General features: G+C 40.7%; 2 protein-coding genes across 8 annotated transcripts; one reads left to right on the forward strand and one right to left on the reverse strand.

Annotated features, from left to right (window-relative positions):
- Positions 1-7,921: 7,921 nt before the first annotated feature.
- Snx10 (sorting nexin 10) lies at positions 7,922-75,762 on the forward strand. 4 transcript variants are annotated; one of them, XM_077796761.1, is made up of 8 exons: positions 7,922-8,195; positions 41,635-41,830; positions 50,625-50,668; positions 63,341-63,427; positions 66,706-66,806; positions 67,165-67,263; positions 74,701-74,913; positions 75,369-75,762. In XM_077796761.1, exons 3-8 carry the CDS (start codon positions 50,645-50,647, stop codon positions 75,448-75,450), a joined length of 606 nt encoding a protein of 201 aa, XP_077652887.1. In that variant the 5' UTR covers positions 7,922-8,195; positions 41,635-41,830; positions 50,625-50,644; the 3' UTR covers positions 75,451-75,762. The 4 variants fall into 4 exon arrangements, with proteins under 4 accessions (XP_077652887.1, XP_077652888.1, XP_026256004.1 ...); XM_077796762.1 differs by having other exon boundaries at positions 7,922-8,070; XM_026400219.2 differs by lacking the exon at positions 41,635-41,830.
- LOC113190712 (uncharacterized) lies at positions 42,902-44,957 on the reverse strand. 4 transcript variants are annotated; one of them, XM_077796758.1, is made up of 3 exons: positions 44,597-44,957; positions 43,190-44,410; positions 42,902-43,054 (listed from the first exon to the last, which is right to left on the reverse strand). In XM_077796758.1, exons 1-3 carry the CDS (start codon positions 44,776-44,778, stop codon positions 42,982-42,984), a joined length of 1,476 nt encoding a protein of 491 aa, XP_077652884.1. In that variant the 5' UTR covers positions 44,779-44,957; the 3' UTR covers positions 42,902-42,981. The 4 variants fall into 4 exon arrangements, with proteins under 4 accessions (XP_077652884.1, XP_077652883.1, XP_077652886.1 ...); XM_077796757.1 differs by having other exon boundaries at positions 43,190-44,491; XM_077796760.1 differs by having other exon boundaries at positions 43,190-44,957.
- Positions 75,763-144,179: the final 68,417 nt, after the last annotated feature.

Below are 144,179 nucleotides of genomic sequence, written 5' to 3' on the forward strand. Positions count from 1 at the left end.
GACCATAATTGCTTTGGGTCCTCATTTCCTTATGGGGACTCCTATGTCATGTAAAACTTGTATTAAATAAATTTGTATGCCTTTTTCCTGTTAATAAGTTTTTCCACCCTTGCAGCATCTTTGGTACTTGTCTCTCTGTTTATCTATTATCAATTGCACTTTATAACATCTGCATAGTTCAAAAGGACATAAAAGTTATCTTCCTCCCACTCTTGCCTCCATCTACTTCTCATCAAAGTTCATCCTTTCAGAGACATTTCAGACATAAACAGGGGCGAGTTATTTTTTAAAGAAGGCCTGTGTGGGCTGGGGCTCTAACTCAATTGGTAGAGTGGTTGCCTTGCACAAGGCCCTGGGTTCAATTCCGAGCACCAAACAACGAAGCCTGTGTGTCTCCGTTAGGATAAAATCGTTTAAATGCATATAAGTATATCCTCTTCTGCACAAATTTCTATGATATGAACTTTGGATATTATGTAACCATTTATTCAGAAAAGATGTGCATTAAAAATTATAACATCTAGGTAATATTTATTAAGCCCTTTCTTACTCTGGACCAGTACTGGGCTAAACATTTGTATACATTATTCACTAATAGCAATCAATTGGGTATGTACTATTTCACAGTTAAGAAAACTTAGGCTGGACAGGTAAAATGACTTGTCCAAGGTTATCTGGCTGTACCCACGTTTAGCATCCTCAGATTCAATCAAGAATTGGAACATTTTGAAAAAAAATGAATTTTACTGAACACCTACAGACTTTTTAAAAGTTATTATTCTCAAAACAATGAAATGTAACAATTATTTACACAGTATTTATATTTTATTAAGTATTGTAGACAATCTAGAGATTATTGAAAGTATATGGGAGGAGGTGTATAGATTATATGTAAATACTACACCGTTTTATATAAGGGACCTGAGCGTTCTTGAATTGAGCATCCTCCACAAGGGTCCTGGAATGAATCCTCATAGATTTGGAAGGAAGGACTATAGAAGCTTTGGGATTGTAGAAGGAAGTTTTTAGGTGCTGGAGTCTGAGCCTTCACCACTGCACTCTACTGCCTCCAAATGGTCATTGACTGTAATGCACCCATGATGCAGAACTAGTACTACCTTTGTCTATCTGCTCTGTCCTGGGGTTGGCTTCTTCACTGGTCTCTTGTTGGTTGACTGTTAGTGCTAGTTATCCTACACTGCAATTTACATCAAAGACCTAGAAATCAGATGACTTGGGACTGAATTTATGTTCAAGATATGCTCAGTAATACCAAACTTTGTTTTTTGTCAGTTTTAACTAACCAGTTTGTTCTTTTGGGTTCATAATAATAACATAAAGTTCATCATTTAAACCAATGTTTTTAAAAATGCAGTTTTTGATAATGCAAAGCTTTTTTGTTCCCCTCCTCCTTCTCTTCTTTGTCTCCCTTTTCCTTATTAAGGCTTTAAAAAATTTATTTATTTATTTTTAAGGCTTTTTTGATAGACCAGAATGGACAGGACATCACTCTAGTATCATGACATGGTGCATCCTGTGGGATTCTAGGCAAGGTACCCACCTCTTTCTTTGGATGTGTGCTCTTATTGTCTATTCAAAGACAAGTGAACATATAACATCCTGAATGATGATAATTCCCATTATAGGCATGATGGCACTTATTGTAAGGATTGGTCTTTTTACCTGAATTTTCTACTTGTAATAGGGATGAGGTGTGGTGGTGTACACCTGTAACCCCAGTGACTTAGGATGCTGAGGCAGGAGAATTGTAAGTTTCAGAACAGCCTCAGCAACTTAGCAAGACTATCTTAAAATTAAAAAAATTAAAAGGATTGGTGATGTAATTCAGTGGTAAAGTGCCTCTGGGTTCAATCTCCAGTGCAATAAATAAATAAACACAAGTAAATAAAAAGAAAGAACATTAGGATGTATTATATATTTTCAGTGCTTCATCTTTAAAACACAAATTTCAATATTTTCTGAATACAGTCATCCCTTCATATCCACAGTTTCCACATCTGTGAGTTCAACCAATCATAAATCAAAACTATTTAAGAAAATTGCTTCTGTATGGAACATGTACAGACTTTCCCCCCTTGCCATTATTCCCTAAATGATACAGTATGACAACTATTTATATAGAATTCACATTGTATTTGATATTATAATAATCTAGAGATGATATAGTGTTTATGGGAAGATATATGAAGGCTATATGCAAATACTACGCCATTTTATATAAGGTGCTTAAGTATTGCAGAATTTTGGTATTCTTGGAGGTCCTGGGTACAATTGCTAACAGAGACTGAGGGAGGATTATTGTTTGGATTGGAGGACATCTTAAACTGTTTACAAACTGCTATCTTTTGCAAGTACTTCTCTGAATAGATAAGCATGTTCTCAATAGTGAATGAAGAGAAAAACAAAAAACAAAAAACATTGCTGGGGATGTGGCTCAAGTGGTAGCGCACTGTCCTGGCATGCATGCCGCCCAGGTTCGATCCTCAGCACCACATACAAACAAAGATGTTGTGTCCACCGAAAATTAAAAAATAAATATTAAAAAAAAACATTGCATGTTGACACTGATAGAAGTTTGAAATCAAACCCTTGATTCAAATGTTGGTGTTTCATAAGATACCTTCTCATGTCTTTTGATGTCTTTATATGAGCAAATGTTACAAAATTGAATTCATCAAACACATGTATAATAATGAAATACAGTCTTTCCTGTTTTATAAGTAGGACTCTTTTGAAGAAAGGTTTTGTTGCTAATGGTGTTTAAAAATGGCTAACTTTGGTCACTATGGAGAAGTTATGGTAGGATTCTGGGAGTGTGGAACATGTTGGGAGGAGAATAGAAAGCAAAGGGTGAGACTCATCATAATCCAGCCAAGATCAAGGTATGGATCTTGGAGCTTGGAGTTTTGTGCATAGAAAATATTATTTTGTTGCTATTTTTACAATATTAGATTTTTTGAGGTTATAAGTTTAATAGCATCAGGTTCATCTTCATCCTTATTTAATGTTAGTTTGTCATTGCTGTGACCAAAATACTTGACAAGGATAACTTAGAGGAGGAAAGGTTTATTTTGTGTTCAGGGTTCCAGAGGTTTAGTCTTTGTTCAGCTGACTCCATTGATGTGAGACTGAGGTAAGGGGATGCATCATGGCTGGGAAGTAGAGAGGGGAATAACAGAGAAGGGGGTGGGGGAAGGGAAGGGATCCCAGGGCAGATGCACCCTTTTGGGGAAAGACTCAGTGACCCACCTTCTCCAGCCACACCCCACCTGCCTACAGTTATCACTCCTCAGTCCATTCAAACAAAGATGACCTAATTAGGTTACAGCTCTCATAATCCAGTCATTTCACCTCTGAACATTTCTGCATTAATACAGGAGCTTTTTGGGAACACCTCATGTCCAAACCATAACAGAGTGCCAGGGTAAGAGAGTAATGCAAAGCCAGTGCCAATTTTTTAGCAGATTTTGGATGTTAACTAGGAGAATAGTAGCCCACTAACAAACATAAGGAAGAGGAGAACTGGGCAGATGGATGGGCAGTCTAGGCCCCTTTATCTTACAAATAGGTAAGCTGTCTCAAAAATTTTTTTCTAGTCTTATTTTTTGGGGAAGAATACACAGAAGAAATGTTTTGAAAAAAACATTAATGTCCAACAGTGGCTATTTTTATTTACATTAATCTGGAATGTCTTTATGTTTTTGAAAACAGATGAATCTGTTGCAAGATCAGAAATCAAAATCCAAATTGTCATTTGTTTACATTTTCCTTCACATTCCTTTATTAGTTGTTTGATGAATAATAAAAATCATCTTTTGTACATTATAAATAACTCCAATGACAGTATTTTTTTTAAGAAGGCAAGACCATTCATTATGCACATTAAAAGCTCCAGTGTTTTTAAAAGCTGGGTGTGGTGGCACATGCCTATGATCCCAGATGCTTGGTGGCTGGGACAGAATGATCATAAGTTTGAGACCACCCTGGGTAACATAGCAAGACCCTGTCTCCAAAACAAACAAATAGCACGGTTTTTAATATGTCTTAATATTTGTGTAGTATCAGCTAATTGTAATTTCTGAATACTGAGTCCAGGCAAATTCCATTTTTTCTGCCTTGTGGATTTTGCAATTTTTTCAAGAGATGGAAGAAGGATCCGGTGAGAGGTGGGAGTGAAGACAGCTTTTTTTCATGTGTCTCAATGCACTTAGGTCAGAGACAGGAGAGATTGGATCAAGTTATGATAACAGCTAAAATTTACAGAGTGCTTACTTTGGGCCCAGCACAGTTCTAAGAGCATTTCCTGTGGTGTTTCATTTAACCTTCACAAGCACAATATGAAGCCGGTGCTGGTGTTATCATCCCGCCTTTTTCAGAAAGGAAATGAGGCCCAGAAAGTTTAAGTAATTTTTCCATGATCCCCAAGCAGGCAGTAGTAAAGCCATTATTTGAATCCAGATATCCTAACACTAGAAGTCACTCAAGGCAGGATTTAGGTGGGAACAGAGCTTCATGAAAGCTTATCAGTGTTGTAGCCACCACAAATACAACAGGGAAGTGAGGGCTTTCTCTAGAGCTCCCACTACAGTCAGTCCTAGGTACAAAGATACTACCTTTCCCCCAGTATAAGCCACTCACATCGAAAAAGACAGAAATGGTAGCAATTGTTAATGTAAAAACTTTTTGGTGCATCCAAAAATAGTTTTTGTGGACAGAAAATATTATATGATTCTATTTTTACAATGTTATATTTATTGAAATTGCAAGTTTCATAGCATAATTCCTCCTTAGGTTTTTTTTTTATTTTTTAATTTTTTTTTTTTAGTTGTAGGTGGACACAATATTTATTTATTTATTTATTTTTATATGGTGCTGTGGATCAAACCCAGTGCCTCACACTTTCTAGGGAAGTGCTCTAACACTGAGCCACAACTCAGCCCCTCTTCCTTAGTTTTCTAAGGCTGGATAATTAATCTTATTCTACTTAGAACTCCAACAAAATTTTTTTTTGGGGGTGTACCAGGAATTGAACTCAGAGGCACTCGACCACTGAGCCACATCCCCTTTTATTTATTTATATCTAAATAAAACACATACCCTATTTTGTGTTTTATTTAGAGACAGGGTTTCATTGAATTGCTTAGAGCCTCGATTTTGCTGAGGCTGGCTTTGAACCCATGATCCTCCTGCCTCAGCTCCCACGCCACTGGGATTACAGGCATTTGCCACTGCACCAGGCAATTCCACCAAATTTTAACAACTTATGTTAGTCAGCTTTTCATTGCTGTGACCAAAATGCCTGCTAAGGACAACTTAGGGGAGGAAAAGTTTATTTTGGCTCAGGTTCAGTCCATGGTTTAGTTCATTGATCTAGGTTCAAGATGAGACAGAACTTCATGGCAGAAGGGGCACAATCTGGTTCGGGAATTGCTCCTTCATGACAAACAGGAAAGACAGAGAAAGGAGAAGGGGCTGTAGAGAAAATGAACCCCTTCAGGGCACAATTCTAGTGACCCACCTTCTCAGCCAGGCCACACCTGCTTACAGTTATTACCCAGTCAGTCCTTTCAAACAAGAATGGATTGATTCGATTGCAGTTCTCATAATCTAATTGTTTAACCACTGAACATTCCTGCATTAACATAGGAGCTTTGCAGGGACATCTCACGTCCAAACCAAAACACAAGTTAAGAAGGGGTTTGATTCCATTAACAAACTTAATCACCTCTAAACATTTTTACCTTCATTTAAAAACTTTCATTTATGAATTGAATGTATTGGTTTTCCTTGTTGGGCTCTTTAGTTGACTTATAAGTAACTCAATTGATAAATTACATTTATAAATGTTGCAAATTTTAATTTATGTTGAGTGCTTTCATACTGTTTGCTAATAGTAATATTTTACCTTAGAATCAAGTTACACATCTTAAACTACAAGACAAATGGTTATTCCAATAGGGTAAATTCTCTTAAACATTACATGTACATAGAATTTAAATGTGCCTAGATTTCTTAGAAGAAAATATTAATATCATAGACTTGAATCTCATAAATATTATATACTCAATTCTTTTCAGGGTTAAAATGTTCACATGGTAAGAATTTTGATATTTTTTCTTAAAAGCAATTTTCTCCCAGTGCTAGAGATCAAACCCCAGATCTCACGCATGGTAGGCAAATACTTTACCACTGAACCACATTCATCCCCAGACCTTAAAAGGAATTTTATGGTGATCTTATCAACAGGCAGGGTTTCTTAACTAAAGCAGAGTCCAGATTTACCCAATCCCACTGATGGTATCACAAAAATTTTACAACCTAAAAAAGGTGGCTGTCACTTACATCAGACCCCTGGATTCTGGTTGTAAATGACAATTTTTAAAGCAGATTGGCTAGAAAAATCTGTAGCTTCTTTCTTTTCTTTCTTTTTTTTTTTTTTTTTGACCCTGAGCCATATCTCCAGATTTATTATTATTATTATTATTAATTTTTATTTTTTATTTTTTACTTAGAGACAGGGTCTCACTAGGCTGCTTACAGCCTTGTGAAGTTGCTGAGGCTGGCTTTGTACTTGAGATCCTCCTGCCTCAGCTTCCTGAGCCTTAAGGATTACAAGATCAGGCCAGCCACTATAGCTTCTTTCTATTCTGAATTCTTTTCATAACTTCCTTTCTGTTAGGGTCATAATTATAAGAGATATTTAAATGGCCTCCTGTAGACTCTCCAACGGTGGTGGTTTGTTCACAGTTGTAAAGTCATGTTCTTGACAATAAGTTAGAAAATAAGATCTTGGAATCTTTTAGAATCTTACAAGCATGCTGCATTTTGTTCCCCCAGTTAATACTTTTCTTTATGGAGAAAGATACAAGAATTTGAAAAACACACTTTAATTTGGTCTTCAAAAGTGATGATGGTTACATTCATTACATGCACACATTATGACTCAAGTGCAATTTTATGAAATTATATACTAGTGATTTAGAATTCAGAGATACAAATTCAGGATCTAAGATAAAACTTATTTTTAGAAGTTGTGCTATGAAACAACATAGGAGGTGTAGTTGTGGAATACAGACATGTACATTTTTCAGGTAGACCTCGAATGGCCCTCGATGTTAATCAGCAGCAAGTACAGAATGATAATCTGCAGCTGTGTTTAATGGTAAAATTCAAGCTTGAAAATGAAATATTAGGCTACCTTTATTGTTCTGTGTCGTTTAGTCACCCCTTAACAGTTTAAGTGATTATTGTGATTTTCCATGCAAACAGGTGACAGCCCAAGGTGCCATTTGGGAAATGCCTTAACGATTCAGATCCTTTAGTGGATCTCATAGTTTTATCCCCAAACGTTTTATTATGAAAATGAAGAGAAGTTGAAAAAAAGAGGAAAACCCATACACCCGATCTATTAACATCCTGCTATTCTTGTTTATCACATTATGTATCCAGTCCCCTCCCCACTCATCAGTTCTCCCTGCACCCAGGGAGCTGTACAGGGTTAGCTAGCCCGAGGTGATTTCAAAAGTGCCGATAGCACATTTTCAGCTTAAGCTTCCGAAAAATATATGGGGGTATTTCTTTCTTTCCCCGATTTCTAGGATAGGGGAGGGGGGCTCCCGGAGCAAGTACCGAATGATAATCTGCTGCTGTGTCTAAGAATTCAAGCTTGAAAATGAAATATTAGGCCACCTTTAGTCATTCAGTCACTTAAACTGCTAAGGGGTGACTAAATGACACAGAACTCTAGGCGCCGAAGCACCCTGCGCGCCAGCCGCGCGAGCAGTCAGCTCTAGTGTCCACCAGGCCGGAGGGCGGGGCACCAAGGGCGGCACCTGGGCTGGCGGCGCCTGGCGGCGGAAGCCCGAGGCCCTGCGGCCACACGCGGGCGACAGGCGCTGAGCGCGGGAGCGGGGCCGCTACGTGCGCGGGGAGCGCGGGGCTGCGCTCGTGTGCGCTCGCCGCCGCCGCCGCGCGCCTTTGAGTCAGCAAACTCCGCCGCTGGCCCGCCGGCTGGTGCGATCTGCCCAGCCCTGCCGGGAGGAGCCGCCCGTAAGTGACAAGAGACCTGCCGAGGAGGCCTCCCCAGCTCCGGGAGTGGGCACCTCGGCCGGGGGACTAGCCGACCGCCCCTTCTTTCCCACAGGAAGACGTGGGGCCCTTCCAGCTGCGCGCAGGTGCCGACTCCTCGCGGGCTGGGAGGAGGTTTGAGTCCCCTGGGGTTGGAGCCCGGGAGCTGCCTCCTTTCCATGTGAGATGTGCTGGGGTGGAAGAAATGGTTGACTTGTAACTAGGGGAGGTAGATGGGATGAGTTGATCTAAAGATTGGTGCCCAAAAAGAACCCCGGGGAGAGGGCGGGGCAGAGGTGGAATCTCCGATTCCAGATTAGTGCTGTGGCACTAATCTGGCCGGGTTTGGGTTGGTATTTTTGTTTTCTTTTTTTAATGCAGGAAAAGATAGCGTTGAGTTTAGAAATCCGGAGGGGTAGGCAAGATTTTTTTTTTTTCCTTGGGATTGTGGGATTGATGGAAAAGGCCGGAGAGAAAATCCACATTGTCAGATTTGGAGACACAGGAAAGCAACAGCCTGTTTTTCAGTTCTGGATGCTTCATACTTTTAAAAATTACACGGATTATTGAGGGGGATGGTCGCAGAATGTAGAGCAACATGTCCTGTTTGGAAGGAAGGGCTTTTATTTCTGCAAAGCACATTTATATGTAAGAATAATGGAATCAGAAATTGAGAGCAGGAGGGAGGTTTCACGTGATCTCCATCAAACCTATCATTGTACTGAAGGAGAAACTAAGGTCTGGGAGGAAAGTGCAGGGTCAGCCAAGTGGGAGCAGAAGGAGGCCCAGAACCTGGTGGGCTTCCGACTTCCACTCCAGAGTTCTGCCTGCCCCACCCTGTTTTGGGAGCAGTGGGCCCAGGGTTTGGAATGCAGACACTCTGTGCTTTTTTTCCTGGGATGTGGCTAGTTCCTGTGGGATGTGGGGTCCCAGTGACATGGGACTCTTTCAACCATTGGTCCACCTCTGATAGGGCTTCTGAATGGGAGAATGGAGGTGAGATTGAGGTGTCTGCCATCACTTCCAGTGACGCTTATTCCTAAGGCAGGTGTATAGCTGGACCTTGATTGATTGTGGTGCTGGGGATGGATCCTAGGCCTTTGAGCATGCTAAGCAAGTGCTCTGTTGCTCCACCCTCCAGACCCCCTTTATTTAAAGGACGGGTTGACTTGAGATTGACTGATAGGGCAGCCTTGAATAAAGATTGAAAAGTAAAATATACTTAGAAATATATAAATATATGGAAATGTGAAATTATGATTAGCAACGACTTCAGTTTAACTGATCATCTTGTTTTTTCTGCCAGTCCATTTTGTTTTCACTTTGCAGTTAAAGAAATCCGATTAGCTCAGGTTGACCCTGCATTTCAAGGAGGTGGCTCTTGGTGGTGGTGATGAGTCTCTTGCCTGTGACATGTTGCTTCTCTCACCACTGCTTTGGGTTGTGCTGCCCACTTCCTCTTATTTTACTATTGAGGAGTCCTTCTGAGTTTGGCATCCAAAAAATAGAGATAAACAACTTCATTGTTTGCCAAATGAAAGTGTTAATTCAAGAGAAACATTTGTGTTCTACTACAAAAACTTCCACTTGATTTTAGAGCACTCTTGATCTTTCCACAGACCCAGCATTACATTACTTTCATTTTAAGGATTTATTTTGCTAGTTAAGTCATGGTTTCTTTTTTCTTTTCTTTTCTTTTTTTTTTTTTTTTTGGTGTCGGGCTGTGGTTTAACAGCTACTTGTGAAAGCAAAGAACTGGTTGAGATCAGGGTTCAGCCTACGAGGTCTTTCATGTTTAAGAGTGGCAAAGAGGGGGCTTTGACTCCATGGGAAATTCTTCAAATTTTGGACTGCTTTTGCCAAATGTCTTTCTTATCTTCTAGAGTTCTAGTAGGTATGAATGAACACATATGTTCTCCAAATCCTCTTCCAACACCTGGTTGTATAGGGTAGTGGTTATAACTTCTGGTTTCAGACTCAGCTGAGTTGAAATCTTGGTACAATTGCTTGCTAGCTGAGGTGTTATTAGTTCTGCAGAGGAGATGCTCTTAGTTCTATAGATGATTCCGTTCTAAATGGCCATAACATTTTTCTTCTGAAATGAACAAACAAACAAAAGGTAATGATAATCCTTCCCCCTTCCAGAGTTAATGACAATACCTGCTATTTATTGAGTAATTATTACAAGCCAGGCATTGCAAGAAGAGTTTTTATGGGCCAGGAACGTAGCTCAGTCAGTGGTAGAGCACTTGCTTACCATGTCCCATTCTTAGTACCCCTCCCAAAGAGTTTTTATAGGCAGTTTAATTAAGCCTCACAAAAAACTTACGAGGCAGATTCTGTTATTGCCTTTGGTTTACATCTGAGGAAGCTAACGAATCAAGGTATTTATGACTCCCCAAACTCCTAGCTTACAATTTTAACCCCACCCAGCCAATATGCCCCAGATTTAATAAAACATAATAATTATTTAGGGATCAGTGTGTTCCAGGCTCTGTATCAAGTGGTCTTGAGATAGGTATTAGTTTTATCCTTCCCCTCTTTATTTTTACAGTTGAAGAAACTGAGGCACAAAGCCCCAGATCAAAAAACTAGTAGATCCTCCTTTTGAACTAGACAGTCCCTCACTGGAGTTGGTATTCTTAGCCACTCCCCTGTGAATGACTGTAAAGGGCTTCCCAAGGCAAGGGCAACTCTTATTGGTACTTCCATTTATTTTCCCTAAGTAACCACTCCCCACTCCCAGTTTCTGCAGAGGAGATGCTCTTAGTTCTGTAGATGATTCCGTTCTAATTAAGACTTTGTGATTACATACTTTTTTGTTGCTGTTGTATTTTGTTTTTAAAAGCCAATGGTAGGCCTTGGGTATCTTGACTCTGGGGATACAGAGATAGGTTTTATGGAGTCTGTGACCACCACCCTGCAAATGTGTGATTCCTTTTAAAAATTTTTTATATGGCCAGGTGTGTTGGCGAATGCCTGTAATCCCAGCAGCTGGGGAGGTTGAGACAGCAGGATTTCGAGTTCAAAGTCAGTCTCAGCAAAGATGAGGCAGCTAAGCAACTCAGTGAGACCCGGTCTCTAAATAAAATACAAAATAGGGCTGGGGATGTGGCTCAGTGGTCAAGTGCCCTGAGTTCAATCCCTGGTACAAAAAAAAAAAAAATTTTTTTTATATGATCTGATGTTTACATACAAAAGTGTATTATTCTAGGGGAGAGGATCCATAACTTCAGATCCTAAAAGGGTAACTTGTTATGGAAAGACAGGTTAGTAATGACTTGTGTTCCACTTATCTCAGTTTATAAGTGAGGCAACTGAGGTCTAGTGGATCGACACAATAACTTAATCTGAATTATGCAGCTAATTAGAGGTGGACATGGGACTCACACTCAGTTCTCCTGGCTTCTAATCTCATATTCTCCCTATAGCACCCCTATCAAGGTGAGGGATGGTCTCTACTTGAATGAGGGACCCGTCCTCAGAATTTCTAGGTGAATATTCATTCCCAGCTATCTTTTCTACTAATTTCAAAGATTTGTTCCAGCCCCCACTCCTGAAGGCAGGAATTGTATGTGTTAAGAAAATTGCTTAAGGGCTGGTGATGTGGCTCAAGTGGTAGCATGCTCGCCTGGCATGCGTGCGGCCCGGGTTCGATCCTCAGCACCACATACAAACTAAAAAATAAATATTAAAAAAAAATTCTCTCTCTCTCTCTGTCTCTCTCTTAAAAAAAAAAAAAAAGAAAAAAGAAAATTACTTAAAGCAGAAGGTCATTTACCCTAGATTATGTGGCCTTCAAGCACTTAAAAACAATTAGCATTTGTTACTCAGTTAAATTTTATTTCCTAGGTATAAGGCAAAACTAATTTTGCCCCCTCCATGAATGTCTAGCACTAACAGTCCATGTCTCCTGCTCTTGTATAGCTTAGAGATGTCTATATTCTCTTGCATTCTTGAAATCTGGCAGGTTAACAGTGGAATTTATATTGAACTACATATGTAGATGGTCTTGATTCTTTTTTTTTTTTTTTTTAAGAGAGAGTGAGAGAAGAGAGAGAGAGAGAGAGAGAGAATTTTTTAATATTTATTTTTTAGTTCTTGGCGGACACAACATCTTTGTTGGTATGTGGTGCTGAGGATCGAACCCGGGCCGCACGCATGCCAGGCGAGCACACTACCGCTTGAGCCACATCCCCAGCCCGATCTTGATTCTTTATCCCCCTCCTCCTCCCCAGGGAGTCTGGATCTTAGGAAAATAAGAAGAGAGCCAGATACAGTGGGCACATGCCTGTAATCTTACCGATTTGGGAAGCTGAGGCCAGAGGATTGCAAGTTTGAGGCCAGTCTGGGCAACTGAGTGAAAACCTGTCTCAAAACAAGCAAACATAAAAAGGTCTGGGGATATAATTCAGTGGTAGAGTGCTCCTGGGTAAATCCCCAGTACTGGGGGGAAAAATAAGAAAGGAAAGTCTTGAGCACTTTTCTGATTCAGGCTGGAAATTTCCTACTATATCCCTAATGGCTACCTCTATTAGGAAGCTCTGGTTTTCTGGGGATGGAAGAACAGAAAAGGGGGTGAGGGAAATAAAAGAGGGCACCAAAGGCCAGAGACAAGGAGCAGCATAGAGCTTTCTGACTTGCTTCCAGGAACATTTTGTTTGTTTGTCATGATGCCATGTTTTAGGAAAGAGATGGGGACACCTATTCAGTACTCACCATGTACCACACACTGCCCTGGGCATTGATTTATATTATCTCATTTAGTCCTGTGAAATAGGAATTGTAGTCATTTTCTATGGTTCAGAGAGATTTTATAACTTGAACAGGTAGAGGAGATAGAAATTGAACCCATAGTTATTTACATACCCATTTTTTTTCCAGCCCTCAATTTTAAAATTTCCACCATTGTGTTTGCTTTTGGAGCCAAGATGGCTCTCTCTTTGATATCATTATTAAGGGGATTTTTTTTTTGGTACTGGGGATTGTACCCAGGGGTACTCTACCACTGAGCTAAATTCCCAGCTCTTTATATATTTTATTTTGAGACAGGGTCTTAATATGTTGCTCTCAAATTTGGGATTCTCCTGCTTCAGCCTCCTGTCACTAGAATTACAGGTGTGTACCACTGTATCCACCTTAGGGGATTTTTTTTTTTTTGTACTAGGAATTGAACATAGGGGTACTTTATTGCTGAGCTACATCCCCAGCCCTTTTGATTTTTGAAACAGGGTCCTGTTAAGTTGCTTAGGGCTTTGCTAAATTGCTGAGGCTGACCTCAAACTTGTGATCTTCCTTCCTCAGACTTCCAAGTTGCTGGGATTACAGGTGTGTGTCACCATATCCAATTTAAGGGAAAAATTTAAAAGCCATACTGGGTACATTATTCAGTCCGGGAACTCAAATTCCATGGAGGTCTTCAAAGGCTGTAATTTGGGGGCTGGGTTTTAATTTTTTCACTGACATTGTGGGCAAGCAGACCTTTGTCTTGGTTTATTTACAAAAACCATGAGGTAAATGTAAAACTTCAGAGCATTTTAACTTTGAGATCACTGGTGCCAGGTTATTTCCATCCCTCTTTTTCTAACCTCCTTTCCCATTTTTTTTTTTTTCCATCTCAAATGTGCCTTTTCCTTTTTTGTGCCTCTTTGTGCCTGATTTTGCTCAGAACTCTATGGCATTTGGCCGGATTCCCTGAGTATCAGAAAATGTGGACAGTCACAACTCAAGCCTCAGGTGTCCAGACCCTTAGACAGCGGTCATTAGACAGTGATTATCCGTATGGGGTGCTTGCCCTGACATGGCCTTGAGAGCCCCTCCTTTACACTCAGGAGACAGACTCCACCCAGCCTGACCCCAGCAGGGACAGTAGGAGCCCCTGTACAGCCCTAAGAGGAACTGTGCCTTAGTACGGTGTTTTCCAAGTGGCTTACCTGTGGCTGGCCTCCTCTTTCACATCCTTGCACTTGGTCTCAAGCATCATACAATCCAGCCTGACCCAGCCATGCTAAGTACAGCCCTAGACCTTTGTGTGGTCTTACTGACCTTGATGTTGGTTACCCTTAGCCTTTATTTTTTTCACCAGCACCGCTTCATTCCCAGGGTGCACCATGATTTCTGCCCCTCCCTGCTTCTAGTTCCTGTGACCCTTTTTTGCTGCACATATAGAAAGGCTGTGCTTAGTCCCCTGAGCCCAATTTTGACATCTCTAGGACGAAGTTATTTCTGATGATCTTGGAAACAAGAGAGAAGGAGTTGGTAGTGGCGTGGGGGTGAGTGAGAGAGGGAAGAGAGGTGAAGATAACACTGATTTGGATTCTCAGCTAAGATCCACTGCTGCAAGTGAAACGCATTGGCTCTTGTGGTGGCAGATCCTATAAGAATTTGCAGTAATAATAAGATTTACGGTACTTGTCAATTTCATCCCTTTGTGCTGTAGCTATTGCTGCTTATATGGTTATGAGGAAGAGGGACCCCCTAAAGGTAGTGCCAGCAAGTTGGTGGCTTGTTATAAGGCCACCGCAGGTAGCTCAAAGGCAACTGTTTGGACCTGAAAAGTCAGACACTGCAGTTACCTTTAATCACGCTTCCCAAGGGCTGCAGGGCCCTTAACTGCCGCTCCCTGTGCCTGTCCCTGGGATTTCTCTACTTGTAAGTGCCTCGGTGTGGCCAACCTGGGATTTTCCACTCAAGTGCTTGCCTTCCTCTCATGCGCTCTTTTTTTGGTAATATTTCAATTGTAGATGAACGCAATGCATTTTATTTATTTAAAATAGTTTTTAGTCGTCAATGGATCTTTATTTTATTTATTTATACGTGGTACTGAGGATTGAACCCAGTGCCTCACACATGCTAGGTAAGTGCTCCACCGCTGAGCCACAACCCCAGCCCTTCTTTCTTTCTTTCTTTCTTTCTTTCTTTCTTTCTTTCTTTCTTTCTTTCTTTCTTTCTTTCTTTTTTAAAGTGTTTGCCTACGTGACTCTGAGCTCCTTCCTCAGCTCTCTTCTATTTCTCTGTTCATTTCTGCTCCATTTCCTCACCTGTTCTTCTGCTTGCTCCAGATCCCTCCAGTTGGCAGCTCCTTAAGGCCCCTTTTGGGTTCTCTTCCTTTTCTTTACTTTCTTTGTGGTCTTCTTTCTTCCTTTTCTTGGCACTTGGGGTCAAACCCAGGAGCATTCTACCTCTGAGGTATCCCCAGTCCTTACTTTATTTTGAGACAGGGTCTCACTGAGTTGCTGAGGCTGGCCTCAAACTTGGAATCCCCCTGCCTCAGCCTTCCAAGTTACTGGGATTATAGTCCTGTGCCACCATGCCCAGCATATCTGTGTTTTTTGAATATAAGAATGATCTGAGACACTTGTTAAAGCCAGTTTCTGGGACTCTAATCCAGTAGGTCCAGGATGAGACCTGGAATCTTTATCTCATTCTGGGTGATCTAAGGGTGTGACAAATACTGGATAAACTGGTTTTATTCATTTCCATGACTTTAAATCATTGATAGATCATCAACTCTCTAAAGAGCAGATGTCTGGCTTTCACTTGAGACCTCCATGTTTAGACATTTAACAATGAATTTGACTGTGGCTCTCAGAATATATCTCAAGTCATCTCAGATGAACTTGCCCAACATGGTGATCTTCCCCTCTTCAGTTTTGTGAAGCCTAAAACTTGACAGCTTGGAGTCCTCTGTAAGAAAAAGAACACAGAGAGAAGAATATAAAATGAGCTGTGTGAACATGGAGGGGGATGGTGCAGATGTGGGCTCATGACTTTGAGCTCCTTCAGCATCTTGGTCATCTTGACTCTGTTCCTACTCGCCCCCAGCAGTCTTCTGTGCCATCCCCGTCTGAACAATCCCTGTGCCATCCACTACCTCTCATCTTGTCCCCACACCTGAGCCTTCTCAGGGTCTTGATTACTCTCTCTGATCCTATTTCTGCTTTCTTCCCCTTTGTCTCAGGTAGTAGCCCTCATGTACATTGACATCAACTTCTGGTAAATCTCGTTTCCTTCTAATCCAAAAACAGCCGAGTAATCTTTTTTTTTTTTTTTTGTACCGGAGATAGAACCCAGGGGCACTTAACCACTGAACCACATCCAAGCTCTTTTTTGTATTTTATTTAGAGCCAGAGTCTCAGTAAGCTGCTTAGGGCCTTGCTAAGTTGCTGAGGCTGGCTTTGAACTCACCATCCTCTTGTCTCAGCCTCCAGAGCCGCTGGGATTACAGGCATGTTGCCACCGCACCTGGCCCTGAATAATCTTTTTTTTTTTTTTTTAATATTTTTTTAGTTATACATGGGCACAGTATCTTTACTTTGTTTATTTATTTTTATGAGTGCTGAGGATTGAACCCAGTGCCTCACATGTTCGAGGAAAGCACTCTGCCACTGAGCCACATCCCCAGCCCTGGAGTAATCTTTTGAAGAACATAAATTGGAATAAGTTGCTCCCCCTAGTTGCTCCCAGCTCTGTAGCCTGGTGGCAGGGCCAGGAGTGTGTGAGCAAATGGGGGTGTGTTGGGATGGGATCATACTGCACAAACTCCACAATCTGGGGACTGATCTCAAAAGAAGTGGAGGTGTGTCAAGGGAGACATACCAGAATGATCACTATGCCAGTTTCAATCCCAGTTTATCACCTCTTCCTGGAAGAATTTAGATATTTTGTAAGAGGTCTGAGATGAACCCAAAGGAGGGTGGCTACACCTTATCTCTTTGCTTTTCAATGCATTCCTGTGGTGTTTGGATGTTAAATAGTAAAAGCAGATTGTTTAATTGCTTTAGAAAAAGAAAGACCCAATTAGCTGGACTCCTGTTCTTTAGAGAGTTAGGCCCCACACTCAGGAAAATCCAAGGCTTTGTTCAGGTGTTCTTCGAATTCCCTGGAATGTGGGTGGGGAGGGCTCCTGGGCTTTTTCTCTTTTACCTATCTATGCACAAACAGCCCCTTCCCTCATGGATGGAGAAATCCACTCTCATTGTGGGTTTTGTTAGATCAGTAGACTTCACTGGTTCATGGAGAAACTGCTATGTCTCCCTCTCTCCTGAGCTCTAGGGTCGTTTCCTCTAAAACTATAAATACTGCCCAGTTCCTCTTATGAATGGAAATCCAGTGGGTCAAAGTACAGGACAGAACAGAGGGCTTTGTATGTAGGGAACCAATACTCCTTGAAGTTACAAACAGGACACACTCAAAAGAGTTTTCTGTTGCATTATAATGATCTTCTGATTTCTTCTTGAATGAGCAGCTCTTAGGCAGAAGATTTGGAAGAGGTTGGCGGGAGTGGACAGGCTGTACCTGCTATAACTGAAGGTGAGAGGTCACTGTCTGGATTGGGGGCTTTGTCACCATAGCTCTTGGGTCTCAGCAAACCACTTGGAGTCTTTTCATCTGCTTGCCTCCTGGTAATCAGACCCAGAGAAACTGAGGTCATTGTGTCCAAACACACAAAGTCCCTGTGTTGGGAATTCAGGGTCATGATTTCCAGTGAGGTGCCTACCAGATGCTGACTTTCTAGTCAGCCTATTTCCCTGTTTGAGAAACCTTGCAAAACTGTGACCTCTGTTTTGAGAACTTGGCTAGGCTGTCTAGACACATGTCAAGTGCCCTTGGATTAGAGTACCTATGGCAAATAGAGCTAATAATAACGTTGGCATTTCACCCTCTTTTAGAAGGACTTACTTCTCTGTGTCTTAGGCTTCTTCAACTTGGCTAGATGTTGAATGTTCTTGAGTAAATGATTTGACTTGCAGGGAATGGCCACGGTGTGTGGTTCACATGTGTGATCGTGTTTCAAAGCAAGTAGATTTAAAACATTCTGCACCCTGAGTATTAGATTCCCATCTGACAAAGAAGATAGTTGAATAGAATTGTTGTTTCTAAGGAAGAAATATTCTGTGGTGAAGAGGAAGGCACCTCAGCAGTTTTTCACCTCAGGGGGGCTTGGAAAAATCGAAGATAAAAAATGAACCCTGATAGTAGCAAGCCTAAGATAGAAAATGTGGCTTAGGAGGCTGAGGCAGGAGGGTCTATCTCAAGGTCAAAACCAGCCTCAGTAAAAGCGAGGTGCTAAGCAACCTGTCTCTAAATAAAATACAAAATAGGGCTGGGGATGTGGCTCAGTGGTCAAGTGCTCCTGAGTTTAATCCCCAGTACCCCTCAAAATGAAAATGAACCCTGATGGTAGCTGGCATGGTGAGTGTCAGGCACATGCCTCCATGTTGGCTCATTTGGTCTTCACAGCAGATCTACAAAGTTGGCGGTCATCTTCTTTTTGTAGATGAGGAAACTGAAACACAGATGGAAGTTTCCCTTGGCAGAGGGCAGGATGTGAATGCACAGCCAGGAGGTTTGGTATTGAGGAATATATATATGCCTCCCATCATATCCCCCTGCTTAATTTGGGGGCACACTCCTTGTTCCCAAGTGAAATCTTCTTGCTTGCCTCTCAAATTACTTGCCAGTTCTCCTGATTTGGATTGTGATCCTTTAGGTAGATTCAGACTTGCCGGGTAGATCACACATGGTTGTTCCCATTTGTACAAGTAACTGAAACCCCTCTCTAGCAGCAGGGCTTCACCACAGAGGGGACATATTGGGTAAAGATGGTGATTTCCTGGATGTTGTTAAGTTTCTTTTCTTTCTTTTTTTTTTTTTTAAGACTTTTCTCAGTTTAAAAGCAGAACATTTGGGCTGGGGTTGTGGCTCAGTGGTTGTGTTCTTGCCTTGCATGTGTGAGGCACTGGGTTCAATCCTCAGCACCACATAAAAATAAATAAATAAAAAAAGTATTGTGTCCATGTATAGCTAAAAAAAAAAAAATAGTAGAACGTTGAATGTTGAATTTACCCCTAATCTCTGTACCTTATACCCTTTTCTTGTTTTTGCCCCAAACAGGACTGCACGAATGTCCTATATTCATCTACCATGTTCCCAGTCAGATTGATGATCTTTCTTACTTCTGAAAACAGGACTCCTTTCCAACTTCCTCATCCTCCTGGTGACTCCATCTTCTTCCAATCACCTGGTCTCTGAGTCACCCCTGACTCTTTTTTCTCTATCATACCCTTTGTCCAAGCTTTTCTCGTCATCCGTTTATCTTAATTGTTTTTTTTTTTTTTCTAGAGCAGTTTTAGGTTCATGGCAAAATTGAGCAGAAAGTACAGAGACTGGTACACCTCGTGTCCTCCTATTATGTGTAGCCTCCCCACAAAGAGGTGCATTTGTTATGATCAGTGAACCTACATTAACCTGTCCTTATCACCCACAGATCAGAGTTTATGGTTGGGTTCATTCTTGGTATGATGTTCTGTGGATTTTGACAAACGTATAAAATGTGTCATTGCAGACACGTAGCCACCAGAATAGGATCATGCAAAGTAGTTTCGCTGTCCTGCAAAAATCCCCTGTGCTTTGCTTCCTTGTTGTTTTCAGGTACTTCTCCGTGGCTCTTCCCCTGGCTGGTGTGTTCCAGCAGCCCCCGGTTGAAGCACGTGGCCTGTAATTTCTTTCCTTATCAATTCTTCCTCCACCTGTCCCCAGATGAATCACTGCCATTGTGTCGGGCTTTCCTTGGTAGTTGGCCCTCCCTATCTGACGTTCCACATCCATGTATTCAACTAATCATGACTGGGAAAAAAATAATTCCAGAAAATTCCAAGAAGGAAAAACTTGAATTTGCCATGCACTGAATACTACACTGAATCCATGTGAATGAATTGATGTGTAAACATTGTTTTAGGTAATTATAAGTGATCTAGAGATGATTTAAAGTATATGGGGTGTGTGTGCATGGGTTACATGCAAATACTATGCCTTTTATGTCGGGGACTTGAATATCCTTGGATTTGGCATCCTTGAGGGACAGTCATGGAACCAAGGTTATAAGAGGCATGAGTGTACTCTGTCCCTGCCTTCTAACAGGATAGAAGTCCATATTCCCCTCTCCTCGTGCCAAAATGCCCACTATAGCCCTTCTACACCTATATTGCAATATCCTGCTGATACAGGCCCTCTACTCCTGGGGGCTGAGCTCCTATTTTTTCCACAAAGCATTAGTGTTTCTTTTTTGGGGAGGGGCACTGGAGATTGAATTTAGGGTCACTCAACCACTGAGCCACATCCCCAGCCCTATTTTGTATTTTATTTAGAGACAGGGTCTCACTGAGTTTCTTAGCACCTCGCTTTTGCTGAGGCTGGCTTTGAACTCCCAATTCTCCTCCCTCAGCCTCCCAAGCCACTGGGATTACAGGTGTGCACCACCATGCCCAGCCCCATTAGTACTGCTTCTTCTTCTTCTTCTTTTTTTTTAAAAATTTTATTCTCTTTTAGATATACATAACAGTAGAGTCTATTTTGATATAGAAATTAGTACACAAGGTCATTAGTGCTTCCTAACCACCTCACACTGGTCCTATTTTCTGTGCTTGTCCTAATGTCAGTAGCGAAGTCGAGTCCTGCTTCTCCTCTATTCTCCAGCATTCTGGAGCCCAGTCAGCAGTGATGTTTCTTTCAGCACATACAGTGAGCTTTGCAATACAAGTGACCTGATTCATATCTGTGTCTTGGCATCTTTATGTCTTAGAAATTCAGGGAGGGTTATTTAGTCATTTTTAAAAAAAATCCCTCACTAGAACCAATCCTAGAATTATCACATAATAGACTCACTCTTAGCATATTGGATTGAGTTATCATTGTCTTTGGTTATCTTTAGGGGGCCCTGTATAGCTAATGACCCTAAACAGGTCTGTCTTGTGTTACCTCCTTTCCAAAGAAGAGAATGTCATTTTCAGATGTCTGGCTGTTAGCTTCTCCCAGAACTCTGGTCCTGCCCCCACATCCCTAAAACATTTGAGCCTTTAATAACTTAGTTTTTAAAGTTGATATTCTCTACTCATGGCTATCTTTTGAGTATTTATTACTAAGGAGGAAGTGGGTGCCCTGTTAGTTGTGGGGGTTCCCATGCAGTGGGAGTGAGGGATCTTCTGAGTCCATCCACTGGGGCTTGAATCCTGGCTTCTTCACTTAGAGCTGCAGGACTGGTTACCATTTTCTTGGTTATAAATTGGGGTAATTATGATACCTGGTTCATGGGACTGTCACGATAGAAAGGATAATTCATGTCACAGATTTCATACAGTGGAACATAGTAAATAACCAGTTATTTTTTGTTTAATTACTATATTTATTGTATTATTAGTTATTTCTGTTGCTGGGGATGGAACCCAGAGTCTTATGCATGCTTAGCGGGCGCTCCACTGCTGAGCTACACCCCCAGCCCTTTTCATTTTGAGACAAGGCCTTGCTAAGTTGCCAAGGCTGATCTTGAACTTGGAATCTTCTTGCTGCAGCCAGAGTTGCTGTGCCAGGCTAGTTTTGATTTTTTAAAACTTTGTTCTTTTTACATATACATGACAGAGTATATTTTGAGATATCATACATACATGAAGTATAACTTCCCATTCTTGTGGATGTACATGCTGTGGAGTTACACTGGTCATGAATTCATGTATGAACATAGGAAAGTTATGTCTGATTCATTCTGTCTTTCCTATTTCTTGGTTTTGATTTCTAATAGCAAAATTTTAACATTATTCCCCAACTCATCCTCCACAGTTCAGTGGAGTGAGGTCAAGAGAAAAGATACAGGAAATAGCTGAGGAAAATGTGTTTTTTTTTTTCGGCATTCCACTCTGGGCTGTTGCTAAGCACTTTCTTTTCTCCTAAGAGGAAGGCTTAATCATGAGTGAGGGGAGGTGGGCGAGGAGGAGAGGCCAGGTGAGTGATCCTCATATCCACCTGCCCATCCCAGGCTGCTGGGCTGCTCAGAACCTTGATGGTGATGCTGAGATGGGGAAAGAGCTGGAACTCATTCAATCCAATTTAATTTATTCAATACCTATTGAACACTGACTGTATGCCAGGCACTATGCTAAGTGCTAGGGTTATACCATGAGTGATTTGGACAAGGTCCCTGCCCTCAGGGGACTTTTTAAAGATGACAGATAATAAAGAAGAAAACAGATTAGTAGATAAAATAATACCAACTGTGATGAAATCAAAGGTAAAAATAAGAGGCCAGAGCATTACTGGGAGAGTCTACTTTAATGAGTGGTCAGGGACGTCCTGAATGAGGAGGTGTGGATGCGGAGCCTGCAGATGGGAAAGGGCCACCATGGTGGATTGGGTGGAGGGACAAAGGGCCGGAGGCAAGGAAACCCGGACCGATCTGGTTGTGAATGGATGCCACCAGGGAGTACAGAAGAGTTAAGGGGTTGGTTGGAGGAGGGAAGGGGTGTGGCATCAGGGGTTGCTCAGATGCAGACCTGTGCTCTGGAATGGTGGTTTTCAAATGTCTCGTTTACACACTGGAGGGGTCTGTGGTGCACTTCTGGTTGGGACTGTGAGGAGGGGGTGTTGGGGTCCACTCGATCTGAAAAGAGCCTCCTGTGATTCGGATGTCCCTCGCCTCCTTTCCTCACCACACTGAGAAGCTCTGCTCCTAACTGTCCACTCTTGAGTCCTTGGGGATCCGGGAACATTTAAATTCCTTACTTGGCAGAGTGATATAGGCACATGGACTTCTGTCCATTGATGGGGACATTGGCTCAGACGTTTGAGGATGAGTCACTTTATTTGGATCACCGTGTGGCCCACTTAAATAAATGCTGGTTTTGATTAGAAAAGTTATGATTCACCTTCTTTTGAAATTATTTGGAAAGGGCTTCAGAGATGACCTCAAGGTTTGAATGCATATGGATGTTTTTGTTGAGAGAGGCCGAGTGTGTTGTGGGGGGGGGGAGGTAGAGAGAACAGCTTCTGACATTCACAAGTCCTGAGTTTGAGTATTTATGACACTGTGTGGCTTTGGGCAGGACTTTAACCTCTCTGGTAAAACAGGACAAATAAGTCTTTGCTGCCCTGTCTCACCAGCTGTCATGAGATGATGATTTATAACTGCAGAGTTTCACAAAATAAAAGCTACTAAGAAAATTAAATTTAGTTTCCATATATTATGGCCAATAGCACATTATGGCCAGAGCATAATTCATGACCATAGAACAGAACTTTTCACTGTATATGGATGAGTAGTCTCTCTAGAAGAGTCAAAGGAGAATAATTTTCATAATTTCGGAGTAGGAGTGATGTTTCTACATATGGTGCAAAACCTAGATGCCGGGCTGGGGATGTGGCTCAAGCGGTAGCGCGCTTGCCTGGCATGCGTGCGTCCCGGGTTCGATCCTCAGCACCACATACCAACAAAGATGTTGTGTCCGCCGAGAACTAAAAAATAAATAATAAAAATTCTCTCTCTCTCTCTCTCTCTCTCTCTCCTCTCTCACTCTCTCTTTAAAAAAAAAAAAAAAAAAAAAAAAAAAAAAAAAAAACCTAGATGCCATAAGGACAAGAAGGATAAAATTCATTACCTAAAACAAACCAGAAAAATATATTTGCAACTGTTTTATGGACTCAGTATTAATCTCCCTAGCACAAAAGAACTCCTACAAATCAAATAAAAACTATAAGAAAATGGTCAAGGATATGAACAAATAATTCATATAAAATAAATCAGTGGCTCCCTTAACATATGAAAAGTGCTTGATCTCATGCATAATTGAAAAAAAAATACCAGTTAAATTTCACTCGACCATATTTCATCTGTCTGGGATGGGCAAGGGTAAAAAAATTTTTTTTTTCTTTTCTTTTTGTAATTGTAGATGGACAGCATGCCTTTTTTAAAAAAATTTATTTTTGTATGTGGTGCTAAGGATCAAAGCCAATGCCTCACACATGCTAGGCAAGTACTCTGCCACTGAGCCCCAGCCCCAGCCCCTAAAAAAAGTTTTTGAAAACTGATCATGTTAGGGAAGATATGGGAAAACAATTAATTCAACTATTTTCTGCAGGGGGTACCTTGCCAATTTCTGTCATAGTTAATAATTCACATGATCTTACTGAACCCAGAAATTCCACTTACTGAAAAAAATATCCCTCAGATGTACTCACAAGTATTCATGGAGCACAGTCGATTTAGCATAAGAGTGATGGGTGGGGGCTGGTGAAATCAGTTATGGTACATCTGCACAGTGGAATAGTATGCAGGTGCAAAAAATAAGATGTAGAGCAGTCTACATTGTTAAGTAAAAAGAGAGGGGAACAGGAAGGGATGTATGTAGTGCTACCATTTACTTGCAGATGCATAAAATACCTCTAGAAGGATACAAAAATGCTTAAGAGGCAAGGAGAGAGGGAGAATTTTTATTTAATATTGTGATATTTTTTATATTTTGAAACAAGTTGTTATGTTTTAAAAAGCAAAAAGGAAAACAGTTTTTGAAGTGGGATCAAACCCCTGATTTGTTAGCATTATGTTCTATCCCCAGACTGTCAAAAATCTGTGTGTCCATCATGTGCTCTCATTATTGGGGGGTGTTAAAAGGGGTGTTTAAAGAGCTCTTTGTCATTTGGGGGCCACAAGTCTAATGCTCAGCACATAAAGGGGTCATGAAAGGACCATGACTCCGGTATCCAGGAGCTTCAGCTGGAGTGTGACGGAGATCAATCCCGTATTTGTCAGGGGGAGGCTCCATTGGTTTATATGCAAAGTTGGTGGTGGTAGAATAATGGCTCCAAGATGTCCACATTTTAGTACCTCGAACCTGTGAATAGATTTCATTACATGGCAAAAGGGACTTTGCAAGGAGTGACCATGTTAAGGACCTTGAGATGGGGTGATTATCCTGGGTTATCCAGGTGAGTCCAATCTAATCCCATGAGTCCTTAAAAGAGAACCTTCCTGGTTGTGGTCAGATGGAGACATGGAAGGGTCACAGAGATGATCAGTTGCTGGCTTTGAAGATGGAGGAAGGGGCCATGAGTCAAGGAAAGTGAGCACCCCTAGAGGCAGGGAAACAGATTGTCGCCAGAAGGAAAACACCCTTGCCGATGCCTTGGTTGTAGCCTGCAGAGACCCATGTTGAACTTCTGACCTTAAGAAATGCATGTTGTAGCCACGTAGGGTGGTGCATGCCTGTAATCCCAGCAGCTTGGGAGGCTGAGGCAGGAGGATCATGAGTTCAAAGTCAGCCTCACCAAAAATGAGGAGCTAAGAAACTCAGTGAGACCCTGTCTCTAAATAAAATACAAAATAGGGCTGGGGATGTGGCTCAGTGGTTGAGTGTCCCTGAGTTCAATCCCTGGCACCCCCTCAACCACCACCAAAAAAAGAAAAATGCATGTTGTAAACTGGGCACAGTGGTGCATGCCTGTAATCCCAGCAACTCAGAAGGCTGAGGCAGGAAGATTTTGAGTTCAAAGCCAGCCTCAGTAACTTACTGAGACCCTGTCTCAAAACATAAAAATGCCTGCGATGTGGCTCAATGGTTAAAGTGCCTTGGGTTCAATCCCTGGTACCCGCCCCCGCCTTCCCCCATGTCTGTTTTTACAAGTCATCAAATTAGTGGCAATTTATCACAGCGGAAATAGAAAACGAATACAGATGACATGGAAATGAAGCCTTGCTCTTATGGGCCTTCTAATCTAGGTGGGGAGAGAAGCTGAGGATTGTCCTCATGTGAGGTGAATGTGGAGTATGGCCTAGAGACTTGCAAGAGACTGGCCTCAAGGGGCTCAGGATGGCCAAGGGGATGAGGTGGTCTGAACTGTGCTGTGAGGGGCAGTGCAGCCTGTGGGTGGGGAGCAGAGACTCTGTTGCTGACAATGGATTTAAACCTTGGATTTACCTCGTATTAGCAGTGGGACCTTGAGAAAGTCACATCGTCTCTCTGTGCCTCATTGTTCAGGTGGGGACACTGACAGTGTCCCTTCGAAGGTGGTCGGGTGGAGTAAATGAGTTCACATGAGAAGTGTTTGCAGGGGTCCTGGCCATCCCAAGGGCTCTGTTTGCTGTTGATATTTTGCCTCAGCCACAGGAGGCAGGGGTTGCCAACGAGAGAGAGTGAAGTGTCCACTGACCAGGAGAGGAAGAGGGGTCTCACTGGTGTGGTTGGAGCCCAGAGCCCTCAGGAGAAAAGCAGAAAGTAAGCCCGTCGAGGAGCATGCAGAAGATGATGGTGGCCTTGGGAGGTGGCCTTGGAGTGTCCACTCAGTGCCCTAGGAGACTGAGCAGGAGGCTGGTACAGTAGGGAGGTGCTCAGCTTTCCAGAAGAGGGGAGGAGGGTTGAACTTCTGAACTGTGATTCTCGCATCTTCTTTCCACTCCCCTTATGTTTGCCCGCCACCCTGAGCAGCCAACCTTAACCAAGAGCAGCAGTCACTCCCTTTCCCTGTCTCTGGGCTCCCTGACCCACGCCCCAGGTGTGCATGGATTCAGAGGCTGCCGTCTGGTGCATTATGAGTGCCAGACCCCCACAATGCATTGTGGGTGCTCCCCACCCACAGGCTGCACTGCCCCCCCCCAGCATAGTTAGACCACCTCACCCCCTTGGCCATCCTTGAGCCCCTTGAGGCCAGCCTCTTGCAAGTCCCTAGGCCACACTCCACAGTTTTCCTAGAGGGAGAACACCCAGTGGGGCTCTTGAGTTGGTCACTCTTTGTTACTTGTCCCTGCAGGGAGAGGAGCAGAAACCTCAGCCTGTGCTGTTGGCAGGTCCCTGGTGGCTGGGCGCCCCCTGGGGTGAGCCTGGGTCTGTGTGGTGGCCATTTGGGGTCTCTGGCCTCTTGCTTGGCTTGTAGAGCTGGTTTGGGGCATATGCGTTGCTGGGGGGTGACGAATAACTTGTGTGCGTTGATACAGCAGGAGTAGGAGCCGTTTATTGTAGGACAACAGAGATATTTATACATTTTGCACAGCTTATCTTAATTAGCATAAACTAGATTCATCAGTCAACCAATAAGGAATCTCCACACTTAATGGCTCACTTTTGTTACTTCTCAAACCACTCCCTCTGGCATTTTGCCAGGCACCATCCAGACTTGTTTACGAACTCTAACATTTCTCTGGCAAAATACCAGGTGTTATTTTGACTTGTTTACAGACTCTAACAATGCGTTACTAGGATTTTCAGGTTCTTGGAGAGCATGATCTTGAGGATTTTGCCCATGATTGTATACCATGCTGTGTCTCCTAGGCAAGGGCAGAGTGGGATGTTAAAAAACAAACCAAAAACCACATGAATCACACAGAGGAATTAGGATGTAGAAGTTAGCTGGCAAAGGAGGAAGCAGCTGTGTGTGTGTATGTGTGTGTGTGTGTGTGTGTGTGTGTGTGTATGTGTGTGTGTGTGTAGGGGGGGCATGGGTGGTGTCTGTGTTGCTGCATTTTAGGGGTACTGGCATTTCTCACTCCCAGCTGTCCCTGAGGGCACACTAGAAAACCACTCAGCAGATAACTAATCCTTTCTTTCTTTTTTTTTTTTTTATTTTATTGTAGTGAGAACATGAGATCTACCCTCTTAACAGACTATTCAGTGTCTTAAACTATTCAGTGTATAACACCGGTTGTTAGCTACAGATATAACATTTACTTGATCTTGTTAGAACCAGTAAACTGGTCTTTTGTCCCCAAGGCTGTCATCTCACTTTGCCTGAAACACCTTTTTTTGGCAGAGTATTTTCTTACCTGGGCTTTTTATGTTTGTTTTGCCCTCACAGGAGAACCTACAATATCTGGAGTGCTCTCGATATAAAAGAATAGTCAGAGACATTCTGTGCCTATAAAGACTGTAAAGGGGTAGATCATTTAGGAATTACATAAATTTGAAACCAGTGTGGCTATTTGCCTAAACATTCATATAACAAAACCCTGCCTCCTGCTTGTCTTCTCCTTCCCCTTCCTCTTAAGGCTCACTGTTCCTATGTGGCATAAAAAATAAAAAAATAAAAATTATGAAACCAAGCCTGGTCATTGGACTGATAAGCAGATCCTGAGCCCTCAAGAACTTGAAGGGCAGGTAGTAAATATCATTTTCTTTTTAAAAAAATCATTTCTTTTTTGTTGTGCTAGACTGCAACATCTTGTTTATGGGGCTGTGTTTTCAGAGGCTAGTCCATTCTTAGAAAGGACTTAGTGCTTCTACTGGGTCGATATTTTATATTATGATACTATGTGATGGTTCTGTATGACTTGCTTAAAACATATTGCTTACAGGTGGCACATGCCTGTAATCCCAGCGGCTCAGGAGGCTGAGACAGGAGGATCATAAATTCAAAGCCAGCTTCAGCAACTCAGTGAGACCCTGTCTCTAAATAAAATGCAAGGCAAGAATGTACCAAGGGATGTGGCTTAGTGGTTGAGTGCTCCTGAGTTTAATCCCTGGTGTCCCTCCCCATCAAAAACCCCATATTGCTATAAAACCCTGGGGTTTTCCCTGTGATGCAGACTTGTTGTGAAATGCTGAGATTTAACAACTATTTTTGTTTCCTTTATTTCCAGTTGCTTTCACTTTCAGAGTTGAGTATAAACAACATAGCCTGTGAACTGCCTGTGATTTTGCCTCAAGTATTTTAAGAAAAAAAGATATGAAAGGAACAGAATTATAGATTTAAAGAGCAGGAAGAACAAAACAGAAAGAAGTAAGCAGAATGGATTAGAAAAGCAAACAAAATTGTACCAACTGGGTTGATGAACAGTAAGTAATTTGTACGTTTCAGTGCACAGAAGGACCTGTAGATACGATCACGAGAACATTTATAAGGAGGAGTCAAATCTTGAAACAAAAGCAGTCTTATAGATAATCTTAGTGCCATTTTATCATAGCCAGGAAATTCATCTTCATACTTTTCCAGGTTCATATTAAAATGTTGTTACATTGAGTCAACAATGTCTTTGTAACTTTTTTTTAATCACAAAATATTTGATAGTATTTTTAGTTGCAAGATAGCTAATAAAATACCAGATCAAAGGAGTTTATTTTTCTATTAGGAAAGCAATCGTAAAAAGAGATGCTTCCTTTTTTACAGATAGAGTTGAAGCTGTCAAATTTGAGATTTTGATGTTTGTATCAAATTATATTTAGACTGTGTCTTTTTACTTGTGTAATATTTTACTTGGAGTAAAAAGATGAAATTTCGTTCCTTCACAGCAGATTTTTGGGTTCTTGGTCTAGCTTAAGAAGTAAATTGACATAGAATCACATGATTTCAAACCTGAAAGTTACCCGAGATTGTCGAGAAACCCAGGGCCATTGCTGGGAATGATGAATCATTGGTGTAATTACATTATCCTTTAACTATAATGGTTTGCTTTGTATTAAGTGACCAAAGGGAAAGAAAGCCCTCCTCCTTATTTCTTACAGCCTTTTGGTCCAGTGGGGAAAACAAATGACAAACAGGAATTCTTTTTTTTTTTTTAACATAGTAATAATCATTAGCAATGGTAATTATTATGTGCTTATTAAGAGCAAGCCTTTTGGGCTGGGGCTGTAGTTCAGTGGCAGAGCACTTGCCTAGCATGTGTGATGCACTGGGTTCGATGCTCAGCACCATGTAAAAATAAACAAATAAAATAAAGGCATGCTTTCCTTTTATAACTACCAAAAATTAGGAAAAAAAATAAAGAGCAAGCTTTTAGTCTAAGGTATTTTTTTATTTATTTGTTCCTTAGTAATTACATAGCGGTAGGTTCTGTTGTTAATCAGATTTATAGATGAAGATATTACGTATGTGGAGGTTAAGCAGGTGGCCTTGGGCATTTGGTAGGATTTGGCTCAGGTGGCATGACCCCAGAGACCATCCCTCACACTGCTCTCCTTCAAATGTGAATGTGCTGCCCTGTGTCACCACTGTGAGTTTTGTACTTCGAGATCCCCTGGGCATTCTCTTGCCCCTCTGCTCAGCTGGCATTGTGCCTACACATGGGTGGACCCTGGGGGCTGTGCTTCTTTAGTGTAGTGCCCTAAGCTGCCGGTGATTTCTGAGCATACATTAAACCAGTGAACAGGGCACCTATTATGTACCAGGTACTATTACAGAGGCCAGAGATCTAAATAAATAAGGGTAATGAGGAGAAGTTGTACATTTTGGAGATTGCAGTTTTGTGGAGAGGTAGACCCAATATTCAATATTTACTAGAATGGGGGTAAAAATAGCACTGTGCTCAGAGCTACAGAGGAAGGTGGTGCAGGGGAAGTGCACCTCAGGATTTGTCCTCCTTGGAGGGAATTAGGGCAGTCTCTTCTGTGATAGTGAGCTTATAACTGAGTCTGTCTGGCAGGTGACTAAAGGTAACTAATGACAAATGGGTTTGAATTCCACCATTGCCCTTGAACAAATTGGTGACCTTGTGGAGGTGACCTTGAGCAAGTTACTCCACTTTTCCAAGTCTTAATGTCCTTTTCTGTAAATAGGGAAGTTGTTAAAGGAGGCACATACTCAGCATGGGGCTGACCAGTAAGTGGCAGATGCTTTTATTACTGTTTGTGTTTTCCATTCATGTTACTTGAAAATTCACAAAGACACTTACTTATATCTTCTCTTGTTCTGTAGCTAAAGCTATTAAATAGCTGGGAATAATTAACTTGAGAAATGGAAGCCAGGTGCTTGAAGCCAGGTGCGGTGGTGGCACATGCCTGTAGTCCTAGCAACTCTGGAGGCTGAAGCAGGAGGATCACAAATTACAGCCTCAGCAATTTAGCAAGGCCCTAAGCAACTTAGTAGACATGGTCTCAAAATAAAAAATAAAAGCTGGGCATGGCTTTTTTTTTTTTTGGAACTGGGGGTTGAACCAGGGTCCAGAGGCTGTCAGGAGATTGTAAGTTCAAAGCCAGCAAGGCCCTAAGCAACTTAGAGAGACCCTGTCTCAAAAAATAAAAAAATAAAAAGGGTTGGGGATGTGGCTCAGTGTTAGAGTGTCCCTGGGTTCAATCCCCAGTACCATTAAAAAAAAAAAAAAAAAGAAAAAGAAAAAAAGAAAGGAGAAAAGGAGGCTTGAAGGGAGATTTCATGATGGTCTTCAAACAGGCCAAGTGTCCTTAGCATCTTATACATGAGAAAGGTTCTTATTTTTTTAAATTTTTTTTTTGTAGTTGTAGATGGACAGAATGCCTTTATTTTATTTGTTTATTTTTATGTAGTACTGAGGAACGAACCTAGTGCTTCACGCATGCCGGCAAGCGCTCTGCCACTGAGCTACATGTAGCCCCAGCCCTGAGAAAGGTTCTTGTGGAGTCATTGCTGTGAGGTCACATTCAGAGTAGGGCTATCTTGGAAGCAGTTGTAATACATCTGGAATATACTAGAATTTTAAGACATGGTGGAATTACATCATATTTCCTACATTCTCCATGGCAGTGCATCATGAATAGTAGGCTAATGCATACTTTCTGTACCAGTACTGTGCGCTTTTTGCCAAGTGATTTTTTTCCCCCACATAATTTGCAGTTCTATGTTTTTTTCTTATGGCTAAATGTACAGAGATCCCTGTGCATCTGTTAAAAAAGACACTTCTTACTTTTTTTGTTTTGTTTTTATTTTTGTTTTTGGTACCTGGGATTGGACCCAGGGGCCTTACTCACGGAGCCACGTCCCCAACCCTTTTTTATTTTTTATTTTGAGACACGGCCTGGCTAAGTTGCTTAGGGCCTTGCTAAGTTACTGAGGCTGACTTCAAACCTGAAGTCCTCCTGCCTCAGCCTCCTGAGCCACTGGGATTACAGGAGTTGCATTACCACCCCTGGTTTATTTCTTTTTGATGTGGAATAAAACAACAACATAGAATTAGCCAGCTGGACTATTTAGATGAGCAAAATATTGTTGGCAGTGTCCAAAGCATCACAATCAGCAGCCAATCCTACATAAGCCTTTTCTCTCCGTCAGGTCTATGGGGTGTTGACCTTGGCCACATCAATTCACAGGGCTTCTTCACAGCCTGTTTAATCTGGTGCCTGTGGCCTCCACATCCTCAGTGAACAGAAGTGTGTTGTCCTTTTCCTTCCTGGGGAGCTTGTCCATGGCATCCTAGGCAAGCCTATTTCTCCTGTGGACTCCTCTGTGGGCATCTGGACTGCCTGTGAAGCCACAGTGTCTTGGGCCCCCGAAAGGAGGGTGACATGAGGATCTTTTTGCAGCTATGGATGCCTTTCAACACTGCCTTCCTGCCCTTCAAAGCATTGCTTTGGCTTGGGCATTGGCAGGGACAGGAGCTTCCGTTGTTGCTTTCAGTTCCATCTCGGTGGAAAAAAAAAAAAGAATTCTTCTTGCCATTTCTGCACCTTGCTTCCTGTGTTAGTAATTTAAGTTTTTCAGGTCAACTATTATTCATTGCCCTAAACCCATTTGGGAACTGCTTTAAGCCCATCTGGAAGCAAGGAGAAGATAAATGATAAGTAAATAATAGACCTAAAGAGGGTGAAGGCAAGACGGGTGGAGTTGGAAGCTGTGGCTGTTGGTATCTGGTATCACCAGACTTCCATTGGGCTGGGCTTCTCTCACTTCTGCTCCATCTGGGTTTGCTCTACAGATTTTCGAATGCCAGTCCTGCTTCAAAAATTAAGTGTTGCTTTTGATCCGAACTGAGGGGGAAAATACAACCTGATGTGCCAGCGAAGGCGGGGAAAAATGTCAAAAGCTGCTAGAGGGAGGCAGGCAGGGTTCACTTCCCCAGCCTGTTGCCTTTTCTAGTAAATGGTTTTTCCTGATTCAGCAAAAGAGGAGTAAAGATGACTCTGTATCTTTTTATGTATGTAGATGTTATTTGTATTTTTTAATTTATATTTTAAATAAAAAAGTAATATATATTTTAAAAAAGCTCTTAACCATCCAGGGATTCATAAAGTAGCAACAATGAAAGTCCCTCTCTCTCTGTTGGCTTTGTCATGTATCCTCCTGGGATCTTTTTCTATGCATATGTGGGCAGGTAAGTGGGTCACGTGTCACGTGTATGTACAGACTTTCTCAGTGGAATGGCCCTACCTGTTGTTCAGCAGTTACTGTTTCTACTCTATGCATGTGGCCCCCTTCCCATCTCAGCTCTAAGATTTACCCCTATCTTGTGAACTACAGGGTGTTCCATGCCTGGGTCCTACTTGATTTAATCATTTCTTTATAATAGGCACTTGGTTTGCCTAAAAGTTGTGTAAAGCCTTACACACAGGTGACTTTGCTCCCAGGGCAAAGACTATGCAAGCTCTAGACTCTGGGGTCAGTTACCCTGTGTCCAGATGTGGTGGCCTGTTTCAGATGGGGTCTTCAGTGCCCATTTCCTGTTCTGGGAGGCAGGTGGAACAGCATGTAGCTCAGAGCCCTAAGCCTCAGCAGAGCTATCCATGGGGATGATGATTCTCAAAAGATTTCATCGTTTCCAAACTCATGAAGATAGCAGCTTGCTAACCTTGAATTTGCTTCAGTCCAGATGTGTTTCACGGAGATCTCTTCTTTGCCAACTCTGCTCCTAGAATGAAGCCAGTCTTGGTTTTTATTCCTACTCTTCAGTGCCTTTGTTTTCCTGCAGTATTTTCTTAATCTTTGGACTTTGCACTGCTGATGAGATCACAAGATTAGCTTTTTTTGAAAAAGACTGCCTTTGGCTGTGTTTCCTTTAGTCAGCTGTGTGGCTACTTCCTGCTGAGCCCTTTCCTGGTCAGCCTGACTGGGCTGAGCATTCTTTCCAGGTGTCAGGCAGACCCTGGAAAGAACAGTTTCAGCATGGACAGAATGCCTGGGGTTTCCTTGAAGCATGAAATGAATCACAGACCAGGAGGTAGTGAGTGAGCCCTGCTGACCACTCGGTACCCTTGTGACCTTGTAGTACTTTCCTTTCTGTGTTTCGTGATGACTTATTATTTAAGGGGCTGAGCAAGTCATTAAGTTTTTTTTCAGTTATATTTTACCAAGTGGTTTTAATATTGGGCTCTGGCATGTCTTAAGCCAGGCTGCCCTTTGTCAGATGCGTTGCCCATGGCACTCTTCCTCTGTTCCATCTCCCATGTCCTTCCCACCCTCCTCAATGCCACGTCAGACATGGATAATTGGCTGAGCATGCCCTGCCTCAATGAGCAGGCACGTGCTCGGGATCTTCCTAACACTCCAGACAGCCAATACTACCAGACTGTAGTTGGTACAACGAAGGACCCAGGAAAACCCTGTCAGAATCCACATTCTGGGAGAGGATTCAGGGAGTATGGAGATGAGGGGCACTCAGATTTGTGGGCTTTTTGAATTGCTACTATTTAAAAAAGAAGATTGGGGGTCTTGTACAAGATAGCTAATTTTTTGATTTTTACATAAATGATAAAACACCTGCCTATCTTTATCAGATATGTGCCCTGTTATTTTATAAAATAATATTTTAGTACCCCTCCCCAACAGGAAAAATATAATCTCAGAATAAAGTTGAGTCCTTTAAATTGAGAGATTTAAGCTTTATGAGAAGTTTACCACATTGTTTTTCTTTTCCCCATTTGGCTGTGGGCCCTTAAAGTCTTGGTCATGGGTCTAGGAACACTTGTGGTAAGATTCAGATTGCTGGAGGTTTTTCCTTTATATTATGGGGTCCTACAAGGCATGGGAGAATGTGGCCTTGGAGAATGGCTATAATCAAGCAGGGAACCCTGGAAACTGTGACCATTTTTCTCCTTAGATTTTCATGAATAAAGAAATTAGGAAAGCACTCCCAGGCCCATGGTGACCATCTCCTGTGACTGTTAAGATTAGGATCCTTCAGGTTCTACATGACCCAAGGCCTTGTTTAGCTGGCTCTGCAAGCTTGTTCTGTTTTGTCTTTTCCCAAAGTAATATGAACTGTTAAAGCTTTGTTTTCAGGATCTGTTTTTTACTATGAAACAAAATTAGAGAAATTTTTGAAAAATGCTGTAAGTAGTTTTTTTTTTTTTAAACTGAAATTGTATTATTAAAAATAAATGCCAAGCGGTCAGGGTGCAGATATTTATCTCCAAGGCCTGTGGGAGAGGTTGTACCATTTAGTTAATGAAACAAATCAGAGTCCAGAAGAGCAATGTATAGTGTTTGAATAGCCAGCAGCATAGGAGGCTCAGAGAAGGGAACAGAGTTAGGTGGCATTAGGAGAGAGGATGGTCAGATGTTGGTGACCAATCAGATTTGGAAAGGATGGAAAAGAAAAGAGTTGATGACAGCTTTCAGGATTCTTTCTTGAGTCACTGTGTAAACCATTTAAAAACCGTGATTTTTAGGGCCAGGTGTGGTAGCACATGCCTGTAGTCCCAGTGGCTTGGGAGACTGATGCTAAGAGCCACAGCCGAGTCGGAATGGCCCCTGGCATTTTGCCAATAGTATTGGTTGAGAGGCAAGCCATTAAGATGATGCTGGATTGATTCGGTTGTATATTAGACCTTTACTGTCCACCTCGGCCTGCTACTTTGGAGTTCTCATGGGGATTCCCGGAGAGTTCCCATTGGTTGGGGAAGTGCGGGAGGAGGGATTTCCGGAAGAGGGATTTCTGGAAAAGGAATTTCCGGTTGTTGGTTCCTGGAGGAGCCGAATGGCGTTTGGGAGAGTTGCCGGGGAGCGTGTGTGGAGTGTGCTGGTGGAGTTCAGAAATAAAGTTTGTTCCTGCTTCAGTGGCTTGTGATTTGTGCCCAGCCAGACTGCGGCAGACTGAGGCAGGAGGATTGTGCGTTCAAAGCTAGCCTCAGCTATTTAGTGAGACCCTAAGCAACTCAGTGAGACCCTGTCTCTAAATGAAATATAAAAAAGGGCTGGGGATATAGCTCAGTGGTTAAGACCCTTGGCTTGAATCCCTGGTATCAAAAAGAAAAAAAAAAGTGATTTTAGGTTGTGGTAACATGCATCTGTATTTCCTTTTGGTGTGGGTTCTGTTTACAGTGTTTCATATAATTAGAAAAAAGGTCTTTATGTGCCATTCCACTCTTTCCTACAGCTCAGGGACATTCCAGGAGAGGTGGGCACGTGAGACTATAAGAGCCATCCGGGTGTAAATTGTGGGGTCCCTTGGTTCCCCTATCTTTCTGTGTCCTGACTGAAAACCACAATGCCTTGAACTGCTGTGTGACCTGGCCAGCTTCAGGTGTCTGGAGCCCAGGATCTCGCACTGATAAAGAAATTGAGGTTGTTACCCAAGGCACTAAAACTGGCTCTGGGCTAAATTCCTTACATCCTCCTATAAACTCTACACCCTGACTCTGTTGCTGAGGACATCTTCTCTCACTGTAGAACAGCCCTCTGACCATTGCAGTGACACTTCAGCCTTTCTGTAAGTAACTTCACCTAAAAAATGCTTTACCCTGATTACTTTGGCGAGAGGCACTGCTCTCTGTAATCCCATCAGACCTTATCTCAGGGGGGTTTGGGCGCTCCCTTGAGGGAACTCCCCTGTAGCCACTTTTGGGGCCACTTTTGCTAGCTATGGGTTTGTCAGGACAAAACACAGGCACAAGAGAAGGAAAGGGTGGAGAAGACAGGGCCCAGCCGAGACAAAGCTGCCGAGAGGCGAGTGAATGTGGGCACTTGCCAGCCCCCGGCTCTCAGATGAGAATTCCCCAGGCACAGCAGAGGGAAGGGTTGGAAGAAGAAGGATTCAGGTGGTGATGGGAGAACCCGAGGGTTGGGTCATCTCTGGAGAAACTTCAGCTTGGCCAGACACTGTGACTCCAAGGAAGGGGATGTTCTGTACACTAGGCCCAGACATAAAAGGGACAGGCTCAGGGTTTCAGGTAGCACTTTTTGAAAAAACAGCTTAATTGAGCTGTCATCCACATACCAATACAATCCACTCAGTCATTCAGGGTACAGTTCCGTGGTTTTGGGTATATTCAGAGATATGTGCAACTATCACCAGTCCATTTTAGAATATTTTCAGTATCTCAAAAAGAAACAACTCTGTACTTCTTAGGTATCACTTCCCTGTCCCCCTAGGTTCCTGTCTCCTCCCCAGCCCTAGGTAACCTGTGTTCCACATTCTTTTTCTATATACCTCTATTCTGGACTTCATGTGAATGGAGACTGACATATGGATTTCTGAGACTGGCTTCTGTCACTTAGTGTAATGTTTTCAAGATCCATCCAAGTGGTAGCATGTATCAGAATGACATTCTTTTTATTACTCAGTAATCCATTGTATGCATAGACTGCATTTTGTTTATTTGTCAGTTGATGTAGTTTGGGTTGTTCCTACTTTTTGACTGTAATGAATTATGCTGGCATGAACATTCACAAAAATAAGTTTTTTTTTTTTTTTTTTTTGTGGGAGCTTGTTTTTATTTCTCTTGGATATATACCTATGTGTAGAATCACTGAAGTCAAGTGGTAACCCTGGGTGTACCAGGGTTGAGAAATGGCCGGACTCATTTCCAAAGAGGCTATACCATTTTTTATTTCCACTGAGGGTTTCAATTTCTCTATGTCCTTGCTAAAATTTGTTATTAGCTGACTTTTTTTTTTTTAAGAGAGAGAGAGAGAGAGGAAGAATTTTTAAAAATATTTATTTATTTATCTTTTTAGTTTTCGGCGGACACAACATCTTTGTTTGTATGTGGTGCTGAGGATTGAACCCGGGCCACACGCATGCCAGGCGAGCACGCTACCGCTTGAGCCACATCCCCAGCATAATTAGGTGACTTTTTGCTTCTAACTAGCCTAGTGGGAATGAAGTGGCATCTTATTGGGTTTTTATTTGCATATCTCTTATGATTAATAGGGTCAAGCACTTTTTTTGTGTGTGTAAGTAAGTTCGCCTAAAGTAAGTAAGTAAGCCCCCTGGGGATTGAACCCAGGGGGCACCACTGAACCACATCCTCAGCCCTTTTTGTATTTTATTTAGAGACAGAGTCTCACTGAGTTGCTTAGGGCCTCACTAAGTTGCTAAGGCTGGCTTTGAACTCATGATCCTCCTGCCTCAGCCTCCCGAGGCGCTGAGATTACAGGTGTGCACCACCATGCCTGGCCAATCATTTTTATTATTTTTTTTTATTTTGAGACAGGGGTGCAAAACCTCAAAAGCTCATCTGTGGACTGGCTTCCCTGGAGTCCAGCACTCACTCACCCTTGATGCCATCATCAGTGTCTAGGGAGGGTCACACAAGGAGGGCTCCTGTATAGCTGTGCCTGGAACTGGATCCTGGCCTTGGAGCTTCCCCAGAGGAGATCTGGGAGGACCCAACCTTATTGCAGACCTGCACAATGCAGTGCAAAGGGCATAGGTGGTGTCCAGAGCTGAGATGAGAAAAACTGGCCTGAAATGAACTTTGAATTTAAAGTAACCTCACCCATGGAAAATCCTTATGACACAAATGTGGGAAATCTGTGAATTTTCGAAATTTAAATAGAAAAATAGCTGAACATTGTAGTAGGAGGTGAAGTACAGAAAGAATGAAATTAACCAAGCTACTCTTCTTTTCTTTTGGGGGCTGTGGGGTGAGGGGTGCCTGGAGGTTATAAAAGTAATCGAGCACAGTAGGTTTCACTTTCTTTTTAAAAATGTTTTCCTGACTTTAGAAGTAACAAATTCATTATCTTTTGAAAAATGTAGAAAATAAAAAAAGTCTTAATTCCACCATTCAGAAATGATCACTATTAACTTTGTCATGTATAAGCTCCCATTCTTAAATAAGTAAATAAATGAATACAGATTTGAAAAAGTCACTTAATAATACTCTTGAATTATATTAATAATTTACTATTCTTCTATAACATAACTTACAATAGCTATAAGGTAGTCTGTTATATAGCTGTACCATAATTCATTTTTTAAAATTTATTTATGGACATTTTCATTTCCATTTACTTTCTTTATTTTTTTAATTAATTAATTTTTTTTTTTTTAGTTGTAGGTGGACACAGTATCTTTATTTGTTTATTTTTATGTGGTGTTGAGGATCAAACCCAGTGCCTCACACATTCGAGGCTGGCGCTCTACCACTGAGCTTCAGCCCCAGCCCTCCATTTGCTTTCATTTAAAAAAATACACTACATTGTGTAGCTGGGCATGATGGGGCACACTTGTAATCTCATTGGCTCAGGAGGTGATCATGAGTTCAAAGTCAGCCTTAGCAACTTAGCAAGGCTCTGAGCAACTCAGCGAGACCCTTTCTCAAAATAAAATATAAAAAAAGGGTTGGTGATGTGGCTCAGTGGTTAAGCACCCCTGGGTTCAATCTCCAGTATAAACAAAACAAAATAAAACCACATTTTGAACATTCTTTTATGTATTTTGTACATGTTGCCCTGATTTCTTTTTTTTTTTTTAGTTCTCAGAGGTCAAAATATTGAGTTAAAGAATAAAAATAATTTTGAAATGCTTTTGAAATATATGGCTGAATTATCTTTCAGAAGTGTTGAAACAGCTCACATTCCTATCAAGAGCATTTAGTTCCCATTTCTCACAGTCCTTGCCAACAGTGGATATTATGATTAAAGAAATCTCTAATTTTAAAGACAAAATTATGGTATCTTGTGTTTATCTGAACTTCTATTAATAGGAAGGTCAAATGTTTAAACAGATTATTAACCCTTTTGTCAAAAACTTTAATTTTTTAAAAATTTACCATTTTACATATTTTTTAAAATTAAAAAATTTTTTAAAATTTTTATTAAAATTTTTTTTTATTATTTGCTCAAAACATTACAATGATCTTGACATATCATACATTTGATTCAAATGGGGTATGAATTTTTATTTTTCCATGTGTACAGATTGCAGTATCACATTGATTTTACAGCTACGTTTATACATACTGCCATACTAGTGTCTATTTTATTCTGCTACCCTTCCTATCATTTTACACGTTTTTAAGTATAGGGTTCAGCAGTGTCAAGCATTCACATTGCTGTGCAGCAGATCTCTAGATCTTTCTCTGGATAAAATAAAACTGAGCCAGTAAACAGGAATTTCCATTTCTCCCTCATCTCCAATCCCTATTTGCTCTCTGTTTATATGAATTTGACTATGCTAAAATCCTCCTAAGTGGAATCATAAAGGATAAGTCTTTTGGTGATTGGATTCTTTCATGTAGCATAATATCTGTAAGGTATATCTGTGTCATAGCACATGTCAGAATTTCTTTTTAGGGCTGAATTTTCCATTGTGTGTAAATGCCACATGGACGCTTGGGTTACTTCCACCTTTTGGCCATTATTCTGCTATAAACATGAGTGTACACATCTCTTTGAGATCTTGCTTTCAGTTTTGTTAGGTATGGATTTAGGAGTGGGATAGCCAGAATGTGTTGTAATTCTACTTTCAATATTTTTAGTAACTGCAGTACTATTTTCCACAGTAGCTGTACCATTTCACATTCCTACCAGCACAGGGGTTCTGATATCTCCATATCCTCATCAACACTCATTAATTTCTTTCTTTCTCTCTTTTTAAAAATAGTAGCTATCCTAATGGATGTGAGGTGAACTTTCATTTAGTCTTTTTTTTTTTTAAATTTTAAAAATTTATTTAACAATTAGAATGAAAACCACCTCCAGCAATTTCCTCATAAGCACTAACTAGGGTCCCAGATGGAAGGTCTAATCCCTCCAAGGTCTTAAAATAATCAGAAAACTGTATTGAAGGGTACTTGTCAGTCATTTATTTCCATTAATCCAACTGCATATCTTCAGAGAAAAATCAAAATAGTCATTGTTTATTGATAGATAACAGTGACTTAGAAAATAAATGGTTAAAATCATATGAAATTTTACTAATTGAAAAATTCAGTTATTTCAGATAGGAATTTAAGATGACCCAAGTCGTGATCGACGGCATCATATCAGGACAGCTATAAATTCCATTTACTCTCTTAACATAATCACATTGACATTCATACCAATATAACTTTGAAAGAATTTAGAATTACTGTGTCATTTGACAATGTTGCCATACATTGCAACTTAGCAAATTAGCCTGAGGAGCTTAATATCTCCTTTTTGTAATATAAACATCTGAAAAGTTCTGGGGTTCTTTGAAATGTCCAAAATTTACCTTCAGTTTGAAGAAATTTAATTTAAAACTTTGATCCTGGGGAAGCCGGCCAAAGATGTTGAAACAGGTTTAAAACATCTGATTAAAACAGAATCAGAAGCCAGGTGTGGTGGCACACACCTGTAATTCCAGCACCTTGGGAGGCTAAGGCCTGAGAATCACAGGTTGAAAGCCAGCCTTAGACACTTAGCAATATGCTAATGCAACTGGGAAACTTAGCCACACCCTATCTCAAAAAACGCAAACACACACCAGAATGGACAGATAACTGTGAAATATTCAATTGAAGACAGTAACAACTGAAAACAAAAACAACAAAAAACCCCTGAGCTTTACTTTTAGAAAATTTCAGTACACAATAAACATTTTAATATACAGAAATTGGAGCATAGAATGAAGGGATAGGATCAAACTGACAGCAAAATCCAGCTGGGCAAACAGGTCCTGTAGCTCCACATCTGGCATTTGAGGCACAAGGCATTGTGATGTTCTCTTCAAAAGCTTGTGTAGCTCTAGCCCTATGGCCTTGGTGAATGCAGCCCAAGTGGACTTTGTGTTGGCTTGTCTCTGCTCAATGCCTGCTGCTTTCCTATGACTATGTCCCATGTTACTGGCATTTTTTAATCTCTGGGTTCTTCACTTCACCTTCAGCTTCCTCCTCACATCTCCACATTTTGAATTCTCAGGGGAGGCCCACAGGGACTCTGACCCTGATGCACTTTGCCTGGCCTACCAGATATTTGAAATCTTCATGAAGCCTCCTTGAATCCCTAACTGAAGCATCCTGCATTCGTGCCAAGAGAGCACTACATGGTTGATGCCAAAGTCTGTTACCATCTTGAGCAGTAGCCAAACCTCCAGAGACCCTGGATGCAGCAGCCTGTGAGTGTCTGGGTGGCTGAGCATGGGGAAGAAACTTCCTATGGTCCTTTGTGCAAGAAGGGTGCCCAAAATTCTCAAGAGAATTTTCACTATTATTCCCTAGAGCTTCATGAGAAGGGTGTGGTCTTGCCAGCTCCTGAGACGCCCTCAGGCCATCTTTCTTGTTGTCTATGGGCACTCTTTAGCATTTCTTTCGTGGCAGTAATGTCTTTAACAACTGCAACTTTCTTAGTCCCTGTTTTGTTCAAGTCCACATTTTCCAAATCTTTCTGTTCTGCTTTCTGCTCCTTACTACAATAAATTTGGCTAAAAGCTGCCAGCAATATCCATGCCACAACCAGAAAGCTATGCTACATAGAAATTTCTTCTGCCAGATTAAGAAGTCCATCACTTTTAAAACGAGCCTCACAGAAAGACTCATGACAAGGGTAAAATGCAGACAACTTCTTAGCCAGAGCATAACAGGAATGACCTCTAGTCCAATCACCAGTAGTGTCATCCTTTTCCTCTAAACACACTTGAGCCCTATCTTCACTGTCCACAGTCTTATTGAGCTCCCACCATTACCGGCCATTAAGCTCCCCTTACAACAACCTATACAATTTCCAGCTTGAAATGCTAAAGATCTCAAAATTCCTCCATCCTATTCCAAAATGCTACAAATGCTTATGAAATATATCATCAGGTTACTAACAACAACGACCTCACTCTTGGTACAAATTTGTTTTAGTCATCTTTTTCACTCTATGATTAAAAGAATCAACCAGTACAATAGTAGGGCAGGAAAAGTTTATTTAAGGGGTCAATTCAGACAGCAGTCTCCATTCCTCAAAGGCTTGAGGTAAGGCAGAAGAACATCATGATGGAAGAGTGTGACAAAGGAAAGCAGCTCACATGATGATCAGGAGGCAGACTGAGAAGTCTTCACTGGCCAGATACAAATATATACTCCAAAGCCTTGCCAATTCCCACCTCCTCCAGCCACTCCCTACCACTCAGTGAATCCCTGTCAGGGGATTAATGGACTGTTTGGTTTAAGATTCTCATGAGAAAATCATTTCTCCTCTGAAACTTCTTGCACTGTTTCACATTTAACCTTTTAGTGAAAACCTTAAATCCAAAGCACAACAAAACTTATGTCCATTAAGAGTTCAATCATGTACTTGAAGGCTAGATGAATTAGCAAAGGCTTTCCCACACGACTTACAATCATAGGGCTTGTCTCTAGTATAAGTTCATTTATGTTTTTGAAAGTAAGATGAAGTAGTAAAAGGGCTTATTCCCAGTATGAGTTTATTCATGTAAGTAAAGGAGACTGGACTAAGTGAAGGTCAACCACATTGCTTATGTTCATTGGGCTTCTCTCTAGCATGAGTTCGTTTATGTGTTTGAAGGGAAGAGGACCTAGTGAAGGCTTTCCCACACTGCTTACATTCATAGGGCTTCTCTCCAGTATGAATTCGTTTATGTCTATTAAGGTAAGAGGAACTACAAAAGGCTTTTCCACATTGTTTACATTTATAAGGCTTCTTTCCAGTATGAGTATGTTCATGTATGTGAAGTTGAATGGACTGAGTGAAGGCTTTGCCACACTGCTTACATTCATAGGGCTTCTCTCCAGTGTGAATTCGATTATGCATTTGAAGGTTAGATGTTGTAGTAAAGGCTTTTCCACATTGTTTACATTCATAAGGCTTCTCTCCAGTATGAGTTCGTTTATGTATTTGAAGGTAAGAGGACCTAGTGAAGGCTTTCCCACATTGTTTACACTCATAGGGTTTTTTTCCTGTATGAGTTCGTTCATGTGAGTGAAGGTCACTGGAGGAAGCAAAGGCTTTTCCACATTGTTCACACTCATAGGGCTTCTCTCCAGTATGAGTTCGTTCATGTACCTGAAGGTAAAGGGAAGCAATGAAGGCTTTTCCACACTGCTTACATTTATAGGGCTTCTCTCCAGTATGAGTTCGTTTATGTATTTGAAGGTAAGAGGAACTAAAAAAGGCTTTTCCACATTGTTTACACTCATAGGGCTTCTTTCCAGTATGAGTATGTTTATGTGAGTGAAGTTGAATGGACTGAGCGAATGCTTTGCCACACTGCTTACATTCATAGGGCTTCTCTCCAGTGTGAATTCGATTATGTATTTGAAGGTTAGACCACGTAGTGAAGGCTTTTCCACATTGTTTACATGCATAGGGCTTCTCTCCAGTATGAATTCGTTCATGTATATGAAGGTAAGAGGACCTAGAGTAGGCATTCCCACATTGTTTACACTCATAGGGCTTCTTTCCTGTATGACTTCGTTCATGTGAGTGAAGGTGACTGGATGAAGCAAAGGCTTTTCCGCATATTTTACATTCATAGGGCCTCTCTCCAGTATGAGTTCGTTTATGTATTTGAAGGTAAGAGGAACTACAAAAGGCTTTCCCACATTGTTTACATTCATAGGGCTTCTTTCCAGTATGAGTTCGTTCATGTATATGAAGGCAAGAGTAAGTAGTAAACGTTTTTCCACATTGTTTACATTGATAGGGCTTCTTTCCTGTATGAGTTTGTTTGTGTACTTTAAGGTTAATGAAGGTTTTACTACATCGTTTCCATGTATGAGCCATCTCTCCAGTATGTCTTTGAGCTTTTGTGAGAGAAATGAAAGATTTTCTGATCCATTTACGTTCATGCAGCTTCCCTCCATACTCTTCATTCTCATATGGTTTGTTTGCAGAGTGAGATATGATGGGCCTTAGATTTATCCCAGGATATGTGTTCTGATCTTCAACATTGTGGTCCTCCCATTTGTCTCCTATAGAAGCCAGGTTTCTAAGAACTTCCTGCATCACATCTCTGTAGAGATTCTTCTGGGAAGGATCCAGCAAAGCCCACTCCTCCTGGGTGAAGTTCACAGCCACATCCTCAAAGATCACTGAATTCCGCACGCCAGGTCCCGCCATTCCTGTGCCCCTGGCGATCCCTGGCCGCACACTCTCCGTTTGGGCTCCGGGGTCACCTGCCGTCCTCACGAAGGAACTTCGGCCACCCGATCTCGTGGGGGTCTCTGGCTGCGACGGGAATCCGTACCCAAGACACGCGACCTGAGGAGGAAGGAGCTGAGCCGCGCGGTCTAGCGAGGAAAGCGCGAGACTGCGGAAGCCTCATTTAGTCTTCTCTCTCTCTCTCTTTTTTTTTTTGGTACCCGAGATTGAACTCAAGGGTTCTTAACCACTGAGCTACATCACTAGCCCTCTTAATATTTTATTTTGAGAGAGGGTCTTGCAAAGTTGCTTAGGGCCTCGCTAAATTGCTGAGGCTGACCTCCATGTTCCTCCTGCCTCAGCCTCCCCAGTCAAAGGGATTACAGGTGTGCACCACTATGCCCAGCTCATTTAGTTCTGATTTACATTCCCCTCATGTCTGGTGATATTAAGTATATTGGCATATGCTTATTGGCCATTTGTGTATCATCTTTGTAGAAATGGCTATTCCTTAAGTGAGTTTTTGTGCTTTCTTTTTGAGTTTCACCTTGTTAAAAGACAAAATTATAACAGATTTAGTTTAACAATCATGAATGGGGAGCATCTCATGTAAAGATTTAGATAAAGCCCTCTGATGAGCCGTGTAGAGGAGGCTGGCTTTACAAGCAGCAGAGAGCTGAAGGAAACAGAAAACAAGGAACAAAGTGGATTGATTGTTTCAAAGTTACTTTCCCAATAGGGTTAAAACTGAGTGGACTGCTGCATCCTGCTGGCTCAGGTAGACAGCCCCTTCTGATTGATGGCTGTGCATCTCCTGTTTTTGAACACTATCCTTTTTCAGAGTTCATTTGGACCCTGTGGCACTTAGCAGGAGTGACTCAATTCTGGTTTGATTGGTTTGTTGGGCTCAGTGCAGGAGCTCAGTCCAAATCAACGGCCTCCTATAACTTGTATTTAGCCATCTTTTGTTGTTTCTTCTTTTTTGTGGGTTGATAACCTTTGCTCACTTCTTTTTTTTGTGGGGGTGGAGAGGGTACTAGGGATTGAACTCAGGGGCACTCAACCAGTGAGCCATATCCCAGCCCTATTTTGTATTTTATTTAGAGATAGGGTTTCACTGAGTTGCTTAGCACCTCACTGTTGCTGAGGCTGGCTTTGAACTCACAATCCTTTTGCCTCATCCTTCCAAACTGCTGGGATTACAGGCATGTGCCACTCACTGCACCTGGCCTTTACCTACTTTTTACAAAAATATTTAGGTATGGATTTGTATCTGACAAAGATTAATAATTAAAAAAATATTAATCTTTGTCATATACTACATGATTATTTGTTTCTGTTTTGAAACATGCACCGATTTAAATTTTTATGTGCTTATATCTTTCACTATTTCCTCAAAAATTTTCATATTGATTTTCTGTTTATGTCAGGGTGGGGAGTTGTTTACTAAACATAGTACTAGGACCTGATTCCTCTGTGTGTCCCAGGGGCCTCTGTGGGGCCCTTAGTGCCTTGGGCCATCTCCCAACGGAGGAAGATAGGCATGATACCAACTTCCCAGCATGGCCAGACTTTCCCCTGCTGGGCAGTGAACTAGCAAGGCCCAGGTATGGACAGAGCACATACCAACGTACTCTGGAGGAACCTCTGAACAGGAACTGGGGACAGGGGTGAAGAGGTTTTCTTTTTGAAGGGCAGGTGATAAGCTTCTGAGGACTCCAGATTAACACAGCTTTTGGAAGCCCCTGGAAGTAGCCACCTTTCTCACCCCATTTTCTTAGGTCCTTCTGAAAGTGGACCATACTGTTCAGCCAATTCCTCACTCAGGTCCTCTCCCCAGTGCTCCCTGAGGTTCCTGTCTCACCCCATCTCTCTCCTGAATACCACGACTCCATCTGTAATTTTCTTGTAAAATAGCTGTTAGTCAGCTGTCATTGTGACAAAATACCTGAGATAGATAAGTAACATGAAAGAAAGGTTTTTTTTTTTTTTTTTTTTTTTTTGTTGTTTTGCTCACTTTCCCAGAGGTTTTAGTAATGGTCAGTTTGTAATATGGCTTTTGGGCCTGTGGTAAGGAGCACATCGTGGGGGAAATGTGTCAGAGAGGAAAACACTCATTTTATGGTGGCTAGGAAGGGAAAGAAAAAGAGGAGGGGCCGTGATCCCCGTATCCCCTCCAAGGGCATCTTCCCAGCGACCCAACTTCCTTGCATTAGGCCTCACCTTCTATAGGGTCCACCATCTCCTGATTCCACCACAGGCTGGAGACCAAACCTTCAACACGTGGATCTTTGGGGGACATTTACGATCCAAACTATAGTAATAGCTTTCTGTGGAGGCAGAATTGTCATGGGAAAGGAACAGGGTAGGTGACTGATGCTTTTCCTTGGGCAGAGTTGTCCCATGGTGGAGTCTCTTCAACATTAAAAAGGTAACGTGCTGTCACAATGGCTATAAGACCAGTGTGAAAGTGCACTGGAGGAGGCAATGTCAAAGCAAGATGGTGAGACATGGAGAGAAAGACAAGAAAGATGCACACGTTTGTTCTCTCTCTGTTCTGAGGCTCGGGCCCCAGCTCTTGGAACCAGAAGGTATACAGGGTCAAGGGCTTTGTTGAAGGATTGACTATTCCTAACCGCAAAGAAAAGAAAGACACAAAGATTGTTTCCTTAATAAATATACTTGTCTTCCCTATCTTACAAAGGCCCTCTCCACCATGAGGCAGGGTATGGATCCACCTCTACCTTCTGTGTTGGGTGAGGAAAGCTGATGCCCTATGGGGAGAATGAAGTTCCTAACTCTGAACCATTTGTTCATATCACACCTTCACAAGGGCAGCCTCAGGCACTGGAGGGACCAGAGTTGGGATGCAGATGGGCTTAAGTAGAAACTAGACTTGAACTCGCTCACTCACTTGGAGACCTTAGGCAGCTGAATCTCTCTGACCTTCCATTTTCTTATCTGTGGAGTGAGGATACTCACCCTCACCCCCTAACAGGATGGTGGTGAAGTTCAGTTACATAAAAAGCAGAGAACTGTTGGGGAAATTCAGTCAAATGGGGAAACAGAATATACAGATCTCATGATGCCACCAAGGTCAATGTAAGCGGGGAACTGCACAACGTGGTTGTGTAATGGGGGCAGAGAGCTGGGGCAGGAGAGGGGAAGTGGTTTTTTGCAGAATCATGGAAGAGTGGAGTTAGTGGAGTGACTGGAGGGTGGAGGTCTGTGGGCAGAGGATCCACCTGGGCAGACAGATGTCTGTGTGCAGCATGGTGCTTTATAGGAGCACAGATCCTGAGAATATGGGAAGTCCAGCTTCCCTCTCACACTGGACTCCATGGGTAGCCCGAATGCCTGACGTGCTCTTCTTTCTTACCCTCTGCCCCTTTGCTCTGGCCAGTCCCTCAGCCTAGAACAACTTTCTTCTTTTGTTTCCTTGGCTAAATCACACTGTCTGCTAGGTCTTGAATTAAGTGTTGCTTTCCTCAGTAAAGCCTCTTTCTCCTGAGTCCTTCCAGTCTTTAAAAGTTTGCTTTAATTGTGGTAAAATACATACCTATAATATATACCATCACAACCATTTGGGAGTGTACAGTGTTGTGCACCCAATCTCCAGAACGCTTCATCTTGTGAAACAAGCTCTGTACCACTGAACAGCTTCCTGTTCTCCCTCTCCCGGCCCTTGGCAACCACCACTTTACTTCCGTCTCTGACTACTCTGGGGGCTTCGTCAGTGTTCGTCTTTTTGTGACTGTCTTGTTTCACTTGGCCTAATGGCCTCTGGATTCATCCATGTTGTATATTCTTCTGTTCTTGTTACAGGGTGCTCTGACCAGTCCTTTCACATCCTTCCTACCTTACAGTTGTGTAGATATTGAACCTCTGGGTCTGCTCTGCTCTCCACTGAACCTCCCACCTCTAGTTCAGCATGGCTAGACTTTCCCCTCCTGGGCAGTGAACTAGTAAGGCCCAGGTACGGACAGAGCACATACCAATGTACTCTGGAGGAACCTCTGAACAGGAACTGGGGACAGGGGTGAAGAGGTTTGCTTTTTGAAGGGTAGGTGATAAGCTTCTGAGGACTCCAAATTAATACAGCTTTTGGAAGCCCCGCCTGGTATCAGCTCCATCGTACTTCCTCATGAACCCATGCATGAGTTCCCCGCCCTGGTGACAGCCCCAGCTGGTCTTTTCCAGTCTACTCCCCAAAAGTCTCCTCTATAATACTTTCCCATATTACTACAAACGTGGTACTTAAAACTAGAAATTTATTTTGTCATAATCATGGAATCCAGAGGTCCAAAATCAGTGTGTCAGTAGGACCATGCTCCCTCTGGAGGTGATGGGGGCAGATCCTTCCATGCCTCTTCCAGCTTCCGGTGGCTTCCAGTGGTCCTTGGCTCATGTCTCTGTCACTCCTCCTCCTTTGCCTCCTTCTTCACATGGCCACCTCCTCTGTGGGAGTGTCTTCCCCTCTTCTTTCTCTCAGAAGGTCACTCATCATTGGATATAAGGTCTACTTCAGTCATCTCAGATGATCTCACCTGGAAATGCTTAACCTCATATTTCCAAAGACCTTCTTGCCAAATAAGATCACATTCACAGGTCGCAGGAATGGGACTTGGACATATCTTTGTGGCAGCCACAATTCAACTCTACCCTCCCAGAACCCTGTCTCTCGGCTGATCTGGCTCGGTCACCATCTCTTTGACCAAACATCATGCTTTTTGTCATCATCTATGTGAGTCATTGTCACACTTCTGTCTCCCTGGCAGCCACCCCCCCCTTTTTTCTTTGAACATTGAGATTCCACAGGTGCCCCCTGCCTTTTCTCTAGATTCTACTGACTTCTCTAGGAGAGAGGAACTTCCTTTTTCCTGGAAACCTACCTGCCTGCCTGCAGCTCACGGAGTGGTACACTGTTCCTCTGTGGCAGACACCTTTCCACGCAGGTTGGGTTATCTTGTCAGTGACTCCATGTGGAGGCTGGAGTCTGGAGCTTATGTTCTGCCTCTTCCCTACTCACAGTACCAAGACGTTAGTAGAAACTCTGGAAAGATTTGTAAATGACAATACTTAGAAAATGGGTTTAGTCTTATCAACATAAGGAAATAGCAATCCTGCAGTCGTAGCTCTATTGTAAGAACAAGTACATATGTGTGGATAGAGGGAGGGAATTAAATTTTTTAAATCAGGGATTGATTAGGGGTTAACTCCAATGAGCTTATGTAACAAACAGGGTTTAAATATCAATAGAACAATCCCAGGGACATACGGGGTCCAGAATCAAATTACAGGCTGGCTGTGTTGACTGGCAGGTCCTAGTCAAGGTCCTCTCACCCCTCTTTGAGCCCCACCACATCTCATCTGACATTTGGGGTAGTTTAAGTGTCACAAAAATGACCTGGTCTTTGATGGTTTGAGTTTCCAATAAAAATACTGGGGCTTTTCCACAGGGTGGATCTCTCTGGGTATCATTTCCTATTCCTTCCTGTCTGTCTCATTGCTGCCTACTGGCACCCCTTCCCCAAATCTCATGACCCCCCACTCTCCAATATCTCTAGCCTCCCTCAGTTCTCTAAGGCTCTGACTCCAGCCTGACTGGCCTTGCAGTTTGAGGATCTGTCATTATCTGACTGCCTTGGTCTGGCCACGGTCCACACTCCCATGCCCAGTGTGGACTGACGTTCATCAGATCAGCAGCAGGTGAGAGCGAGGGAGGAGCAGAGATTCCCCTGTGAGGGTCCGAGGGAGGCCACAAGAGGCATGTCTACTCCTGTGTGGAGGTTCTGTATCACTAGTGTTGACATTTTATTTTTCAGATTGATCGTGTCCTGTGAAGATGTTTCCAGAACAACAGAAAGAGGTATGTTATCATAAATCTGAATATAAATCACCTGTGTGATTTGACGCACTGTAGGTTAGTGCTTCATTCATTAACAATAAACCTGTGGCTTCTCAGAAGAGGGCCGATGGAAGAATTGATGACCCACCCTCCTGTACGCTCCCCACTCCCCACCATAGGAGCATCTGTGACCTTCATATTTTGATTCCAGTGACAAAGCTGCAGAGGATTTCTGCTGCCCACTGCTTGTCTTGTGACTCAGAACTGTCTCCCTCTGGTCTGCCTTCTTGGTTTTCTACTCTGTTGACTCATCCCTGAATGGCGCCCACCTTTGGGAAACAACTGGGGGACTCTGCCATTAGTTTCAGTTTTGCTCTGCCTGTTACCTCTTGGACCTTGGTCCTCCCCCTTCCCCCCCAGAGCTCAGGCAAGGCTGTCCTTTCCAGAATGTAACTCCTGAGCTTTCATCTAGGTGTCAAGCTAGCACTTGACCTCTTGGTATCTATAGGAAATTGGCTCTAGGACCCATCATGAATATCAACAACTGAGGATTCTCAGGTCCCTTGTATAAAATGGCATTGTTATAGTTAAAGCTTTGTCCTGGGGTTTCATAAACCACTCACATATAATCGAATCAAGCCTTTATTGAAGCACACTAGTGGTGACTGACTAGAACATAAAGCTGTTTCCCTGATCAGCCCTGAACAATTGCGAGGGGGCTCCTTATAAGCCTGAAAACCGCAAAAGGGATATTCGGGGGTCCAGCCAATGCAAGCAGGCCAGGTTACAGAAGCGGGAGAGTGCAGTCAAGCGGCGGGAAGCCTAACCAATCACAGTTAGCCCAGTCACCCCAGTTACCCTAGTTACAGAAACAATGCCCCATTAGGTAGTTCTGTGTTCTTAAAGGTTTCTATAGCAAAAGGAAAAGAACTTCTTGCCCCAGTCAAGACCCTTCTCCTTGGCATAGTTGTTTTACAGAATGGAGTCACAAAACAAAATGGAGTCACATTTGCTTTTACTGTCACAGCTTAGTATTTGCACATAACCCATATACATCCTCCCATGTTTTAATCATCTCTACTTATAATGCCAAATGCAATGTAAGTGCTATGTAAGTAATTGTTACACTGTATGGTTTAGAGACAGATGATCAGAGAAAAAAGTCTGGACGTGTTTAATAGAGATGTGGAATTTTCTTATTCCAATATTTCTGATCCATACTTGATCCCACAGATATGGAGAGTGACTGAGTCCCATTGAGAGCCAACTGTACCTTTAATCGCCATTTCTTTTGGAGGTCAGAACAGATATAGCATGGCCCAAAGTACGTGTGGTAATCATGTTGTTAGACTGTCCAGTGGCCAAATCCTGAGGCAACAAAGTCACTTGGGCAGGACTCCCCAGGTCTAGAGACTACTGTTACCAGTTGCCAGGGAGTCCAGACCTCCTTGGATAGGGTGAGTTCTTTGTAACACATCTGCACAGGCCTCCCAATACCAGGCTGGCTGTCCAGAGGAGTGGGCTTGGGGCTGGGGATATAGCTCAGTTGGTAGAGTACCTACCTTGCATGCACATGGCCCTGGATTCAATACCCAGGACTGCAAAGAAAAAAAGAAGAAAGAACCAGGGGAGTGGGCTCTTGCCCACCACCAGCCCTGTTCCAAAGGCACATTTAAAAGTTTTCTTCCTGGGAGGTGGGGTGAGGATGGCTACCCTTGAAAGCAGCAAAGCGTTTTTTTTTTTTTTGTTTTTTTTTTTTTTCTGATTATAAGCAACTTTGGTGGGATGGGAGAGGGCTTGGTTTAATCACTTGATTTCTATTATTGAGTCACTCAGTGAGCTGGGCATGGTGATCCATGCCTAGAATCCAAGCAGTTTGGGAGGCTGAGGCAAGAGGATTGCAAATTTGAGGCTAGCCTCAGCAACTTATTGAGGTCCTAAGCAACTTAGTGAGACCCTGTCTCAAAAGTAAATATAAAAAGTGCTGGGGATATAGCTCAGTGGTAAAGTACTCCTGGGTTCAATCCCCAGTACAAAAAAAAACAAAAACAAAAACAAAAACAAAAACAAAAACAAAAAACCCCAAATCACTCAATGACTAAATACCAGACATCAGTTTTAGTCGCCTACATAAAGAAAGTATGTTTTTTCCCTTGAAAATGCCCATTCTTATAAATATACATTAATATTATCCCACATATTAATATTACAGCATAAAGGAATTTTAAGATGGAAAGTTTTTTTTAAAGTTATAGAGGGACATATAGTACCTTTATTTTGTTTATTTATTTTTTTATGTGGTGCTGAGGGTCGAACCCAGTGCCTCACATGTGGCAAGGTAAGCACTTTGCCACCAAGCCACAACCCCAGCCCCAAGATGGAAAGTTTTTAAATGGAAAAGGAAAAAAATACTGCAAGCAGAAAGAGGTATAATGTTCAAAAATTTACTTTAGCTTCTCAGCAAGAAATGAATGCACCAAGGCTAGATCCTGGATGTACTACAATTCACCACCCATCCTTCCATTTCTACATATAGCTGGAATTATCTGACCTCTAATCCATGTTCTTAGAGCAGAGCCAGAACTTGGACACGTGGCTTATAAGCCCTGCAGGGCTCAAGTCAGATTCTTTCTCCAGACTTACCTCCTCCTGCTCCCTATTCCACACCAGGGCCCTTCTTACTCCTTATTTTAGAGTTTATTTTGGAGCCTGAATGCTCTATGCACTCTTGTTGCCGGGATTTTCTCAGATGTTTTCCCCACTCCTGGAACTATCTTTTCCTTCAGTTTCTATAATGTGGTGACCTGTGAACGCCTCCTTCTCCTTCAGGCCTCAGCTTAGAATCAAGGAAAGGCTTTCTATGGTCTCCCTTACCTCCCTGCCTACCCTAACAGCATCCGGTAATCAATGCCTGTTAGACTAGGGGAGGTTTTGGTTGAGCCTTTCAGTATCCTAGTGGCTGATTGTTGTTTAGTGGAAAGTAAGTCAGGTTCCGCCTTATCACCCATGTAAGGATCAAATGCAATATTACTGATTGTTGTAGAATCTATCCCAAGGATACAGTATTTGCATAGTTACTCTCCACTTAATACCCATGACAGATGTTACTTATGAATCATGAGGTTGGCCTGTGAATTAAGACCTATTTGCCATCATTGTTCAAGATTCAGATAGTCTGACATTCAGATGGTTCTACATAACTGGTAGTGCCAACCTAGAAGTTTGGTGTTTTTTTTTTTTTTTTAAGATTTGGGAAATGCAATCTTTCTTGTTAGAACAGCTTTATTACTGTAATAAATCTAGGGAGAAGAGAAAAGGGAGTGAGAGTCTCCCTTGTTAGTTAAACACGTTCCATTTGCACATTGGTTTGAATTCCCAGGAGAGCAGTATCTGAGCTGATGGATCTTCCCCATAATAAGGCCTTGGCATTGGGCCATTGTAAAATTAAAATGAATTCAGATTCATTCATGCATGCAACTTTAATTTACAATTAAAATATTATGGTTACATATTTTAATAAGAATAATTAGACGGACTCAACTGAATCAACTCTTGTGTTTAATGAGACAGAACCCAGAATCCAAATGGAAAGGCAGGTGGCTGTGACAGGAAATGCGTTTCAGACAGCATCTTTTGTGGAGTCAGGCATTTTTGCTCTTTTTATTTTTTAATGTCCAGAATGAGCAGTTTGATTTCTTTGCACTCCTAAGGGCCCTGGTCCCCGGCCTGGTGGAAGCTCGTCTTCTGCAATGTGTGAATGAACAGCTTCCTCCCGCAGGTCACGGTCTGTTTCATGAAGACCAACATTCTGGCCTTGAACCTGGTAGGCCTCCTTCACGAAGGAGCTAGGCTTGCTCCTCTCTGTGGGCTGAGACCTGAAGGGTGGCTGAAACCCCATCCTCTGTGTCTTGAGTTCATGGCAGGGGGCAGATCATCTTTGTTCTTCTAGATCATGATGGCTGCATTCTCCTTTAGTTTTTGCTTTTTTTTTAATTGGTTGTTCAAAACATTACAAAGCTCATGATATATCATCTTTCATACATTTGACACAATTGGGTCATGAACTCCCATTTTTACCCCAAATACAAATTGCAGTATCACATCGGTTACACACTCACGTTTTTACATAATGGCATATTAGTGACTGTTGTATTCTGCTACCTTTCCTATCTAGTTTTTGCTTTGATCTTTTTTTTTTTTTCCTCTCCTTTTAGGATAAGGATTTTTTTCCTCCTTCAAAATGCACAGAGTCCATACTGGGAATAACAGCAGTTACTAGTTATTGGCACCAACAGTTCCTTGGCAGGAAATACCTTGAGTAGAGCAGGCCTGAATGGGCCTAGGGGGAAGTTCCATGCACCGCTGACCCCACCACTGAGGCAGGAGATAGGGTGCTATGAGGGAGACAGGAGAGATGTGTTGCCATCTCATTTTGGAGGAATGACCTCTAGGGATAATGTTAATGTATTTAAGATATGCTTATGTTGACCTACTGTGACAATTTGGACTTGCTGTAAGAAAGCTGTCTTCACCCTCTACCTGGTGCTGTAGACTTAATCCAGGGCCTCAGACATGCTAGGTGGATGCTCCATCACTGAGCTACAGCCTCAGCCTCAAAGCATGGTTTTGATATTGGGATACTAATTGTAAACAGACTGGGCTAAAACCAATGAATATCATTAAAGAATAAAAATTATCTCCTCGTGTCTTGTGATACTGAGGATTTTGAAGGGACTCAGCAACAACAACAAAAAAGACAAACATCCTTTCAGAGGGCTGGGAGTGTAGCTCAGTGGTAGAGCCCATCCTAGCATGCACGAGGCCCTGGGTTCAATCCTCAGTGTTAAAAACAAAACCAACCAAACAAAAAGCCAGTCTCTCACTCCCTCAAACCTAAATTTGTTCTTTCCTTCCCATATCTTTTCTTCTCTGCCCCTCCCTCCCCCTTTCTTCCTCTATCTGTTTCTTCTGGTTCTCAGTCCTGCTGTTATACCCAGTTATTAAGTTTTCCCATTAAAAAAAAAAAAAGTATGGTTTCCATAGCAGGAAATTTTCTGTAAGAAAAGAAAAGCAGCTAGACATATTATTCCTTCTGCGTACACAGCAGGTTTCAGAGAACACTGCAGACATTCTGAGCATGAGGTTTGTTAGAGTCACTCAAGGGCTCCGCTGCTTTCTGAGCCAGTCCCAAAGAAAGATCTTTCTTTCTTTCTTTTTTTTTTTTTTTGTTTTTCCTTCCAAATTTTTAAAAGACTTGATCACTACAGAACATTTTTGGAACAGTATTAAGGAAAAAACAGAAGTTTGGGTTATTTCTCTCTACTCTTTTGATAATATGTATATGTCATTTTTAGAAAACTGCGAGCATAGAGAATTTATAGTTTAATACCTCACCCTTCCAGCTGAGCATTCACAAAGATTTCAAGGAATACTTGGCCAGTGATGATTAAATTAGAAGTATCTTTAAAAAAAAAAAAGAAAAATTAGGGCTGGGATTGTGGCTCAGTGGTAGAGTGCTTGCCCAGTCTGCATGAGGCACTGGCTTTGACCTCCTCAGCATCATATAAAAAAACTAAATAAACAACAACAACAAAAAGGTATTATGTCCATCTGCAACTAAAAATATTTAAAAAGAGAAAAAATAGTGAATATAAATTCATCTTCACATTTGTTAAACTATGAAAAAAAGAAACTTTATATTAGAGAAATCGGATAAACACTGCCTTAGCCAGGTGATCCAGGTCCACATCAGCCGTGGAGTCATGGTGACGACGGCATGCCCCCTCCGTACGACCTGATGAAAACAGTACTTTTACTCTGTAGTCTTTCAGACATGCAGAACCCCCCAGTTCAATCCTCAGACAAATGCCAAACAAATCCTAATTCAGGAACAATCTTCTAAACATCCTGGCCAGCTCTCCTCTTAATTGTCAAGGTCGTCAAACACAAGGAAAATCTGAAAAAGTGTCGCAGCCAAGAGGAACCTGGGCAAACATGATGACTAAGTGTACTGAGGTCTCCTGGGTGGGAGGGGTGGAGTTTCAAAAAGCATTTTGCTTAAACTGGTATTTTATCTAATAGCACAGTAGATAATCCTTCCCCCCCCCAAACAATGCAATTATAGTGAAGTTGGACATTGCCTCGTATTTTCTTTTACTTAAAGAACCACTTAACTAGATCTGTTTGTGCGTGCGGGCTTTGAACAAGGCACACTTGTGTTCGACACCTAACTCAGCCTTAATTGGTCATTTGACTTTGGGCCAGTGCTTGAGCTTTAGAAGCCTCCTTTTTTTTTTTAATCTATGAAATTAGGACGATAATATTGCTGAGCATTTAGGATTATTGTAAAGATTAAAGGAAAATGGTTAAGCAGAGTGCCTGGTGCATGTCAGTACCCTGTACAACACAGCTTTTCTTTATTATTAGTTTCATCTCACATCAGGGCTATGAGAAAAGGCAAATGAGAAATAAAGGTTGAACCTGGGTTGGGGCCACCAACACAGAGTGGTTACTGCCAAAGGACACAGGAATGAGGTTTTCGAAGGGCCTACTTTCTTCAGAAGCCTGTTTTCACAGGGGGAACAGGAAGGATCAGTTAGTTTAAATTTTTAATTCTACTCTTCCTGGCATTTTCTTTCATACCCAATATAGTCATTAGGCCCAAGAAGTCATTAAAGTGTTTAATAAGGTTATTAAATTGACTAACTGCTGCTGCAGAAGCCATTTCCATAGGAAATCCATATGATGGTAGGTATGGAACTCTGGGGCTGTCCTCTGTGGCTGACAGGCTGTCAACATTCCCTTGAAGGATGGTGGGCAGGTCGTGAGGGATGCGTCTAATTAAGAGATTATAGGTGAACCCTGGCTGCCTGGCTGGGCTGTTCTTAGCTGGAAGTGTAGTGAAACTTCACTAATTCCTACTAATTGCAGAGTTGGGGAGGAGAGGCCCATCTGAATTATAGAATATTTTAAAATAAATGTACTTTTATTACATTCAAAGTACATATTTTAACTCCAACTAGGCTAATGAATTGTTGCCTGGTACACGTCTTAGGGGACCAAGTTATTGAAGATATCAGAATGATTTTCGATTATTTCTATGTAAATAGGCATTTCTAGAGTTCTTTAGGGTGTTCGAAACCAGTTTATTCTCATAGATCTTAAGCATTGCTCTGGTAGCCTTCTGCTGTTAATTGGCACACTCTTAGAGGAAGAGGTTTGTTAAATTAAGATAAACTTTAAACCAGCTGTGAAATAACTTATCATTAATACATGGAGTCCAAGAACCCATGTGGGTGAGGTTTTTATTTCAGCAGAAGTTTAATTTCTTTTTTTCCCCCTTGAAGGCGATTTATTTGTTCCTGCAGGTTTTCATTTATTAACTGAAATGAATGGAGGACACTGGATACATTAGATACTCAAGTTTCACAAGACAGCATGAGCTGCTCTGTAGGAACATAGCTTCTGATAGAGGAGACCTACAGGTGATCAGAGTACAGGACAGCAAGGTGTGGTGAGTAGGAACTGAGCCCAAGATAGGACGTTAGGGGCTCAGAGGAGAATCAATGAATTAGACCAGGACAGTCTGACAAGGGTTTCCAGGAGTGGTGACTGAGTTGCATTGGAAAATGAATTGGAGTTAGCCAAAAATAGTAGAAGAGAAGGTTAAAAAAAAGGGGGTGATGGTGGGGAAGCAGAGAGCAATCCAGAGAGAACGGCTTGTTCAGAGGCATGGAGGTGTGAAGTGGCATGTTATGTGTGATGTCGAAAGCTTAGCCCTTGGGGCTGGGGTTGTGGCTCAGTGGCAGAGCACTTGCCTAGCATGTTTGAGGCACTAGGTTTGATCCTCAGCACCACATATACATAAATAAAAAATAAAGGTACATAACAACAAAAAAATATTTGGAAAAAAAAAAGGAGAGAAAGCTTAGCCTTTGAGATAAGTAGTGGGGAAGTCCTGGAAGGTGGTGTTTGTCTAGCTAAGGTGTTTGAACTAGACCTTGAAGATTATGGGAGAGTCTTTGGTGGATTTTACACAGGGAAATGACATCATCAGATGTGTTTTGGAGGGTACATAGGATATGGGTCCAGAGATCAATTAATGTTGGGCAAGAGGTCCTTGAACAAAGGCAGAGGTAGAGGAAATGGAATTGTGGGTAGTTCCATGGAGGGGAATCTTAAGGACTTGGTCTGTGTGGATTTGAGGGGGTGAGTCAAAGAGAGAAGTCTGACTGGGATTGTTGAGGATGTTCTTCGATGAGGTGAGGAACAGAATGATGTTTATGGTGTTTATGACACTGAGTGTTTATGGGACAGACGGGTGGTGCTATGAGAGCTACAAGCTCATGCAGGGTGGTTGAATGTGTTTGGATGAAGTCACTCTAAAATTGCAACAGGTATAAAGAATAGCAGGCTGGGACGGTGCATCGGGTATAGTAATGTTTCAGGGAATAGAAAGGGAAGAAAAGTCCACCATCCACAAAAGAATAGTGATATTTAGCATTCAAACCAAGTTAAAAAACTTTCTGGGGCCTGGGGATGTGGCTCAAGTGGTAGCGCGCTCGCCTGGCATGCGCGGGGCGTTGGGTTCAATCCTCAGCACCACATAAAAATAAAATAAAGATGTTGTGTCCACCAAAAACTGAAAAATAAATATTAAAAAATTCTCTCTCCCTCTCTTTTCTCTCTCTCTCTTAAAAAAACAAAAAACAAAAAAACAACAAAAAAAACCTTTCAGGACTGAAAAAAACCATTGGAATCCTAGTGTCACCATGAATTCTGAGTGTACATTTAAAATGCATAACTGTGTTCTTAGAAGACCTTTTCCCCCTGTATGGATTTAAAATATTCATTCAATGTACATTTCCTTATATAAAGATTAAAGTGATAATAAGGGTCTGAGAACACACTGAGAAGAGGAAGAAATTCTTTACTGTAATTTGTTACTGTGTTGTCCATTCCTCTTTCAAATATTATGAAGTGTCTGGGTGGAATAAGTACTGTGAAATCTTTAGTTAACTCTTAGATATAACTGTCTTTTTTTCTGAAAAATCATGCTGCTAGAGTATTTGCTATTGGGTTTCATTGCTTGGTTTTTGGTGTTGAAGATTGAACCCAAGGGCGCTTAACCACTGAGCCACATTCCCCAGCCCCTTTTTATTTTTTTGAGACATGGTCTCTCTGAGTTGCTTAGAGCCTCGCTAAATACTGAGGCAGGCTTTGAACTTATGATCCTCCTGCCTCAGCCTCCTGGGCCACTGGGATTACCCTCGTCTGACAATGGGTTCTTAAATTAGTAATTTTTACTTCAAAAAAAGATGCAATTGATTTCTTAATTTCTTAATTCTAATGTCTATAGGAAAGACCTCAATGCTAGTAGCCTTTTCCTCTCTATGTAATTACACTTTACATTCCTGTAGTACTTAAAGAAAAATATCCTTCACTAATATTTTACAATTCGATCCACCTCATAAACAGGGTTGGACAGACATTTATTCCCATTTTTCCAGATGTAGAAACAGAAGCTCAGTGAATAACTTTTATAATTTAAAAAGTGGGGGCTCATGACAAGAAATTCAGTACTGTTTCCATTAAAAGAGACAAGCTGTTCAAAGTTTATATGTTGACATTGGGGTGAGAGTGAATAAAAAGTAGGGGGCAGCCCTTACTTTTCAGAGAACTGTTTGCCATTGCTACCAATTAATTATGTCAGGTAGCCAGGGGTATGTGGCATTGCAGTAACTGGATTTTATTGGTTTTAGTTTGAAACTTTTTAAAAAAATATATATATATTTTTAGTTGTAGATGGACACAATATCTTTATTTATTTATTTTTATGTGGTGCTGAGGATTGAACCCAGTGCCTCACGTGTGTAAGGCAAGTGCTCTACCACTGAGCTACAAGTCCAGCCCCTATTCTTTTTTTTTTAAATACAGATTTGTGGCAAATTGACAAATATGTTTCTGTCTTTTTGTTCAATCTGGACGAAGACCCACTATTTCAGTAACAGATGCCTGTCTTCCTTCTACTGAGGGGAGCACTGAGCTGTTGGAAATATTTAATTTCCCTTTCTGTCTTATCTAAGAATGTCTTCCTCTTCAAGGGAAAAATGACCCTGCCAACATCCTCCAAGGGAGCGTGGCTTCCATGTGACCTGTGACTGGGATCCATCCCTCAGTTCTGCATCAGGCACGGTGCCAGGGCCCACACACTATTTTTAGAGAACATGAAAATTCCTTTTAAAATCGGAAGAATGAACCTTTAGATCAAAAAGGCTATAGTATGTAATGCTAATGTAAAGTGTGTGTGTTTTATTTTTAATTTTGTGTCTGTGTGGAGGAAAGGGTCTGTGAAGGCAAAAGTGCCCAAGATCTGTGAAAGCCAGAATTCAGCGCTGAGTATGTGCAGGGTGGGGAGGCAGCAGGGGGGATGTGGACTTATGGTCTTCTCCTTTTCCTAACCTATTGATCTTTCTGTTCATTGATTCATTGATTCCTTCTAAGAACTATGTATATGTGAAAAGGACTGCAAGAAAATGAGTTTAAAACACACACACACACACACACACACATGCACACACATATGCTCGCACTCAGGACTAAGGTTAAAAGCAAAGAAGCAGAGTTCCTAGATTTTCCTTCTGTTAAATTTTTGGGCAGGATCTATCTTTCCTTGACTCAATCACAATAAATTTAATTAGGGGACATTACAGATACTTTGCTTAAAATTATTTTTATAGTTTCTCTTATAATTTGGAATATGCTTTTAAGAAATTATGGCCAGGCTGGGGATGTGGCTCAAGGGGTAACGCGCTTTCCTGGCATGCACGGGGCGCTGGGTTCGATCCTCAGCACCACATAAAAATAAAATAAAGATGTTATGGGGCTGGGGATGTGGCTCAAGCGGTAGCGCTCGCCTGGCATGCGTGCCGCCCGGGTTCGATCCTCAGCACCACATACAAACAAAGATGTTGTATCCGCCGAGAACTAAAAAAATAAATATTAAAAATTCTCTCTCTCTCTCTCTCTCTCCACCTCTCTCACTCTCTCTTTAAAAAAAAAAAAGATGTTGTGTCCACCGAAAACTGAAAAATGAATATTAAAAAATTCTCTCTCTCTCTCTCTCTCTCTCAAAAAAAAAAAGAAATTATGGCCAAAATGTTTAAAGTATTAATCTACTATTACCTTATTTTTTTCCCCTCTGCTTCCAAATTGATTTTAAAAATACACAGTGAAGAGATTTTAAGATATACCTTTTTGGCGCATACCTGTAATCCCAGTAGCTTGGGAGGCTGAAACAGGAGCTGAGCAACTCAGCTAGACTCTGTCTCTAAATAAAATACAAAATAGGGCTAGGGATGTGGCTCAGTGGTTGATGCCCGTGAGTTCAATCCCTGGTACCAAACCAAACCAAACAAAAACAAAAACAAAATCCCCCCCAAAACAAACAAATAAATATATACCTTTTTGGGACATTATCTCATAATATCTATATACTGAGGGCAAACAGTAGGACACAAGTCTCAAATATAAGAATCAAGTATATAATGCCTTAGAAGGTGATACTTGATAGATGGCAGAAGGTATTTTCAGGGAATATGGACTACTTTGCTGCTTTTAAAATATACTCTGGACTGAAAGCTCCCATTTTATTATCTGCATAAAAAAGTACTACAGGAAAATCAGTTTAAATACACACCCACAGCGACAGGTGACTGGTGCAAAGTGTACACTAAGAGGAAAGAACCTGGGCTCAGACTCTCAGTCTGTGTCTTGGACGTGCTAAAACCAGACAGAGAGGCCTGTGGGTCAGCTGACAGACCCAATCTTAACAAAAAGTTAAAATATTTAAAATTCAATTAGCAAATTCATGATTGCTGAGTGAATGAGTTATATATGAACATTTATGATGCCAAACAATACTCTTTTGCTGCACATGTTTTCATATTTTAAACTTTAAGTAAAGAGCACTTTTAAAAAAGTATTGGTTTCAATGCCATCTCCTATTGCCTGTTCTTATCTTTAAAAACGGGCACAAAAATTAACCATAGTGATGCTTTTGTTTTTTAAATTTTTAAACATCTCTTTTACTTTGAACACAAATATATGAGAATGAATTGCTTTAATATGTTGGAAATATTTTAAAAATAGGAAAGTCTTGAGTAAGAGAGGGTGTTCATCTTTCCAGTAAGTCACCACTGCAGATTCTCGAGGCTGGGCTACTCACACATAGTCAGTTTCAACTCATTGCTTACTTTGCACCTGACCTTGGCTGCCTTTCCTTATTTGTGTTCCAGAAAGAAATCTGCCAGACATGGCCTGTAGTTTTAATTTAGAGATAATGAAAGTAAGAAATGAACTATGAACTTTTTTTTTTTTTTTTAATGATTACAAGTTAAAAATAAGTTTTAGAGCATATCTTTCTGTTTGTTTTCAGTTACCTATAACATTATCTGTAAGCAGGTCCGGTCAGTTTTGCATTGTTTTAAAAATTCCACTTGTGGCTAAGTGTTTTCTGAACTTGCTTGTGGTGCCTGATTCATGAACTTTACTTCTTCTTTTTTTTTTTTTTTTTTTTTTTTTTAAGTATGACACGTACGTTGGCTAATGTTGTTCTCATACAGTCATTTCTCTCAGATCTTTCCAGTCTTTACTTGCCATTCGGAAACACATTTCTTTGCGATGCCCTTACAGGAATTTGTCAGCGTCTGGGTCCGAGATCCTAGGATTCAGAAGGAGGACTTTTGGCATTCATATATTGACTATGAGATATGTATCCATGTAAGTATGCAATCTGTGGTCAATGGAAATCAGAAATTTTAAGGCAGCATCTGTTTTATGGGTTGCTCTGAGATAATTAAAATTAAAATTTATAAAAGCTTTCCTAATTCAAAGAGCTAAATTTGAATGGTTACAACTAATGCTTACGTCTTAAATGAAGTAATAAGATGATTTCTACAGCTGAAAAATTCTTAGTTACATCCTTTTTGTACCTTTTAAAAATATTAATATTTTAGTGTTTATTGCCTTCATTTATAAAGATGTGAATACATCTAAAATTCATGGCTTAAGAGTATTTATACCTCATTAATGATATTTCTTTATGATCTGTTATAATGTGTTTCTGGAGAATATATTGGATGATAAACCTGAAGTTTTGAGAGGATACAGAGTTCCTGGGAAAAGGAAGGGTAATATTTTATACACAGAATCAGAAAGCAGGAAATGAATATATGCAATTATTTTGCCTTAATCTAGACTCTGAGTAATTAGCATCAGGAGTGGGCAATTAGAAATGATATACCTTATCTGGAAATAACCGTGTATCGTAATCTCTTGAATGGTTTTTGTGGTGTGTGGCCTTCTGTGATCATCTTGAACAAAGCTCAGCAAAGTTTTCCTGTGGAGGGCCAGGCACTGAATACCTTTGCCTCTGTTCTGTTCAGCCACCGTTTCTGCTGTTGGAGGTTAGAAGCAGCCTTAGACCATACATGAGTGAACCAATCAATTGTGTTTTGTAAAACTATTTGCAAAGACAGTGGCAGGCCAGACTGGGTCCATGGACTGTGGTTTATTGGCCCTGGATCTTGAAGATAGTCTCTTTTCCCAATTTATGTAGTCCAGACTTCTCTTAGGAGTATAGGAACTGGCTCAGAATTTATCTGTGACAACGAAACACAAGTGAAATAAAATTTAGCCATCATTTAATCTTATCATTGTGAACAGCTAAGTTGGTATATTAGACACCTCAACACCAGCCATAAAATTATCTTTTTTCTTTTCAAAATTCTCCAACTTAGGAAATAAACCAAATTAAAACTCAGAACTGCCTGTAGTTAGTGGTTGCATTGCAGACGTTTGTGAGGGTATGCTATATATTTTTATTTTCTTTTGGTTTTATTCATAAGCTCACACCAGAAGTATGTTCTGTGTGGAAAATTATGAGCATATAAGAATAAGCATTTGAAATGCAATGATATTCTTTAGTTGCCCTTAACTGCCTCTGAAAAATTGTGAGTCCTTATCACCCACCTTATGGGAGGCATGAAATTTAATTATTCTCCGAAGATAGTGAAAAGCTAGTGAATACCATGCCTCGAATTCAGAAACCTGTATCTGGAGCCCCAAATTATGGGGCTCCACAAATTATTTGGTGGTATTCTGGCACTTCTCTGAAATGCGAATAAATTGACAATGAACAAATCTTAGCCAACAGATTCCAAGGAACTTCATCAGTTAGTGATCTCAGTATGGTCTGATGCTGAAGAGGCGCCTGCCCACTGTACAATTCAAAGTGGATGATGGGGCTGGAGAGTTCTAGATGGCTTTGGTTAGATGCTGTACTGATGGAGCTTTGCTTAGAGAAGTTGGTGATTAACTTGCTTAAATTAACCTCAAGGGAAGTAATATCAGGAGACTCTGAAATTTTGACATTTATTTGGAATTTTAAAGTAGTAGGTGATAGAGCTGGGTGATATATATATATATATATATATATTTTTTTTTTTTTTTTTTTTTTTTTTCATATTCTAGTGAACCTGTCCTGTGAATGAAGGGGCTCATAGATAGACCTTATTCTGGTATAGGTATGAGGTGGATCTTTGTTTACTAACATCCAGTGACTGTGAGGCGGGAAATTAAAGGGAATTTTAAGTTGACCCAGCCTGTGCTGGGGATGTCAGGAGGCACGGCAGTGGCCTGGTATTCTCTGGGGGGAAGATACTGGGAGGGGATCTGCCCAAACCTCATTAGGACTCTAATTCTGGTGTAACACAGCCTGCTTGCTTAGTCCCTGAGGAGCACCTCAAAGTGAGACCTTTGTGTGCTAGGAAATCCATCCACAGAACATTATTGTGCCCTGGACTCCTTCTAGCACATTTGCTGCCATGTCAGCAAAGATGGTATTTAGACCAGTGGCTCCTGTGAAGGTGAATCTCTTAACTTCTCTGCGACCTGAGGTTTTCTGAACTTTATAAAGTTCACACATATCAGGTACTATGTCAGACATTTCATGGGAACAGTTGCCCTTCATCACTTAGATCTCCCAAGGAAAACAGCTGCTGATCTTATTAATTGGCAGAGTAATAATTTTTGAAATAATACAAATCTTACTGGAAAAATAAGTTTCTCATTTGGAATTGTAAAGATTATGAAATAGAGTTTCATACAAATATAAATAGAGAGTAAATAGAGAATAGGAGTATTATTATTATTTTTTGAAACCAGTAGACACAAATATTTGTCAGTTTCTTGTTTTTCCCAAAGAATAGTATTTACCCATCTTGTGTTTACCCTAAGGAGAAGCATTAGTTAGGGCTTAGCTTAGATTGGGTGGCTTTTTCCAAGTCTGTCTCAGGATAGCTTCAAGGAAACCAACTGTTAATAACTAATAATAACATTGGTAGATAACATTTGTCAAGTGCTTCTTGTCAATCCTTACAACCACCCTGTGAAATAAGTATGTACTAGTCCATCCCTGTTTCATCACTCAAGAAACTGAAGTTCAAGTGACTTGCCCTTTAGCAGAACCAAGCCTGGAATTTGGATCTGCCTATTCTGCCTGTATGCTCATGCCCATCCCTACGCACCCTGCACCTCCCTCTTGACTTGGGTTGCATTCCCCCTCGTGTCCAGTAGAGAAGAGAAATGCTGTTCTCCAGTGGAGCAGTGATTTCAGGATACCTGGTGACTTGTGTGATCCCTAGGAACAGTTCTTAATGGTGATTGGCATTTTAGAATTTGTTTATTTTTTATTTTTTTGTAATTCATCCTTGATGGCAATGCTCATAGTTAGGTGAGCAGGAGACTCCTTCAGGGCTCAGGGTGTGGTTGGGCCATGCACAGTCTGGGACCACATTTCTCATGAATGCCATCTTGGTTGACCTCAGGGCTGAGATTTTGGTGAGTTACATGCAAGATTGCAGAGTATTGGCATAAATGTAAATATGTTTTTGGTGGTTTACATCCTATCTAGCATGAATATTTGGAACTTATTATGAGTTATAAGGAAAGCATTTTTTCCTCAGGTGAAGATCCTATTTTTCTATTTTTTTACACAGACTAATAGCATGTGTTTTACAATGAAGACATCCTGTGTACGAAGAAGATATAGAGAATTCGTGTGGCTGAGGCAGAGACTCCAAAATAATGCATTGCTGGTGTAAGTGATTTAAAGAACATATTGAGGAGAATTTATTATTATGACAGACATTGTTAGATTGATATGCATTAAGTATATAAAATACAAATGATTTATTGGCTTCTTGATTGCCTATATGACTTAGTGAGTTTTGAGGCTACTGCATCTGAATTTGAAATTTACCACGTTTTCACAAATATTGACCATGAAAGACCCAGAAAATATTCAAAGATTTTTAAAAAAAGTTAATTGATTTCTGCATATATAATAGGTGTGTGCTAATTATTATCATGCATAATTTCCCTTCACTTTAAGGGATTTCTGTAACTAAGTCACCTTGATTTGGTCATTAAGAATTTTTTTTTTTCTTTCTCATAAGACAACTGCCAGAACTTCCATCTAAAAACCTGTTTTTCAACATGAACAATCGCCAACACGTTGATCAGCGTCGCCAGGGTCTGGAAGATTTCCTCAGAAAGTAAGTCTATCGAAATTCTGTAGTCAGACAGCAAATTGCTCAGTAGGGGTCCGTTGGTCCTGTCTGGGAGGACGTTACTGTCTCTGAAATGCCCTCTCTGCTCTCCAGCCAGGCGCACACGTTCATTGCCTGTATTAGAGCGCCATCTTGTGGCTCACATCACATGGTACACATTTGGGACTGAGTCTTGTAAAAAGGAACAATGAATAATTGAATCAGAGGATAAATATTTGGGCGCTTGAGATGTAAAGCAAATACCAATTACTTGGGAGTTTAGCCGACCGAAGTAAAATTTGCCAAGAAACAAATGTGCCTTAAAAAGGCACTTTTTCAAAACTGTCTTCCTTACAGCATTTAAGATTGGCAGGCCAAAATCATTTTTACAATGGTCTGCTCACACCTTTCAGGGCTCTTCTAAGGGAGTGGCTTGATTTTTTTCCTTTAGAGGGAATGTTTGTAAAGGAGTATTGGTGGTGTTTGAATAATCCCAGTGGGTTAACTCTATAGAGTTCTCTGTGAGAGCCGTACTTCCATAGAGCCACTTGAATTCACACTACTAGGATTTCCATTGTCTCGCTCATTGAAATGACAGAATGGCCGTCCAACAGGAGGCTTGTGCCACTCTGGTTTGTAAACTGGCCAGGCTGCCTGTGTTCAAATCCTGGTTCTGCAATTGTGTTTTCCCATCTGTAAAATGGGGTAACCTACCCTTCAGGTCATTGAGGGGATTGGTTGGGTTAATGCACGTCAAGCACCCACAGTAGTATCCGGTATACGATGTGTCTGGCATATAATGTCTAAGTATTGATAATTATTGTTTTAATGCATTTAGACATGAAGTAGCATTGAGCTTATTTTCTAAGTCCCTTTTTTATAGATAAGGAAATGGGGTAGACCATGTGACTACTAGTTAGTGGCAGGTTTGGTCTCCTGAACACTCATGCTTTTTTTTTTTTTTTTTTTTTTTAGTGGCTTCAGGATCTGAAATCATCTCCTTTTGAGTTCACTAAATAGGTCCCTAGAGCTAGCCTGAAATAATATACTGCCTTCTCCCCATATGGCTCACTCATAAAGGCTCTGGGTATTAAGTGTGCACATGAATATTAATATTTATTTCTATTAGATTGACATAGTGCCTTTCCTCTGAAGGGGTCATAGAGACATGCAGAGAGATTCAAGCTTATAAATTGAAGGAGGGCAGGGAAAGGAAGAGAAGTCAGAGGAATAAATATGAAGAGAAGAGACCAGGAGAACGGTTCATTGGAGCCGAGGCCTTTGAAAACATGACTGTGGTATTCTTTTGGGTGTTACAAGCATGACAGAACAAAGAGCTGGTCAAGTTTTTTCTGCCTTTTCCCTTTGGGGACAGCTCTGATTTTAATTGTTTCCATGGGGCCCAGGTGGCTGATGGCCTTAAGATAAGGTCCCTACAGCCCAAGTTTTCAGAGTAGCCTTCACTCCAGATGCTGCCCCTGGGAAGCTGCGGCCTGGCCACCACCAGGGAGAATTGGGAGGGGGTGTCTGAATCCCCAAATCCTGGCCAGCACTGAGGAGTGGCTTATCTTCTGTAGTATAGTCTTATTTGAGATTAAAGGACAGCACCTGTCCCTGTATTTGTCATTAGTTAAGCATAGGGCTTGTGTTTTTGACTAGAAGTCATTTAATTGTTTTGAATACAACCTTTTCATCTACCATTGCTTTACTCGAACTAACGACCCCAGTGAGTATCCTTTGGTCACCATGGAATTGTGCTTGTGCAGGGCATTTTGGTGCACAGTATTGTTTGGCTATTTGCAGATGTCATATGGAAAGTATATTGGTTTAGGAGCTCGAGGACCTGGGTTCTAGGTCTCTCATAAATCTTGGCTCTTGATTTTTTTCCTTAGTTACAGAATTTTGAAAGTCATTTAGTTCTTTTTTTTAATATATTTTTTTTTAGTTGTTGATTCACCTTTTTTTTTTTTATTTGTTTGTTTATACGTGGTGCTGGGAATCGAACACAGTGCCTCACATGTATGAGGCGAGCGCTCTACCGCTGAGCTACAGCTCCAGCCCTTAATTCCTTAATTCCTTCGGTTTTCTGTGGACCAGGGTAATACATTCTATGCATTGCCAACCTCACGGTGGTTGTCTGTTCAGATGATGGCTCAGAAAGGACTCTGGAAACCCTATGGTGATCTTTCATTCAACAGATATTTGTTAAAGAACTGCGTTGGGCCAGGCTGTGTGCCAGGGATAGAGACCTGCACAGAATGGACCCAAATTCTTCTGTCCTCGAAGCTTCCATTCTAATGGGGAAGCGCTATGGACATATCAGGGCTGTGGCTTAATTCATTAATATTGGATCTGGATCATCTAGAAGTGAAATCATGCAACAGACATGCAGCTCACTTGTATGTTATTTTTTTAAAAAATTTTTTAAAAAATTATTTTTATTAGTTATAGGTGGACACAATGCCTTTTATTTATTTTTTATGTGGTGTTGAGAATTGAACCCAGTGCCTCTTCACTTGTATGTTATTTGTTTTGCAACGGTAGGTGAATATTTGTTTCATATTAGAAAGCTGTTGCTTCTCTGTGCTGTGAACTTGCAGGAGGCAAGGAGTCAGATACCACTCAGTTAACCGAAACTGTGGCCTCTCCTTTCTGTGACCCCCAGATTTCCATGCACAACTCTCCTGTTCTTTGGTTTGTGCACAAATAGCCGTCTTCTGTGTCTTTGTCCCCAGAGCTCCTTCTCTTCATCTACCCAAGCCCATGTAGGGAAACTGCATGTGCTGTGTAATTCAGGACCGTGCCTGACCCAGCCAGGCATCCTTTAAGGTGTTGTTGTTTACCCATTAAGTAAGTTTATCCATAAATACCTCCTATCTTATTTGTAGAGGACCTTTGGGAATCACAACATTAAAATGTGACATAAGCTTGTGTTGTAGACTTTTAGCACATATTTTTATTTTTAAAATGTATTTATTTATTTTACAGTAGAATGCATTTTGACATATAGTATGCAAATGGAGCACAACTTTTCATTCCTCTGGCTGTACATGGTTCAGAGTTACTCTAGTGGTGTAATCACTCAGGTATAAAGGATATATAATAATGTCTGGATTAGCATGTATTTTAAAAATGAGGTTTTATGTAAGTTTTGAAGTTGTGAACCAGAAGCACTATATGTGTTCAATCTCAGTGAAACCAAAATGTCTCTTTGTGTGTGTGTGTGTGTGTGTGTGTGTGTAATATAAAATGTACTTTTTTCATGTCATGGTCATTTGTGAAATGATGCATATTTAACAGCAAAGTACAAATTCAGGCTGTCTTCATAGAGGAATTAGAAAACTGTTGCTTTGATTAGGTGCCAAATAAGAATATATCATTTATTGAACACTTGCTATGTGTTGGCATTTTACGTGTTTTATCTCAGTACTCACAACAGACTTAGGAATTGGGTTTTATCTCAGTTTTTCAGATAAGGAAATTGTAGGAAAAGTGGAGGTACTTTATTAATTCTAGGAACTGGCGAGTTTATAATTAGCAGAACTCTCAACTGTTAGCTAAAATTGGCCAGTATGATTGTGGAATTTTTCAACTCTATTTGTTTTTCCTCAATCTTGGACTATAATCTTCCTTTTATATTCTTTCCCCTAATTATAAATTGAAAGTCACTTGTGATAGTTTCAGGAAAAAGAAAGTTATGTACTAAAATTATTATACTCTGTTGGTAAGTCTCCAACTATGAACAGTGGAATTCAGACTATTTTTTTTAAGAGAGAGAGAGAGAGAGAGAGAGAGAGAGAGAGAGAGAGAGAGAGAATTTTTTAATATTTATTTTTCAGTTTTCAGTGGATACAACATCTTTATTTTATTTTTATGTGGTGCTGAGGATCAAACCCAGCGCCCGGTGCATGCCAGGCGAGTGCGTTCCGCTTAAGCCACATCCCCAGCCCCAGACTAATGTTTTATATTTATTGGATATCATGGGTGGGAGCTGGCTTTCCCTTTTTACTGAATGCTCCTATTAATATAATATAACTACATTCACCCTACGATTATTGTGGTTTGGTATTTCTTAAAGTTTAAAAAAATATATATGTTGTAGATTTTATATATATATATATATATATATATATATATATATATATATTGTGTGTGTGTGTGTGTGTATATATGTGTGTGTGTGTGTGTGTGTTGTAGATGGACACAAAACTTTTATTTATTTATTTTTGTGTGGTCCTGAGGATCGAACCCAGTGCCTCACATGTGCTAGTTTTCTTTTTTTTAATAAAAGACTACCACTGAAACATTACAGTTAGTTGTAAACACACACACACACACACACACACACACACACACATTTTATAAGTCTTTGTGTTCAATAGAGGGCACCACAGCACAGATCATGAATATCTTCAGTGAAGATTTATAGGGTTTCTAAAATTTAAAAAAAATTTTCTCCTGGTAAAAGGTAAAGAGGCTGAATTATTATTTTTTTTTCTACACCAAACTGCTAACGTTCCACACACCGTACAGATGTGTATAGACATCATTATATTGGGTTCAGTAGACTCAGGACATCTTTAGTTAGGATTAAATGATTTTGTGTAGCTATATATTGTTCCCAACTGAACCACTATATAACGCACCTTATAAAATCATGTTGAGGAAAACCAGATTTTCAACTGTGTCCAATTCAAGGAAAAAGCAGATTTTGCTTTGTTTTAAAGTTGTTATGGAGAAAGGAATAAATTTTGACTCTCATTGTAAATATATTTTCAGAAATTCCTTTAAAACTCTAGAGGCTGTTTTTTTGTTCCTTTTATAAAGGCTTGAAAATCATATATATTTATTTTTATGGGGCCTTCTAACAATGACATTTTATTGACTGTTTTACAAAGTATTCTTTATATTGAGTTTGAAGTTGATTTTCTGCTATTAGATTTGTTTGTGGAAAAGTGGCACAAATATGACTAAGGAAAAAATAGGACTTAGTATTATGATTGTGGCAGTCACAACCCTCTTTGATAGATGGTAAACTGACTATTACTCTGAAGGAACCAATCATGCTCACTGAACTAAATGGGGGAAACACTTTGCAAAGTTTTCATTTTAAATTTTGCAATGAAATATCCGATTGTAAAATAAAAAGCGTAAACATATTTAAAATAGATTTGCTTGTTTAAGATTCATGCTCATGCAGTAAGTATGGTGGCATACCTTTAGCCATAGAGAAAAGAGGTCCCCCAAACAAAAACCATGCCTTGAAGACACACTGGTTTTGAAACTTTGTGGGAACGTTCCTCCCAAACCTCATCTTCTTCCATGTACTGTGAGCTGGGCCGCCAGCCCCTTCTCTTTTTAACCGTGTGTCCTCTAGGTGGCAGTATTATGCAGAAAACACTGGGAAATAATGAGTCTAATGTACAGTAAAATTGGAAATTGAATTATAGCTCAAGAAAAAAGGACAGTAGCCTTGAGGTCCTGATCAACCTGGACTCTGATCACTTTTGTTTGCTGTACCCATGTGTTAGGTTACTAGCAAGTTAATAACAGTGTGTGAGCAGTTCAAGGCTCAGTAGAATTGCTTTAGACGTGAAATAAAGCTAAAATGAATTTGTGTCCAATATCATTGACATTAGTGCTCATTACTTTTGTGGTGCAATGCCTCAAACCATCTAAAATCAATTTTAAAGATTACCCATTATTTTATAAAGAAAATAAAACACATTTCCAACAGACACAAAGCAGCGAGCACAATCCTATGAACAGTTACTTGTCCTACGGCTGGCAGGAAACTACCGACAGGAGGCCACAGGAAATGCTCTGCTCAAACTTCACAGGGAGTCCAAGTTCATATAAGTGGGTTGTTGCGATATAACTCTTCTCTTAATTTGAAGTATTTAAAACAAAATGGTAAACATTTACAAATGTAGAAAATAAATCTTGAGTAGTAAAAGGGATTTTACTACTTGGCTACTTGTACATGGTAAATTAATCTTTATCCTGTGACATGGTCATCTTCTGGGAGAACCCAGGGCAGAGGGCACAGAGAGGGGACGTATTTAGCTGCTCTGCTTGAAATTTTCTCTTAAAAAGCACAAAGGTCTTAGTTTTTGTTTTAGCAGACTAGTAATGAATGAATAATTTCTCAAACTACATTTATAAACTTATCGAAGCAAAGGAGGTGGTGGCTAGATTTTAGTTTTGATATGTGCATTTGCTTTCTTGAAGAAATAATTGCTTTATTTTGAAAAAAAAAAAGGATTTGGTGTTCTAATGACCTTGGAGTTTAACTAAATTGATATTAATGGCCAGAGAGATTTATTTTTCTAATTACTTGTTTAAACATGCAAAATATAAGGTAAGGTTCATTTGGTCTGAAATATATGATCTATTTTTCATACATCTCTATGTGAAAAATCCCATGTTAGGCAAAATTATATTTAGGTTTAGTGTTCTAGTGTTATCTCCTATATCTGATCTTTGTGTCTCCTATTATACCGTAATTGAACTATTAAAAAAGACTAGATGGTCATACATCAAAACCTTTGCTATGAAGATAAAACCAGTTTCTGTTAAAGTCTATACTTGATTTCCTATTCTCAGACATGTATTTCAGATAAAAACACATTCACTGATAATATGAATTTAAGCATGTACAGATTTTGCTACAGTGTAGTTTTTAGTCCTCCATGAACTTCTGATACACTAGCTAAAATCTATATTACTTTTGTAAATGCTAATTTGTCATGGGGAAATTGTATGAATCGAGCACAAATTTATCATATTTTAGTTCAATATGGTAAAATTGGCTGGAATCAATTTTATTTGGTTACTTGTTTTGAGGATATGGAGATGCAGTGCTACTGAAGATTTTGGAGAAATTTCTAATCAGACCTGGGTATTAAAAAAAGTGAGCCCCAATAAGCATGTACTTATGAACATATGTATACGTGTGAAGTTTTAAAATGCAAAACATGCTGAGAAATATATTGAATTTCTCGTATAATTTTTAATAGTAGTTAAAAGTTTTGATGTTTCGTGACAGCCTATCCAATAAAGATGCCTGAATTAACATGCTGTTGGCAGTAAATTTTTTTAAGTAGAATAAATTCCTATGACTATATAAGCAAAATATTTCCATAATTAATCCACATGGTCATAACAGATGGTTAAATTGAACAAATGTCCTTGAAGTTATTCTTTTAACAGATGTTCTTAACTATTAGCTTCATGTTTTTACTCACCTAAATTTCCAAATAATTGAATAAAAGTTAACATATGCTTTCATCCCTTTAATGGGAAGAACCCATAATTGATGCAAAGTTTCCTGCAGTACAGAAATTACTCTGTGGTGTGTTTCTAAGGTTTTTCTTTTTCCTTCCTGGGATCCGTCCGTCCCAGTTTACCGATTATTTTTTTTCCTTTCTTTCTTTTACATAGAGTCCTGCAGAATGCACTTTTGCTTTCAGATAGCAGCCTTCACCTCTTCTTGCAGAGCCATCTGAACTCAGACGACATTGAGGCCTGTGTTTCTGGGCAGACCAAGTACTCTGTGGAAGAAGCAATTCACAAATTTGCCTTGATGAACAGACGTTTCCCTGAAGAAGATGAAGAAGGGAGAAAAGAAAATGATGTAGATTACGATTCAGAAAGGTATTTCCTTGCGTTTTGATTTAATATATACGTATTTGTACAACACATAGTGCACACAGGCATGTGTATAGATATATACACATACTTCGTTTTTTTGTTGATGTAATACTAAGATAATGAAAAAATTAATTGACTGAGATTTTATTGAGCTGTGACAGCTCATCATAGTAGTCTTCACACACACCTCCACACTGAATTAATGAATGCAGTAGAAATTCAATTATCTGCATTCTGATTATGTGACTTTCATTTAGTCAGACTTGAATTATTCGCGTTTAAATTATCTAGCTAAAAAAATATCCAACTGCACTCCAAATGGCTAATTAAAAGTCCAAATTTCCTGTCTCTCTTTGTGACTGGAGATAATTAAAGTTCTCCTCTGTTACTCAGGCTTTGAGTGTGTTGTGAAAACCAATTTCCTCTTTTTATTATTTTCCCCCTCTCTTCTTTTCCAGTTCATCCTCTGGGCTTGGACACAGTAGTGATGACAGCAGTTCACATGGATGTAAAATAAGTACAGCTCCACAGGAATCCTGAAAAATAATTCTAATGTCACTATCTTAGGAATAGCAAATTGTGTCCAGGCATAGAGAAGAAAGCTTGCTAATGATATATTCTTACCTAAAGCTCACTCTCATGATATTAGATATTTAAATTCTTAAAGATGGTGGATTGTTTATTAGTGGTATGCATTTTTATGTTGTCTAACTTTTAGCCAAGCTTCTGTATAAAGCTAAAAGCCTGTGAATGCCATACTATCCTTTATTGCCAAATATTATTGGTAAACAAGATACTGCCCTCAAGTGAAACGAGTTATGTTTAAAAGAAAACCTAGTTGGTTTTATTGAATTTTAAAAGATAGGTAAACAGGGAGCATATAAAATCCAGATAGGGCATTCCTTCCACGTCAATGGAGCAGTTCCCGTAAACACAGCGCATGTGATGTTAGCCACTGTGAACAGTAACCCCGTAGATCAGACTGCCTCTCTCAGACATATGGCTGATATTCTGTGGATACCTCCCCTGCACTGGCAAAATACTTTGCTTTGGGTGTTTGATTGAAATATTTAAGAGTATTTAAGCTTCCCACTATTTTATCTATTTCGTACTTAGAAGGAAAATGTTATCTTATGAATAGAAACATTAATGTTTACAGCTTAGGGGAAAAAACAAATAGTGCTAGTAATTTTACTTGTATTTGCAGTCTGTAGATTCAGAAATATGTTTTCATTGTCCAACCATCAGCTTAAGCAAATCATTTCTGGAAACTGTTTGTTTTCATTATTGTGTAATTAGCATTACAGGTTAATAATTTATTTTTTGACCAAATATGTAATTCTTTCATTAGATAACTTTTATTATCAGTGGTGGCTACTTATAACTTATTTTTAAGTCAGAAGAATGATCTTGTAAAAATTTACAAATTTAATTGTTTAATAACTATTCCCGTAATTTTAGACAGGATGTCAACTTGCTAACTTCAAAATTTATTATTTGTTTCTTAAGAACCCCTTTTTTTAGACATCTGCCTGAAGATTGGTATAATTTTAATGAAATGTATTGTCTTAATGGCCCAAAGATAAGATGTCTCAGATAATCTACTTTGAACTTCAAATTTCAGATAAGGCAGCATATTCTTGAGATAATTATCCAACTTTCCTCCTCATTTAATAGTACAAAATATATCTGTGGACGTACAAAATATATCTGTGGAACTAACAAGAAGATATTTCAAATAACAGGGATAACTTGTTGCTTTGATTAAATGTTACCCAGTCTATATGGAAGACAGCAAAGGCTACAAAAAAGCAGACTTTTCCTTTTTTTTTAAAATTTTAATTAAAGTTACCGTGTCACAAAGTCTTTGCTTTGTTTTAAAGAACCAATGATGGGAGGTGGGGGGGGGACTAAGAACCAACAGGAAAAAAAAAATTAAATTTAGAATAAGATGAATTTCTTTACTTTCTTCTTCTTCTTCTTCTTTTTTTTTTTTTTGGTTTGGTCTAAAACATTATTAAACTTGTATAAGTATTTTAATTTAGTGTATCTTAGATCCTGTTATTTGTCATCTATATCACTATTTTAATACAAGGAAAAAAGAATTTAGCAACTTCTGATTATTTTGCTAACATGTAAAGTTTGCCATTGGGGCCTTGCAGAGCAATCCCCAGCTCCTCAGTAATGTGTATTTGAATTCCCAATATTTCTGTTTTATAGCACTTTTGAAAATCATACCGTGCCACCAATTATCACATTATTTTTTGATGTAACATAGCCATCAACATTAATACTACATAATGCCTAGTATTTGGTATGTAAATGTCATGAGATCATCCTTTTCACATTAAACATGAAAAAATAATCAACTTTGTTGTATCACTTATTTTACATAGAAAATGTATTTCTTCTTATTTATAACTAAATTCAGTGTGTTTTTGAGTTATCAGTATTTTTTTTTTGAAGAATTGGTAAAACTTGATTTACTATTGCTTTAGCTGTACATATTTGCCTCCTTGGTTCAGCTGTTTTGATATCTAAGCATTGGCTTCTTAAAATTGATTTCTTGCAGCCCGATATTTAGTTGAACTTCAACTCCCAATGGTTTTGTTTATCTCTTATCCTTTCTCTGGCATATTTTTAAAAGCTTTGTTTAATTATGTAACTAAATAGAATAGTATTTAATATTCTTTTTTAAATGTAACTTAAATTTAAAACATTGTAATCCTGATGCTTTGATTTACACACAGCAAAACTATTTCCCTGGATAATTCTGAAAGGGTAAACGATCCACTTACAATTCCAGCTTACATGTTTTGTTTTAGAGCTGGCTTTATATACAACCAATAAAAATCAACAACCTGTTACTTAAGACTTCTCTTATAATCTTACTTGGAAGAAAGTGATTTGATTCTAGTTGAAATTTCAAGTCTAAAAAATTACTAGGGAAACACACAAATGCTTATCTTTATGCAGTTGTACCTTAAGATATTAGATATCTTGCCAGTGCTTTTCAAGCCTAGATCAGATTTTATTGAATAATTCAATAGAAACAAGAGGTATGAAGCATATAAAAGTAAAATAAAATTTCTCTGTATATGACAATTAAGAATTTAAATAAATTCATTTAGCTTAGTCACAATTACCATTATATCCAGCAGTAAACTGGACGTTGTTTTGAACTTAGTTTATGATTTTGGGGGCTTTAAGGATTCATCATTATTGAGCAATTTTGCTACAAAAAAAGATTTCTAATATCTGAACTGTAAAGAACCATTTTTTTAGACATAAGGAAGACCCCTTTTCCTGAAAGGCCTCTAAAATATCAAAAGCTTATTCTGTTTCTAAAATAGTCTCTCTCTTAATATTGAAATGTAATGCAGCATCTTTTCAACAGAGGAAATGATTTATTTCAGTACAAATTTGTGGTTTTGTTTTGGAATATAGTCCCTTTCTTACTTTCTTATATATAAACACAGTTTCAAATACAAATACTGTCTGAAGTTAGTTATTGCAATTTGACATTAAAAGCATACATACAATTTTCTTTGCAAATAAAGGTCATAAGAAACATACTTTTTTAGAAATGGAGTTCAGAAAATTTAGGATGTAAATAAGAAACAATTTCTTTACAATTTGATATATTTACAAAGGATTTTGGCTCTATTCTTTGCCGTATGCATCTTACAAACGAGTCACCATTGTCCCTTTAAGTCAGACACAATTGCTCTTCACTCTTGCTGGAAACTTTTCTAGATCCTTGTTATGAACAGTGCATTGGACACTAATTTATTTTAGCTGTACAAACTCTAGTAGTTAATGACCCTTTCTCTTTCTCTGAAATTCCAAAGACTTCTTTTCAAACGATACAGAGAAAAAGAGGAAAAAAAAAAATAAGCCACAATTTTCTGCTGAATTTAAACGCTGGTCTAAAGACACTATGCAAATGGTTTATGCTAAAGAGGAAAATACCCTTTCTCCCCCGACGAGAAGTGTAGATGCATCCAAAACCCCACACCGCTTGTCTTTGCTGCTAGAGGCACAGCACGGGCATAACTTGTGTTTGTGTTTTTGCTAGTTTCTTACCTCTGGGCCTTCTTTATAGCCTTGCCCCCCACCCCACCGGCGGTGGCGCTCCAGCGGCTGCACCCTCTGCCGCCTGTTGGCTGCGGCGCCTCCGCGGCTCGCGCACACTCCCCCGCGCCGCGTCCCGCACACGCGCGCTCCCGCCTCCTCCCCTCCCTGGCCGCTCTGCCGCCGCCGCCGGCGACTGGGTAGCAGGTAGCGAGCCGACCGGCCTCGGACCGGTAACCCATGGCAACCGCCCTGGTAACCCATAGCAACTGCGCTGCGGAAAGGGGAGGGGAAAAAAAAAGGGTGGAGGGGGGCGGCGGGTGGTGAGTGGGAACAACCACCACAAAAAGACAGCGATTTACAGCACAGACCTCAGCTCCCTGCCCCACCTGCTTCAAGCGTGGGCACCACGAGGCCCCCTTCCAGCGTTAAAATGACAACTCTGGTTGCTTGGGAAAGAGAAGCGATAATAAAAAAATAGTTATTATAAAAGGCCCTTGGATGGAGGGTTTGGGGTTGAAGGCATCTCTGAATACCCTTGACCCTCCGGGTCTCCGGGGCTTCTGTCGGTCTCGTGAGCGCAGCGCGAGAGAGGGCTCCGCCGCCCGTTGGCTGGGTCCGGGCGGGCAGCGCTGGGCGGAGGCAGGCGGCGTCCCCCAGCTTGGGGCCGAACCCGTGTCTTTGTTCTGCAGATGCTCGCGCTGCACAGCTCTCTCTTGCGCCCTAGAGACCGACGGTGCTCAGCCTGGATGCGGCTATGGCCTGGGGGTTCCCCTGAGCTCCCTGGACGCGGCTGGGCTGGGGCAAACCCCCGCATGCTCAATGTTCTCATCTGCACTTGCACTGCACATGTTAACCCCAGTCTCTTCCAGTCCCCCCCGGGAGCCTAAAACCTTCCTGGCCGGTGTGTCGTCGTGTTAACCTGCCTCTTTTCATTTGGAGAGGGAGGGGACAGTCGAGCCTGGTGCGACTGGGCCGTGGGTGAGGTTGATGTTTGTGTGTGTGTGTGTGTGTGTGTGTGTGTGTGTGTGTGTGTGTACACGTACGTACACGGGCGAAGAGCTACAAAACCCCCATTGGGCTGGGGACAGAAGAGAGAAGGTTTTTTCTTTTTTGCCCCGGAATAAAGAAGCGCTCGGCCGTTGACTACTAGGTGCAAGGCCTCTGGCGGACAGAGGGCGGCGCTGCAGGGCCAGTGCGGCGGCCGCAGCGGACCGTCAGCCCGAGAACCTGCAGCCTTGGGTCTGGCTAGTTGTCTGCCTCTGAAATGTTCCGGTCCGAAGTGTTTCCCCAGTGGAAAGCACTTGCAGCCCTTATAGGTTTCAGTTTGTGCTCAGAAAATCATCTATTCGCTCGTAAAATGATTCAGGAAACAACCCTAACGGGTTGCATTCGGTACAGAACACCCATCTGCAAAAACCCCCACAAAGAAATGCAGTGGCTTGAAGGGAGACTATGCTAGGAATCCTGAGGTTATAGTTCCAGGTCGAGTTCCCACTGGCTTGATTCTAAGCACATCTTGACGTTTTAAGAAGGAAAAGCTTTGACCTGGATGATTTTGAGTTATTCTAGGCCCTCAATTCTTCTACCCTCTGTTAACATTACATTTACAAATCCAAATAGCAAAGCCCGGAGGAACATCTTTTTAAAGGCAAGGCCTAACACAAATATAATACACATGCTTGTATAATATATTTTTTCTTTTCAAGTGATTAGGTTCACAGGTAGTGTGTATGTGTATGTGTGTGTGTGTGTGTGTGTATACACACAGACAAGGGAAGTCATGTAGAGAAGCCCATTTTAATCCTTTAATAAAGCAAAACATCTTCCAAATGTGTATTTTTATTGCCACAGATCTCAGGAAACTTGGTTATTTTCACAAATATATGCGTTTTTGGGTTCCACTACCTATAGAGAATTGGTTACAGAGGGCTCTGTGTGAACTGTTGGAGATAAAACAGGTACTTGCCTTTCCTAGGATTCATTCAGTACAATTCCAGCCGTCTGCACAGTGGTACACTGGGAGCCCTGTGCTTTCATTTAATTTTTTTTTTTTAACAAAAGCAATTACAGAAAAGTGCAAATTTAACGTGTGACATTTAACATTTTGCCATGGCAGTCAGCCTCCACTTAAATGGGGCCTTTCTGCGGAACAACAGGAGCCAAAAGGCCTTGTGTCATGGAGTAATGTAAGACACAATCTGGGCTGCAAACGCACAATGAATCGGGAAGGATTTATGTAATTAATTGACCAGTCTTAACCTGTTATCGTGATGTAAGGAATTTGGAACTCATTAATTTGGGCTCTGACAGATTTCATATTAGAGCTGGCAAATATGGATTGAGCCTCTTATTCTTGTAGCAGCTGGAATTTCCATGACAGTGAGGATTAGTGAAGAAGACCTATTGCTGGAGTCAAACTGCCTCTTTGTAATCAGTAGCCCTGCTCTGCATTAAAGGGATAATGAAAAAAAAAAAAAAAAAAGGAAAAAGCATATTACCTGGCATAAGAAACAGAAGAGGCGTATGTTCACCCAGCTAATATGTGTGTTGAGTTCAAGCATTTGCAGTTGAATGAAAATACTAATTTCAATCATAAAGTTTAGATGCTTTCTCAAGCACCTCAAGAGAAAAGGGCTCAGGTCAGGTTACATATTGTTGTCAAAGTTAAAAAGAAATTAAAAGATGGAGCCTTTGAATTTCCTCCATGTCTACACAGATAGTGTATGAAGAGGAAAATAGAAGTCTTACCAGGGGCAGATGGGATTTCCTGTAGTGTCACATCCATAAACGAGCGATTCAAGCTCTGAAGGAGAGATTGACTTTCTCTGGAGGAGCCACTTCCTGTCTCCTTGTCAAGGCTCTTAGTGGACCCTGTGAAACCCAGAACTCACATAATGAGCATTTAGTCGATAATCTAATCTGTGTCCTCTTCACATTGTATGGTGTTTAATGAATTACCCATTTGCAAATGTCTAGTTTCTCTTTGAGATTTTAAGAAAACCTAGTAAAAGCCTAACTTTAATTTTTCCCCTCTTGACAATCAGAAAACTGCTAGGTTAATAAAAGTCCCAGGGGTCCAGGGGTTGGGGCTGGGCAGCAGTAGTGTGCTTGCCTGGCATGTGTGAAGCACTGGGTTCAATTCTCAGATATATACACACACACACACACACACACACACACACACACACACACAAAGGTCTATCAACAACTAAAAAAAAATGGTCCCAGAGATTAAATGAAATGTTTTCCCCCCTCCCTTTACAATAGGTCTCCCTTTTGCTGTGCTGTGTGATAAGGTTAATATAGCAACTGCCATAAGGAACATTAATACAGGAAGATAAGCAAAGTTGCACTTTTAAAACATTTGCAGGGTATCATTTGCCTTCTTCTGCTGATAAAGAAGACTTTGGTAACAAATGCAGAGCACAAGCACTGAATATTTAACTTACTAGAAAGAAAATCCAACTGACCTTTCATAATATGCTGCTATTCATAAATACTTCTCAAAATTTTGTACTAAGTATCCTTGAAATATGTTTTTAATTTGCTTATTACCTTTAAAATTTTTCAGTCCTGACCCTCTATCTGTTTTTGGTTGTCTTGAATTCCAACCAAATTCCAAAACAAATAATTTTTTTTAGTTAGTGATAATGGGATTTAATATATCAATGAAATACTTGGTACAGAGGTTTGATTTTGATTATCTTGTTAACGAGTGATTTCTTCAGTTTTTGTTCCATTTAAATGGATGTATAAAGATAAACACTAGAAACGTGCATCAATATATTAATGTTATCCTTCACATTGAGAGAAAAAAGAGAGCTAGAAGTTGTTATTGGTATTATTATTTCAGTGGATGGCAATGAAGATAAACAACTGATATCAGCCAGGCTGGGAGAACTAGTATAAACCATGACAAGGGCGATTAATAGTGTTTATAAACATACTCAAAGTTTGTGTACACGATCTCAGCTCTCACCTGGGGATTTCTTTGTATTTTTTTAAATGGGTGATTTGTAAGTTGACAATTGCAAGGTTGTCAAGTCCTGTGCTGCTTGTGCTGTTTATGCATCAGAGGTATGGAATAGACATGTTGAAGTGCGATTTATCAGAGGGTGTGGGTCTGGAAAGAGATTTACCAGAGAAGAGTATTGATCTGGAAGCAGGTCTGGTGAATTGATTCTGGCTTTTCTTGTACTTAAAGGCAGGTCCCAAATTCTTTGGATCTCAGTGTCCTCATCAGTACAATAAGACTAAATCAGAATGTTCTAAAGGTGTTCCCTAGAATACTAGTTCTGAGGGATGCAACTGTTAAAAAGAAAGGGGGTAGGAAAATAGGATGAGATTTTCATAGTCAATTGCATTTCAGACATTGGGGTAAGCAAAGTTTAACATTGATTTTCTGCACGACATCTCGGGGTCTTTGATATGTTACCATTCCCTGCGACTGTGTGTGTGTGACTGTATGCAGTTTCTCTAAACTGATTTGAAGAGGAGAATCTAAACTTCTGTGATCTTTTAAAAACTATACTACTTTGGATTTCTTCTCAGAATGATTAAGAGACACTTGCATTCACCATGGGTGTTTTTGAGGCCAGGATGCGAGATATAAGTGGATATCACTAAGTGAGAAAGATTACTCTTTAGTGACCGGGTTGTCTAGAGAGGCAGATGCTACGTATGGTGCTATGTTTAAATGTCAGTTTCACTGCTTACAAAATGAGTGACCTGGGGCAAGTCACTTTTCAGGGTTTGCTTCTTTATAATCTGAGATAATACTGCAGCATGGCAGTAGGTATGAGGTGCAAGTGAAATCACTGCATATTCTGTCTGCTTGGGAAGGTCTCTTTCTGCCCCTCCCAAAGCCCTCTTGCTTGGCCAGTTCCTACTAGTTATCCAGGACTCTGATTAAATATTCCCTGTGCTCTGACACTTGCTCTGCCCATACCCACCCAGGTTCCCTCTGTATTTTGGTGGCCTGATATGCTTCCTAAACTCTACATGCCTCTCTGACAGCATCCTGAGCCCATCACCTGTCTGTGCCTTTCTTCAGCAATAGTCCCTGGAGGGTGAGGACTGCATTTCATCTTAGACCCCTTTTCCCTTCCCCAGAACCAGCCCACAGTTGACTACAAGTGCACATTCTAGAGTTTATGATGAGTTACTGTCAAATGGTACATAAGAGGCCCTCAGACCCTTCTTAAAGCCCCTTTCCTGTGGCAGAAGAGCTTAGAGCAGAGTAGTAGGTGATTAAGAGATGTCTGTGTTCTTGGATTTGGGAAACATTAGATTTCCCAAGGGTAAATAAAAACCCTCTGTGTACTTCTTTCCAAGTAATAGTGTCTTGGTTCTCATTTCTCCTTGGCAGGCCACTGAAATGGTGATGTCACTACCCATTCATGAGGTCTATATGATATTCAAAAAAAGCTTTCCTTGGGACTGTTTTTCTCCTTGACCAAGAGATCATTCAGTGAAATATTTTGGTTAAGTATTTCTTTTGGTTGATTTGTTTCTCATTAGACACTGCACCTAGCATAGTGTATGTATGGTGGAGTGGGCACTCAATAAATGGCCAGTGAGCAAATTGAAGTATCTGAGAGGCTGTCACCCTAGCTATATGGATAGGTTAGTGCTTTCTCCAAATGTCTGCTGTTGTGGTATAGAACCCCATATAAAGCTAGAGCCAGTATGACTTTTAAAAAGTCATTGAAGGGGCTCAGTGGTAGAGCACTCGCCTGGCATGGTGCGGCCCAGGTTCGATCCTCAGCACCACACACAAACAAAGAAGTTGTGTCTGCCGAAAACTAAAAAATAAATATTAAAAAATTCTCTCTCTCTCTCTCTCTCTCTCTCTCTCTCTCTATCTCTCTCTCATGCCTGTAATCCCAATGGCTCTGGGGGCTGAGGCAGGAGGATGGTGAGTTCAAAGCCAGCTTCAGCTACTTAGTGAGGCACTAAGCAACTTAGTGAGACTATGTCTCTAAATTAAGAAAAAAAATATAAAAAAGGACTGGGAATGTGACTCAGTGGTTAAGCCCCACTGGGTTCCATCCCTGATATCAAAACAAAATAAACAAAAAACACAAAGCCTCTGTCTCCCCTCTCTCTCTTCCTTCCTTCTTCAGCTTCTTTTCAAACTCTTGACAACTTTCCAGACTTCCAGACCCAGCCCAGCCCACACTGGCTCTGCTCTCCCCGCTTCAGCACCCTCCAGGTCTGCTTCCCCCTCTTCTCCCAGCAGCTCTCAGGGTACATGTGACATGGTAGTATCCCATCTGCTGGGTTTCTCCTCACCCTAATGCCACAGCACAGTGTAGGAACTGGTCTGGAAGAGAGAGAAGTTCTCCTGGAGTGGAGGCTGGGACAGATGGTAGAGCCTGCTGGGCTGGAGGGTGGGGGCCATTACCAGTTGTCTGTCGTGGTAGTGAACAGAGTGAAGGCCATGTAGATAGCTTCCTGAAACTCCTAATTCTGTTTAGGTTCAATCAGTAATGGGCCCTGTCTTGAATCCAATTTTTGTTTTCCTCTTTGTAGGTCTACCTATCAGGTTCATCTCCTGACCTAAAGGAAGTCCTCCCCTAAAAGCCACAGTGTGAGAAACAATCTTATTTCTAAGGAACAATAGACAAATATTAACCACTTCTTTGAGAAAATAATTTTTATGTCCACATGCCCTATGTTCTATGTTCAGCCCAGCCTATAGGCAAGTCCCTTAGTCCTTAGGGTAAATGTGTAAGGGGGCTTGGAGTGAGGCTTCCAGGGCAGGAGGACACCTGAAAACACTGTTGAACCGTTCCAGTGTTGGAGAGAGAAAGACAAAAACAGGTCTACAGGTCAGAGTCAACCTACAAGGTAGTTTATAAATTGTAAGGAGCATTTGCTATAGACATGCTGGGACATGCTGGGACATGCTGGGACATGCTGGGACATGCTGGGACTCTCTTAAGTTGCTGGCCATAAGGAACAGCAGCCATTGAACTGCTTAGTCATGTCTGCTTGTAATTGATAAAGAGCTGTAAGGGGCACTAGCCATAGGCATCCTTAGCAATGACTGGTTACAATTGATGGGGAGCACAGCTCTATGGGCATGCACAAAGAACATGCCCAGCTGCAGTTACATCACCTCACTGGACATAACCAATAGACATTGATTTTCACTGGGTGTAACCAATCACCAACGTACAACGTACACCACCAACTTGGAACTGTATTTAAATGACTGGTCCTGCCACACTGAAGAGTTTTGTTACAAAAACATTGACGAGACTGGCCTTGCTGTCCATCTCTGGACTGACCTCACCATTCCCTGATGTCCAGCCATCAGCTGGAGAGAACCACCAGACAAGGACAATGTCTGTTCTTTGGCTAAGAGAAATCGTGTGGCATCGGAGGTATTTGGGAGCTCGTGTTTGCCCTAGGATTGTGTGATTTGCTTATAGTGTTTAGTTAGTGTGCATCCAGTGATAGTTGGGGTGTTCCTACACACCCAACATTTTTACATTGATTGTATTTGATGATTGGTGTGATCGAATATACGCTTGCAGTTAAAGACAGTCCGCCAGCACCACTCACCACACAATATTACTTACAATATTACAATTTACAATATTACTGTACTTTATAATATTACTGTATTTTATGCTTTTTTGAAAAAAATTAAAGTTTCTTTAACCTTTCATTCTCTATTTGAAATGTGCTCAACATTATTATTTCATCCTCAGTTTTGCTTCTGTAATTTTTGGTACTTTTCTGAGTCAAAAGCTTGTTTATAACTATATTAAATAATTGACTTCCAAACTCAAATGTGAATTCGTGGAAAGGCTTTGTCAGTGATCTGTATTGTGAGCAATTTAATTTAAGGTTATTTTTAGTGGATGTAGGTATTTGTGGAGCTTGTGGTTGAGCTTGACCTCCAGAGCAAGAACAATAACCCAAAAATGTAACCATAGTAAAACTTATTGACTTCTAGCATTGTGTTGACCTGTAACAGAGCCAGAAAAAAGGAAAGTGTTGGTTAAGGCAGGAGAGATTGTACTGTTAAAGGAGATTGTTTTGAAATAGAATGGAAATAAAAAAGAGTTAGTGTTATCTGGAGAACACAGAAGCTGTAACAAAGAACCCCCAGGTTGTAATGGCTCAAATGGGAGAAAAAAAAATCTGTTTCTCTCAGATAATTCTCCAAAGCAGGTGGGCAACCTTGGTTCCAGGAAGACATTCAGGGACCCAGGTTGGTGGAAAGACTGTGCCACCCACAAAGTGTGCTTTCTGAGATTGGTCCAATCAGTCCCCTCTACAGCCAGAAAGAAGGAAAAGGGAGAGCATGGCTGGGGGAGGCCCCTTTTAATTTGTTTTCCAATAGGAATTTTTGAAACACACACAAAAAATATCATACATCTCCATATTGGTATGCACCCTTCGTTCAGCTTCAATAGTTATCTTCATATGGTCGAAAGGTGTCATCTGTTTCCCCCAAAGATGCCCTCCCCCTTTGCTGTGTTATTTAATGTCAAACCCAGACATCTTTAAGATTATCTGAAAGTTGTCCACATCACTACATGACTTAGTCACACACCATATTTAGCCACAAACAAAGCTGGGCAGTTGTGCCTCCCTTGAGAGTTCAGAACTGGAGGTGGGAAGGAGACTTGAAAAAGATTATAGAGATTGAAATTAAATTATTCCAGGAAAGACCAAAGACATTTCTACACTGTAGTAAAATCCAAATGATGATGATCACATACTGAGACCTCCTGAGAAGCTACTGTGAGTCTTATGCTCTTGTATTTTCAGCAAATGCAACATTTACTGAGTAGAAACAGAATGGCAAACTGAAGTGGCTTAGAAAAACGCCACAGAATCTTGCTCTTTTTCTCAGCTGTATATAACTAGTTGAGATAAGGATTTTAGAGACCAGAAAGTCAATATGTGTGTAAATGACGAAGATGGTTTATTTGTTTCTGCTGTTGGACTCTTAGGTCTTTTCAGGTGTTACAAAATATGTGTGTTTGTGATTTTATGTATTTTTATGTAATAAAAAGAGAACAAGACACCACAGAATTTAAATTAACTAGAGAACCAGTTTAGACTAGTTTAATGAATTGATTCATGTTAACCAACATTTATTAAGCATGTATATTCAGAAAATTGATCTGGGTCCTCCAGGAGCTATGATGATAAGCATACAGGCCTTGTTTTCAGGGGATCTCAATCTGAGGGTAGATATACAGGAAAATATCTAACCATGATTCAAGACAGAACGTACTAGGTGCCGTAGTTGAGGGCAGTGGGTATCCTTTGTCTTGCTCACCCCCTGCTCTCTTCCTGCACATCTCTAGGTGTTTCTCAGGGGCCATCCCTTCAGCCTTTGTGCCTGTGGTTTGAATGAAGCTGATTCAACCTCCATCATCAAAGGGGGCTGCAATCCAAGCCTGGCCAACCAGAGCAATGGTATTTTCCTAGCTTTACATGATTGGTTCAAAAATGGGCATGTGACCCCATCAAAACCAATGATTTTCTTTTTATCACTGTTGAGAAAAGAAACTGTCTTTTACTCTCTGGGTTGGTGGAATAAGATGCAAACTTGGAACTGTGGGAAGCCATCTTGCTACCGTCTTGAGCACTGGCGAGAGTGGGCCAGGATGACACTGTTTAAACCTGCTGGGTACTTCTCTTGTCAAGAACTGCAGTAAGCACATTATTCACTGTTTATTGATTCACCCACTTGCTCAATTTGTCTGTGTTGTTGCATTTAATCTCTATAACATTAATCTGAGGTGGGTAGCATTATCCCCATTATATTAGACAGACCTATTGCTCATGAATGGAAGACTTGGGATATAATTCAGCTGTTTGTCAATCCTTGATCACCCCTTCTGTGGTTTCCCTAGATACAGCTTCTTAAAGAGAAAACAGCTCTTACAAGACCCGTGTGTTCTCTTAGCACCTAGAATAGTGCCTTCACTTGGAAGGTACTCCTTAAATCTTTATTGACTGTGTGCATGTTTGTGGGGCAATGCATCATGGTACTGTTAACCAGAGTGGGGAGCACAGGAAGAAGTGTAGCAGGAACAAGAGCATGAATTCAGGTGTGGCAGTGATGATTTTGAAATGCGGCTACAGGAAGAAATGACATGCCCAGAGATGAAAATGGAGGGGAGAAGAAATTGGCCATCTTTATAGAAATATTATCTCAGTGAAGCCTTCCTTGACCCTACATTGAAGTCTCCTTCTCAACTCCTCTGCCCTTACCCTCTTCATCCCTTCCCCTGCTTTATATTCTCTTTAGCAATTATCACATACACCTAAGTGAATATCTATTTGTTTCTATCTCCTCTGCACTCCCATGATAATGGAAGTCACAGTTTTCTAGGGGTATAGGCTGTTGTTCATTGTATCATCCCATGTACTTGGAATAGTGCCTGGTACCTGGGAGGTACTCAAAAAATATTTACTGAATCAATAATGGAAGTGGGTGAAATTGCTCACTGATGGTAGATCTAGAAGAGGGTGGACAGACAGAAAATCCAAGAGTTAGAAAGCAAACCAATGAAGAACAACTCTGAAGAATACAGAAGGCAGAAGATTTCAAGGAGGCAGCCATAGGCAATAGGGTCCAATGTTGTGGAGAGGTCACATTGGCCCAGACCACCCGATATAGAATGAATTCTCTTTGGTAGCATCGTACAGTATGTGGTATGTGTTCTAGTCTGTTTCTGCTACTGTAATAGAATACCATTGACTGGGTAAATTATAAACAATAAAGGCTTATTTTATTCACATTACTGGAGGTTGGAAAGTCCAAGATTAAGGGGCTACTTCTGGTGAGAGCCTTCTTGCCAAGTCAAAACATGGCAGAAGGGCAAATGAGCACATGCGATACAGAAAAATTGGACAAAATTCATCTTTTTATTAGGAATCTGTTTCTAACTAACCTGCTCCCACAGATTAGCTAACTTATTCCAATGATAGCAGCCTTAATCCATTGATGAAGCTAGAGCTCTTATCACCTAATTACCTCTTAAAAGTCCACCTCTTAGTACCTTTGAATGGCAATTAAGTTCCAAGATCAATTTTGGAGGAGACATTCAAAATATAGCAGTGTGGCAGTGCTTGGGATTCAGTCAGTCCAGTCCTGTTACTTATTAGTTATATGAATTTGAATAGATCACTGAACTTCTGAGTCTCAGTTCCTTATCTGTAAAATGGGTATAACTGACCATACCTTCAAACATAACTTTGAGGGTGAACTGAATTACTATATGGGAAAGACATGTCTGTGTGCGAATTATTACCATTATTATTGATTTTCAATGGCTAGAATAAATGTATAGACTAAAGGAAGTCATGCAGATTTCTATAACCTTATTATTTGTGAATAATTGATTTTAAGTCAAAATATATAATGATTCTTGCTGTCATTTTCAGTCACCATGCAAATTTATTTGAAAGTGAGCACTTGTATTTATGAATTTGAGTTTGGGGCATTTTCTTTATCATGCCAGTTTCTGGTTTTTCATATGCTTTCTTGCTTAGGCTGTTTATGCAAATGCAAAACCTCAAAGACAAGAAGCAACATTTCAGTTCGCTGTTAGTTGGGCTGGAGAGCTACCAGCAACCATTCCCTTCCCCCGCCCCTTGCGGGGCATCTCGTTTTTCATCCTCTGCAGCCAGGAGGTTGCATTGTAGCCTCTCTTTCTAGAAAATCCCTGATTTTATTTATGCATTAGCTTTTGATGTTGTAGATTTTGAGTTTGATTTAGTCCTGGTGGCTGCAAGTTTAACATTTTCTGAATATTTTCAGAAAGCCCACAACCATATTTGTCAGCAAAGAAGCTGGAGGGATGAATAGACTTCCATGTTGCTTGGTTATACGTAGGCAGAGGCTGGCAGAAATTTGCAAGTATTTGCATATATACAATTGTCTGTCTGATGTTTGCTTCCATGCTTGCTCTCCTCCTCTGCCCCCTGTTCTCTTTGTGCAGTGAATTACTAATACAAATACAGATAATGAAATTTCTGATCTCAGCCTGCAAAGCAGACATGCATTTTGGAAGGTATCTGGGGAAAATGGATAGGCTCTCCTGATCTTGTTGCTTTATCCAGACAGGGCAATGAAGAGGAGAAAGTAATTACAAAGACTTGTCTTTGAAGGTAGAATGAGTGGCACTGACAGGGTTTCTTTTCAGGGAATCTTGTAGAGATGGTATTTTCTTGTTAATACCGGTAGGTATTATTCCTGGAAATGGAGTTTATGTATTAAATGTGTGTTCAGCAGATGGGACACTGTCCACAGGAAGCAGAACGAGTCTGTCTTTTTGAGTTCAAGGCAGAGTAAGTATAAGGTAGTGGAATTTGCCCCCAGCCTGAGGCAGACCCCAGAGCAGCCATGATAGTTCAAATCCCAGAGAGAAGAATTTGCCATGAAAGCATTTTTTTTTTTAAGCAAATCACTGCTCCTACTTATTTAGGAATGACCAGTTTCTTAAGCAGAAGCATGACTTAGTTGGGCAACTGGAGGTGGTGACTCTGTGGCCCTAATTAGGTGGCAGTGATATCAGGGATGCTTAGCTTGCTTGACTCCAGAGTGCATTCCTATTAACTATTAGAAAGTTCCCCGGAGAGAAGATCTCAAAGAGGACTTTAACTGGAAACTTTTTAGGGTAACAAACATTTTCTTTTACCTATATCCTTGTGATGGACTTAAAGTTAATACTCTGGCAAATAAGCAGCTAAAATTAAGCCCATGCTTTGTTAAGCAAATAAACAAAGAAATTTTAGTTGTTGATGCAGCTTATAATTTATGGCACAACATGATCACCTCTGGTTTCTTAAAAGACACATTAATTTTTTCCTTTTAAAATAATCTTTGGTGTTACTTATTATCGACCTTTTATCATATATCACGTAGTAAACGCCAATTCTGTTTGTCTGGATAGGTTTCTATACAACCCAAGTTTGTGCTGACAGCTTGTAGGAAAAGAACAAATATTTGATTTTTATTTCATGTAAATATTGCATGCTGTCAAACAAGATTGGCTTAAAGAGGCTAAGATTTTGTCTTTCATAGCTCACCAAGGGACAGCTAATCTATAGCAGAAATAATTTTAAATGTAGAACTGCTGTGTGGAAAACAGAGACCTCCCACTGGTTGAAATGACATTAGTGGAAAAAAATTTTAGCTGAAAAAGGTTATGAAATGTTTATTTTGATATACAGCTTAAGATATGTTGGGAATAGAATAAAAACAGAGAGAAATGGCTTAAAAGACTGTGCTAACAGCTATTACTCTATTGGAAATTAGATTAGTGGTATTATAACACTTTAAATAGACATACATGAAATGATATAACTATACGAGGACAGGGTTAAATAAAAAAAATAGCATTATTCTGAATAAGGTTGAAATTCAGTTCTCAGTGACTGACATGAAGGAACTCATGGAGCCATTGTTGGGTTCTTTGCTTTCCTTCGATTCTTCTGTTACCTGTCCTTTACAGCCCATAATGAGGCAGGTTGAGGTACACTGTTGCACTTTTGTGGCAGACAGTGAATGGAAGGAAATTTCTCTTAAAAGTGAAGACCATGTTGATCCCAAGGATGCTATTGCACTGACTCTACACTATGGAGGTTTAAGCTAGTTCACGAAACTCATTTGCAGATGCAATGGATACCAAACTGAAATATGAAATATTCATTACATAGCCTACCGCTTCTGTTTGGATTCATGCTGTCTGCCATTTTAGGTGGGCTTGGGGACGGACGCTCCCCTTGGGTTCTCTTTCCCTTTCAGGATGCCTACTGTGCAGCACTACTGGATATGTCAGCTGCTTGGCCACCTCACTGGCGTGACTGTTGTTCCCATTTTCCTTTATACAATGAAGAATTAACTGTTCCGGTACTGTCATCTGCCTCATACAATGCACTTTATAACACAGAAGAAGAATTTTAATAAGACCTCCAAGGGGTCTGCTGCCATTTTTAGAGGAAAGATTTCCTACAAAGGAAGTGCATGGAAACTCCCAAGAGAAAGCTGTTGAAAACACCCCCACTGAGAGGAACCAGTGTCATCCCATGTTATTGTCTACCTGTCACCACAGCCCTCGCATGATTCTGACAGGCTGCTCTTTCCTCCTGTAGCCAGTGCTGCTTAATGTCATTTTCTTGGTTGAACATCTTTATTTCTGACTTGTTACAAACCATTAACTAGTTTCCAGGTTTCAATGTCCTGGCTACTTTTGACTAGTAAGTCATTTGGCATAACAAGGTTTCCCTTTATCATCCTGCTAAAGAAAATCTCTACAAGAAATGATCAATGTTCCAATTTCTCTGAGTCCTGGCAGATAAGAAGTGCCTGTCATCAGATGCAAGGCATCTTTTCTAAAAGCATATTCTAGTTCATATAATAGAACTTGACAGACACTCTAGGTAACCATTGCACTGTTGGTGGAAGGCTTCAAACAAATTTAGGGGGAAAAGCAGAGAATTTTACAAATACACTTGCTTGTGATGATTTCAAATAAACCCAACAACACTGTTTTTAATGAGATGTCCTATATGAACTGTTTCCAAACGTCCAATTCTTTGAATATATTTTGAAAAGCATTCAATGGTTGAACAGTTGTCAATCTCTATCAACACACGTTTTAAAGCATTGGTTATATGTAGCATTGCTGAAATGAAGACTGGCTGCTTTGGACACTGATGTTTAAAATAATATATACAGACATGTAGCTTGATGACATGTTGCTACAGCATTAAATGTAGGCTTTAGTTTGCTTTTGTGTAAAGCTACTCACACATGAAATTCATGTAACTAAAATTTTCATCTTTTCCCAAATGACTCCATATTATTAAAGTTTTAAAAGTATACTCCCTCAAAAGTGTACTTAAAATGTTATGAGCTTATCTATTAATGAAACATAATGCTATTTAAATCCTAAAAGGAGTATTTATATATTCTTGCCTAATTAATAGGCTATGGAGATTTTCAGTTATTGATTTAGCAATTCTACTTCTGGAAATCTATCTCAGCCAAGAAAGTGGGCCAGTAAGTTTGTAAGCATGGATGTCCAGTGAAGGTAGCACCATTTTTTTTTTTTTTTAATCGTGAGAGACCTTAGCAATGCATTAGTAGGGGCACCGGAAATGAGCTTCCACATATCCATAAAATGGAACACTCTTTTGTTATTCAAAAAATGAGCTCCAGATGGATGTGGGAGGTACTGTGGAGTGGAAGAAGCAAGTCTGTCAAGTGCAATGCTACTCCTGAGGGTAGAGGGGACGATCGCCCCTGTATTGGCAGGAGCATGGAAAACAGTCTGGAAGGAGGCATACCAGACAGGCTCTGCCTGTGAAGCGTGGGGGAAATAGGAGAAAGCGCTGGTTTTTGCTTTTCATACCTCCTTGTTATTTGAACTTAGATCCTCTAGCGTTTACAGACCCTATAAGTTAACACCCTGGTTATATAATTTTAAAAGGAAATCTCATGTCATGGAAAGGATCAGATGAAAAGAGATAAATGTACTTGACATTTCTAACAAAGTAGCAGGGCTTCCTTCCAATCAGTTAACTCTGGCACTTGGAGAATTTTGTCTTGATGCATTTTAACAAACAGAATCTCAAAATATGCGTGCACATGTTGTCAACCCCGAATGGATGTCACTCTAGACAGCGGCAGTGGTCCTAAGTCTGTTGGTTTCCCGGTGCTGTATTTCAAATCAGCTCATAAATTATTAATAGTACATGTGTAGGTCAGAGACACACTAACCCTGACAATCATTCTATAATATTTTCTCTTTAGCATTAGAAGAGAAGAGAAGGGAGTAATCAATATGCAGCATCAGAGGTACATCTCACATAGATATGGTATGTGCACTTAGAAAAAAAAGAGTCAGATCTTTACAAAAACCTGTCAGCCTGGCATTAATCTTGTATTATGAATAATGTGGCTATCTATGAATCTTTAATATTTTTTAAATGATGAAATTGTATGGTATGCTCTACCAAAGCAAATTTGATAAAATGTGAGAATAGTTTGATCAATGAGGATGTTGATATACATGAATAAAAAAATTTAAACCTCACTCATTAAAATGGAAGAAGCAACAGCTATACTTTGACCCCAGAGTAAATTTTCAGCTCAGATAAATTGAGTTCTACCATTATCCGTATTGTCTGGAAAGTATTCTTTAAACAAGTTATAAAATAATTGGTTAAAACTATCATCCCACCAGACAAGACACCTTTGGTAATAATACTACTAACAACCACTATGGTGCTAGTTTCTAGCTCATAATAAAAATTGTATTTGGAAATTCCTAACAAACACACAGATTAATGTTTCATATATAGGATACAACAGTGCTCATGAAAGATTGCAATACCAATGGTTTGTTATAAATGCTGGTATACTCATTTTTTTTCCCCATGAAGGAATCCTGGAATAATTTGTTCCAGGTTTAATTTTCAATGAAAGTAAAAGTAGATCAAGAACTTTGTTTATGAAATTTGCCTAATGAAGAAATTTTAATCAGTGCTTGTTGAACTGAAGATAAAAATATAGTTTGTTTCTACAGATTTGAGGAGAATTAACATGCATCTGATTGTTAATATTTGATTCTTGTTTAATTATTTATGATATCAAGGAATGAATCTGTCAAGTAAATAATGAAATGCGTACATGCGGCATATGTAATTAGGTTAGGTGCATAAATCCAAAGTGTTCACTTTATAGTTGTCAGTGCAAAATTTATTAATAATGAGAAATGTTAAGTGAAGAAAATTCTTAACACAGTCTACTTCGTTAGTGTGGATTATAGCAATTGTTGGATAAAAAAGAAGAAAGGGAATAACGAGGAGGGGGAAAGGAAGAAGAAAAGTAGCAGCCAGGCTTCATTTTTAGTTGTGTTTTCAAGGTTTAAAAATGTTAATGAATGGGAGCACATTTTATGTTTTCCTATTTAGAAATGTATGATTTGAACAAATGTGTTGTGGGTTTGAATGAATGTTGCAAATGGAACAAATCCATAATGAAAGAGAAGAGGCTCCAGGGCTTCGAAATCCAAACAATTATTCCAGGGTGAAAATTCAACAACTTTTGAGAAGCAAAAACCTACTCTATGACTGAACTGTAAGATTCCCATCTTGAGATTTGGCTTTAAACTCACAGTGAGGGTGACCAGATGGCCAGCAGTGTGTCCTCAGCTGTGTTCTTTCTTCAAAGGCTGACTGAATGAAGCAGGGACAGAAGCACCTTGTCAAGTATGTCCTTGAGCTCCAGCTTTGTATGGGATACTGGGGCACATAATAAAACAAGATCTGGGGAGACCTCAGATCCCTGTGAGTGGTGGGGGAGGGGAGTAGTAGGTGGGACTTCTGGGGAGGATGGGCTGCAGGTTAGAGGACACACCTGTCGTCCTTGAGGAGTCAGTGCAAATTCTGACCCTATGGGGGGACCTAGCTGAGTGGGTGTCACCAAGTCCTGTTAAAGAATCTGACTTGCTAACCTGGTTAGAGTTAGTTCTGTCTTTAAAGTTAATCATTAATAGCACTGTGTGGCATAAAGGGTGATCAACCAGGAAACAAGATAGTGAGACCCCACTCTATCATCACTAGCATGACAACTTCTGGAAAGTTCTCTAGACTCTAGGGTCTCAATGTCTTCATATGTCAATTGAAGAGACTGTAATTCTGGCTTTAGTGCTCTATGATTCACAGAAATGGAGTTGGAATACATTAGCTTGTGTGCAAGCAATTCCATGAGTGTCTTGATAAAAGTGGGGAGGGAGGTAGTATATGTGACAGCACTCATCATCTGACAGCTGTTGTTACAGGGGCACTGATACATTTATTAGAAGATGGAAGGTACCCTGGGCACAGTGGCTCAAGCCTGCAACCTCAGCGGCTCGGGAGGCTGAGGCAGGAGGATCACTTCAAAGACAGCCTCAGCAATTTAGCGAGGCCCTAAGAAACTTAGATCCTGTCTCTAAATAAAATATAAAAAAAGGGCTAGGGATGTGACTTAGTGGTTAAGTACCCTTAGGTTCAATCTTGAGTGCCAGCAAATGGATTAATCCACTGATGAGGTCAGAGCCCTAATCACTGCCAGACAAACAAACAAAAAGTGGAAGATACCATTGCAAAAGGGAATCCATGGGTATGGCGACCACTTAAAAATGTTCTTGCCATATATTTATGTTAGAGTCTGTAAACAAGTCTGGATGGCACCTGGCATTTTGCTAGAGGGAGTGGTTAATATTAGAGTCTGTAAACAAGTCTGGATGGTGCCTGGTAAAATGCCAGAGGGAGTGGTTTGAGAAGTAACAAAAACGAGCCATTAAGTGTGGAGATTCCTTATTGGTTGACTGATGTATCTAGTTTATGCTAATTAAGATAAGCTGTGCAAAATGTATAAATAGCTCTGTTGTCCTACAATAAACGGCTCCTACTCCTGCTATATCAACGTACACAAGTTATTCGTCACCCCCGGCTATTTTGCTGCAGCTGGACGGGCTGCGGCATATATATATATATATATATATATATATATATATATATATATATATATAATTTATATATATATAAATTAAAAGAGAACTAGAAGTCCTATTCAGTGTAAGAAAGTGACATTATAAAGAATGTATGTCATCATTTTCCTATCTGCTTTGATGAAAAGAGGGGAATGGCTATTTAATAACTTCATCTTCAAATGCTTCTGTAATTTATAGGCTTTTGAAAAAGTGAATAATCTGTTATCAAATTATTTGCTAAGTCAAATGAATTGTTTGCTATTTTTCTGACTTAATTTTCAGATGTCTACAAATGAAAGAACTAAGCCACTAAACTTTTGGATGATTTATATGCAGAAATAGAGGACTAAGAGACTGGCTAAAATTCAGCTTTTATTTTGGCCTTGCCTGTCCTATTTCCTTCTCTGTCATCCTGTTCTCCTCTCCTCAATACAATCCAGGAGTAAACCCTGATTGGTTTCCAATTAGATAATCCCATCTCTCTTGCCAGTAAAGTGTTTTGAGAGTACAATTCTGGCCAATTTGAGACACAAAAGAGGCTAAGGAGTTTCTGGCATAATTTTCTTCTTAAGAAATTTAAGATAAGAACAGTTCAATTTTGTTGTTTTTGTTTTTGGAGTCGGGGGACTGGACTTTGCCATGCTTTAAAGCAATGCCTGGAACTATGGCAGCTATTTTGAGACTTGAGGACAAGTCTAGGACAAGGTCAACAACCTGAGGATGGCAGAACAGAAAGAGAAGAATGTGGGTTCTTGACAACATTAAATATTTTTGAGCTGCTTGATTAACCAACCTTGTTATCTTCCACCTTAGGACTTCCTATATGAGATACTATATATTTCTTGCTGTTGATGCTAGTGGATACAAGTTTTTAATTACTTGAATCAAAGTTAATCTAATTAAAGTAAGAGATTTAAGAAGCTTTATCACATCTAAGAGAACAGCTCATTCTTAAATTGGAAGTGAGGTTAATACAATTCTACAGAAAATTGTATTCTGTAGAATTGTCCATCTTACTTGCTTGCATTATTGTCCATTTCACTTGCTTGTTTGGAAATGTGCCTTACTTAAGTAATACTGGATATCAATAAATAAAACATATGGTAAATACTGCTAAGGACAAATACTAAATAACTCAATATTTAGTACAACTATATGTGAGAAATGGGAAAGGCTTCTTGGAAGAGGTGTTTTTTAATCTGAACTTGAAAGGATCCATAGGTATTTGAATAGTTGGAGGTGGAGTTCGAAGGCATTCCGGAGATTGTGGGCATGCAACACACTGTAGTGTACGCCATGGAGGGGAAATGCAATGGTATGGTTTGGGGGTACTCAGTAGTGGGCAAAAAAGGCTGGTGCTGGGGTCCGTGCTGTGATAGTAAGCTTTTTTTTTTTTTTTTTTTTGGTTGCTGGGAATTGAACTCAGGGGCACTTAACCACTGAGCCATATCCCCAGCCCTTTTATTTAGAGACAGGGATTCACTGAGTTGCTTAGGGCCTCGATAAATTGCAGAGGCTGGCTTTAAACTCACAATCCTCCTGCCTCAGCCTTCTGAGCTGCTGGGATTACAGGTGTGCACCACCACTGCCAGCTGTTAGCTTTTTGTCACTGTGACCAAAATGCCTGACAAGAACAACTTAGAGGAGGAAAGATTTATTTGGGCTCATGGTTTCAGAGGTTTCTCGGTCTATAGCTGGCCAGCTCCAAGGTGGGAACATCATGGTGGAAGGGTTTGAGGGAGGAAAGTTGCTTAGTTTTCAGTTGCTTGGCAGTCAGAAAGGAAAGAGGGAGGGACAGAGAGGGGTGGGATGGACACACACACACACACACACACACACACACACACACCAGGGAAATTCCTCCAGCCACACTCCACCTACATACAATTACCCCGACTCAGTAACCATTCAGTTCTCAATGGACAAATCCAGCAAATGGATTAATCCACTGATGAGGTCAGAGCCCTAATCATTGCCCAAAAGCTCCACTTCTGAACCTTGTTGCATTGGGGATCATGCTTTCAACGCATAAACTTTTGGGGGAAATTCCAGATCCAATAACATTTTAGAGCCTTAAACCTAAGTGAGGTGGAGGTGAATGCAGGAAGAGAAGCTGGAAGTACAGAATGTGATCTCATGTAAGCATCCAGGAGTAGACACTGTTTTGAAGAGACAAAACATAGAGAGGACTGAATTTTGCAATCTTCATTTGTTTACTTCTTTATATTTTCTCTTGTTCACAGAAGGAATGAACCTCAAGTACATTCCAGAATCAACACCAGGCTGCATGAATTTATGAATAGTAGAGATAGGATTAGAATATGATTTTTCTCACCTTCAGCGCACTTACCTTAGCAATGCTCCACAAAGGGTAGCTTCGTTGCCTGGCTCCTCTGTGGTTATCAGGTGGACTTCACATCATCCAGCAGAAGCAATGGCATCGCTTCCACCTCTTTTATAGAACAAGAAAGCATTTCCCCAGAACTCAGCAGCAGATAACCCACAAGTGGTGTTGGCCTGGACTGGTCATGTGCTCTTTTTCAAATCAATCCCTGCACATGGGAATGGGTTGGTTGCAACAGATTTAGACCACTTAGGATTTATCCCTGGCCAAGGTGGGAGAAGGAGGAATGGCTGAGGGAGGGAGATACAGGACTTCAGTGAACTACAAGAAGGGCCTAGAAAAGAAACATTGTTGAGTGGTTGAGAACTCAGACACGGTCCTGGCTGGGTTACCCTGGGCTCCTTGCAAGGCTTAGCTAAAGATAGAGTTGCCAGGAGAGCAATAGGGTTTTGTGACAAAACTAAGACAGGTGAAGCATTTGGCAGTGCTTTGTGCTGGATGCGTCCTCAAAAGATGTGCCCTATTATTTTTATGCTGTTGCTGCTGCGGTTTCTATTTCTATTGCTAAAAAATGATCCAGTTCCTGCCATCCAGAAGTTCACAAGGGGTCTATGTGTGATAACCGGAACTGTCACGAGGCCGAGGTGACTTCTTGCCAGGGAGTGAGTCGTTCCCTCTTTGTACCAAAGAAGAAAGGCTCTTGTGAAGACTGATTGGCTTCAGCCTAAGACTTGACTTAGTTCTGAGGAACCCAATCAGACTTGGGATTTGGCCGGTGGATCCTATACAGTGCCACAGCAGCCTCCTGGGGGCAGCAGGACACGAAGGTCAGAGGAGCAGGGAGCAAGCAGCAAGTTCCCTTTCTCTATTAGCTCAGCAGAGGAAAACGGGGCGCCAGGGATTCTTAGGTCCATCCAATTTGATCACCAAACTGGAACCGGGAATAGTGGAGTCTTTTCCATGAGGTTCAAGGTTACAAAATGGTACCCATTGATTACCCTTATATTCTGACCTCTCCATAGCATTAATTGGATAATGGAGTCAAGAGGCTGGGCCTCTGCTGCACCCTGAGGAGCAAGCCCTAGTCCCTAAGCAGCGCTCGCCCGCCCGCCCGCGCGTCCCCTTCTCCTCCCGGCCCCGGCGGTGCGGGCGGGCCCGGCGGGAGGAGGAGCCGCGGGCCGTTCATTAGGTTGGACAGCGGCGTGTCTGCGCCTCGGGCTGCCGGGCTCCCGGGGCTTCCGCCCGCAGCCGGCGGCGGAACGGAGGCAGGCGGCTGAGACGGGTGAGCCATTTGCATTCCCCGGCAGTCATTTTTATATGCGGAGGTAATGAAGTTGTCAGCGGCACCCCGAGTGTGGCAGAGCCTGATATTCAAATCGACCTGCCCGTTTCGCCTGCCTCCCTCCCGCCCCCGCCCCGGCGTCCCGCGAGTCCCGGGAGGAGCGGCGCCCGCCCCACCCCGCCCCGCCGTCGCCGCGCCCAGGGTCCCCGACAGCCGCCGCGCAGCGCCCGGCGCCTCCCGCCCCTGCACGCCTGCCTGGCCTCGGCGGCCTCTTTGTCTCAGCCTTCCTCGCCTGTCGCCCTCCCGCTTTGTGTCTCCGCAGGACTCAACCTCAGGTACCAGCGACCCTCCTAGGTCTAGAAGAGCGCCAGCGACCTCTGGAGATGCACGGCCCGCTGGCCTGCCGGCGGCACCTTTAGGAGCAGCGAGGCCACCACCTTCGCCCTCAATGCCATGCCCACCCTCCCTATCCCTTCCTCCAGCAGCCAGCCCCTCCTCTCCAGCTCCATCTCCAAGAAAGATGATCCTAAGATAGGCATCATCACAGGGACCCTAACGTAGTTTTCCTTCCTATTTCTGAATGCATATTTGTGGGTCATTTTTAATTATTACAGAAACCCAAACATACCCATCTACTCAAGCTGCTAAGAAAAGGCTGTCACAGCGCTGGCGAGGAAATGAGGTGGAAAGATAGACACACACTTACTTGCCTTGAGATAGGTAGTTGAAGGGAGACAATGAAAATTAAGCTCCTGGGATTCATTTCCCCAGGCCGCCACAGCTGGGCTGCCCACCCGCACAGTCCTGGCTACCAGGGACTTGAAATGTGGCTGGTCTAAATGGAGACGTTTCTACATCGGAAAAACAGTGCATTGTAAAGAAGACTCAGTATTGAGAAAAGGAACGTAAATGGTCCCATTAAACATTTTAAAATGTTGATTGGACATTGAAATAATAATATCTTGGATACGTACAGTGAAATCAAACAGTATTATAATCAAAGTTCCTTTTTTTATGGTTAAAAATGTGCCTATGGAGGCAGGAGTTGTGGCTCAGTGGTAGAGCACCATGTGGTTCGATTCTCAGCAATGCATATAAATAAATGAATAAAATAAAGGTCCATCAACATCTAAAATTTTTTTTTAAAAAAATGTGCCTATGAAGGACATTTTAAATTATATATGCAGGGCTGGGGATGTGGCTCAAGCGGTAGCGCTCGCCTGGCATGCGTGCTGCCTGGGTTCGATCCTCAGCACCACATACCAACAAAGATGTTGTGTCCGCCGAGAACTAAAAAATAAATATTAAAAAAATTCTCTCTCTCTCTCTCTCTCTCTCTCTCTCTCTCACTCTCTCTCACTCTCTCTTTAAAAAAATAAATAAATTATATATGCAATTCACATTCTATTTCTGTTGGACAGTACTGGTCTGGAGGCCGAAAACCCAGGGAACTTTCTAGCTCTACCCCTGTCCTCTTACCTTCCTCTGTAGATAGTTTGGAATAGGGAAGGGATAGAGAGAACATCTATCCCTTGGCTTTTAGGCATCAAATGCTTGGACAAATAATTAGCAAGTAATTGGCTCTATATGGATAACCCTGACAACACTGAGCAGAGGTAGTGGCTTAAAATGCAAGATTATCTGTTCCTCTTCCCTTTTTCACTGTGAAGAAACTCACACTCCCCCACAGCCATGCCACAATTCCATAGGCCAATCGTCCATGTATGAAGTTGGGCCTCTAGGAGTGTTTTGTGCCTTTTAGGAGTTATTTGTTGCACACTAAACTTGCTGACATGCCATTTAGAAGAGTGAATACTGTGTATGCACTGTAACAACTATTTCATAAGTATTTTTGGTGTACATTGTTCCTCAGCAAGCACAGGCTGCAGAGTAAGGGCTCCCGGAGTATGCATTGACACGATGCGCTGCAAATGATCCAGGCATGGGGGAGTCCCTGAGTGTGCATTGATTCCACACACGACCATGGCTCCTACAGGGCTTTTATGGTACAGCTTGCCAATGATCCATGCATTAAAGACTCCCCAAATACACATTGACACGATAGACTGGAGTTGTTTGGGTCTATCGTGGCAATGATCCGGAGATAATAGTGGTATCTTGAGATTGGAGTGCTCATGGTCCTAATGGCAGAACCAGAACTGCCCCAGTTAAGTCCCACAGGGCGCATGAGTCTTTGACCTCCTGCATCATGACATTGTGGCATCGCTAATGTTTGTTGATGTTGTGATGGATGCAATTGAGTTAGCATTTCCCCCCTACTTGTACTGTTTTATTACTCAATACTGGGTTGGGGGGTCTGTGTACTTGTGGTTTCATCTGGTTAATCATAAACTGAAGACCTGGGAAAGATCATATTTAAAGTGAAAAAGTGCTTTGGGGAGGATAAGCTAGGGGGATACATGATTTTGAGAAAGAACTAACATAAAATAAATAATCTCAAACCTGAAAAAGCCTATTGGCTAAACTAAGATAAGTAAAACAAGAAGAAGGTGGTAAGATAGAAGACACTTCTAAAAATCATAAAAGTAATATATTTAATGGTCAAATAATTTAAGCACTGCAACAAGTATATGAAACAAAAGAGAAAATTTGCCCTGTCTTCCTCTCTTCTATGTTACCACTGTTGCAACCACTATTAATGTTTTTTTGTATTTTCTTCCAGTCATTTTTATGCATATGCAAATGTATATCTCTACTCTTTGTTTATACAAATGAGTTAATGTCAAACAGTATTCTTCGATGTTTTGTTCTTTCAATTAATAATATGTTGAACATCTCTTTTTCTCAGTACACTTAAATCTGTTTCATTCTTTGTAGTGGTTGCATGGAATTCCAAGGCATGGATATAACAATTTTTAAATGCATGCAATTTCAACCATTACTACAATGAATATTCTCATACATTTGCATTTTTAAATTCACACAATTATGTCCATAAAATAAGTTTTTTAGCAGTGGAAATGCTGGGACAGAGAGATGTACATTTACAATGTTGATAGTATTGCCAAGTTAATCATCTTACATTCCAACTAACAGTTGTGTGTCTATTTTTCTATTGTAGGCCAACATGTCATTTTATCACAGAGGATGCTTCTAATGTTCAAGAGTGGATTTCCCCACTAAGTTTTCTGCTCAGTTTTATGGTGAGAACCCAACACTGGAGTCTCAGATAAATTCAGTACAGAAGTTACACTACAAAGTAGGAAGTCCCGTTAGTCAAGATAAGAAATGGTTGAGCCACAAATCACACTGAAATTAGTTGAATATTGGTATAGCCTGATAACATGGGAGAATTGGAGTTATACCACATTATTTCATCTTTCAGCAAATATTCACTGAAAAGTTATAAATTAGTAAGAGTTCTCTGTCTTCATATTATCAACAACCTTATGCTACTCTTTGACTTCTAAGGAAATATTAAATTTCTCATTGGCCAGTCCTTGCTCCATAACAATGAAATATCAAATTTATCTCTGGGTGTGTGGCAGGGGTCACGCACCACCTGTCAGGGACAGGCCAAGGGCTCCATCTCCAAGGAGTCCCCCTTGGAGGTCTTCACCATGGGTTCCACACAAGAAATGATCTCATAGGAAGCTATTTTGGAAATCCCTAATATCAATGTGTGGGACAGATGGCTGGGGCAGCCCTTCCAATTTCTTGCTTTTCTTTGTAAAATTCAAGACTCCAAATAGAGACCAATAGTGCTGGTAAGACATCCTCATTTAGTAATTCAATGATTTCACCAAATTCCCTCATCACGGGTGAATAGAAGATCACAAAAGTACCCCATCTATGTGGCCATGAGCACCAGATGAAAGTAATGTTGTTTGTTTATCCACAACTGGTAAGACATCACCCTGAATTTTTTTCTTAACAACTTACCAAGATTATTGACACTATTGAGTAGTTGTAGAGTTGATATTTATTGAACTATGTTGTGGTTATGGAATTTGGCTCCTTCTTGAAGAAGTTTGGGAAAGAAGAAATTTCTCTTGCTCAGAGTTAGTATTCCAAAAATGTTTATGTGCCTGTGATCCAGTAAAGTAAATGGACCATATCCAGGTGGTCAGTAAGGATTGACCAAGTGAATAAGTGAAGAAGGAAAGGGGACTTGATGTTAAATAAATGGTAAAAATCTTGCAATTTTTTTTAGAAAAAAAATCTAGTATGCTAATACCTGTGCATGAAGAGAGAAATGTCTGTAAGCCTAAACATGTAGGTAATAGGACCTATTACTTTCCCTAAAAGTAAAAATAAGAGAGAGAGAAAGACACACACACACATACACACACACACACACACACACACACAGAGGAAACAATTAGAAAAAATGATAAATTTCTAAGTATTTTGTATTCTTTTAAAAATCCAATTATTGAAATATCTCATAAATTACATTTAAATCCAGGCATGTCATCAATTAACTTGAAATGTCAAGTTCTAACCTAACAAGATAGCTTTAAGTTACGTGTCCCTAATGAACTGTACTAGTGTCTCAATACTTAAAGCCTACGAAGTTCCCAGCACTGAGTTGGTACACTCAGAATGTGTAAAGGTCATTCCAAGTTTATGAAAGAATCAGATTGTCAAGATGAACCAGGAAAATTCCAAGAAAGAATCAGTTTTATTTTTCCATCTTAGAAAACATGTGGTATCTTTGACAAATGAGAGTCACACTGAGTTCCTGTAAGAGTCACTTAATAAGAAAGATCCTGCCATTGTTCTTCATACCATGGAGCTGCAGAGAATTCAGTGTGACAGCCTGGTATTGTTTTCCTGGCACAAAATGTAAGAGATTGTGAGGATAAAATCTAGACAATAAGTTTCCTTTGGCAACAACATTTTAGCATCCAACCTTAAGGGCTACCAAAGCTGTAAATCAGAGAAATCAATTCTTCATTGGCCAATGTAGCTGTTTTAAGAAGCACTGGTATTTTGACAGCTCCTCGTAAATTCAGACATTTTTTTTGTAGGTAAAATGTTCTATGACTTTATATGCTAGTATATAGCAAGATTAGTAGACTTGATAATGTTAAATTTTAAAGGCAGATTTCTCTACCCCCAAATCAATAAAACATCTCTGGGTTATTCTTAAGCACATCCAATTTTGGGAATCCCTATCTGTTCTGGGGTTGTGATTGTATGATCTAAAGTTATTTTTGGGTTCCTCTAAGTACTGTAAATAACTTGCTGGAAGAAGTAAGTATGTGTAACAAATGTTGCTTTTTAAAAATAAAAACAACTTTATTATTTTTCTTAGTAGAAAAATGTTCTCTGTTCACTGTAAAAATATCAAGCAATGTTAGAATATAGAGAAGAAAGCATTTTATATATTCTTTTAATATTAGTGATATTAATTCTTTAACATCATATTTGTTGCAAGTATTTTCCATATTATCATTTGCTTATTTTTTTTTCTTGCTTACAGGGCTTTTACATTTTTTAAAAATAAAACATCAAGTTTTTCTGTTTTCATTTCTGGCCTTTGATTCACGATAAGAAAGGCTGCCATTTTTCCCTGAGTAATAAAAATCTTCATCTGTTTTCCCCTATTACTTTTACATTTAAATTGTTGATCCCTCTGGAATTTAACTCAATATAAAGAATGAGGCTGGGATCCAGCTCTCTGTATTTTTTTTTCCAAATGGCTAGTTAGCTTTTTCAAGACCATTTCTTGAATAATTTATCTTATTTCCACTGATATAAAATGCTCCTTTGACTATGTACTAATATCCACACATACGCTTTCTGGGCCCTGCCATGGTCATTTGATTAGTCTATATTTCAGCAGAAGCACCACAAATTTTAATATTTTATTTCTATTCATTTTAAGTATTTCCTGGCTATTCTTGAATGTTTATTCTTCCAGATGAATTTTAGAATCATATTTCAAAATTCCCAAAACTCCTGTTGGACTTCTTATTAAAGTTATATAATTTTTTTAAAAAATATTTTTTAGTTGTCAGTGGATTTTTATTTTATTTATTTATATTTGGTGCTAAGAATTGAACCCAGTGCCTCACACATTCTAGGTAAGTGCTTTACCGCTGAGTCACAACCCCAACCCCAAGAGTTGTATAACTTATACAACTTATATTTAAATAAATATGTAGATTAATTTGGGCAGAATTCATTTCTTTCTTTCTTTTTTATGGTACCAGGAATTGGGGATTGAACCCACACTTGCTAGGAAAGTGTTCTACCACTTAGCTGTATTTCCACCCCTTTTGGGGGAGAACTAACTTCTTCACAATTTTGAATCTTATGTGCAAGTAAGACATGATTTCTTTGTTTGAACATTTATCCTGTGTGTGTGTGTGTGTGTGTGTGTGTGTGTGTGTGTGTGTAACAGATCTTTCCTGTTCTTCTCAAGTTTATTTATGGGAATTTCACAGAGTCTTGTTGATTTATAGTGCTTAGGTATGTGCTTAGACAAGTTACCTTCAGGTATCAAATGTGAGTTTGGAGTTGGATTGCTCTGGTGTTAGGGAGTTGATCTGCATAGAAGTCTGTTTTAGGGACAAACCCAAGTGGATCTTTGATATTATTTTCAAGTTGCCATAAGGCTTTGGATAGATTATTCTCTCAAGTTTCTTCCCCTGCCTCCCTTCTGTGAAAGAGGAAATATTACAGGAATTAGTAAGCATTGAATTACCTAATGTGGGGTTTACCACTTAGAGGGTTATCAAATATGGGAGCTGCAGGTCATATTAATAAGTTTGTCTTAAAATTATTTAACAGTGTTGAAATTCTCTGAAACTTTCAAAGAAGTATGCGTTCCCAACAAATTAAAAAAAAACCCTCTTACTAAAGGCACTGTTCTGACAGTGCCCCACCTCCTAAATGATAGCATATATGATGTGAGTAAGAGATCCCATCCAATGGCTGTCGGATTCTGAGCACCATCCTTGCTGTAGTCCCAGCTACATCGCAATGGGAGGCCGTTTCTTTCTTCTTACCCTGTTAATTAATGATCGACTGGGGAGTTGGAGGAGGGGTTTCCATGTGTTAATGGCTTAGAAAAATACATCTGAGGTACACAGACCATTTGGAGTACCCAGTTAAGAATGATTTGCCACATACGGGAAAGCTTAAAGAAGACGTTCACAAACATGGGCATTCAGCTCAACTGATAGTTAGCCCCACATTCGTAATGGCGTAATCACCAACATAACCAATTCAGCATAATGGCCTTTTAATACAGAAACAATTACTTTGGATAATAAAATAACACTTTAATTTGCTTGACACCAAATTTGACCTATGTGGATCATCTGATGGTGAGGTGAGGGGAAGGGAAGTCTGTTGACTTCTAAATACATTATAAAGCGATAACACATAATGTATTTCAGGCCTGAGATGCTTCAAATGGCTTAGTGGAAAAAAAATAAAAGGACGATCAGAATAAGCTATTGCTTTGGAATTTACAAAATACTTCATAATTTGGGTATTGATTTCTCAAGTTTCCCTAGGGAGAGATAGCTAAACCTTAGAGTTGATGCGCTTTGATTAAATTTATTCATTCTGAACACCTACTGTGGGAAGTGCTATGGGGGATAAAATCAATCAGCAAAATTTTATAGCGTGAAAAATAATCCTGTGTCCTGGGAGGGAAACAAACTAAATTCATTGCTCCACCAGAATAACTCTTTATATCTATCTTTTGTTATTGTAAATGGTTACGATTCTGCTTTTAATCAAATTGTTTTAATTTTCCTAAGTGTTTTCAAATTCTTGGGGAAGTAGGTGAGTTTTAAATCTCAAATAGTTAAATGCTTCCACATGTATACCTCCTACACAGATGAACGAGGCAGCCATCTGTATACTTGGTTTTGTGGACTGTTGTTAGAGGCAAGAACCTTAATTTTTTTTTTTTTCATTTGAAAGGAGACTAGCTGGGTCCAGGCTTTGGGGACTTGTTTCATATAACATCAGGGATTCCAAAAAGCCTTACTTGATTCCTGATTTAAAAACACGATTCCATGCTTATTTTAGTCTGTAGCTTTTTAAAATTTATTTATTTGTTGTTGCTGGACCAAAAGACCTGACAAGAACAACATCGAGGAGAAAAAGTTTATTTGGGGCTCACAATTTTAGAAGTCTCAGTCCAGAGATAGCTGATTCTACTGCCCTGCACCTGAGATGAGGCAGAACATCCAGGTGCAAGAATGTGGTGGAGGAAAGCAGCTCAGAGCATGACAGGAGGAAGCAGAGAGAGGGACCAAATATATACCAAAGGTATGCCCCAGAGAGGTGTCTCCAGCCACACCCTACCTGCCTGCAGTTACCACCCAGTTAATCCATTCAAGTGGAGTAATGCACCAATTCGGTTAAGACTCTCATGACTCAATCATTTCACCTCTAAATCTTCTTGCATTTTTTCACACTTGAGCTTTTGGGGCACCCCTCATCTCTAAACCATACCCAAACTGATTATTAAAGTCTGACAATGAATTCCTGACAGCTAACTATGTCTTCCATTAAAAGGCAAATATTTCCTGGGATATAATAAAGGTTATCAATAATTTACATTTTAGTGAGAATTCATTTGTAACAACTTTCCTTAATTAAGTGAAGAAGACATTAATAAACACATTACAGAAAAGGATTAAGACAAGTTGCTATCATTTTATAATTAAGGACAAGATGATTTATAAAGTTCTTTCTTAATAGAAGATTTTTATGTGTGAGAAATAAAATCATACTGAATATATAATTTTGTATGTTAATCTTATTTTTTGTTTGACATATCATAGGTATTTTCCTATCAAAAATTATTTGATTTTGTCACCCTGCTATGGACTAAAATGTGTGTCTCACTGCCCCACCCCCCAAATTTACATGTTGTAATGCTAAATCCCAATATGACTCTATTTGGAGATTGGATCTTTATGGATGTAACAAAGGTTGAATGGGGTCATCAGGGTGAGACCCTTATTGGGTATGATTAGTGTCCTTATCAGAAGAGACACTAGAGAGGCCACTCTCTCACTGCTATGTGAGGACAATTGGAGGTAGCTGTTTGCAAGCCAGGAAGAGAACTTAGAAACAGTCTCTGCAGGACCAAGAACTGGGATTCTAACCTCCAGAGAAAATAAATGTCTGTTTATCCATTTATCCAGTCTATGGTATTTAGTATTTTGAGTAATATATCCTCCAGTGGCTGTACATATACTATTATAAAGAATGCCTTGAAAGTAATTAAATTTAAGTTATTTGTTTAAAAAAATAATAATTATTTCTTCTACTCCTGGGCAATTGCATCTTATTATTCATAACATGGAAGATGCTTTTAGATCCGGGTGAGTCACCTTTTAATAAAATGTCTTTGCTTCCTTCTTTCCCTTTTTCATTTGGGCATTTGAATGTTGAACTTTCTTGGAGCTATGCATACATTGCATGCAAAACCTTACCACTAGCCACTGGTCCTTCTCGCCTCTCCAGGATTTGGGGGTTGCAGATGAACTGTCCTAGATCAGTGCTATGCTCACTTTGGTCTGTGCCAGAATCTCTCTGTGAACCGTGTGCTGCTGGTCCACAAGGAGACAAATATAGAAACTAAGAGGAGGTTCAGAAATCTTCATATGGATTGGAAATTGCTGTACTAAGAAATGGTCAAGGGATGGTCTTTTAGGAGATAGACCAAGTTGTGGGGCTCTGGCATATTAGGAACCCTGGAGGCTGGACAAAACAGATAGGCAAACAAGCAGGGGAGAAAACTGGTCTTTCTTGGATAGGCTGAGAACTCCCCTAGATCAGAGGGGAGAATGTAAGCACGTGGGCCTTGAATCTCCAAACGCCCGCACAGAGAGGAATGCAGAACAGTGTTAAGAGACAGACTTTGTTGAAACCCCAGCTGTCTCCTTTATTTCTTCAGAGACCTTTTGCCAAATTTCTAAAACTTCCTGTGTCTTGGATTCCTCACCTGTAAAAGTCAGGGATAACAATACAATGGACTTCAGAATATGTTCCTACAGAGAAAGAACTTAGTGCATTGTGTCGCCTGTACCAGTAAAGGGAAGCCACTATCACTGTGTCCCTAGACAGAACCCAGCAGAAGTTTTCAGAAGGTTTCCTTTCCTTGTTATTGTTACAAAACACAGCTCTTGAGTAGAGGCTCCCCTCTTTTTATCAGCCTATCTGTAGTGCAGGACTTCTTTGCGTTTGTCTTCTACAGAGTTTGGGGCCACATCCCTTGCAGGTTGGTGGCGTGGATCAGAGTTGACAGGTCAGGAAATCACAGACCCTCCAGAGCAACAGTCTCTGTTCCTTCCTGCCCTGCTGCCAGCTCATTAAAAGCTGGGAGTGTTTATCTCAGAGTTGCCAGATGCCCATCCACTTGGGATTGTCCTGAATTTTATTACTTTGTCCTGTTTACAGTCCTCACAGGGCACACGGTGGCCTGAGACTAGGTAGGAGATGGGTGTTCAGGACATGTCCACATCCTGGCATACCAAGATCTGTTGGCTGTTTCCTTCTGTGGCCACTGTTGACCCTTTCCCTACCCTGATGGCTTGGTAGACCTGGAGAACTGAAAACGTGTCAAAGTTGGTGTCAGGTCTGGGTTTTCATCCTGACTCTGCTGCTTATGACCTTCAAGTCCCCGCCAGCATCCTCATCTAATAGCAACCCTAATAGCAACCCCACCATGTAACTGTGGTGACTGAAGAAGACAGCTTTTGGAAGGTGTTCTGATGCATGCTAAATGTGACCTCTTTTCCATTCTACCAGCATAGGGTGTCCTCTCTCTCCCACTCTGTGGCGAGCTAAGTGTACAAAGTGAATTCCCCACTAGAATATGATCTCCTAAAGATAAGAAGTCGCCTGTTTTATTTATTGCTCTACCTCCAAGTTCTGGAACAATGCCTGGTGACAGTGAATACTTAATGTATGTTGGACAAATGAATTAAAGTATACTTTCACGCTTCTTGCAGTCTCCTGTACATACTTTCAGCTTTAATCAATGGAAAACCCTGAATCAACCTACTACAATGGGAAGTTTGGAAATAGTTCCTGTGGTTGATTAAGTTGATGGCTCACCAACATTATCCTCAGCCCAGGTTCTTCTCATCTTTCTTCTCTAGATTACCTCATAGTCATAACGGGCTGCTACTGTTCCAGGCATCACATCTACACATAGTAATAGCCAGCCGAAGCACAGAGAGCCTCTCTCACTAACCATATTTATTTTCAAGAGTGGAGAAACCTACCCTTAAAACCATCTAGCTAAATTTTGCTCACTTGGCCATGTCTAAACCAAGGTCAAAGTTGGCCCAATTAGGATTAACCCAGAGTCATGTGTGGGAAAGGTAGATATAGGAACAGATTCTTGGTTTTGTCAAAAAGGAAGAGGAAAGGGCGGCCAACAGTGTCAGATACACCTATTCTTTGGAGAAAAATAAAAAAGAATGATTAAGCAAAATTAAGCAAGTGCATGAAAAAACAAGTGTTTATGATACATGCAAATAAAGGGCTGGTGAAATTAAGTGAAGAAGGAATTGTATTTTGAGGTATTTGGGGAGAATTGAATCAAACCTAGTTACCAGATTCGAACATAAATGAGTATTGGATCAACAGCTGGCTTTGTCAAGGAAATGCCTAAAGCAAGGTGGTGCAGGGTAAGATCTATTTTACAATGTTACACTATTTTGTGGATTAAGTTAGAGATTCAAATCAATCATAATTGTTGCAGCATAATCTCATTAAATGCATCCTCCATTAATTCAGAGCGTGCACTAGTTCATTTGGCCAGGCCAGTGTTAGGTTTGGTATTTTCAAGGGAAAAGTGGTTTTCAAAAGAAATGAACAGTTCAAGTAGGAGTGCAGAAAAAGTGTGAAATTGATTTTAATATTCTAGCATATAAAATATCATATGTAAATATATTTATTTATTTAAGCCCTGTTATTTAACCTATATGTGACACTTAATGGCCAATGGTCAAAGATATATGTATTTTAGAATTATCCAAATTGGTATATCCTAAAATACTTCATAATGTAAATTCCTTTAATGTATCCACAACCTTTTCTGCAATGAGTTTGAATTTGTGAGCTTTTCTTGAGTCCCCAGACCTCAGGGTACTTAAGTTCAAATTCAGACCACCGGAAGCATGCCCTTATTTCTGGTGCTGCTACTGTGAGGCTGTCGAGGCCAAGCTGTGGGCCCATATTTGCTGGAGACAACATATGGCACAGAATCAGACTGTGTATCCTGGACAGCCAGACTACCTGCGTTCAACCCCAGCTTGGCTACTTCTTAGTGGTGAGACCTTGAGTGGGTTATACCATCCCTCCATATCTCAATTCTGCATCCATAAAATGAGATTTATAGAAAACTTACAGTGTTGTGATGAGTACATAATTAGCAATATAGAGCGTATATAAAGCTATAAAGTTATAAGAACTTCATATATGCTAACTAAGCATATATACTGTTTGCTATTTATTATCATATTTTGAATGCATGAATTCAGCATGAATAGACCGGATCATAAGTATTCTTATTTGAAGGAATTTTTAAACCAATTTTGATGAGGTATGTGGCAAGTGACTTCTTTTCCAGGTCCCTTGAAATGCAGCATTTCCCTAAGTGCATGGGAACGTTTACCTAGCATGTCTTCTCTGACAGAGCAGCCATAGTATGGAAGGGTAAATGTCTAGTGGGTTACAATATTTTAACAAAATCTGTTGTTAATTAACTACTCAATTCACTCTCAACAAGTGTGCAATGATTTGATTACAATGCATACTGAGGACAGTCCTACCTTTGTCTCCCACTCAATTAAATGTAGTAGTATTGAATATGTACTTCCAGCATGAAGATGAAATTTTTTGTTTGGGTTTGAATCTAGTTGTCTTTTGTTTAGAAATCATCATTACTTTGCCACAGAGTCAGAAGAAAATGCATTGACTAGCACTTGTTTAGCTATCTTAAAAATAAATTTCTTCTGCATGAATTATTCCACCAGGGGTTAGGGTGTGTCTGACTTTTGCAATGAACTGAGTCACCTTCTATTTGTGTTCATGGTCTTGGGACTTTGCCTCTCTGTTAAGGCTGGAGATCTAACACGGGCATGTGAGTTGCTTCTTGCACTATTATCCATATAGTTCTGAGCAACCTGAATCTTCTGAGTATTGGAGAGATGCTTTATCTCCTGCATTCAAACTGAGAGTGAAGGGAAAGCAATTGACTTCTTGTCAGTTCCTGGAATTCTTTCTACTCCTCCAAGTAGCAGGTCATTGCTTCATCTCCGGTACTGGCTTGGTCTGTAATAGAAAATCAGTTAGTTGTACACAAGACACCACTTATGGGGTCCCCCACCCTGACCTTTCTAAGAAAAGCCAGGAGCTTAGAGTCTTAGGAAAATATCAGGATGGAGTCTCATTACCAGTTCAACATGAATGAATACTTTTATTGATCCTTTCTGGGGTGAATCTGAAGGCAGATGCCCTGCTCCCAAGTTCTAGTGCCCCCCAACTTGTGATTTCATATCCCTGTTTTAGACCTTTCATACTTTCCTGTGGCGCTTATAACAAAATTAGTTCTCCTTTGTACTTCTTTTTCCTGAATGTTTTCAGGAATGAGTCAGATCTTCTTATAATGTATGGGCAGCCTGGAGGAAAATGGTGTTATTTTGAGAGCTAGTCAGGAATTCCTTTCAGGGAAGAGACTGTCTGCCACCTTAATGGAAGCATTTGGTTACGAAGATAAGGCCCTCAGGAGATAGCCTGGATGGTCTGGGGCTGGGCTAAGAGATAGCAAACTAGTCTGTGGAAGAAGTTTACAGGAATTTGGGGATGTGTGGGGAGCAGAGAGGAAAGAAGAGGGGAGTGGGATGAAGTGAGGGGAAAAGGCAAGATGGCGGCAAGTGGTGGGAACAAAGGAGGGACTTGAGGAAATGGAAAGTCTGCTTCCTATGGAAACTTGGAGTGGCATTTTGGCAGAAATCAAGTAAAAGAGGTTACATTCAAAACCTAGGTTCACATGGGCAGCCGTAAGAGTTGAGAGACAAGGGAGATCAAGAATGCAGCCACAAGTAGCCATTGGTGAGAGAAGTGACCCTGAGAATATAAGCTCTCAGGGATTCTCAGGCATTAGGGGAGGACACTGGCCTTCCCACCGGATGTGGGATGGAGTCTTGAGCCAGTTTTTATGTAAGCCTTAAAGGAGGGGGTGATCCTCAGCTGTCAGCTGTGCTGCATCTGTACAGGGGGCGGGGAAGATGTTTTTAGTTGAAGAATTTTTGGAACACTGCTATGGAGAGGAATGAAACCTTAAAGTAAATTTCATGACTTCTGTGTCTTATAAAAAGAAAAGCACATCAGCAGCATTTTTTAAAAAAGTTGTTTTAAAGGATTTCTTTATCCTAATAGATAGAGTTTGTCTTAGGATAATACAAATATTCTAAAGATTTAATGAAGTTATCTGAAGCCATGTAGACATTAATTAGAGTTCTATAATTAGAATTATAGTTATAGCAGCTTTTTACAGCAGAATCGAGGGCAGTATTTCAATATTTCAGGTTTACTGTGCTGTTGGAACACAGTACCTGGTACATTTTTCTATAGTATGGCTTTCATAATTCTTTCTAAATGACCATGATGATAGATATTTAATTGTTCTTTAATTAATGGTGGAGTAAAAAATGTATTTATCTTTGTGCTCATCCCAGTCTCCCTTCTCTTATAAGCAAACAGCCTGTCTGCTTTTTGTGCACAGAGCCACCCCAAGCGATGATGACACCGAATCCAATCAGAAAAGCAGCATAAAGATGAAAGGTCTTACCAATGAGAAGTGAACTTGCTAAAGCACACCTTTCAATGAATTTGGACAAAACTGAAAAATGTTGTTGATATCAGATCCTTAGGCTGATTACTGAAGCGTTCGATTTTTCAGTATGTCAATTCATCACTGTCCACCTGGTTATATTTAACACTTTCTCCTGTTCCCAGCATGTCTGCTGAGATAGGCAATCACTGTCACATGACATCTGCCTCTCAAGGAGGTCAGCAGACCATTTGGGAGGCCGTGGTTTCTTTTCCCCTGCTGCCTCTATTCTTTCTCAGGTATTGCTGACGGCAGATGGAGCCTCAGTGTCTTGTGGGATCTAAAATATTAATAAGATTAGGGCTTTTATCCTTCAAACAGTTTAGTCTTTCCTTTTAGAGGCTCTGTAAAATGTCTCATCTGTTAATTGATGGCACCGGCTCTCCAGGAAGACTTGCCACCACTTCCAGATACCCAAATCCCACTTTTCCCAGTGTCCTTCCTTTCCATTCAGCCAGTCCTGGTTGGCGTCTTAAATCACTCTCATCTTGCAGAGACACTTGGATGCGTTTAATTCCATTTTGAGATGAGAGGTCTTGGGGTGCGTTTTAATAAATATTTGATGGGAATGCTAGCCTTGGGGGTCATTCTTATTTACAAAATTAGAGATGGTGTCTCGGAGGAAAGCTTAACTTGGGCGAGAAGCAGTGTTTATAAATGTGCACAGCACTGTGGTGCGTGGCTTTCCTTCCACTTTTCAGAACACAGTAGTTGTCCACGGTTCCATTTTTAGAAGCAGTGATTAAATTGCTGAGCACTGCTGGGTGATACCAATTAAAACAACCGTTGTCTATTCAACAGTCTCTCTTTTTTTAAATGGAAAGAAAAACTCACTTTTCTGCATATATCCTACAAAACACACGCATAGATCATATGATGCAATTTAGATTGTTTTAAAGGACCATAATGGCTTCAGTTTAGATATCCCATTTCGGCCAGGCATGAGCATCAATTTTGTTAATTAAGAATTTTAGGTTCTTTAAATTTATAGTACAATTGCAATTTACTTTGTATTGCAGAGGGTCTTTGCCCCATGGCACCATTAGCAAAATGTCCACTTACATTATTTGCTGACAATGAAATGGCAAGTCACCATTTTCGTCCCCCAGCACCGCCCCCCCCCCCCACTGAAATTTCTCATCCAATGCCAATTGTTTGTCAGCAGAATGCAACTATGAAGAGTCTTGGCTTAAATCTTGTTCTTTCCTTTTCCTTTCCCCTCTTAAGAAAAAGCCAATTCATCAGGTAGGAAAGGACTGCCTTTTGCAGTCTCAGGTCTTGCCAGAGACAAATGACTGTAAAAATTTAAAATCAATCATTAACAGATTAGCTGTTGGTCCAAAGTAAATAGCAATCAGCTTATTAGGCATCAGGCAGAGTGAGATAAAGGGGAAGAGTTATTGAAAATGAGGATGTTGTCTGGGCTCTGCTTGTGGGGTAGCGCAAAAGAGGGGGCTGTTTCTTTGTGACTCTAATTACAAATGGGAAACAAGGTAGCTGGATAAATAAGTTGAGTCCTTGGTCCTGTTACACGGAGGCCTGTGGCTTTCTGTTTTACGTCATGGCTGTGTTCACCTTGATTAGCATGGAAGTTAGTTGTACTCCAAGTTGCTCCCTTCCTTACCTTTGAAACAAGGTCTGTCAAGTGCTGTTCAGTTGACCCTATAAAGCAGCCCAGAAATCGTGGCTGAGCCTTGTCAGTTTCAGGACCTGTACCTTCCTTATCCCTTTGCAAGTTTGGTTCACATCTCATGATACGTTATGTTGGTGGGTAGGAGGGAAATAAAGGGATGGTTCATTAGCATTCATCACACACCTAGTTTCAGGTGTGTGAGCTTCTACCAGGCAAATGCCAGTTATAAGTTATAAGGCAAGGTCTGCAGATGGATGTTAAAGTCAGCTTAGGGAGAAACAGGATATTTATAAACATAGTCTCCAAGTATCTTCCCCAAGATATCTGGTCCTCAGGTGCTCATTAAAGACAGGTTTGTCCCACCAGACCCCACCCAACACGATCCACACTGCCATCTCTTCTTCCCCGCCACAGCCTGGTTTCCAGGGTCTCCTTTCAAGACAGGAAGGCAATGGTCTGACCAATAGTTAGAAAAACTTACTTTAGATTGGTTGGCTTGTGTCTTTGGTTTTCCCCAATGGCTTCCTCTGATCTTCCAAATTGGTGGATGCAAATACTTTTCTTCTTTCTTTAGGAGACTAGTGTCTTGGAGCAGAGAGAGTATCTTGCTTATCTTCTAACCATAGCAGTGAGTTATAATAGCCCCAAACAGTTTAATTATCAAGTTGTATTTGTTGATGAGTTGAACTTCTGTGTCCTTCATGATCTGATCCCATCTAATTCCCCTTGACTCTCAATGTCTTCTCTCCACTTCCCCTGGCTGCTGTTCTCAAGCCCACAGGCAAGTCCTTCTCATGACCATTACTCCCACCCCTTCACCTTCTGCCATTCAAATCCTTCCCAGGCCTCAGGATCCGTGCAGAACATGCCTACTCCCTTTTTGGAACATGTACTCTTGGCCATTGTTCTTTTGTTTTGCTTTTCTAATTGCATACACAATTCCACAGCATAAATAATCTTGAGTAATTAGATTGCAATATCTTCTTGGTCAAGGTCCATGCCTAATAGTGCTATTGTATACTTCTGGGCCAAGAATATAATTTTAAACACACTCAATAAATTTGTGATCACTTTCAAAATTTTAATCTCAAAATAAATCTTTTGCTAACTCCTAAATGAAATAAGAAACAAATTAAAGCTAGGAAGGAAAGAACCAGAAAAAAAAAAAAAAAGAAATCGCCTCAAAGGGCATGTAAATATTTTTAAAGAAGTAGTAGCTCTATATTTGAAAGGAAATTGATACTTTGAAGAGGAAAAGGACATTATTCACAAAGAAAAAGCTATCCTGGACTGATATTTGTCAGGTGATGAACTAATATTAACTATTCCAAACTCTTATCTAAATGTAATGCTAATTTCTATTTTCCCCAGTGCTTTGTAGCTTGGTAAAGACAGACATCAGTATCTCCCTCCATTGTATAGAAAGATGAGAAATCATGGTTCAGGGGCATGCATATGCTTGCCCCATGTCCCCAGTGGCTAAGTGACAGAGCCAAGCCTAAATCGTCCTGTGGCTTCAAATCCAGGGTTCTTCCCACCACCCATGCTCCAAGTCTCTGCTGGTTGAGAATGAATCCTTTCCTTCACTTTCCTGGGGCAATTGTGCAGCTTTTGTGAAAGACCTATCACTCTGAAGATGAATTGAACTATCAGGTAAACATTTAGGAAAAGGAGAGGAACGAAGTTGGAATTTAAGTAGATCCTGGTGTCTGGGCAGCCTGGCACTATAACTGATGATATAATTACTTCCCGTAACAGGGAGCACCAATCACAGAGTGGGCGTAAAAGAGGCTCCTAAATATCTACAAGAATGGATACAGTGACATCCCTTCATTAGCATAGGCAGGTGCTGGAGTCTGCATTCCACTGTTGAGTGGGATGATATTAGAGTGAATTTCTGGCCCTGCCCAGCATTCAGGTCCCCTGTCCTGCCCTGTTACTTCTATTACTGCCCTTTACTCAGTTTATGGTCCATTAGGAAACCCAGTATTTTCCAAACACAGTCCTCCTTTTTTTTTTTTTTTTTCTGTTTTTCTGACTTAACCCACCTCCGGTTACTTTCCTCTCTCCTTAGAGAGGAAAAGGTCTCCTCTTCCATGAAGCTGTTGTGCTTTCTCAGCTAGAACTGAGCTTCCCCTGCTTTTGAACCCATGGCATTTTTTCCCTTGTATTTTTAAGGTCATTGTTATGTTCTGCCTTTATTATATAGTAATGGCACTATTTCTCCCTCCCTCGAAATGGCAAAACCTTCCAACCTTCCAAGAAGGCTTAATCAGACCCTAGCACAGTTTCCGGGGCATGACAATCCTCCATGTAAATACTGGTCAGAAAAAATGACTGAATGAACCTCTTACCTTGCCCATTAGCTGGGGAGGTTTTGCATTTTTTGCATGCATCTTTGTATCTACCACAGTATCTCAGTCAGTGTCTTATATGTAGCAGGGGCATTATGTATTTTTTGTTGAAAAGAAGAAACATGCATGGTTGAATAAAGTGATAAAAAACAAAAAAAAAAAATAAGCTGGGCATGGTGGTGCACAGCTGGAATCCTAGCGGCTTGGGTGGTTGAGGCAGGAGGATCCCGAGATCAAAGTCAGCCTCAGCAATTTGATGAGGCCCTAAGCAACTCATCGAGACTCTGTCTCTAAATAAAATACAAAATACCAAAGAAATGTCTGGGAAATGTCTGTAATCCCATTACTCAGAAAGCTTAGGCAGGAGGATTAAAAGATCAAGGACAGCCTGGGCAAATCAGTAAGACCCTGTCTCAAAATTAAAAGAGCTAGGGATGTAGCTCAGTGGTAGAATGCACCTGGATTCAATCCCCAATACCACAAAAACAAAACAAAACAAAAAGCAAGCCCCCACCCCAAATCAAAAACATAATATATGGGATACTGAGGTGAAAAATCAAGGTGAACACAGGTCATGCCAGATAAGAGTTCCCTAAAAGAGATTAGTGATAGTTGAAAACCAATAAACCAATATTCCATATTCCACCTATTTTAAAGTAAAAATATTGATATTTTTCAGTATCTCAATATTTGTATTAAGTGTAGCATTAAAAAAAAGACAAAGCTGTAATCATTTCTATCTTAAAGCATCTTGGTGGTTTAGGCAGCATTAAGATTTCACCTAGGCCACCCCCTCCCCTGTTGAATGCCCATGTAGGACTTCTGTTGGTTTTTTCCCCACTTCTGAGTTAATAATGAAGTTGGCATTTTATGTCTGGGTCATTTGTAGCTCCCCTCCCTTTCACAGTCCCTGGCCCCCACTGGAGTCATCCTGGAATCAGATAAGGTAGGGGCAGAAGCCTCAGACTGGGAGCTGGTCCCTTCTCAGGTAGAACAGTAGGGGATGGCACCCATATCTCACCTTGTCATGAAATGCTGATATTCTGGGATTTATTCTACATAATCGAATTTGCAGGATTTAAATGCAAGATTCTCCTATCTTTGCCATCACTATTTTCTCTGTAGAATATGAAAAAAAAAATTTCCCCAGAATTTGCTCTTTCTCCTCTCTTCAAAAATTTCCCTATGTTAGCAATTAATAAGAAAACAAATAGAAGGGCAAAATTCACCAAACTGGGAGATACACTAAGTACTTGAAAATGCCCTTCCTTCCTTCCTTCCTTCCTTCCTTCCTTTCTTCCTCAGTACTGGATATTGAACCCAATATCTACATTATCTACACTGAGCTACATCCCTAGCCCTTTTTATTTATTTATTTATTTTGAGACAGGGTCTCGATAAGTTGCTGAGGCTGGCCTTGAACTTGCCATCCTCCTACCTCAGACTTCCTAGTCATTAGGATTACAGGCATACACCATTGCATCTGGCCCTGTCATTCTATCTTAAGACACATTAGGGCAAAAACAGAATTTTAAAAATCCTAGGCATTGCAACTATTTCCCATGGATATTTACTTATTTGAAAAGTTCCCTTTGGAAGTGACTTAAGGTTAGATCCCTTTCCTTCCTTCCCACAGACTGTCCTCAGGTGGCAAGCTTGGTCACCTACCAAGTTTCTACCCTGTGTCTGCATTGTAGCAGCCTTGTCTAATAGAACTTTCCAAGGTGATGGAAATGTTCTGTGTCTGCCCTGTCTAGTAATGGTGGCCACTTGAAATGTGGTCAGTGTGACCAAGGGACTGAATTTTACATTTTAATTAATTTAAGTATAAACAGTCACACATAACTAGTAACTAAGACACCAGACAAGTCAGGTTTAGAGCCTCTTGCCTTTGACACCACTGACCCCATGAAAAGAAAACATCAGAGAAAAGGGGTGGACTTCTTCCATGCTGCTGGGGCAGCCTGAGGAGCCCTGGGGCTTCAAAGCCACTTCCCCTGCTCATCTGCTTCTTCCCCAGAAGCTTCAGAGGTTAAATGAAAGCAAGAAGAAGGAGCCAGGATCTTGTCTTACTGTTTATGAGTTCAGTCTCTTTTTTTCCTGCATCTTATTTAAAGGCCACATGCCAGATATCAATAGCAAGCTGGGATCATAACAGTCCTGTCCATGCTGTTTTCAAAATTATTGTTTACAGCTTCTTTAAGTCTCCATGAAGTTGATGAGTCTGCAGAGAATCTTTTTGCAAAGAACTATTATTAAGCTGAGATTTACCCATAAATTACCAGTATCCAAATGAGATGTCTCCTACCACACAGCCTTCAACCCCTACTGCTCGAATATACAGTTTTGTTTGGAGAACTCTTTTTTCCCCTTTCTTGGTGAGTTGCCGACACTTTGTTCTACAGCATCGAGAGAACTCATTCTTATATTGTACCTTGTGCTGAATCTGACTGTACTTTATTGATGTTCTGAAGCAAAACAACCGTTTACTTTGCCCTTAAAGATTCCTGGTAACAAGGCCTGCACAGGTGAGCAAGGTATTTACATGGAGAAATAAACCCACTAAATAAAAATTATATCGAGAAAGGAGAATGGGTAAAAAAAGTGCGTGTATATGCTTTAGAGCTGGTCATAAAAGCTTTATTCCCACTCACAAAGATAGAAATATGGAAATTAGGATGCACCAGAAAGATTGGGTTTAGAAAGGCCTTATAAATCTGTGCTGTTTCCAGGCTCTCAGCTGAGCAGAGTGTCAGCCACTTCTATGGAATCACCGGGGCATCACTTCATTGGCCTCTGCTCAGGACTGATGACCCAACAGCTCTTTGCTGCCCTCCCTTCGACTGCCACACACACAGGCCGGCCTCAACTTGCCCTCAGCATAGGTGCCATTAAGGCTGCTGCAGCATCCAGAAGGGAGGGTGGTACTTCAGGAAGCCTTGATTTTTGGGGAGGGGGCAGTGGTAATTACCACCACATGATTATTTTATTTTGTCTGAATTATTTACAATGAAAGGAAGCAGTTGGAGGAAGGGGATATTAGGGAGGGAGTTCAATCCCACTAGCATTGATTCGACCCAGAGCAAGAAGAGCAAACCTATTAAGAAGAAAAATCATTTCCTTTTCTTCCTCTCTTTCCCACCCCCAAGTCTTAGAAATAAATAAATAATGCAAAGAAAAGCTGTGGGTGGGTGACTGCCTGGGAGGGGCCCACCAGCGCTCATGGCTACTCTGAGGACCAGCTCCCAGGACTGCAGTGAGCTCTGGGCGGGAGCTTTCCGCAGTTCAGGTCTCTCTCCCTAGTGCTCATCTTGCATGCCGGTGCCTAATGAACACCACGTATGGATTTAAATCCCATTTAGATGATGTTCTGTTATGGAACCTATAATCAGGAGACTTGGGTCTTAATCTCAGAGGTGCCATTCCCTTATTGTTTCTCAAGTTTTAAGATTTATAGCTCTCTGCCTTCTAGAAGAACCTGTGGATGGTTTACAGAAGCCAATGTACTGAATGAGGGAAGCCTGGAGGATCAAATAGAAGAGGAAGCAGGAGGTGTCCATGCATTCAGGCACATCCCTAAAGAGAATATCCACAGAACAGTTCCCTGGCACATTGGATGGGAGAAACTGGATCTGGAAATGCCACCCAAGAGACATGGGGCTGAGACTCTAAGCAAGGCAGAGGTTTTATTAATATATTTTTTCTTTGCTGAAAAACTTTTGCATCAAATGTTAAAATATGAATTCATAATATATGTATTTTAGTTCAGCTCTTGTGTGGCTGTGGCCAACATACCCAACAAGAACAAATTAGAGGTGAAAAAGTTTATCTGGGGCTTATACTTGCAGAGGTCTCAGTCCATAGATGGCCAACGCCATTGCTCTGGGCCCAACATGAAGGCAGTATGTCATGGGGGAAGGTCCCAGTGCAGGAAAGCTTCTCCCCTCATGAGTAGTAGGTCAGGAAGAAGGAGGGGGTGGGAGGACAGGGAGAGAAAGAAAGAGAGGAAGAGGAAGGGGCCAGTCTTCCAGGGTTGATACAATCTCTCAGTGTATGCCCCCAGTGACCCACTTCCTCCAGCCACACCCCACCTGTCTACAGTTAGTCCATTCAAATTAATATGGACTGATTAAACTTCTCATAATCTAGGCTCCTTACCTCTGAAGATTCTTGCATTAACAGAAGCTTGCACTAAAGGAACCTGATATCCAAACCATTAACAATATGTGAGTTTCAAAACTTTACAGTGAGATGTTTATGTATCTACCCACACAAATTTAGAAATATATTAGTACCCTTGAGACTCCAAAAAACCCTGAGTAACCACTATGATTATTTTGTATATATCATTCTGTTGCTTTTTAAAAACAAGTTTTGCATGTGTTTGAACCATGTGTTAGGACCAGTATAATTATGCTAATATACTCTTTTGTGACTTGCTTTCTCCCCCCACTCCATATTTCCCTACAAATATTATGTTTGCAAAACTTGTTCAAGTTGATTCTTGTCATCTCCTTTATTCAACTTTAGAACTGTTTGTTATTCTGTTGTATAAATACTTTAAGACTTACCTATTCTTGTGATGATTATTTGGATGTCTCATTTTTTTTTTTTTTAATTATAAACCACATTGCCTCCAGAATTCTAACATCAACGTCTGTTGGTACACAGGTCTGTGTCTCCATTGTACTTGCCTGAGTGTGGCATTGCTAGCTCATAGGGATTGAGCATCTTCAACTTTGTTAGATCTTGCGAGATCTTAATCGAGCTACTTGGCCAACAGCTATGTTCAAAAAGGAACTCAAGAATTTGAATCATTATAAACGGATTCAGCTGCTCTAAGATATCTGAATTAAGGGGAAAGAGTCTGTGTGGTTGAGAGGAATCCACAGAGGATGGTGCTGGTGCTGCTGCTGCTGCTGATGACAGTGATGACAGCAAACCCTTCATGCTTACCCGTGCTGGACACCCTGTTCTGAGCACTTCACACGTGGACTCATTTAATCTATAGATACTCTAAGAGGCACATACTATTATTCCTAGTTAGTGGGTGGAAACTGAGGCACACAGAGGTTAAAAAACTTATCCAAGTCATGGCTGATAATGTAGACTCTAGAGTGACAGCCATTGTTTTGAACCCCATTCCTTGTTCTAGCCATTCACTTACTAATTCCCTCTAAATGCCAGTGATAAGGGCAGCTATGGGTGATCCATCATCCTGCCACTTGAGGTGTGGAATTGACCTTTCTGATCATAATCCTTATCATACACACCTTTCCATAGTTCTCCTCACTGAGCAATTTGACTCTATTTAGATTTCATCAAAATTTGGTCATTAAGAAGCAAAGAATAAGCATTCTTTCTTGAGTAGTATGGAATTTGACCAATTTGACTGATGTAAAAAAAAATGTGAGGAGTTCTTGAATGAGAACATTCTAGGGACTGGGGATATAGCCCAGTTGGTAGAGTGATTGCCTCACATGCACAAGGCCCTGGGTTCAATCCCCAGCACCACTTTCAAAAGAAAGTTTGAAAGCATCCTAAAAATCCCAACTTAACATTATCTACTTAAAATCAGTGCTGTGGTTATCAGCACTTGGCAAGACTGGAAGAGGAACTGTTCTTCATGGCTTATCCTCATGTGGTGAAGGATAGGTACTAGAGTTTTCTTGGCAAAGGGGGGAGCACATGGACTATTTTAAAGGCTATTCAAAATTGTTAAAATATGATACAATAATACCATCACAGGTGTGTAGACATTGCTGTTTTTTCTTGAAAAAGTCAGCAGAAATGAAGAACCAAATATAAATTCGTACTTCAGGATCAATAAACTATTTTGGGGCCCAAGTTATACAGATTAGTCACTTACATGGTATCTCTCATCTTCAACTTTCATCTTCCCTTTGTCTGTGCAGGCATACATTTAACCAGGGTGGAAAAGTGATGTTACTAAAATGCAATACTTGGAACCCTTGTTTATGATGTGTTTTTAACGATAAACACATGATCAAAGATGATTAACAACAATGTTCTCAAGATAATAATTTGTTTGTATAAAATAGGGATGTTCATATGAAAACCCAATGAGAGCCAAATCATTAAGCTTTTCCTAAATCAAAGTGGGCATATTTCATGGTGAAATATGTCATCTTTAAATGTTGAAATAAAAAAAAGGAAGTCTTTAAAGATTTGGCCTATGGAGTAAATTCCAAATGGGAGGCAACACTTGTCCTGTAATGAGATGTAAATCATAACTCAGACATTTATCTTCTCCTCATGAATTCAATTCCCTACAGAAGCACAGGGAGGCAAAGAAGATATCAGAACTGAGAATAATAAAGCCAATGTGCAGACTCCACATGTAGGAATGACACTACCCTCACAAAATGAGAACAACTAGAGGGCCTACTTATGGCACATGCCCATTCCAAAAGTATCCTAGACTAACATTTTATCAATGTATTTCTGATCTAAATATTACCAGAGGGTGGATTATTGAGCTATGGGACATTCCCCCGCTTAAAAAGGCTAGTGTGTCAGGAAGAGTTAAGAAGTAATGGGTCATTTACATGTGAGTATGAATTGCTTTAATCAGATGATTTTCCTTTTGACAATCAACGGGAGGGTCTGTGTTAAAGGAGTCAGAGTTCTGAATTTAGGGGCTTAAATAAGTGGGGGAGGGGAAGTGAAGGGTAAGACACAGAGATGAGAGATTAGGGTAAACACAAAGATGCAGAGCACATGGGGAGAGAGGTGAGCACTGCTGAAAGCTTGTGAGGCAAGTGAACTGGGAAGGAAAATGTAGCTTACTTAAAAAACATGCCCGTATCACACAACTATTGATTCTAGTCCACTCTTGCTATGCCTCTTAGCATTAAATTGGTTTTCATGAGCTGTTTCTTAAGTATAATTTAAATTTTTATTTTTTATGAATAATGCATTCACCATGTAGTAGATCGAATGAGTGGCTCCAAGACTTTATTTGTTTGCTTTAGTTTCATGTAGGGAGAGTATTATTTTTCTCCTCCCTTGACTTTGAGCTTGTCTAGAAAATCGTTTTAGCCAATGACACATGGACCAAAGTGTACCAGTCCTGACCACAGGCTTTGGGAAGATTTGTCTTTCTCTGTTTGCCCTTTATGCCCTTTTGTGATTCTGTCATTTCCATGAGCCAAGCTCTCTTTGCAACCTTTTAGCTGACCTGAAGAGATGCAGAAACAAGCACCAGCTTAAATGACTGATCTCTAGCCTATATGCAGATATATGAAGATGTATAATATCTGTTTTAAGTCACTGTGTTTGGAATGATTTGTTACACAGCATCTTGGTGGCCATTGCTAACTGATACACAGAGTTCTAAAGAGTCTTCTTACAAGTGAACTCTTGGGAAATAACTCACTGATAAGTTGAAATATTCTTGAATTATAACAAATCTTTTGATGAGAATTTTCTCTACTGTTTATTTGGTTATGGCTTTGGAAAAGACCATAATTTATTAGCTGATACTTCAAAGATTAACAGAGACTCTGTACTTATGGCTAAACACTATTGCCTATTGCACAGAGCAGTGGTTTTCAGACAAATCTATGAAGTTTTAATCCTCTAGGGAATTCTTATAAAGACTGCCATAGGGTCGGGATTCCCTCCTTCATCCAGCTTTAACCAAAGCAGAACTATTTTTAGTTGTTTTGCATCATAGACTTCCTTGTAAGACTTTGTCTAATTAAAAGGCTAAAGGAAATTCGAAAACCTCAGTGAACCCCTCACTTTTCTTGTAACTCCCAGTCTTCCACTTCTTTGCATCTGTTCCTTCTAACCCTCTTTCATCTTCCTGCAGAGAGCTCCTCTCCATTCTCCAATACTTTGTGGTGATTTTAAAATAAGTCCACAAATTCCTTGATACTTCTCTCTTTAAAAGATGGGGACTAATTGCCATCCTCTTAAGTGCAATCTGTACCTGGTAACTTTCAATGAGTAAAATATACAGGAAATGATTGATGTGGGATACCCAGGATTAAGACATTAGGAAACATCATTGTGATGTTCTCTGTCTGTCTCTCTGTCTCTGTCTCTCTGTCTCTGTCTCTCTCTCTCTCTGTCTCTCTCTCTCTCTGTCTGTCTGTCTCTCTCTCTCTTATTTGGTTCACTCATTCTGGGGAAAGCCATCTGACATTTCATGAGAACTCTCAAGCAGACCCATGGGAAAGTCTGCAGGAGAGGAACTGAGGCCTCCTGCCAATAGCCATGTGAGTAATCTGAGTGTAACCTCATGAGAAATCTTAAGTTGGCCCTCCAGTTCTTTGACCCACTGGAACTGTCAGGGAAAAAATGTCCTGCTGTTTTAGGTAGCACTTTGGATTTGGGTTTAAGTTGAATACTATATTCAACTTGAAATATTCTTTTTTTTTTTGATACTTTCCTGAAATGTCTAAGTGAGTGCAAATAATATTCTTCTTTCTCATTGTCTTTAATACATAAATTGTTTGCAGAATGTATTCCATTGCATTATCTATTTACATATCAGACACTTTCATTAGATGATAAAATATTTATATACTCAGTTGCTTGGCACAATTCTTGGCATCTTACACACTGGATAAAGGATGAAAAAAATTAGCTACTGCATAAGTCTGTAAAAGTCATCCCAAGGAGAATAATTAAGACAAAGGATAAAAAGTTAATCTCTATCTCTGTCATGCTAATCCTCACTTTTGACAAGAAATGAAAAATAAGCAGAAAATCGTTAAACAGAGTTAGTACCATATGTATATATGGTATATGTATATATCACGTAGAATATATAAAGTAGTTTTCTGCACTCTTGTACCAGACTGGGAGAGTTTTTTTTTTTTTTGTCCTAGGGATTAAACCCAGGGCTACTTTATCACTGAACTACATCCCAAACCTTTTAAAAAATTTTTATGTTTGTTGGTTTGATACAGGGTCTCACCAGATTGCTGAGGCTGACCTCAAACTTGCAATCCTCCTGCCTCATCCTTCCTAGTTACTGGCACTACAGGCATGTGCCACTGTGCCCAGGTACAAGGGGTGTTTTGATGAAGTTTACAAGTGAACCAGTTGGAAAACTATCATTATCCAAAGCAAGTCCAGGATTTACAGTTTTGACCAAGGATACACAGAAGGTATATAAGTTACCAAGTTATAGATGCTATTCCATTTTTCAGAAGCCAGTGCTACACAGTCAACTAGGAATTGTGGAGGTGGCATCTGGTTAATTCTACATGGGCCCATGTGGAATGAGAACCCTTTGGGCATGCCAGACGCTGCAGGTCCTGAACAATGAGGTATTTAAAATTGAGTTTTAATGAGGGTGATGATTTGTGCCTTTATTTCGATGATCATCTAAATATTAGTTGAGGAATATGCTGGGTCACCTGGAGTTCAGACTAATAACTTAGAACTGCCATGTGGTTCCAGCTCCTGAGTTTATGATTCGACATGCTTCAGGGGCCCCTCATGTGGCCAAGCTTAACTTTTAATGCGCTGTTTCTTAGATCGGGGTCTGTGGACTTGTCATTTCAAGGGCCCACATGTTTTCACATTTGGGAAACTGTGATAGAGACAATAAATGCTTCCTCTGAGGGGAGATTATTGATTTTTCATCTGGGTAGTCAAGGGAAGGCTTTATGAGGGGAGCTGGCATCTGAGCTGGCCCTCAAGGACAGACCCTGCATGCTTTTTCTTACCAAATGACATCCAGTGTCCATTTAAGCTATCTGCTTGAGAAAATAACCCCACTTTCCGAGGCCATTCATTCCTTTCTGGTTATTCTGTGAAAGCCTCCATGTGTTCACTGTATTTAACTGGAGTGTGGCTCAGAGAGAAGATGGAATGGCGACATCGCATGGAGGGAGGAGGCACTGGGAACCGGAGCTTGTGGGGCTTGACTGGAAACAGGAAGCAGCCGAGTGTAGCTGCAGCGTGGGGCAAAGGCAGTGTGCAGTGGGACCCCGGATGCAGGGCTGGCAAACGCCTGTGGGGAAGGGCAAGGAAGGAGGGGTTCTTTCCACTTTTCTTCAGGGGTGATCATTTTATACTGACGGGAATGACTCTGACAATGCTGCAAGTAACACAGATTCATGATTAGATTGTTGGACAACCAAATCAGCATCACTTTGCTTTAGAATACTTGTTTACCTGTGACATTTGGGGTCATGTGGGGAATTTTTAATTTGCATCATCTTTGTTTCTTATAGAAGACATAAATGACACTTTTTTTGGGGGCAGGAGTGTAACCAGGAATTGAACTCGGGGGCATTAGACCACTGAGCCACATCCCCAGCCCTATTTTGTATTTTATTTAGAGACAGGGTCTCACTGAGTTGCTTAGTGCCTTGCTTTTGCTGAGGCTGACTTTGAACTCTTGATTCTCTTGCCTTAGCCTCCCAAGTCACTGGGATTATGGGTGTGAGCCACTGAGCCCAGCAATGACACGTTTTTAGTATTTGCCTTGCCCTGGCTGAAGGGAGGACCTGGGCAGTTACCCTTAATCTGCATGACCCTTCTCATAACCCCTTACCTGCTTTTACCTCCATCCCAGCTGATTCAATCCAAATGGGCACCTGACATTGGGACAACCAATTCATTGTCTGGACTGAGCTGATCAGATTCTTATGGGAACTTGGAATTGGGACCCTGAAAAACTGAGTGAGAGGTAGATGGTGCTAGAACTGAAAGGGCATGCTACGGTACATCATGTTGAAAGCAGTGGAAGTCGGTCTGGAGAGAGAGGTAAAGAGAACAAGACAAGCATGGCAGAGATGAAGTATGTATAGCGAGAAGATCCCTGCTTTCTGATATCCCAATTCCAATTCTAGTTGCTACTTTGGTCGGCATGTAATTTGCTTCCCATGTTACTAATCCTCTATTGGATTGTTAGTTGAATCTTTACAATAAAATCCTTTAAACTTAAGCTAATTCGAATAGGGCACTGATTCTGGCATCCACACATAACCCTTCTAAAATATTGCTGAATTTTCAAATGAAGCCATCGGCTCTCAAGAGATTATCAGGGGGTAGCACCAGCTCATCAGTTTAGGTGCTAAGGCAGCTTCAGCCCATGAAACTTTTATAAGTTGGCTGCAGTTAATAAGTGGGACTTGGGGAAATGAGTAGGCAAAGTGCAATCTGGCCACTGCTGAAAGAGATTGTGCCTTTTGAACTGACCAAGGATGAATCACAGACCTCAACATTCACTATGAACACACACATAACCCTATATGATATGTATGTGATAGATGTTATATCAAATACACACACACTCTTAATTTCCCCTTCTCCTTCATTTGTAACAAAATCTCAGAGCTGAAGAAAAGTCGTTGGCAATCTTTCAGGTGTCTGATGGAATCTAAAGTTCTCTTTGCACTAACTATAAGATTTAGTCAGGGATGGGTAACATGAAATGCACGCATCAAAATGAATTCCAAGAAGTGCTCCCTGCAGACGTTGTCAGTAGCTGGGTTCCTGGGCTATGCAACTTGTAATTGAAAATCTTTACATTTTAGTTCCACCTGCCATTTTTCTAATTCTGTCCAATGAATGTCTATTAAAATAATACATTTTCTCTGTCTATCAAAAATCACACTTTAGTGAAAATGCATATCATTGGAAATTATTAATTTTAACGTATGATGATTTGGAATTTTTTTGGGATGATGTGATATTTTTCATGATTGTTGAAACCACAGGAAGGACTTTCATCCTGATAAGTAATAAATATGAGGTGGCAATGAGAAATATTACTTTAATGTCAATTTTCTTTGATTTGCTCAGAATCTTCTTTAGGCAGACTTCCAGGGGGAAATATCAGGGGACTAAACCAACAGAGGATGGAGACCCAGGGGTGTGCACTTTTCCCTTGAAGAATCTTTGCTCTTCTGCTGTTCATCTGTTCATCTGTGGGAATGCTATCCTTCAAAGTACAGGAGCTGAGGGCAGTGTAATGAAGTTTTGCTTATCCTTGATCTTGCGAGGATTTCTTTGAGCGTGGAAATTTTATAAGGAACAACCCAACCGCGCTACGAAATGGTATCGATATTATGGGATTGCATCAATAGCATTGGCTGTTTGGTTTCCATCCACTTATCAGACATATTTACTTCTCAGATATTTCCTTAACCGGAATTGACTGTACTATAATTGCCTATTTCTTTGGTCCATTGGCTGTTAACCTTGAAGTGACTGGGGTAGAGCTGGCGAGGCCTTCCCTGTCAGGCCTGACCTCTCACTATGCTGGAGAGAGCGCTGCCATGACAACGGCGACAGATGTCAGCTAAGCAATGTGCACCCTAGAAAGACTCCTGTATTGAGAAAATCGATCTTGTAATGGTGCCACGGAGCACATTCGCTGAACTGCCAAGTGTTCTAGGCTTAATCATTTATTTCATCTAGCAGAGAGAAGAAAACATAAAAGAAATGAAATGAATTTGACCTCTGTCTTTTGAGTGACTTTAGTGCTACACTGAATTCTAGCAAGTGCCTCTTATGAATTTTAAAAAAAATTACATTAGGAATAACATTTTGAAGTGAAATGACTCTTGTAATGCCAACCCTCCAGAAACATGTTATTTCAAATGTCAGATACATAATAGTCATTTGCTATTTTCTGTGTATGTCCAGGGGTTAGCTCCGTCTTGGGTATGTTTCAGGCAAATTATTATAAAGGAACCAGGGAACGAAGCAGACCAGAGTATCCTGCTTTGGTTTTTTTTTTCTGCTTTTTTCTTAGCACAAGGCAAATTCTTTTGTGCTGATCATCACAGGGCTCAGTGAGTAGCGTAAGCAGCATTGCGTATTGACAGATTTTGAATCCCTCTCAATTTCTCAGTCTTCCACCAGAAAGCATGTTCTGTCTCCAGAGTGAAGTTTGTCTCCCTGACATTTAATCCTGGGACAGCCTTCCATCGCCTTGATTGGCTTGTCATTCATGCTTTGACACCTCTCATTCATCTGAGTCTGGCCTGCTGGATATGCAAATGATCAGAGGACTGAAAACCATAATCCCTCAGCCGTGATAGCCAGTACGTCAATGTCACTATTCTTGGAATGAGCCATTCTGTCAGGAGCCAGGGAGAAGTGCATGCCTCTAAGCCCAGGGACATGGCATGCACTTATGACCTTTTTGTGGCCGGGGTCAGAAGTAGATTTTTTTAAAAAGCAAACACATTTAAACCAAGACAAACCCCCACAGCCTAAAGATCGTAGACAAATCTCTCTGATAACCTTGCCCATATAAATAAATATCATTGAGAATGATTATGGTGAAAAGGATCTCTGAAGATTTTCAATGCGATATGTCTGTCTCTTGTGCTGTGGGATATTTTATTGCATTTTTGCCCTCAAGTGGAGCTGACGGGAGCCAAGCTTGTAATTTAAATCAATAAGAACCCTTTACCATGGCCATAAAATACTTGGCTAAACCTTTGAAGTGGCCACAGTTGAATGCACAGTGAACACAGTATAAATGTTCCTTAAGATGTATTGTATGAGACCACTACTAAAACAGCATTCAAAGGAACCGGCCTTAAGCATCTTTTGTGACTGATGGGAGAGGGTCCCAATGCTTTTGATCATTTACATGCCCCGATCACTTTGCCTTGTGAAGTCCTTCTAAACAAGTCTACTTAATTGGCATATCACCCAGACACTGCTTCTGTTTTCTCCTTCACCCTTTCTACTTTCTCTTTGGTGTAGTTCTGGGATTTGGGTCCTCTTCAAAACCAATAACCCATATCTGATATGTTGTGTGTTGATTTCTTCTGTCTGTTTCTACCATAGCAGGAAAATAGAACAAAGGCTGGTTGTTCGGACCTATCCTGGGAGCAAAGCCTGATCCACTCAGCAAAGCTGGCTGAAGTGTTCTTTGTGTGCAACCCGGAGGTTGAGGTGGTGGCTTACCTGTGAGTTTCTTTTGGGATGGCTTATTTTTGGTATGGGGTTCTCCAGAGAACCATCAGATTTGAAAAAGATGGTACCTGCCTCTAATGCTCCTCTGGGTCTCATCTGGTGGCTCTCTGTCTAGCCCTTACTCTGGCTTCTTCTGGATGCCTTTGCCTCTTTCTTGTGATGTGGTGCTTCCTTACTCTTCGTCTCTGTCCGTGTTTGTCCCTTACTTTCTCTCTTTATATCTCTCAGTTTCCAAGATCCTCTCCAATTCTGCATTAACATTAAATGGTGATCATCTAAATTTGGAGTTTGGCCATGAGACAATCTTGCAGCAATAGACCTTTGGCCTCACTTGCTTACCTGGTTGGTAGTGTTGCAGTTAGTATGCCAAAGGACAGGTTTCAACCTGAGGTGGCAATTGTTCCTTTCCAGGAGCATTGTCCAATACCTTTCCTGGCTGCTGCCTCATAGAAACCAAGGATGGGGACCAAAGTCATGGGCCACGTTCTTCTTCATTTGACAGAATACAGCTGTTCCCACTGTTCTCATATCTCAGAATGATGCCTATGTGTACACCAGAGACTAAGGAGATGGACCCATGTCCTATGTAGCTTTTCTTCTTTGGGAAGGCATTTCCTGAAGGGCCCATCTAGGTCTCAGGTCTGACTCCCCATGTGGCCACCTGTCATGCGTGTTTGCTGCATGATGTTTGATCAAACACCTTCTTTCTGGACTCTGCAAACCTAACACAACTTGGTGGCTCTTGATATTTCCACTGATGCTTACAAGATTTCTTTTGCCCTTTTGTGAGAGCAATGTAGTCAGAGCCTTAAAAATGCATTATTTTGACACCTCTCAAAGTTATTGTTTATGGCATTTAAAAATGTATGTGTGAGTAAACTATTACAGCTGCAATCAGACTTTAAGGACGTATCAGCAAAGATTCAATGTTCAGAACTTTGTTTGGGTCCTAATTTGAACAAACTGACTGTAAAAAGATATAGAAAGATAGATACCAGCTAGCTACCTAGCTAATCTGGGATATTGGCTACAGACTGGTTGTTAGATAATTAAAAAAAAAACTACAGGGAAAGAAAGGCATGGAGTAGACACAACCACACTGCCAAAAGGTGATAATTGTACAGCTGGGTGATAAGTAGAATAAGGAATCATTACACTATCCTATTTTCCTGTATGCTTTTACATAATTTCTATCACAAAGTTAGAAGTTAACATGACAACTCAGGATTGCTTGGTCACCATATGCATGGAACACCTTCTGTTCTGTGAAATTATATCTTTGAGGCCTTCCCTGTGTGCCCATAGACTGTGATTTTACTTCACAGGTGAAAACCACCCTTGCATGGGGCTGGTTCTGTTTGAATGCTCTCTAGACCCACTTGTCAACTTTGTGACCTGAACTTTAATGCCTGCCTGACTGGTCTCCTAGTCTAGACTACAAACTCTTTGAAAACAGGACTATTTCTTACCTAGAATCTTACACTGTGAGGCCCAGAGTGGAGTGAACCAGGCTAGGCTGTCCAGTGTGCGTTAACACAACCCCCCAAAGTCCCGGGTGCAGTGGGCCTCCTTCTCCCACCCTGGGGCTGTGCTCTCAGAACATATGACTATGTTCTATGAAACTACAGTGTGGGGGAAATAGAGGGTGGGGGAGAGGGAGAGAGACAGGCAGCAGACTGGCTTTTTGGCTTTTTTTGAGAGGGGATGAGTACCAGGGATTGAACTCAGGGGCACTCAACCACTGAGCCACATCCCCAGCCCTATTTTGAATTTTATTTAGAGACAGGCTCTCCCTGAGTTGCTTAGTGCTTTGCCATTGTTGAGGCTGGCTTTGAACTTGCGATCCTCCTGTCTCAGCCTCCCAGGCCGCTGGGATTACCAGCATATGCCACTGCACCCAGGCAGATTGGCTTTTGACTGCCTCAATCACAGAACTTTCCTTAGTCCTGAGCTGAGCAGTTCTGAAACTAGTCACATGGCCCTTAAGAGCAAGGCAGACTGGGAAATGAAGGCTTTTTGGTGAGCTCGAATGTCTCTGTCACGAGGAGTAAAACAGTATGTGATGAAACTGCTTCTTGCCCTTTGCACAGGTTGACTCATGAATTTCAACATGAGAGAACGCACAGGGAAGGAGGCCTTTGGTCATTTGTACAGAATAAGAACATGACATACAGACTATCTCCTTTTTGTTTTTGCCATGTCATTGGATTTTTCCCTTCACAGTTGGAATTCTCTCCAGTTAATGACAAGACCCCAATGGGCTGATTGACCACTGCTCCAGTAGCTTGGCTTGGTACCTGAGACAAAGGCACCGGGAACCATCTCCTTTCTGTGTCTGAAAATGTTCTGGCGCTACCCTGTCCAGGGGCGGGCTCTGGGTGCTGCAAAGCTGCAGGTGCTCCTAGAACAGAGCGGGGCACTGGGATGGGGGCCCACAGGGTTAACACAGTAGTGGGGAGGAGAACAGTATGGCATCAGACCGTTGAAGGACACACTCTGCATTGTGGTGGGAAACTTCTTCCTCTAGTTTAAAATGTTCTAACTCAGGAGAGGTGATCACCAGCCAGACAGAACAAAGTGTAGACTCAAGCCAGCTACACCTTCTTGTATGTGTGAGATGCTACTACTGTCAACCGACTTAGTCCGTGCAGGTGACTACAGGTTATTTGCCTGTAGTTAAACAGTCTCTATGAAAAGTGTTACAGACACCCCCACTGGCCCCTTCTGTCTCTTTTCCACCTCTTTCCTCCAGCTATTTTACTCCAGGACCATGATAGAGGCTGCACCGTGATAATGCCATTTCTTACCCAGGGTGTAGAAATGTGTGGATTGAAAATGATATTTAATGAGAAGAACAGTTCCCAAATGCCCCATCAGCCACGATGCTATCCAGCCATGTTTATGGGTTAAATTTCATGCACTCATTTTTTTCCAGCACGTACACAGTGAGCATCAGCAGTGAGTAAACCCCGGGAGCCAGGGAGGCGGTAAAGAGAAAGAGGCTGATGACCCAGGCAGGAGCATGTTCCCGGACACTGAGGATGCAGCGGTAGGGACTCTGATGGTAGGTCACACACAGGGGAGTCAGGTCAGGCCGTCACCTGGGATGACGAGAGAGAAAGGGGTCCAGTGAAAATGAGGCCAAAGTGCCCAATGTGGGGGAGGAGCCAGGGTCCCAGGGAGCTCCATCTCTCCCGGGCTCCCAGGTCTGCCTCTCCCCACACACTACTTGTCTCTGCGTCTTGCTTCCTTCTTTCTTTCTTTCTCTGCTGACTCTCTATTTTAAGGCATTTTCCCCTCCCAATATCAGATTTCATGTGTCTCTGTCTTGTCATTGTCATGGCCCTGGCTTGATGTCATGGTACCCTTCAACTTCTCACCATTTCCACGTAGAATGCCTTTATTTCCTTTTAAAAAAATTTGTTCTTTTTAGATATGCATAACAATAGAGGGTATTTTGACATATTATACATTCATGGAGTATGATTTGTTCTAATGAGGGTCCCATTCTTGCGGCTGTACATGATGTGGATTTTTCCCTGGCCGTGTATTCCTATGTGAACACAGGAAAGTTTTGTCCGATTTATTCTACTGTCTTTCTTATTCCCATCCTTGCTCCATTCCCTTCATTCCCCTTTATCTAATACAAAGAACTTCTATTTCCTACCCCCACATATTGTGTGTTAGCATCCATATATCAGAGAATATATCAGCCTTTGGTTTTTTTGGAATTGGCTTATTTCACTCTGCATGATAGTCTCCAGTTCCATCCATTGACCAGCAAATGCCATAACTTTATTCTTCTTTGTGGCTGAGTAATATTCCATTGTGTATATATACTACCTTTTCTTTATCCATTCATCTACTGAAGGGCACCTAGGTTGGTGGAATACCTTTCTTCAAACATCTTGAGAGAGACAGACATCATGATTGATCCACTTCTTTCCATACTTTTCCCTCAAACTTGGCATCAGTCCCATGCCATGGATCATCAGGAAGTTTTAGGGTGCTGACTCTAAATCTGCGGCACATTCCTAGTCACCCAGCCATGATGGGTTGGGGGAGCGGCCTACTGTGTTGTCCAATCTGTGGCTACTCTGGTGGCAAGATCTGAGCACTGCAGTCTGAGAGGGACTAAGGAGGGACAGGAGTTCACTGGGAGGGGACGAAGAGAAGTAGTTTACTATGAGGGATTCAGAAAGGCAGGGACCAAGAATGTCAAGGACAGTGGACATGAAGACACCTGCACCTTAATTATTTTCCTTTGTTGAGGTGAAATTTATGTAATATAAATCTACTATTTTATTTTTAAATTCTTTTAGTTGTAGATGGACACAATACCTTTATTTTATTTATTTATTTTTATGCGATGCTGAAGCTCAAACCCAGTGCCTCGCACATGCTAAGCAAGTACTCTACCACTGAGCCACAACTGCAGCCCCAAACCTATATTTAAGTGTGCAATTCAATGACATTTAGTAGATTCACAGTGTAACCATCACTTGTGTCCAGTTTCAAAATATTTTCATCATTCCGGGAGGAAACCCAGTACCCATTAAGAAGTCTCTCCCCAATTTGCCCTTCCCTTAGCCCTTGGCAGCCATCAATCTGCATTCTGTCTCAACAAATTTACCTATTCCAAATATTTCTTATAAATGCAATCATACAGTATGTCAATTTTTATGTCCGGCTTCTTTCACTTAGTGCAATGTTTTCCAGGTTCTTCCATGATATATCATATATTAGAATTTTAATCTTCTTAATGGTTGAGTAATAATCCCTTGTAGGTATATACCACATCTTGTTTATCTATTCATTCCTTGGTGGATGTTTGAGTTGTTTCTACAATTTGGCTATTGTGAATAATGCCAAGTATATAAGCATTTATGTGCAAGTATTTGTCTGAATATCTATTTTAAATTTTTTTGAGCATAAACCTAGGAGTAGAATTTCTGGGTCATATGGTGATTTTGTTTAATTTTTCAAAACTGCCTGTTTTGAAAAAACAGCACCTCTTTTACATCCCCTTTAACAATGCATGAGAGTTCTAATTACTCTACATCCTCATCAGTGCATATTTTCTTTGTTTGGTTTTGCATTGTAGTCATCCTTGTGGATGGGAAGTGGTGTCTCATTGTAGTTTTGATTTGCACTCCCTGATACTTTTATATTTTAAATTCAGGAAATTGGTTGGAGTTTTGTGGCTTCTTTGAATCCTCAGATCATCCCTGATGATTAACAGGTAACAGAGGATTCCATGGGGACAAAGGTAGAATTTGAAATTAATATAAATCAGTGGAAGGCCATTTGGCAACACCCCCCCACCATTGGAATGACAAATGTACCTTCACACCCTTTGATACAGTAGTTCCAAGTCTAGGAATCTGTCCTATGGGATGTACTACCTGTGAACAAATGATATAGCTATAAGATTATTTATTGCAGTGTTACTTTTAATAGCAACAGATGGTATGCAAACTAAATGCTTCTTAATAGGGAACTAGTTAAATTTTGGCACAGCTGTATAAAGGGATACTGTACAACTGTAAAAAAGATGGAGCCACCTCTTTTATGCAGTGTAGAAGGAATTCCAAGGTATATGTTAAGTGAAAAAAAATGAAGATGTCAAACAGTGTATAAATAGTCTGCCCTGTATTTTAAAGTGTGAGAAAAGAATGTGTGTGTGTATGTGTGTGTGTGTCTTCTTGAATATTTATGAAATACATTTGGAGAGGGGAAATTGGGGACAGGAGACAAAAAAATGGGAGGGTCAATTTTCACTGTACACACCCTTGAGTCTTTGGAGCTTCAGACTGTGAATATATTTCCTGTTTAAAAAAAATAATCCAACTAAAATTTAAACAATTAAAAAAAACCTAAAGATCTCACTAATTTGGGCTTCAGTAGTTCTGGTTTTTATGATGCTTTTCATAAGACACAGACTCTGACATAAGATTTGCTTTGCAAATCAATGCCAGCGATGAGGTTGCAGAAGAAATAATTCAATCTCCCATCCCTTCCCCTCCCACCACGGGCCTGCTGACATGACCACAGTTTGAACTTGAGTCAGGCTGCCAGAGGCCACCCCGAGTGACCTTTCACAGTGCTCCCTCCCCTTGGCTCTTGGGAGTTCAGGGGGACTCCTTTTACCCTCCAAATGGTGCTCAGACAGGAACTGATGACTGGGATGTGACCCAGGGCACTGGATAGAAGACTGTGTCCAAAGTGAATCTTTGAAGTGGAGGCTGGGTGCTCAGTGCCACCCGCCTTTCATGTAACCTAACGGTTCTGAGAGACGGGACGACCCAGGAATAAGTCTTAGCTCTGCCACTCTCTTGCTTAGTGAGTTTGGCCAGATCATCTCATGTCTCTAACCTCTGTTTTCTCATCTCTAAGTGGGGCTAATACCTGAGGATCATTTCTTGTAGAAGATGAAAGATGTTCCATGGACTTTCCTAAAATAGGTTCTAGAAAAGGCTACAAAAATATAAAAATATTGAAAGTTACTGTGAAAAATCCAGATGGGTTAAAGGTCAGCTATGTGCCAGGATGTCTGGGAGGCCAGGAGAGCATGAGGAGAGTAACAAACTCTCCACCCTTCTAGAGCACGGAGGGCTTGCAGGCTAGTGAGAGAGTCAGGGTCAGTCAGTGGCAGCCACGAGCTGAGTGCAGGTGAGGACAGAATCCCCGTGTGAGAGGAACGGCTAGCAGGAGAGCATCAACGGCATCTTCAGACTCTGCCAAGGTTTCTGAGACCAGGTGATGTTAGAATTTAATCTTGAAGGCGAAACAGAAGTTTCCAGGCACACAAGGAAAGTCCCATGTGGAGGGAACAGTCTGTGGAAAGGTAAGAGGGGAAACAAGGGGACATCTATGGGCAACTCTAAGCAATGGAGTCTAGGGAGTTGAAGTTAAAAAGAAAAGGGCTGAACAGGTCACATCGTGGAGATCTTTCTTCCTTTCTTTCTTCCTTCCTTCCTTCCTTCCTTCCTTCCTTCCTTCCTTCCTTCCTTCCTTCCTTCCTTCCTTCCTTTCTTTCTTTCTTTCTTTCTTTCTTTCTTTCTTTCTTTCTTTCTTTCTTTCTTTCTTTCTTTCTTTCTCCTTCTTCTTCTCCTTCTCCTTCTTCTTCTCCTTCTTCTAAATGGAAAGTCACAGCTAGATGATGCAGTAAGAAACAAGATAGAAAGAGGTAAACAGGGATCAATCAAGGAATTGTTTTTTAGGTTTCCTGTCACAACCTAAGAAGTAAAATATACTGAGCTTCCAAATCTTTGACTTCCGACTCTCTGTGACCTGCGCTGGCCTCAATTTTGAGCACATGCCTGTGAGCAACCATCTTGGACTTTGTGCTACCCTACACTGGACCCCCAATGATTCCAATTGGGCCCCAATTGTCTTAGGGCCCAGCTCTGGGTCTGGCCAGATGAGACTCTAGAAAAGCCATCCCCACTGTGTCCTGCCCAATGACCCACAGCCTCTGTGAACACGTGATATCGATGCATCCCGGGATAAAGTCAGCAATGCAGAATGCAGAAGGGCTCTCACAGCGATGACAGCTGTCCCGGAGAAGAGAATCTTCTGCTCAGGACTGTCCCAAGGTCAAATGTAAGATGGTTCCTTTATATTGCTGCCACTGGCCTTTCTAAACCCAGACTTGGTGATGCCACTCCTTCGATATAAATGCTCCTCACTGGCTGCAGAATCCAGCCTAACTGCTTGGCCATCTGCCAGGTCATTGTCAGTCTGCACCTCGCCTCCCCTCATGGCCCATCCCCACAGCCCCTTGCTCTCTCCTCTCTGCTGTGTGGGGAAGCACAGCATCATTCAGGGTCTGGTTAAAACCTGCCCTGAAGCTCCAGGCTGGCAAAATCACCCCTTCTCCTGGGGTTTCTCATCACAGGGTGCTTTTCTCTCTTAGAGCTCTTTACAGATAACTCCTTTTTGTGTCCATTCTTTGATGAGACTATGATTTCCTTGAGGAAAGGGGCCTGACTTGTCTCTGTAGTCTTAGGGCCCAGCTCTGGGTCTGGCCCATAACAAATGCTCAGTAAATGTCAGTCAATTAATTAATAGAAGCCTGCGAGGCAGGAAGGGAGTCTGCTCTTTGGCAAAGACTGTGAGTGGGCATTTTCTGAGCAGAGTTAGAAAGTCAAGAGTGGTCAGTAAGTTGGGCTGGGACTGGGGCTCAGTGGAAGAGCACTTGCCTAGCATGTGTGAGGTACCGGGATCGACTCTCAGCACCACATATAAATAAGTAGAATAAAGGTCCCTTGACAACTAAAAAAATATATTAAAAAAAAGAGTGGTCAGTAAGTGGTACCCTCCACTAGCTTTCCTTCTCCTGTTTTTCTTCCATTCTCTCCCTCTTGCATAACTCCTCTCATGCTCATTTTTTTTTTTTTTGCAATCCCTAATTCTCTAGAAAGGTCTTGCATGCTGAGGTTTGGGTATTTGGGACATGGATGCCCAGATAACACCTCTGTGTCAGTAAAGTTCCTTCAGCTATTCTGTGGATGACAAATCAGAAAACTCTAATGCAGATTTCTATTTTATATTTCTTCGTTGAATAAATTAGGAAATGCTAGTTACAATGGAAACGAGAGGTAGGAAAAGCATAATTCAGTGCTCTGTCACAAGGCTGTTTTCTGTGGTCCACAGGCTAATTTTTTTTTTTGTTTCTATTTAGAATTAAAAACTGATGATACTTTCACTTTCTCCCTTAGGAAAATATTTATGGATTTAGTGATCTTACTTTCAGGGTAATTCTCCAATGATTCTGCCTAAATGTTTCTCCTTTAATTTCATCCCAAGGCCAAGCGTTAATGCTTGAGATGATTAGTTCACACAGCAACTAATTCAGAATGTGAGTAAATGCAGACACAGTTTGCATGTATATTCTCATAACAAAGGTTTGAAATACCCTTTATCTCCAAGGTTTCAGAATTATTTATAAGCATGCAGCATTTCATCCAAAGTTGCACGATTTTACAAACTAAGGGCTCGAGAAATCAAGGCCCCTTGAATCATTAGGGCCTATCAATTATTTTCAAAGATCTAAATGCTTCTGATTCATGAAGAGTTAACATGTGGGTGAGGGGATGCTATGGTTTAATACTGTGGTGTGGGTTAATTGTTTAATTATATCTCCCAAAGATCCATTGTGATTGAAGGTTTGATCCATAGGATTCCTTTGGACCAAGGCAGAGGTGGTGGAACCTTTGGGAGGTGGGGCCAAATGGGAGGCCTTTAAGTCACTGGGGGTGTGCCCTCGAAGGGGATGATGGGAATGCTTCCACTCTCATTCTCTTTCTTCTCCAGCTTGAGACCATTAACTCCTACATTCCTGCGTGCTTCCAGCTGCCACTCACACCAGAGACCAAACCAACAGGGCTGTCTGACATTGTAACTTTGAACCTCCAAATCTGTGAGGGAAAATAATTTCTCTTGACTTAATAAGTAGCCTGTATTAAGTATTTCATGATGATGGAGAGTCAACATGCAAGCCCCTTACAAATTCAATTTTTAGTCAGTTGATCCCACTTACTTATTAAGAAACTTTTATAAAAAATTCAGTTCAAGCCAGGTGCAGTGGTGCATGTCTGTAAGCCCTGCAGCTCAGGAAGCTGAGGCAGGAGGCTCATGAGTTCAAAGCCAGCATCAGAAACTTAGCAAAACCCTCCCTAAGCAACTCAGTGAGACCCTGTCTCTAAAAAAAAAAAGGGGCTGGGGATATGGCTCAGTGGTAAAGCACCCCTGGGTTCAATCCCTGGTACTTAAAAAAAAAAAGAAAAAGAAAATTCAGTTCAACCAAGCATCTTCATGAAGTAATGTGGGCAAAGACTTTAAATGATGCAACTTTTTAGTTATTATTGCTGATTGCAATTTTAAGAAAATGTAGATGAACTAGATATTTTTGCTTCCCATTTCTGTTACAAATAAATCTTTATTCTTTTCTATGTTAAGATAAACAAAAACCCAGAGAAAAATCCATCTACTCTTTAGTCCTTCTATATCCCAAGGAGAAACCAACTCTGGCCCCCAGTTCCCTGCATTTTCTCTTCTTTTTTAAAAATTTTTAAATTTGTTTTAATTGGTTATACATGACAGTAGAATGCACTTATATACTTTGATATATCATACATAGATGGGATATAATTTCTCATTTTTCTGAGTATATATATTGTAGAATCACATTGGTCATACAGTCACATACATATATACAGTAATAATATCTGTTTCATTCTACTATCTTTCTTAACCCCACATCCCCTGCCTTCC

The sequence above is a fragment of the Urocitellus parryii genome, chromosome 3, assembly GCF_045843805.1.
Source record: "Urocitellus parryii isolate mUroPar1 chromosome 3, mUroPar1.hap1, whole genome shotgun sequence".
Taxonomy (NCBI): domain Eukaryota; kingdom Metazoa; phylum Chordata; class Mammalia; order Rodentia; family Sciuridae; genus Urocitellus; species Urocitellus parryii.

What these genes read in the sequence shown, in the direction of transcription:
- LOC113190712 (XM_077796760.1), bottom strand. Translation starts at nt 44,778, where the DNA reads ATGGCGGGACCTGGCGTGCGGAATTCAGTGATCTTTGAGGATGTGGCT. An exon ending in CGAACTCATGCTAGAGAGAA is followed by an intron (nt 43,055 to 43,189) that starts GCCCAATGAACA and finishes AACTTATACTAG; the next exon opens with AGACAAGCCCTATGATTGTA.
- Snx10 (XM_077796761.1), top strand. Translation starts at nt 50,645, where the DNA reads ATGTTTCCAGAACAACAGAAAGAG. An exon ending in ACTATGAGATATGTATCCAT is followed by an intron (nt 63,428 to 66,705) that starts GTAAGTATGCAA and finishes TTTTTTACACAG; the next exon opens with ACTAATAGCATGTGTTTTAC. An exon ending in GTAGATTACGATTCAGAAAG is followed by an intron (nt 74,914 to 75,368) that starts GTATTTCCTTGC and finishes CTTCTTTTCCAG; the next exon opens with TTCATCCTCTGGGCTTGGAC.